Below are 144,179 nucleotides of genomic sequence, written 5' to 3'. Positions count from 1 at the left end.
CATGCCCTGAGATTTTTGGTCTCTGGCCTCACACAGACTCAACCCCAAACCGTAAGAATATAAATCTTCTTTCCTCTAAGTTATGTGGCCAGTCCTTTAGGTTATAGCTGTAATAAAACTGAGGGATACAGAGTTTGGTACCAGAGAAGGGGCGGTTGCTGCTATATCTAAGTCTGACCATGTGGATTGTGACTTTGTGGACCTGGCTTGTGAGAGGAAATTGGAGGGGCCAGACTGTGGCCTGAAAGGCGGACAGTAGAGGCTGTGGTGAGGAGATTTTGGAGGGCAAAGAGGACTCCACAGGGAAATGGAGTGCTTACACTTTGGCAGAGAATGTACCCGCATTTTGCCCATGTCCTGAAACTTTGCCTGAGGCCAAATATGATGACAGAATGACTGGTTAATAAAGTGGTGAAGGAAACCTTAAAACGGCAAAATATCCAAACTGCATTGTGGATATTCATGTCAGTGTCCAGCAAACCGTACACCGAATTTCGGGAACAGAAAGTAAAGCTGAGAGACTTTATAGATTTGTGGTCTGGCTGGAAAGGCATATGTAAAGTTGGTGTGCAGAGAGATGATGCGATGGAAGGAAGGAAGGAAGGAAGGAAGGAAGGAAGGAAGGAAGGAAGGAAGGAAGGAAGGAAGGAAGGGGACGATGGAGGCTTTCCCCCACCCCACCAGATATCAACGGAAGGCAGCATGTAGCAGGATTGGAATCCCTGTTAGCAGGCCCAAATAGGGCAGTTTGTGAAGCTGTGAGGGTGAAGCCAAGGTTGCAAAACATACAAAACAAAACCCTAGATTTAGAAATGCCAGAAATGTGGAATGACTGGGAGTCAAGGCTGTTAGCTATGAGCCATGGAGCCAGGCCGGAAGAGGCAGTAAACCGCCCTTTGCTATCAGCCAGGCCACAGGGGCATGGTTGCCAAGGCTCTTTGGAGATCTCTTCTCACCACCATGTGACCTGGATGCCAGGAGTGGAGTTGCAAGATTAAATCCTTGCCCTGCGGGTCCCGTCCCTTCTTTCTATGTCCCTATTACTCCCTTAGGGAATGTAAATGTTTACTCTCTGCCATTATATATTGGTTGCACATCACTTGATTTTGATTTTGATTTTGATCTTCATTGTCTTTTACAGGGGCACACAAGAGTTCACCTTGGGTCTCAGAGGAGACTTTGGGACTTGCCAGCGATGCTGAAATTACTAAGACTTTGGGAGAGGACTAAATGCATTTTGCATTCTGAGTTGGGCATAAGTCTGTCAGGGGCAAGGGTGGAATGTTATAGTTGGGTTTAGAATGGCCGCTTGAAGAGCTCATAAATTGGTGTTTGGAGTTGATGCACTTGAGTCACGAGAGTTGTAACCCCAGAAGAGGATAAATCCACTGTTATGGATTTATCTGGGTGGTGACCTAGGCTAGTAGGGTGTGGCTGAAGAAGGTGGGTCTCTGGGAGTGTAGCCTTGGGGATTATAGGTGGCTCCACCTCCCCCTGATATCTCTCTCTCTCTCTCTCTCTCTCTCTCTCTCTCTCTCTCTCTCTCTCTCTCTCTCTTCCTCTCTCTCCTCCCCCCTCTCCCTCCCTCTCCCTCTCTCTCCCTCTCTCTCCCTCTCCTCTCTCCCTTCTGGCCTCCATGATGTGAGGAGCACAGCCCGTGTGCTCTCCTCTCTCTGCTTCCCATCGCTGTGCCCCGTGATCTGTGGTCCCTGACCTCTCATGGACTCAAACAGAAGCCACAAGAAAATAAATCTCCCCCCCCCTAAGTCACATGGCCAGTCTTTTAGAGTATAGCTCTAACAAGAATGCTGACCGGAACAGATATGGAATACCCCCAAGAGAAGCTCATAAGCAGAAAGGTTCACAGGTGAAATAATTCAATCAGGGCTCTAACATCATCAGTGGACAAATCCATTGGTGGGTTGATAATTTGAATGGACTTCCTGGGTGGTAACTGTAGGCAGGAGAGCATGGCTGGAGAAGGTGGGTCACGGAGGGTGTGGCCTCGGGAACTGCATCTATTCTTGCTCCCTTCCTCCCTCTCTCTGCTTCCAAGCTGCCAAGAACTGAACAGCTGCCCTCTGCCATACCCTGCAGCCATGATATATCTGCCTTAGGGTTGGCGGACCATGGACTGAACCTCTGGAACCTTAAGACAAATAAACATTTCCTCCTCTGAGTTGTTCTCAGGCATTTTGGTCACAGCAACCCAAAGAAGACTAACACACCATCCATGTAAAATAAATAAATAGGTGAATAGATTAAAAATCAATAGGGATTGCATCCTACCGAATACCATCCATTTGGGGGGGAAAAAGTTCTCAAAAACCTGTCTCCCTCACTACTTAACAAAGGAAGCCAATTGTATTTCGATTAGAAGTCACATTCCTCTTGGAACAGCCCAACATTCCATGATAGGGAGCCTGGGCCCTACACTCGAACATAGGAGGCAAGATATGAAACAGGTTATTTCATCACAGGGTGGAGCATGGCTCTCCACCCCATTTTCAGCCACCTGTCCAGAAAGAGAAGAAAACTCTGTTTCACTTCACATATTTTCAGTAACTGCTCCTGACACGACTGCTGTTAATTTTGAATGTCTATCATCAAATCTAAAATATTTTCAGGACAGAATATCCTGATTTTGTGTCCTCTTGGACTGTTTTTAGAAGCTTGTTTGTTTATTTATTTATTTGTTTGTTTGTTTGTTTATTGAGCAGCATTAAGAAACAGAGTAAAGGCCGAGGCTTCAAATATTTGCAGACTGAACTCTCCACTGAGCTCACAACCCTGGAACTGGGCTCTGAGGCCAGAATTCGGGCATCTACTGCCTCCTAGTGGCAGGAGCGCCTCACTGCTCATCTTGTTCTTGAGCAGTGAAAGGAACTTCTTGAGCCCCATCCAAACCACAACCCCTGCATAAGCCCGAGGTGAGAAGGCCATCCCTTCCCTCAGCCTCCATCTGCTTGTCAGCGGGCACAATGAGTGCATCTCCCCCACAGGGCTGAGCTGACATTAGGGGAGTGCACATAAAAATTAATGGTGTTAGGGCATATGCTTGTAACCCCAGTACTTGGGAGGCTGAGACAGGAGGATTGCACGTTTGGGGCCAGCTTCAGCAATTTAGTGAGGCCCTCCACAACTCAGTGAGACCCTGTTTCAAAATAAAGAATAAAAAATAAGGCTAGGGTATAGCTCAAAGGGAGAACTCTGCCCCTAGGTTCAATCCCCAGTACTACAAAAACAAACAAACAAGAAATGCAGGTTAGCTGGGCATGGTGGCACAGGTCTTTATTCCCAGTATTTGGGAGACTGGGACAGAAGGATTGCAGGTTCAAGAACAACTTCAGCAAATTAAGACTCTCAGCAACCTAGCAAAACTCTTTAAAAATATTTTTTTAAGGGCTAGGGGTGCTGGGCATGGTGGTGCACGCTTGTAATCCCAGTACTTGGAAGGCTGAGACAGGAGGATTATGCAAGTTCGAAGCCAGCCTCAGCTACTTAGCGAGGCTCTCAGCAACTTAGTGAGACCCTGTTTCCAAATAAAATAGAAAATAGGTCTGGGAGTATAGCCCGGAGGTAGAAAGCCTCTAGGTTCCATCCCCGTTACCGTGAATGAATGAATGAATGAATGAATGAATGATAAATAAATAAAATAAAGGGCTGGGAGTGTAACATGGCGATAGAATACCTCTGGGTCCAATCCTTACACACACACACACACACACACACACACACACACACACACCACAGCTCGACAGCAGTTAATGCTGCTGAACAGCAGGACCCAATTGATTTTCACCTTCTCCCACTTCCTCAATTTGTCTTCTAACCTGAGAACAAAAGTAAGAAAACAGGGAGATGTGACAGCTGAGAAGAAACTCAGACATGAAATCATTGCCTTATTTTTATTATATTTATATTTTGGAGTAACATGGACTCTTGTCTCTGCTCTAACAACATGGAAGCAAACTAAGTGGGACTCTAGCACCCAATGACCAGTATAGGCAAAAGAACTAGGCTCCAAGAATAAAATGGCAATTAGTCTTGGAATCAATGCTCTGGGAAAGATGCATTGTCTGGCATGGGGCAATGAGACTGGGCTTCAGCCCCCCTTTCCTAGCAGAGAATCAGGGGGAAACAGGGGCCCAAAGTGCTGCATGGTCCGCAACAGCAGAGACAGGTGGTCGAGGAAGGAGGTGATGGCAATCTGGAGGCAGCGAGAGTCTTCAGCAATCCATGTCCTAAAAGTGAGAGAAAATGAAAATCAAGTGAACAGTGAGCACTCTCACCTAAACTCAGTCCCCCACACCCAGACTTTAGGCCTGATGCTTGGGTGCTTCCGCTGTCCACCGAAACAAACATCTCTCCCTCCGAGCACAAGGACTGACACTGCCAGGATGCTGCCATCCACTCTGAGCTCCCTGTAGACAGCTGGGTAGTTCTCAAAAGGAGCCAGGGATCTCCGGGCAACCTCCGCCTCCATGGGACACAGGAAGGGGACTCTGAGGCTGCTGGTGGAGAAGTGGCTAAGGAGTGATACACTACTGTCCCGTTGCCGGTGTTTCAGGCCCCCTTGGCCCTCTAAGCCTGCCTTCCCCCCGCGTCACCCTCAGGCTTCGGCCTCCTCTTTTCCCATTTTCTCCGCCTTTCTATCCAATGCCCAGGGCCAGCAGGCCTCCTCCATGCTGTCTCCTCACCCCGTCCTTCTTCCTACCACCCACTCCACCTCGCAGGCCTCTTTCTGGCCTTCCTGCCTCCTCAGGACATCCACATCCACCCTCTTGTCCTCTCGGGCATTGCTCCGGTCCCCCTGTGGCCTCTTCTTGAGGAATTATTGAGCATTGCCCCACTCCCCTTTCCCCACCCTGGCTTTGCCCCACTTCTCCTGTCCCCATCGCCTTCCCCGCCCCCCCCCCGCCCCCGCCTCCCCAGATCTCCCGGGCTATCGCGTGTCCCTGTGAAAGGATACAATTCATGGGCCTGGGTTCTGACCCTCCTGACCAGGGGCACAAGCTCTCCTCCTTGCCCTTGGGGATGAGGGATCCACACAAAACGGGGAATTCCCGGAATGCCCGCAGCATCCGCACCCTCAGCGCCAATGTCACCAGCCCCTCCTACGGCACCCTGGTTTTCGGGATCGCCCTGGCCATCTCTGTCACCGGCTGGACCACCTTCACCACCATCGGGGGCCTGCATGGCCGCCCAGCTTGTCTCATGCAGCGCCCCCTCGAACGCCAACGGCCAAAGCCTCGAGCCTTTGACAGCGAAAGAAGCGCATGCGCGAAGCTCTGCCACTTTACCCCACAATGCACCTTGATGCCCAAGGCCTCTGTGCCAACAGACTCTCCAGGGCAGGTCCCCGCCATGCTGGCCCTCCCGCACCCCCCCAAATCCCCCCCATCTCTTCTGTTGCCAAGCCAACGGTTGCTCCCTCGCAGGGCTCCTTCCATCAACCCAACGGGCTACCCCAGTGCGCTTGTGCAGATGGGCACCAGCGATGTGCTTGGCCACTTCCAAGCTGACCCATCCAGGAGTCCCAGAGCTCCTTGAGGTCATAGAGAAACTGAGGCTTCAGGAAGCACAGCCTTGTCGTGTGTACAAACACACAATTGGAATAGAAGGAACATATCTCAACATCATAAAGGCAATCAACAATCAGCTCACCGCCAACATCATATTAAATAGGGAAAACTTTCAAGAATTCCCCCTAGAAACAGGAACGAGACAAGGATGTCCATTATCACCACTTCTCTTCAATATAGTTCTAGAGACTCTAGCCAGAGAAATGAGGCGAGGAAAGGAAATCAAAGGAGTACAAATAGGAAAAGAAGAACTCAAACTTTCACTATTTGCAGATGACATGATACTATATTTAGAAAACCCAGCAAACTCAACCAAAAGACTTATATAACTGATCAACAAATTCAGCAAAGTATCTGGATACAAAATCAATCTTAAAAAATCAGAAGCTTTCCTGTACACCAACCATAAATCCACTGAAAAAGAAATTCAGAAAACACTTCCACTCAGGATCTCCCGCAAAAAAAAAAAAAAAAAAAAAAAAAAAAAAATACCCAGTAATAAACTTGACCAAGGAGGTAAACAAAACCTATACAATGAAAATTAGAAAACATTGAAAAAAGAAATCAGAGAAGATCTTAGAAGATGGAAGGATCTTCCATGTACATGGATTGGCAGAATAAATATCATTAAAATGGCCATCCTCTCAAAAGTGATCTACAGATTTTACGGAATGTCCATCAAACTACCAAGATCATTCCTCACAGACATAGAAAAATCAGTCCTTAAATTTATCTGGAATAACATTCTAGCAGTGGGCAGAATGAAAGGGAACCACCCGCAGGGCCAGTGGCCTCCCCTGGGCCTGTTTGTACACACGACAAGGCTGTGCTTCCTGAAGCCTCAGTTTCTCTATGACCTCAAGGAGCTCTGGGACTCCTGGATGGGTCAGCTTGGAAGTGGCCAAGCACATCGCTGGTGCCCATCTGCACAAGCGCACTGGGGTAGCCCGTTGGGTTGATGGAAGGAGCCCTGCGAGGGAGCAACCGTTGGCTTGGCAACAGAAGAGATGGGGGGGATTTGGGGGGGTGCGGGAGGGCCAGCATGGCGGGGACCTGCCCTGGAGAGTCTGTTGGCACAGAGGCCTTGGGCATCAAGGTGCATTGTGGGGTAAAGTGGCAGAGCTTCGCGCATGCGCTTCTTTCGCTGTCAAAGGCTCGAGGCTTTGGCCGTTGGCGTTCGAGGGGGCGCTGCATGAGACAAGCTGGGCGGCCATGCAGGCCCCCGATGGTGGTGAAGGTGGTCCAGCCGGTGACAGAGATGGCCAGGGCGATCCCGAAAACCAGGGTGCCGTAGGAGGGGCTGGTGACATTGGCGCTGAGGGTGCGGATGCTGCGGGCATTCCGGGAATTCCCCGTTTTGTGTGGATCCCTCATCCCCAAGGGCAAGGAGGAGAGCTTGTGCCCCTGGTCAGGAGGGTCAGAACCCAGGCCCATGAATTGTATCCTTTCACAGGGACACGCGATAGCCCGGGAGATCTGGGGAGGCGGGGGCGGGGGGGGGCGGGGAAGGCGATGGGGACAGGAGAAGTGGGGCAAAGCCAGGGTGGGGAAAGGGGAGTGGGGCAATGCTCAATAATTCCTCAAGAAGAGGCCACAGGGGGACCGGAGCAATGCCCGAGAGGACAAGAGGGTGGATGTGGATGTCCTGAGGAGGCAGGAAGGCCAGAAAGAGGCCTGCGAGGTGGAGTGGGTGGTAGGAAGAAGGACGGGGTGAGGAGACAGCATGGAGGAGGCCTGCTGGCCCTGGGCATTGGATAGAAAGGCGGAGAAAATGGGAAAAGAGGAGGCCGAAGCCTGAGGGTGACGCGGGGGGAAGGCAGGCTTAGAGGGCCAAGGGGGCCTGAAACACCGGCAACGGGACAGTAGTGTATCACTCCTTAGCCACTTCTCCACCAGCAGCCTCAGAGTCCCCTTCCTGTGTCCCATGGAGGCGGAGGTTGCCCGGAGATCCCTGGCTCCTTTTGAGAACTACCCAGCTGTCTACAGGGAGCTCAGAGTGGATGGCAGCATCCTGGCAGTGTCAGTCCTTGTGCTCGGAGGGAGAGATGTTTGTTTCGGTGGACAGCGGAAGCACCCAAGCATCAGGCCTAAAGTCTGGGTGTGGGGGACTGAGTTTAGGTGAGAGTGCTCACTGTTCACTTGATTTTCATTTTCTCTCACTTTTAGGACATGGATTGCTGAAGACTCTCGCTGCCTCCAGATTGCCATCACCTCCTTCCTCGACCACCTGTCTCTGCTGTTGCGGACCATGCAGCACTTTGGGCCCCTGTTTCCCCCTGATTCTCTGCTAGGAAAGGGGGGCTGAAGCCCAGTCTCATTGCCCCATGCCAGACAATGCATCTTTCCCAGAGCATTGATTCCAAGACTAATTGCCATTTTATTCTTGGAGCCTAGTTCTTTTGCCTATACTGGTCATTGGGTGCTAGAGTCCCACTTAGTTTGCTTCCATGTTGTTAGAGCAGAGACAAGAGTCCATGTTACTCCAAAATATAAATATAATAAAAATAAGGCAATGATTTCATGTCTGAGTTTCTTCTCAGCTGTCACATCTCCCTGTTTTCTTACTTTTGTTCTCAGGTTAGAAGACAAATTGAGGAAGTGGGAGAAGGTGAAAATCAATTGGGTCCTGCTGTTCAGCAGCATTAACTGCTGTCGAGCTGTGGTGTGTGTGTGTGTGTGTGTGTGTGTGTGTGTGTGTGTGTGTGTAAGGATTGGACCCAGAGGTATTCTATCGCCATGTTACACTCCCAGCCCTTTATTTTATTTATTTATCATTCATTCATTCATTCATTCATTCATTCACGGTAACGGGGATGGAACCTAGAGGCTTTCTACCTCCGGGCTATACTCCCAGACCTATTTTCTATTTTATTTGGAAACAGGGTCTCACTAAGTTGCTGAGAGCCTCGCTAAGTAGCTGAGGCTGGCTTCGAACTTGCATAATCCTCCTGTCTCAGCCTTCCAAGTACTGGGATTACAAGCGTGCACCACCATGCCCAGCACCCCTAGCCCTTAAAAAAATATTTTTAAAGAGTTTTGCTAGGTTGCTGAGAGTCTTAATTTGCTGAAGTTGTTCTTGAACCTGCAATCCTTCTGTCCCAGTCTCCCAAATACTGGGAATAAAGACCTGTGCCACCATGCCCAGCTAACCTGCATTTCTTGTTTGTTTGTTTTTGTAGTACTGGGGATTGAACCTAGGGGCAGAGTTCTCCCTTTGAGCTATACCCTAGCCTTATTTTTTATTCTTTATTTTGAAACAGGGTCTCACTGAGTTGTGGAGGGCCTCACTAAATTGCTGAAGCTGGCCCCAAACGTGCAATCCTCCTGTCTCAGCCTCCCAAGTACTGGGGTTACAAGCATATGCCCTAACACCATTAATTTTTATGTGCACTCCCCTAATGTCAGCTCAGCCCTGTGGGGGAGATGCACTCATTGTGCCCGCTGACAAGCAGATGGAGGCTGAGGGAAGGGATGGCCTTCTCACCTCGGGCTTATGCAGGGGTTGTGGTTTGGATGGGGCTCAAGAAGTTCCTTTCACTGCTCAAGAACAAGATGAGCAGTGAGGCGCTCCTGCCACTAGGAGGCAGTAGATGCCCGAATTCTGGCCTCAGAGCCCAGTTCCAGGGTTGTGAGCTCAGTGGAGAGTTCAGTCTGCAAATATTTGAAGCCTCGGCCTTTACTCTGTTTCTTAATGCTGCTCAATAAACAAACAAACAAACAAATAAATAAATAAACAAACAAGCTTCTAAAAACAGTCCAAGAGGACACAAAATCAGGATATTCTGTCCTGAAAATATTTTAGATTTGATGATAGACATTCAAAATTAACAGCAGTCGTGTCAGGAGCAGTTACTGAAAATATGTGAAGTGAAACAGAGTTTTCTTCTCTTTCTGGACAGGTGGCTGAAAATGGGGTGGAGAGCCATGCTCCACCCTGTGATGAAATAACCTGTTTCATATCTTGCCTCCTATGTTCGAGTGTAGGGCCCAGGCTCCCTATCATGGAATGTTGGGCTGTTCCAAGAGGAATGTGACTTCTAATCGAAATACAATTGGCTTCCTTTGTTAAGTAGTGAGGGAGACAGGTTTTTGAGAACTTTTTCCCCCCCAAATGGATGGTATTCGGTAGGATGCAATCCCTATTGATTTTTAATCTATTCACCTATTTATTTATTTTACATGGATGGTGTGTTAGTCTTCTTTGGGTTGCTGTGACCAAAATGCCTGAGAACAACTCAGAGGAGGAAATGTTTATTTGTCTTAAGGTTCCAGAGGTTCAGTCCATGGTCCGCCAACCCTAAGGCAGATATATCATGGCTGCAGGGTATGGCAGAGGGCAGCTGTTCAGTTCTTGGCAGCTTGGAAGCAGAGAGAGGGAGGAAGGGAGCAAGAATAGATGCAGTTCCCGAGGCCACACCCTCCGTGACCCACCTTCTCCAGCCATGCTCTCCTGCCTACAGTTACCACCCAGGAAGTCCATTCAAATTATCAACCCACCAATGGATTTGTCCACTGATGATGTTAGAGCCCTGATTGAATTATTTCACCTGTGAACCTTTCTGCTTATGAGCTTCTCTTGGGGGTATTCCATATCTGTTCCGGTCAGCATTCTTGTTAGAGCTATACTCTAAAAGACTGGCCATGTGACTTAGGGGGGGGGAGATTTATTTTCTTGTGGCTTCTGTTTGAGTCCATGAGAGGTCAGGGACCACAGATCACGGGGCACAGCGATGGGAAGCAGAGAGAGGAGAGCACACGGGCTGTGCTCCTCACATCATGGAGGCCAGAAGGGAGAGAGGAGAGGGAGAGAGAGGGAGAGAGAGGGAGAGGGAGGGAGAGGGGGGAGGAGAGAGAGGAAGAGAGAGAGAGAGAGAGAGAGAGAGAGAGAGAGAGAGAGAGAGAGAGATATCAGGGGGAGGTGGAGCCACCTATAATCCCCAAGGCTACACTCCCAGAGACCCACCTTCTTCAGCCACACCCTACTAGCCTAGGTCACCACCCAGATAAATCCATAACAGTGGATTTATCCTCTTCTGGGGTTACAACTCTCGTGACTCAAGTGCATCAACTCCAAACACCAATTTATGAGCTCTTCAAGCGGCCATTCTAAACCCAACTATAACATTCCACCCTTGCCCCTGACAGACTTATGCCCAACTCAGAATGCAAAATGCATTTAGTCCTCTCCCAAAGTCTTAGTAATTTCAGCATCGCTGGCAAGTCCCAAAGTCTCCTCTGAGACCCAAGGTGAACTCTTGTGTGCCCCTGTAAAAGACAATGAAGATCAAAATCAAAATCAAAATCAAGTGATGTGCAACCAATATATAATGGCAGAGAGTAAACATTTACATTCCCTAAGGGAGTAATAGGGACATAGAAAGAAGGGACGGGACCCGCAGGGCAAGGATTTAATCTTGCAACTCCACTCCTGGCATCCAGGTCACATGGTGGTGAGAAGAGATCTCCAAAGAGCCTTGGCAACCATGCCCCTGTGGCCTGGCTGATAGCAAAGGGCGGTTTACTGCCTCTTCCGGCCTGGCTCCATGGCTCATAGCTAACAGCCTTGACTCCCAGTCATTCCACATTTCTGGCATTTCTAAATCTAGGGTTTTGTTTTGTATGTTTTGCAACCTTGGCTTCACCCTCACAGCTTCACAAACTGCCCTATTTGGGCCTGCTAACAGGGATTCCAATCCTGCTACATGCTGCCTTCCGTTGATATCTGGTGGGGTGGGGGAAAGCCTCCATCGTCCCCTTCCTTCCTTCCTTCCTTCCTTCCTTCCTTCCTTCCTTCCTTCCTTCCTTCCTTCCTTCCATCGCATCATCTCTCTGCACACCAACTTTACATATGCCTTTCCAGCCAGACCACAAATCTATAAAGTCTCTCAGCTTTACTTTCTGTTCCCGAAATTCGGTGTACGGTTTGCTGGACACTGACATGAATATCCACAATGCAGTTTGGATATTTTGCCGTTTTAAGGTTTCCTTCACCACTTTATTAACCAGTCATTCTGTCATCATATTTGGCCTCAGGCAAAGTTTCAGGACATGGGCAAAATGCGGGTACATTCTCTGCCAAAGTGTAAGCACTCCATTTCCCTGTGGAGTCCTCTTTGCCCTCCAAAATCTCCTCACCACAGCCTCTACTGTCCGCCTTTCAGGCCACAGTCTGGCCCCTCCAATTTCCTCTCACAAGCCAGGTCCACAAAGTCACAATCCACATGGTCAGACTTAGATATAGCAGCAACCGCCCCTTCTCTGGTACCAAACTCTGTATCCCTCAGTTTTATTACAGCTATAACCTAAAGGACTGGCCACATAACTTAGAGGAAAGAAGATTTATATTCTTACGGTTTGGGGTTGAGTCTGTGTGAGGCCAGAGACCAAAAATCTCAGGGCATGGCGGCGGGAAGCAGAGAGAGGGAGGGCACATGGGCTGTGCTCCTCACATCATGGAGGCTGGAAGCAAGAGAGAGATCAGGGGGAGGAGGAGCCATCCATAATCCCCAAGGGTGCACCCCCAGGGATCCACCCTCTCCAGCCACAACCTAGTGGCCTAGGACACCACCCAGATAAATCCATTACAATGGACTTATCTTCTGCTGGGATTGCAAATTTCATGGCTCAATTGCATTGACTCCAAACACCCATTTATGAGCTCTTCAAGGGACCATTCTATATCTAACTATAACAATATCCAAACCACCACAAATGGCAAATAGTCCACATTCTACTGTCTGAATTGTGCCTTTCCCCCTCCCCAGTTGATTTCAAATATAACCTTTCACATACATTGAATCCCCAAATGCATGTAGCATCATTTCTGATCTCTCTACTGTGTTCTATTGATATATTTACACCAAAATCAAACTTTAGCTTTCAGGTATCTTTGTATAACTGATAAAACTGGATCTTTCTTTCTTTTTAAATTTTTTTTATTTTATTTTATTTTTTTTAATTTTATTTTATTGGTGCACTGTATTCATACATCATAGTGGGATACAAACTTTTGTAGACATACATGCACACATCGCCCAGTCAGCCCCCACCCGATCCCCACCCCATTCTCTCCCCATCCCTCCCTCCCATGCTTGGCTTAGTGGTTGACATCTAGTATTATAGCAATTTATCCAAAATTAAAAATGATAATCTCACATAACAGTTTCATTTGTCTGATACCAAGCTTTTGATGACTTAAAGATAACATTTCAATATTTCTTTTTGCTTTCTTTCTTACCAGAGAATATTTTTTTCTTTTTTTTAGGTGAAACTATCATATATTTATTTTTCAGAAAAAAATCTATCCTGATATGGAATATGGACTCTAGATACCCAAAACAATCTCAAAGCAAAAACAAAGCTAGAAGATGTATATTTTCTGATTTCAAAGCATATAAAGCTACAATAATTGAAACAGTGTAGTACTGTTCTAAAGGCAGATATATAGACCATTGGAGTTAAATACAAGCCTAGAGCTAACTTCTTCCCTATATTGTCAAGTTATTTTTGACAAGGTTTCCACGAAGATTTGGTGGTGGAAATAATAATCTTTTAACTAAATATTGTTGAAAAATAATAATTACATGGAAAAGAATAAAATTGGACCCTTACCTAATCCCACATACAAGTATTAACTCAAACTAGATAAAAGACCTAAATATAAATCTTAAGACTATAAACTTTTAGGAGAAAATCTGGGTCATAAAACCTCACAACATTGAAGTTAGCAGTGATTTCTTGGATATGATTTCAATGGCACAGGCAACAGAAGAATATACAAACTCCCTAAAAAATAAAAGAAAATATTGTATATCCAAAGACAATGTAAACAGAGTTAAAAGTTACTAATAGAATTGGATAAAATATTTCCAAATGCTATATCTGAAGGTATATTAATATTCCAACTAGAAATCCTAAAAATTAACAACAATAAAGGCAAACAATACAATTTAGAGATAGGTAAAAGACTAACATAAATAATGAACCTCCACAGATAACCAATCTTAGTTGTCTGTTGGATGGAAACTCTTGTTTCTCTGGTTCTGGTGAGTGTTACCTATTTCTTCTTTGTAGTTAATCTCTTTGAGTATTTTCTCTAGCGCTGGTTTTGAAGACATAAATTCCTTCAGTTTCTGTTTGTCATGGAAGCTTCTTATTTCTCCATCTAATTTGATAGAAAGTTTTGCTGGATAGGAAATTTTTGGCTGGAAGTTGTTTTCTTTCAGAGTTTGGAATATGTTACTCCAAGCCCTTCTGGCTCTCATGACTTGGTTTGGGAAGTCTGGAGTGATTCTAATTGGTTTGCCTCTGAATGTCACTTGGCCCTTTGTTTTTGTTGCCTTTAAGATTCTCTGCTTGGCTTCCACATTGGTCATTTTGACAATTATATGGCGTGGGGATCCTCTTCTCGGATCCTGTCTAAAGGGAGTTCTATAAGTTTCCTGGATCTGTGTATCAACCTCTTGCTCTATATTTGGAAAATTTTCTGCTATTACTTCCTTGAAGAGATTGTTGATCCCTTTGGTATCACTTTCTTTTCCCTCCTCTATTCCAATTATTCTTAGGTTAGCTCTCTTAAGATGGGCCCATATTTCTTCAATGTCAGATTCCTGCTGTTGGATATCTTTTTCTAGATTAGAAACTATGCATTCATTTTTGGATTGCTCATCTTCTAAGAGCGAGATTCTGTTCTCCATGTGGTCTAATCGGTTGTTTGTGCTTTGAATTGAGGCCTTTACTTCATTAATTGCATCCTTTATCTCTTTTTGGCTCTCTCTGAGTTCTTTTCGAAGCACCTCTATTATTTCTACAGTTATTTTCCTGATTTGATCTTCTAGAAATCTCTGATTTTCTGTTTTATCAGGTTCTGATGTTGTGGGGTTGTGCACATTCATTACTTCAGTGTTATTCCTCTTTCCCATGATTTAGGAAGTTTGTGCCTTCTCTGGGTTCTTCCCTTGGGTCACTATGGCTTCACTTTGGTGCTCTGGATCTCGACTCTGTATTATCTCAGACCCTACTACTCCTTTACTGGGTTGTATCATAGAGTCTCCGACCCAGGGAGTCGATAGAGGCTGCTTTAAACTATGGGGGGTGCCAGGTTGCACGCTCTCCTATGGTGTGATATCTCTGCCACCACCACTCCCTCACTGGGTCAAGTCCCAGGAGGCACAATACTGGGATTTTTCCTCTGTGGCCCGCAATTTGACTCACTGTTCTTGAGTACGTAGATGTAGCTGTACTGGACTCGGTGAATTCACTGCTGCTGCCGCCGCCGGTGGCAATATGGCGCCTCTGCCACGCCCTCGGCCATGAGGCTGGCGTATTTTTTCTTCTCTGGTTTTGATTTTCACTCTGAATCCCTGCAGTGTGTGCTGAGCTCAGCCACTGGGAGCTTTAAATGCTGTCTGCGCCGAAAGATCCCGCCTGGCTGTTCCGCAGCGGCTCACCTGGCTTGCTGTAGCCGTCCGCTGAGTTCGCCGCTGCTGCCGGCAGTATGGCGCTGCTGCCGCGTCCTCGGGCGCGTGTGTCTCCTCTGTGGCCCTGCGCTCTGTTCTCAGTCCGCTTTCTCTCTGGAGCCTGGTGGTTTTTTTGTTTTTCTGGTGATGGTGTTTTCTGGCTATGAAAGGCGCTCTTTTTGTGGTAATGGAGATTGGTTGTTAGCGGGACTCTTAAGCCCCGCTTTTCTCGGTCGCCATCTTCCCGGAAGTCTCTTTTTAAATTTTTTATTGGTGCATTATATTCATACATCCTATTGGGGGGAAAAACTTGTGTGTACATACATGTACACATCACTGATTTAACCCCTGCCCGATTCCCACCCCATTCCCTCCCCATCCCTCCTTCCCTTGCTTGGCTTAGTGGTTGACTTCGAGATGTTTAAGTACATTGTGTTTTTAGAGATTTTCCTCTTTCCCCCCTCCTTTCTCCTCCTTTAGGTTGTCTTGTTTGCTCCTCTACAGGATTTCCTTTTTCATCTAGAGTTCCTCCTATGACCGACCCATTTCTCCCTTGCTCTCACATATTAGGGAAAGCATCTGATTTCTTATTTTTTTTGTGTGTGTGTGACTGACTAATCTCACTTAGCATAATGTCCTCCAGTTCCATCCATTTCCCTGAAAATGATGTAATTGAGTTTTTTAATGGCTGAGTAGAATTCCATTGTGTACATATCCCACAGTTTTGTAATCCATTCATCTGTTGATGGACATCTTGGCTGGTTGGGCTGGAACCCAGGTGCAGTCTACCTCTGAGCTACACCCCCAGCCCTATTTTTTATTCTTCATTTTGAAACAGGGTCTCACTGAGTAACAAAGGGCCTCACTTACTAAGTGCAGGGGTTAATAATCTACCTGGCTTTTACCTCTGTTGTATTTGGGCTGTATTGGTTGCTCATCAACTGTGGGTGCTTGGCGGCAGCACTCGGAGTTTACCTTTCCTATACCCAGGTCGAGTCACAAAGAAGAGGAGATCAACAGAAGCGCTGATTGCCTGCATGTATTTTTAGGGCTAAAGGCTTCAACTGTCTTTAGGGCTTTTAAGGCTAAAGGCTTTATTTTCCTTTATATTCTTACTATAGGTTAGTCATTAGAACAAAGGGGGAGAGAGAGAGAGAGAGAGAGAGAGAGAGAGAGAGAGAGAGAGAGAGAGAGAGAAAGAGAGAAGCTCTGCAGTATAGCAGCTGCCACCACTTCCTGCCTGAGTGCCTGTGCAGCATCCAGGCTCTGGTTGCTTTTTTTCATTTTGGAAATTAATATTGGAGCAATTTTCCAATACCAGAACATCCCCCCCACACACACACACATACTCTTTCTTTGAACGTTCTGACACACATGTGAGGCCAACGGGACTGGGGACAAAGAAAGTCAATCGAGCTTCTTCCATGCTGAGAGGGAGCAGAGTGGGGCCCTGGCCTTGAGGGTATGAGGAAGTCACTTGTGGGGGGTTAGGTCCACTGATGTTTGAGGTGTTCATGGAGTCCAAGGGGCTCCCGTAGATGTTCATCTGGGGTATTATCTGGAGCACCATCTGCAGCTTGATGCCTGTAAGTTTGCTGGAGACAAATTTTCCATATAATTTAGTGTACAGGGGCCAAATATAAGTATGACTAGAATGACCTCTAGAGGTCTCAAAAGAAGTAGGCTTAATAAAACCTCATTACCAATATTTTAACTACTTTTTAAATGAAGCCATCTTTATCACATATGCAATATTCCTTTTATAAGCTTTATCCTTTTACAGACAGTCCATAAACCTTCTGTGACTTGTCTCAACCCTTTGATTTTTATCCTAGTCCTTTTTTCCCATTTGGGGCAATCTTAGGATAAACCTTACTTTATAGAAAATGCTTTTTATTGTTATAAAATTCTTTTTCCTTTTCCTTCCTTACCAAAATGTTTCTTACCCATGTACTTTTTACAGCTCTCTCTTGTTTTCACATATAAGTTGGCCTAAAAACAATGCCCTTTTATAATGTTGTTCTTACAACTTAGAAGCCCACTTAATAGACTCAAATATTACTTTAGACCTTATGAAGCCAAGAATATTTTAAAACATTACTCACATTTTACATTTACCCACTTTAATAATTGAATTATAGATTATCCCTGAAAATTAATACATTAGGTAAGCATCATTAGTGTCTTAAAACATTTTTTTTCTGCCAAAGGGGGGAAAAATCTTTAAAGTCAACGCACATTGTATTTGATCACATCTCACAGAAGTCTAAGTTCTACGGTGGCCTGGACCATAAAGAGTGACAGCTTTTCCTTTAGAGGTTTATATTTTAGCTAGGACTGGCTGAGATAACAAACAAACAGACAAACAAACAAACACCTTTGAGCAGTACCTTATCTCTGTACAGACATCAAAAAGAGAGAAAAAGAGCAGCTTAGAGTTATTGTTCCTTAGGAGATGAGACGAAAATAGGTGTAATTTCAAACAGGACTAAGAGTAAGGCTTGCACCCAACTTAGTTTGGTTTCCTGACGTTATGTCCCCTTTTTAACAGAGGAGCTGGAGAGTCTCTGGTATAATTATGAGTGAAAAGCTGGGCGTGCTGATGCATGCTTGTAATCCCAGCATTTGGGAGGCTGAGACAGAAGGATCGCGTTCGTGGCCAGCCTCAGCTACTTAGTGAGGCCCTTTGCAACTCAGTGAGACCATGTTTCAAAATAAAGAATAAAAAATAGGACTCGGGGTGTAGCTTGGAGGTAGAATGCCCCTGGGTTCCATTCCCAGGAAAAGAGAGAGTGAGTGTGTGTGTGTGTGTGGGGGGGGGGGAATGGGAGAAATGGAGGTCACTCCAGGAGTAGGCCAATTTGTACTTTATGAGAGGATCTTGGACCAGGATAAAGCCTTTGCCATGTAGGGAAGTTAGTGCCTGGGTCCATGATGAGCCGGACAGGCTGTGGTCCCACTTTAAGGGTTGTCCAAGGCTCTTTGATCGCAACCCAGGTGGTGGGAGCCGGGAGGAATGGGCCTGGGACTCATCATTGGAAATCAGCCTCTAAGGACCAGACCTCCAGTAGTCCCCCGTACACTGTGGGCAGGGCTTTGGAAGGCGTTCACAGGCTCCTAGTTGAGGGCATTCACATTAGTAATGCCCTGGCTTTCCATACCTAAAACAGACTCGAGCCTGGGCTTCTGTGGATTAGCATTCGTACACATGGCAGGCAGGCAGAATTTCTCCATGACATCTGTCATTTTCTCTCTCCCTTCCCAAGTCCCTGTTATCGTCATAAAATGAGTTAGCAGCCCGCAGCAGTGATTCCAGATTAAATTTGTCTGAATCTGACACACCCGTTTTTGGAGTTTTCTCTTTATATCAGGCTCGGACTGAGTTAAGAATTTGACTCTGAGGATGGCCTCCTTTTCTACGGAGTCTGGAGTCAGGTGGGTGAATTTTGTCATGGCTTCCTTTAGTCTCTCGAGGAAGGACATCTGGGACTCCTCTGCACTCTGATGACTGACTGCCAATAAGTCACAGTGGAGGGGTTTGATCTTAGCTCTTCTCAGTCCCTCTATTATGCAATACAGAAAGTGAGCCTCTTTCCAATCACACCTTATATTATTATTAGGGCTCCACTGGGCATCGTCTGATGTGACAACCTGTTCTCCCATTGGGGCCATCAGTTCCACTCTCATAGAAGGCTTCTGGGAATTATAATAATCATCACCCACTTCCCTAGTCCTCTTGTATACTCGGTCTCTCTCTAGTGAGGTCAGGATCTGACCTGAGAGCAACTTGATGTCCCTCAAGTTAGGTCATATAAAGAACTGAGTGACCTGAATGCCTGCACATATTGGTCGGGGTCAGTGGTATAACTACCAAGGTCCTGTTTGATTTCTTTAAGCTAAGCCAGTGAAAATGGCTTTTGGGCAGATTGGAATCCAAACTCTCCCCCTCCCACTACTGTTAGGGAAAACATTCCTTTTAGTCCCCTTGGAAATAGTCCTGGCTGCTGTTTTTCAGTTTGGGGCATCTCTTGGGTCCCGTGGTCAGAGGGGGCCGTATCATGGTACAGAGGGAGTCTCTTTAGGCACTGTTCCCCAGATGCTAAGGGGAACTCTATTGGTGTTTTAGCTCCTGCAAGGTGGTCATCCTGCTTTTTGTCGGGGGGGGGGGTCACTTGATCTCTGGGTTTTGCTTCTACTCTTCCTGCTAAGACTGCGTCAGGCTTGTAATCTTTGAATAAGTCTGGATGGCCTCGGAGATAAGAAAAAAAGCTGAATATATGGCCTCCCCTTGTATGTGCCTTTCTCCCCTCCCTGCATAACAAGTCCAACTGAAAGATAGTATTAAAGTTTAGGCTTCCCTGCAGTGGCCAGGCTTCCCCGTTGCCCAGCACAGTACCGTGGCCAGGCTTGAGTGCAGAAGAAAATGAGAGCTCTTTTCTTTAAGATCTGGGAGTCAAACTTATCCCAGTGTTTGAAGATACACGTGGGGGGAGATCTCGCTTCCACTTTGGATTTCTGGGATCCCATCTTTAGGGTGTGTGCAGGAACCCACCGTCGAGATGCCATGGAAATCACATTCGGAGGTGCAGTGGTGCACAAGCAGCTCTACAGTTGTTTCAAAGTTCCACAGCTCTACAACCGGAGCTGAGGCTGCTGCCGCCTGCCGAATCACCGGACCAAAGTTCCCATGAAAATTACTTAAAATTTATTATTGAGCCATGTGTCCCATCTGAGGTGCCAAATGTTATGGCTGTGAAGGCACTGTGGGATTTTTTTCTTTAGGAGAATTAAAACTAGCAGACAGCTTGGTGCAATTTTAACAATTCTTTTTACAAAATCGATAGGAAACAGAAAGGGAAGAGAAGAAAAAGCATCATGCCTGGCAGGCACACTAAAGAGCCCGAAAATAGAAGTCTCTTGTCCAGATTCTTACATCGCAATTTGGGCTACAAGATGGCAGAGGCACACATGCATATATCATCATTTAGCCCTTCTTCATTTCCCACCCTATTCCCTCCCCCCTCCCTCCTTTTCATGTTTGGCTTAGTGATTGACTGTGATAGGTTTGTTCACGTATATCTTGTACACTAGAGAATTTCCCTCTTCCACCTTCCCATTCCCCTCAGTTAGGTTGTCTTATTTGTTCACCTATGGTTTCTCCTTCTTCATCTAGAGTTCCTCCTCTGACCCACTTTCTCCCCAGCTTGCACATATTGGGCAGAGCATCCAATTTTTTTTTACCTTTTGTGACTGGCTAGTCTCACTTAGCATACATAATATTCTCCAGTTCCATCCATTTCCTCGCAAATGACATACTTTTCTTCTTTTTTATGGCTGACTAAAATTTCATTGGGTACATATCACAAAGTTTTGTAATCCATTCATCTGTTGATGGACATCTTGGCTGCCTTCATAGTTTGGCAATTGCGAATTGTGTGGCTATGAACATAGACACACATGCATTAGTCTGGTAGTTAGATTTCCATTATTCTGGGTAGGTACCCAAAAGTGCTATTGCTGGATCATATGGTAGGTTCATTCCCATTCTTCTGGGGATCCTCCACACTGTTTTCCAGAGTGGTTGCACAATTTGGAATCCCACAGACAATGTACTAGAGTTCCCACTTCTCCACCCCCTCGGCAGCATTTGTTGTTGTTTGTGTTCTGAATGAGTGCCATTCTAATTGGAGTTAGGTGAAATCTCAGGATAGTTTTGATTCGCACCTCTCTGATTGCTAATGATGTTGAACTTTTTTTCATACATTTATTGTCCATTTGAATTTCTTCTTTTGTGAAGTGTCTATTTAGTTCACTTGCCCATTTTTTATTGCGTTATTTGTTTCCTTAGTGGTGAGTTTCTTGAGTACTCTGTATATTCTAGATATTAGTCCTCTATCGGAGTAGTTGGAAAACATTTTCTCCCATTCTGTTGGCTCTAGGTTGAAGTTCTTGATAGTTCCCTTTGCTGTACAGAAGCTCTTCAGTTTCATGCAATCCCACGTACTGATCCTCCTTTTAACTTCTTGTACCTGTGGAGTTTTGCTGTGAAAATTTTTACCTGTGCCTGCGTGTTGAAGTGTTGAACCTATGCCCTCTTCAAGGAGCTGCAAGGTCTCTGGTCTGATTTCCAAGTCTTTGATCCATCTTGAATTGACGCTTGTGCAGGATGAGAAAGTGGGGTTTACTTCCATCTGTCTGCATATGTTGGACCAGTTTTGCCAACATCATTTGCTGAAGAGGCTATCTTTTTTTCCACTGTATTTTTTTTTTTTGGCCCCTTTGTCAAAAATCAATTGGCTGTATGTGGGTAGATTTGTTTCTGAGTCTTCTATTCTGCTCCACTGGTCTATGCGTCTGTGTTTGTGCCAATACCGTGCTGCTTTTATTACTACGGCTTTGTGGTATAAAGTCAGGTATTGTGATGTCTCCTGCATGGTTCTTGTTGCTGAGAACTACTTTGGCTATTCTGGGTTGTTGTTGTTGTTGTTGTTGTTGTAAATGAATTGAAGGTCTGGTTTTCCTATGTCTGTGAGAAATGCCCTTGGTAACTTAATGGGTATCGCATTAAAACTGTAGATCACTTTCGGAAGAATGGCCATTTTTGATGATATTGATTCTGCCTATCCAAGAGCATGGAAGATCTTTCCATCTTCTAAGTTCTTCTCCTATTTCTCCTTTCAGTGCTTTATATTTTTCCTTGTAGAGGTCTTTTACCTCCTTGGTTAGGTTTATTCCTAAGTATTTCATTTTCTTGTGGAATATCCTGAGTGGAAGTGTTTCCTGCATTTCTTTTTCAGTGGATTAATGGTTGGCATACAGGAAAACTTCCAATTTATAAAGATTGACTTTACATCCAGACACTTTTCACTTTACTGAATTTGGTAATAAGTTCTATATACCTTTTGTTTGAGTTTGTTGGGTCATCTTAGTATCATGACATCTGCAAAGAGGGATAGTTTTAGTTCCTCTTTTCCTAACCGAACTCCTTTGATTTCCTTCTCTTGCCTTATTGCTCTGGCTAGAGTCTCAGGTACTATATTGAATAGAAGCGGTGATAATGGACATCCTTGTCTTGTTCCTCTTTTTAGGGGGGAACTCTCGCAGTTTCTTCCCGTTTAATATGATGTTGGCTGTGGGCCTATTGTATCTCGCCTTTACGATGTTGAGGTATGTTTCTTCTATTCAGAGTCTCAGCAGTGCTTTTAGCATAAACGGGTGTTGGGTTTTGTCGAATGCTTTTTCAGTGTCTACTGAAATGGTCCTGTGATTTATGTCTTTGGTTCTGGTTAGGTGATGAATAACATGGAGCGTTTTTCGTATGTTGAACCAGCCTTGCATCCCTGGGATGAGCCCTACTTGATCGTGGTGTATGATTTTCTTTATGTGGCTTTGAACGCGCATTGCGAGCATTTTGTTTAGCAGCTTTGCATCTAAATGCATCAACAATATAGGCCTATAGTTTTCTTTTCTTGGGCTGTCTTTATTTGGTTTTACTATTAATGTGATGTTGTCTTCATGGAATGTATTTGGGAGAGTCCTGTATCTCTCTATGTCCTGGAATAGACTGAAGAGTGTTGGGATTAGCCCTTCAACAAAGATTTTACAAAATTTACTTAGAAAACATCTGGTCCTGGGCTTTTGTTTGATAGGAGGCTCTTTATAGCTGCCTCAATCTCTTTGATTGCTATTGGTCATTTTAAATTTTCTATATCTTCTTGACTCAATTTAGAAAGGTTGTATGTATCTAGAAATTTCTTCTAGATTTTCCATTTTGTTGGAGTGTAGTTTTTCAAAGTAGTTTCTGATAATCCTCTGGATATTATCTCCTTTTTCATCTCTTATTTTCGTAATTTGGATTGGTTCTCTTTCTTTTGTTTAAGTTGGCTAGTGGTTTATCTATCTTGCTGTTTGTTTTGGGGTTTTTTTTTTGTTTTGTTTTGTTTTGATAAACCACCTTTTGGTTTCGATGGTTTTCTGTATTTTTTAAAATTCTCTACTTCATTGATTTCTGCTCTGTTTTTGAAAATATTCTGTCTTCCACTGGCTGTGGGGTTAGACTGTTTTGTTTTTCAGGGGCTTTGAGGTGTGTCACTAGGTTAGTTATTTGATGATTTTCTGTTCTTCTGACATGGGCACTCAGTACTATGAATTTTCCTTTTAAGATTGCCTTTAAGGTGTCCCAGAGGTTTTGATATGCTGTGTCCCTATTATTGTTTGTTTCTAGGAATTTCTTAGTTTCACCCCTTAGTACTTCTACATCCCATTCCTCGTTCAGCAGTGTGATGTTCAGTAGTCTCCATGTGTTTTTGTGTTTACTCTGAGTCTTCTTATTGTTTACTTCTAGTTTCATCCCATTGTGATCTGAAAAGACGCAGGGGAATAAGTCACATTTTTTGAATTGTCTCATGCTCACTCTGTGGCTCAGGACATGGTCTATTTTGGACAAAGTTCTGTGAGCAGCTGAGAAAAATGTGAACTCTACTGTAATTGGGTGGAATTTTAATTTGGTGTATGTTTCTAATAGGTCCATTTGGTTTATGGTGGTTTTTTTTTTTTTTTTTTTTTTTTTAGGTCTGAGGCATCTTTATTGACTTTTTGTTCAGAAGATCGGTGTAGCGTTGTGAGAGGAGTGTTGAAGTCTACCAGTATTATTGCATTGGGAACTATGTGTGACTTAATGTCCCAAAGAGTTTGTTTTACGAAAGTGGCTGCACCTGCGTTTGGGGCACAAATGTTGACTATCCTTATTTCCTCCTGCTGGATTGTTCCTTTTACCACTTAAAAATGACCTGGTTTGTCTCTTCCGATAAGCTTAGGCTTGAAGCCTAATTTGCCTCATATCACAGTTGCTACTCCTGGTTGTCTTAGAGTTCCGTTGGCATGGATTACCTTGCTCCAGCCCTTCACCTTTAGTTTGGGAGATTCTTTACTTGTAAGGTGGGTTTCTGATAGGCAGCATATAGACGGATTCTGGTTTTTCATGCGTTTTCCCACCTTATGTCTTTTTATTGGGAGTTGAGGCCACTGATATTTAGCGTGATTATTGAGAGATGATTTTAATTCTTAACATTTTGAGTTTAAGCTTTTGTTTGAGGTAGTGTTTGTTTTTCTTTGCCTACTTATTTGTATTTGTTTGCTTGAAATTGTTGTTTCTCTGGTTCTTCTGGCATTTACTGTTTCTTCTTTGTAATTAATCTCTCTGATATTTTCTCTAGGGCTGGTTTGGAAGACACAAATTCTTTCAGCTTCTGTTTGTCATGGAAGATCTTTATTTCCCCGTAGAATTTTAGAGATGTCTTTGCTGGGTAGGAAATTTGGGGCTGCAGGTTGTTTTTTCTCAGAGTTTGGAATATGCTACTCCAGGCCCTCCTGGCTTCCAGGACTTGGTCTGGGAGGACTGGAGTGATTCAAATTGGTTTGCCTCTGAATGTCACTTGTTCTTCTGCTTTTGTTACCTTTTAGATTCTTTCTTTGGCCCCTACATTAGTCAGTTTGACTATTATGTGGCGTGGTGAACCTTTTCTCTGATCTTGTCTAAGGGGATTGTATAGGTTTCCTATACTTGTACATCAACCACTTATTCTATGCTTGTAATAAATTTTCTGAAATTACTTCTTTGAAAAGACAGTTGATCCCTTTGGTTTCACCTTATATTCCCTCTTCTATGCCTATTATTCTTAGGTTAGCTCTTTTAAAATTGGCCTAGATATCTTTAATGTCCAATTCATGCTGTCAAATTGGTCTTTATAAATTATATACTACACGTTCATTTTTTAAATAAATTTAATTTTATATTTTTTATTGGTGCACTGTATTCATACATCATAATGGTATATAAAAAAAAAACTTTGGTAGAAATACATGCACACATCGCCCAGTTAGCCCCTACCCGATCCCCACCCCGTTCCCTCCCCATCCCTCCTTCCCATGCTTGGCTTAGTGGTTGACATCTAGTTTTATAGCAATTTATCCAATATTAACGATGATAATCTCACATAACAGTTTCATTTGTCTGATACCAAGTTTTGATGACTTAAAGATAACATTTCAATATTTCTTTTTGCTTTCTTTCTTACCAGAGAATATTTTTTTCTATTTTTTAGGTGAAACTATCATATATTTATATATTTATTTTTCAGAAAAAAATCTATCCTAATATGGAATATGAATTCTAGATACCCAAAACGATCTTGAAAAAGAACAAAGCTAGCAGATATATATTTTCTGATTTCAAACCATATAAAGCTACAATAATTGAAACAGTGTAGTACTATTCTAAAGGCAGATATATAAACCATTGGAGTTAAATAAAAGCCTAGAGCTAAATTCTTACCTATATTGTCAAGTTATTTTTGACAAGGTTTCCACGAACATTTGGTGGTGGAAATAATAATCTTTTAACTAAATATTGTTGAAACATAATAATTACATGGAAAAGAATAAAGTTGGACCCTTACCTAATCCCATATACAAATATTAACTCAAAATAGATAATAGACCCAAATATAAATCTTAAGACTATAAACTTTTAGGAGAAAATCTGGGTCATTAAACCTCACAACATTGAAATTGGCAGTGATTTCTTGGATATGATTTCAATGGCACAGGCAACAGAGGAGTATACAAACTCCCTAAAAAAAAAATATTGTATATCCAAAGACAATGTAAACAGAGTTAACAGTTACTAATAGAATGGGATAAAATATTTCCAATTGATATATCTGAAGGTATATTAATATTCCAACTAGAAATCCTAAAAATTAACAACAATAAAGGCAAACAATACCCTTTAGAGATAGGTAAAAGACTAACATAAATAATGAATCTCCACAGATAACCAATCTTAGTTGTCTGTTGGATGGAAACTCTTGTTTCTCTAGTTCTGGAGTGTGCTACCTATTTCTTCTTTGTAGTTAATCTCTTTGAGTATTTTCTCTAGTGCTGGTTTTGAAGACATAAATTCCTTCAGTTTCTGTTTGTCATGGAAGCTTCTTATTTCTCCATCTAATTTGATAGAAAGTTTTGCTGGATAGGAAATTTTTGGCTGGAAGTTGTTTTCTTTCAGAATTGGGAATATGTTACTCCAAGCCCTTCTGGCTCTCATAACTTGGTTTGGGAAGTCTGGAGTGATTCTAATTGGTTTGCCTCTGAATGTCACTTGGCCCTTTGCTTTTGTTGCCTTTAAGATTCTCTGCTTGGCTTCCACATTGGTCATTTTGACAATCATGTGGCGTGGGGATCCTCTTCTCCGATCATGTCTAAAGGGAGTTCTATAAGTTTCCTGGATCTGTGTATCAACCTCTTGCTCTATGTTTGGAAAATTTTCTGCTATTACTTCCTTGAAGAGATTGTTGATCTCTTTGGTATCACTTTCTTTTCCCTCCTCTATTCCAATTATTCTTAGGTTAGCTCTCTTAAAATGGGCCCATATTTCTTCAATGTCAGATTCCTGATGTTGGATTTTTTTTTTCTAAATTAGAAACTATGCGTTCATTTTTGGAATGATCATCTTCTAAGAGCGAGATTCTGTTCTCCATGTGGTCTAATCGGTTGTTTGTGCTTTGAATTGAGGCCTTTACTTCATTAATTGCATCCTTTATCTCTTTTTGGCTCTCTCTGAGTTCTTTTCGAAGCACCTCTATTATTTCTACAGTTATTTTCCTGATTTGATCTTCTAGAAATCTCTGAATTTCTTTTTTATCGGGTTCTGATGTTGTGGGGTTGTGGGCATTCATTGCTCCAGTATTATTCCTCGTTCCCATGATTTCGGAAGTTTGTGCCTTCTCTGGGTTCTTCCCTTGGGTCACTATGACTTCCTTTAAGGTGTTCTGGATCTCGAGTCTGTAGTATCTCAGACCCCACTACTCCTTTACTGAGTTTTATCACAGAGTCTCTGACCCAGAGAGTCGACAGAGGCTGCTTTAGACTGTGGGGGGTGCCAGGTTGCACGTTTTCCTATGGTGTGATATCTCTGCCACCACCCCTCCCCTACTGGGTCAAGTCCCAGGGAGTACAGTACTGGGATTTCTCCTCTGTGGCCCACAATTTGACTCACTGTTCTTGAGTACGCAGATATAGCTGTACTGGCCTCGCCGAATTCGCCGCTGCTGCCGCCGGTGGCAATATGGCGCCACTGCTACGCCCTCGGCTATGGGGCTGGCGTTTTTCTTCTTGATTTTGATTTCTACTCTGAATCCCTTGAGCGTGTGCTGAGCTCGGCCACTGGTAGCTTTAGATGCTCTCTGCGCAGAGAAATCCCGCCTAGCTGTTCCGCAGTGACTCACCTCGGCTTGCTGTGGCCGTCCCGTGAATTCTCCGGTGCCGCCGGCAGTGTGACGTTGCTGCCGCTTCTGCCGCGTCCTCGGGCGCGAGGCCGGTTATCTCCTCTGTGGCTCTGTTCTCAGTCCGCTTTCTCTCTGGAGCCTTGTGATTTTTTTTTCCACTGGTGATGGTGTTTTCTGGCTATGAAAGGCGCAGATTTTGTGGTAATGGAGATTTGTTGTTAGCGGGGCTCTTAAGCCCCGCTTTTCTCGGTCACCATCTTCCCGGAAGTCTCACGTTCATTTTTTAAATAAATTTAATTTTATATTTTTAATTGGTGCACTGTATTCATACATCATAATGGTATAAAAAAAAAAAAACTTTTGTAGACATACATGCACGCATCGCCCAGTTAGCCCCTACCCGATCCCCACCCCGTTCCCTCCCCATCCCTCCTTCCCATGCTTGGCTTAGTGGTTGACATCTAGTTTTATAGCAATTTATCCAATATTAACGATATTAATCTCACATAACAGTTTCATTTGTCTGATACCAAGCTTTTGATGACTTAAAGATAACATTTCAATATTTATTTTTGCTTTCTTTCTTACCAGAGAATATTTTTTTTCTTTTTTTTTTTTTAGGTGAAACTATCATACATTTATTCATTTATTTTTCAGAGAAAATCTATCCTAATATGGAATATGGACTCTAGATACACAAAACGATCTCGAAAAAGAACAAAGCTAGAAGATGTATATTTTCTGACTTCAGATGTTATAAAGCTACAATAATTGAAACAGTGTAGTACTGTTCTAAAGGCAGATATATAAACCATTGGAGTTAAATAAAAGCCTAGAGATAAACTCTTCCGTATATTGTCAAGTTATTTTTGACAAGGTTTCCACAGACATTTGGTGGAGGAAATAATAATCTTTTAACTAAATATTATTGAAAACTAATAATTACATGAAGAAGAATAAAATTGGACCCTTACCTAACACCATATACAAATATTAACTCAAAATAGATAAAAGACCTAAATATAAATCTTAAGACTATAAACTTTTAGAAGAAAATCTGGATCATAAAACCTCATGACACTGAAATTGGCAGTGTTTTCTTGGATATGATTTCAATGGCACAGGCAACAAAAGGGTAAACAAACTCCCTAAAAAATAAAAGCATATTGTATATCCAAAGACAATGTAGACAGAGTTAAAAGTTACTGATAGAATGGGATAAAATATTTCCAAATGCTATATCTGAAAGTATTTTAATATTCCAAATAGAAATCCTAAAAATTAGCAACAATAAAAGCAAACAATACAATTTAGAAATAGGTAAAAGACTAACATAAATAATGAATCTCCTGAAAAATGCTTTTATAGGACTTCCAGGAAGATGGCGACGGAGGAAAGCGGGGCTTATGAGCCCCGCTAACAACCAATCTCTATTACCACAAAATCAGCGCCTTTCATAGCCAGAAAACACCATCAGCAGAGAAACCAAAAATGTAATTACAAGGGACAGAGAAAAAGAGGGCTGGAAAAACGAGACACCAGAAACCAGACCGCAGTGCTGCAGCCGGAGCCACAGCGTGGAGTGGCGGGCGCCATCTTCTTTTGCAGCACCAGGCTCCAGAGAGGAAGGGAACTCATAATGGAGCTCAGAGCCACAGAGGAGATACGCTGGCCTCACGCCCGAGGACGCGGCAGCAACGCGATACTGCCGGTGGCAGCGGTGAGCTCACCAGACAGCTCTAGACCAACGCACTCAACAGCCCACCAGGCTCCAGAGAGGAGCAGTGGACAGCGAGCTGAGGTGAGCTGCTGCGGAACAGCCGGGAGGAATTCGGCAGATTTCTCGGCACAGGGAGCATCTAAAGCTCCCAGTGGCTGGGCACAGCACACCTTGCAGGGACTCAGAGCGGAGCTCAAAACCAGATAAGAAATACACCAGCCTCACGGCCGAGGGCGTGACAGCAGCGCCATATTGCCACCTGCGGCAGCAGCAGCGAATTCACCGAGTCCACTACAGTTACATCTGCGCATTCAACAACAGTGAGTCAAATTGCGGGCCCTGGAGGAGAAATCCCAGTACTGACTCCCAGGGACTTGACCCAGTGGGGGAGTGGCGGTGGCAGAGATATCACACCACAGGAGAACGCCCAACCTGGCACACCCCCCATGGTCTAAAGCAGCCTCGATTGACTCCCTGGGTCTGAGACTCTGCCATACAACCCAGTAAAGGAGTAGTGGGGACCGAAATACCTCAGACTAGAGATCCAGAGCATCTTAAGTGAAGTCGTAGTGACCCAAGGGAAGAACCCAGAGAAGGCACAAACTTCCAAAATCATGGGAAAGAGGAATAAAACTGGAGCAATGAATGCCCACAACCCCACAACATCAGAACCCGATAAAACAGAAAATCAGAGATTTCTAGAAGATCAAATCAGGAAAATAACTGTAGAAATAATAGAGGTGCTTCGAAAAGAACTCAGAGAGAGCCAAAAAGAGATAAAGGATGCAATTAATGAAGTAAAGGCCTCAATTCAAAGCACAAACAACCGATTAGACCACATGGAGAACAGAATCTCGCTCTTAGAAGATGATCATTCCAAAAATGAACGCATAGTTTCTAATCTAGGAAAAAATATCCGACAGCAGGAATCTGACATTGAAGAAATATGGGCCGATTTTAAGAGAGCTAACCTAAGAATAATTGGAATAGAGGAGGGAAAAGAAAGTGAAACCAAAGGGATCAACAATCTCTTTAAGGAAGTAATAGCAGAAAATTTCCCAAACATAGAGCAAAAGGTCGATACACAGGTCCAGGAAACTTATAGAACTCCCTTTAGACAGGATCGGAGAAGAGGATCTCCACGCCATATAATTGTCAAAATGACCAATGTGGAAGCCAAGCAGAGAATCTTCAAGGCAACAAAAACAAAGGGCCAAGTGACATTCAGGGGCAAACCAATTAGAATCACTCCAGACTTCCCAAACCAAGTCATGAGAGCCAGAAGGGCTTGGAGTAACATATTCCAAACTCTGAAAGAAAACAACTTCCAGCCAAAAATTTCCTACCCAGCAAAACTTTCTATCAAATTAGATGGGGAAATAAGAAGCTTCCGTGACAAACAGAAACTGAAGGAATTTATGTCTTCAAAACCAGCGCTAGAGAAAATACTCAAAGATTAACTACAAAGAAGAAATAGGTAACACACACCAGAACCAGAGAAACAAGATTTTCCATCCAACAGACAACTAAGATTACCTTATTACAACTAAGAATCTGTGGAGATTCATTATTTATGTTAGTCTTTTACCTATCTCTAAATTGTATCGTTTGCTTTTATTGTTGCTAATTTTGGGGATTTCTAGTTGGAATACTAATATACCTTCAGATATAGCATTTGGAAATATTTTATACCATTCTATCATTAACTTTTAACTCTGTCTACATTGTCTTTGGATATACAATATGCTTTTATTTTTTAGGGAGTTTGTTTACCCTTTTGTTGCCTGTGCCATTGAAATCATATCCAAGAAATCACTGCCAATTTCAATGTTGTGAGGTTTTATGACCCAGATTTTCTTCTAAAAGTTTATAGTCTTAAGATTTATATTTAGGTCTTTTATCTATTTTGAGTTAATATTTGTATATGGTGCTAGGTAAGGGTCCAATTTTATTCTTTTCCCTGTAATTATTATTTTCAACAATATTCAGTTAAAAGATAATTATTTCCTCCACCAAATGTCTGTGGAAACCTTGTCAAAAATAACTTGACAATATACGGAAGAATTTATCTCTAGGCTTTTATTTAACTCCAATGGTTTATATATCTGCCTTTAGAACAGTACTACACTGTTTCAATTATTGTAGCTTTATAACATCTGAAATCAGAAAATATACATCTTCTAGCTTTGTTCTTTTTCGAGATCGTTTTGTGTATCTAGAGTCCATATTCCATATTAGAATAGAATTTTTTGTGAAAAATAAATAAATAAATAAATATATGATAGTTTCACCTTAAAAAAGAAAAAGAAAGAAATATTCTCTGGCAAGAAAGAAAGCAAAAAGAAATATTGAAATGTTATCCTTAAGTCATCAAAAGCTTGGTATCAGACAAATGAAACTGTTATGAGAGATTATCAATGTTAATATTGGATAAATTGCTATAAAACTAGATGTCAACCACTAAGCCAAGCATGGGAAGGAGGGATGGGGAGGGAACGGGGTAGGGAATGGGTAGGGGCTAACTGGGCGATGTGTGCATGTATGTCTACAAAAGTATTATTTTTATCCCATTATGATGTATGAATACAGTGCACCAATAAAATAAATTAAAAAAATAATGAATCTCCAATGATAGCCAATCTTAGTTGTCTGTTGGATGGAAAATCTTGTTTCTCTGGTTCTGGTGTGTTCTTCTTTGTAGTTAATCTCTTTGAGTATTTTCTCTAGCGCTGGTTTTTTTTTTAATTTATTTTTTATTGGTGCAATGTATTCATACATCATAGTGGTATAAAGAAAATACTTTTGTAGACATACATGCACATCTCGCCCAGTTAGCCCCTACCACGATCCCCACCCCATTCCCTCCCCATCCCTCCTTCCCACGCTTGGCTTACTGGTTGACATCTAGTATTATAGCAATTTATACAATATTAACATTGATAATCTCACATAACAGTTTCATTTGTCTGGTACCAAACTTTTGATGACTTAAAGATAACATTTCAATATTTCTTTTTGCTTTCTTTCTTACCAGAGAATATTTTTTTCTTTTTTTTTTTAGGTGAAACTATCATACATGTATTTATTTATTTTTCAGAAAAAATCTATCCTGATATGGAATATGGACTCTAGATACCCATAACAGTCTCAAAGAAGAACAAAGCTAGAAGATGTATATTTTCTGATTTCAAACCATATAAAGCTACAATAATTGAAACAGTGTAGTACTGTTCTAAAGGCAGATATATAAACCATTGGAGCTAAATAAAAGCCTAGAGATAAATTCTTCCATACATTGTCAAGTGATTTTTGACAAGGTTTCCATGAACTTTTGGTGGAGGAAATACTAGTCTTTTAACTAAATATTGTTGAAAAATAATAATAAATGAAAAAGAATAAAATTGGGCCCTTACCTAACACATATACAAATATTAACTCAAAGGAGATAAAAGACCTAAATATAACTCTTAATACTATAAGCTTTTAGAAGAAAATCTAGGTCATAAAACCTCACAACATTGAAATTGGAAGTGATTTCTTGGATATGATTTCAATGGCACAGGCAACAAAAGAGTAAATAAACTCCCTAAAAAATAAAAAAAAAATATTGTATATCCAAAGACAATGTAAACAGAGTTAAAAGTTACTGATCCTCTTCCAAGAGTTCCTCCTATGACCCATTTCTCCCTAACTCTCACATATGATTTCTTATTTTTTGTGCCTGACTAATCTCACTTAGCATAATGTCCTCCAGTTCCATCCATTTCCCTGAAAATGATGTAATTGAGTTTTTTTTGATGGCTGAGTAAAATTCCATTGTGTACATATCTCACAGTTTTGTAATCCATTCATCTGTTGATGGACATCTTGGCTGGTTCCATAGTTTGGCTATGGTGAATTGTGCAGCTATGAACATAGATACACATGCATTAGTTTGGTAGTTTGGTTTCTTTTCTTTTGGGTAGATACCCAACAGTGGTATTGCTGGATCAAATGGAAGATTTGTTCCCATTCTTCTGAGGATTCTCCATACTGTTTTCCAAAGTGGTTGCACTAATTTGCAATCCCACCAACAATGTCTTAGAGTTCCCACTTCTCCACATCCTCGCCAGCATCTGTTGTTGTTTGTGTTTTGAATGATGGCCATTCTAGTTGGAGTTAGGTGAAATCTCAGGGTAGTTTTGATTTGCATCTCTCTGATTGCCAGTGATGTTGAGCATTTTTTCATGCATTTATTGGCCATTTGAATTTCTTCTTTTGTGAAGTGTCTATTTAGTTCTAGCGCTGGTTTTGAAGACATAAATTCCTTCAGTTTCTGTTTGTCATGGAAGCTTCTTATTTCCCCATCTAATTTGATAGAAAGTTTTGCCGGGTAGGAAATTTTTGGCTGGAAGTTGTTTTCTTTCAGAGTTTGGAATATGTTACTCCAAGCCCTTCTGGCTCTCATGACTTGGTTTGGGAAGTCTGGAGTGATTCTAATTGGCTTGCCTCTGAATGTCACTTGGCCCTTTGTTTTTGTTGCGTTGAAGATTCTCTGCTTGGCTTCCATATTGGTCATTTTGACAATTATGTGGCGTGGAGATCCTCTTCTCCGATCCTGTCTAAAGGGAGTTCTATAAGTTTCCTGGACCTGTGTATTGACCTCTTGCTCTATGTTTGGGAAATTTTCTGCTATTGCTTCCTTGAAGAGATTGTTGATCCCTTTGGTTTCACTTTCTTTTCCCTCCTCTATTCCAATTATTCTTAGGTTAGCTCTCTTAAAATCGGCCCATATTTCTTCAATGCCAGATTCCTGCTGTTGGATTTTTTTTCCCCCTAAATTAGAAACTATGCGTTCATTTTTGGAGTGATCATCTTCTAGGAGTGAGATTCTGTTCTCCATGTGGTCTAATTGGTTGTTTGTACTTTGAATTGAGGCCTTTACTTCATTGATTACATCCTTTATCTCTTTTTGGCTCTCTCTGAATTCTTTTCGAAACACCTCTATTGTTTCTGCAGTTATTTTCCTGATTTGATCTTCTAGAAATCTCTGAATTTCTGTTTTATCAGGTTCTGATGTTGTGGGGTTGTGGGCATTCACTGCTCCATTGTTATTTCCCTTTCCCATGATTTTGGAAGTTTGTGCCTTCTCTGGGTTCTTCCCTGGGTCACTACGACTTCACTTAAGGTGCTCTGGATCTCGAGTCTCTGGTATCTCAGTCACCACTACTCCTTTACTGGTTTGTGTCGCAAAGTCTCAGACCCAGGGAGTCAATCGAAGCTGTTTTAGACCATGGGGGGGGGGTGCAGGCTGGGCGTTCTCCTGCATGGAGTTGTGACTATTGTGTGATATCTCTGCCACCGCCACTCCCCCACTGGGTCAAGTCCCTGGGAGTGCAGTACTGGGATTTATCCTCTAGGGGGCGCAATTCGACTCACTGTAGTTGAGTGGCCGATGGAGCTGTAGTGGACTCGGTGAATTCGCTGCTGCTGCCGCCGGTGGCAATATGGCACCACTGCCACGCCCTCGGCCGTGAGGTTGGCGTATTTCTTCTCTCTTTTTGAGCTCCGCTCTGAGTCCCTGCAGGGTGTGCTGAGCCCAGCCCCTGGGAGCTTTAGACGCTCCCTGCGCCGAAAAATCTGCCGAATCCCGCCTGGCTGATCCGCAGCAGCTCACCTTCGCTCGCTGTCTGCCCGCTCCTCTCTGGGGCCTGGTGGGCTGTTGAGTTCGTTGGTCTGGTGCCGTCCGGTGAAGTCGCTGCTGCCGCCAGCAGTATGGCGCAGCTGCTGCGTCCTCGGCCGTGAGGCCGGCGTATCTCCTCTCTGGCTCTGAGCTCCGTTCTGAGTTCCCTTCCTCTCCGGAGCCTGGTGCTGGAAGGAAAGATGGCGTCCGCGCGGCTCCAGCTGCAGTACTGCGGTCTGGTTTCTTTCTGGTGTCTCGTTTTTTCAGCCCTCTTTTTCTCTGTCCCTGGTATTTACCTTTTTTGTTTCTCTGCTGATGGTGTTTTCTGGCTATGAAAGGCGCTGACTTTGTGGTAATAGAGATTGGTTGTTAGCGGGACTCGTAAGCCCCGCTTTTCTCCGTCGCCATCTTCCCAGAAGTCTCTATACATTCATTTTTGGATTGGTCATCTTCTAAGAGGGAGATTCTCTTTTCCATGTGGTCTGGTCTACTGTTTATAGCTTGTGTTGATGCCTTCACTTCAATGATTGCATCCTTCACTTCCTTCAGAGCTTCTTTCCGATTCCTGTTCAGGGTGTCCCATTCCTTGTTTATTTGTTCCCTTGTTTCTTTCATGCTCTCTCTAAATTCTTTTTGGCAATCCTATACCATTTCTACTATTAAATTTCCGATTTGTCCTTCTGGCGATCTCTGCAATTCTGTGTTGTCGGGTCCTATTATTGTGGGTTTGTGGGAGCTCATTGCTTTCTTGATATTCTTCCTTCTCATGATTTCAGGTTCCTTACGTTTGTATCTTTGTTGCTTTTGATAGCTTTCTCTCACTCTGTACGTGTCAGCTGGTATATACAAGGGCAAGTTGTGTTGTATTCAGTGGTGAAGTTTGAGTCGAGTTGCTGCAGTAGTAAATGCAAGAATAGGGTAAAGTAGCAGATAGGATGGAGTAGAACGAGAGTTTGAGTGTAGTAAGGTAATATATAGTACAGATTAGACATCCCGTATATATAGAATGATTCTAGTAACCAGTGTACAGTATTTAGGTATAGTGCTATGATGTGGATTTGGTACGAGACAAAGAAGATAAAAGGGAAAAAATGGATGGAGAGAAGAGAGTAGACCCTTTCTCAAACTGAAAAAATTAAAAGGGTTGGGGGTAGCTGAGCATGATGGCACATGCCTGTAATCCTAGAACTTGGGAGGCTGAGACAGGAAGATCACAGGTTTGCCCCCAGTCTTAGCAATTTAGTGAGGCCCTACCCTCCTTAGTGAGGCTGTTTTTCCAAATTTAAAAATAAAATAAAACAGGGCTAGAGCATGTAGCTCAGAGGCAGAATGCCTCTGGATCAGTCCCCGGTTCCAAAAAGGAAACAAGGGGAAGAAGGAAGGAAGGAAGGAAGGAAGGAAGGAAGGAAGGAAGGAAGGAGAGGTGGGTCCCAGTTACAGGTAGATTTCTGTGCTACCTTATGTTTCTGCTTCAGGCTGTCCTGCAAACATACTCTTAACATAGCAACTAAGAGAAGTTACAAGCTGGCTGTGCTGCTTAGCACTGCTGTATCAGACAGACTGTGTCATCAAGCGCGGCTGGGTCAAGCAAACTGTCGCCATGGCAATGAGATAAAATAAGTGAACACTGAGATCTAGAAAGTTACAGACCTCGGGACCTAAAGGGTGACTGAAAGATACCATGTCTCCTCTCACATAGTGGCTGACTAAGGTCAGTAACATCAAAGCAGACCAGCCTGTTCTTGTAGATAAGGAAGCAGAAGACCCCATATAAATCCCTGTACCTTGCAGGCCCAATGGTGTCTCATTGCGGGGCACCCCATCATGATATTCCAGGGGTGGACTCCTCCACTGAGACATCTTTGGCACACAATGTGGAGCTTGACTCTTCTTGAGGGTGGTCTGATACACCTGCAGCCTGCAAGGTCAGTAACCCTCCATTGAGCAGGATAGAATCCTGGTAGATGACCATGTGTTCCAGCACCACCAGGCTCTCATGACAGTGGAGCACCCCCTTCCACCCCTCGGCCATGGTGTAGCTAAGGCCGACGCTTCAAGGGAGGAGGATCATCCCTATAAATAGTGTTTGGCAGATGGGAAGGGACTGTAGATCTCTCCTCTGTTTGCTAAGGCTCAGTGGTGGCCAGTATGTGACCAGGAAAACTTCTTGCCCTTCCGGGAAGCGATTCTCACAGTCTATTGCCATGCAAGCGGGAGTAAGCTGGTAGCACAGTTTACATCGAGGTTCCAGGGAATCCCATTCTTGTCTTGTCAGCCCCCCCCCCCCGCCCCCGCCCAAGAGTGCCCATTCATTTTGCTCCTGTCTAAGATGGAACATTCTTTTAAAGGTCCTGTGGGAAGTTGAGCTTGGGGAAAGCACTCACTTTCTTATACATGGGCTGTGCCCTCAGCAGGATCCTTGCCCTTTCTGTAAGCAGACTCAGCAATGGGAGCCACAGGGACTTCTGGGCCCTGGGCTCCTCTCCTGTGTCACCTGACAGAACATAGTTTTTGCATGCATCTAAAATCCTTCTATGTAGGATTTAAGAAGGAATAATGCCTATGGGTAGCTATTACTGCTCTTCTGCCATCCGTAGGCCTTTATCCCCATCTAAGTCATGCCACATTCTCCTTTAAGTGTAGAAACACAGGTGGAAGTCAGGGCCCTCACACACTCAAGATCTTAGCCCTGGTGGCCGCTATCCATCCCGTGGGTGTCACGAGTATTTGGGGAGTTGCAATGTTTTATTAATTGGAAACGCCAGCGGTATCTGGGATATAAGAGAGGCTATATGAGAACCCCACCTGGACAAAGTGAGGGGGGACAGCAGGCACGGGTGGATGAATCGAGACCGAGGCAATATTGGCAATACCTCATACTCATAAAGGCCATCCTCACCGGGTCATGAGGCCCCATGGTCCATTCTCACAAAGCCCCTGGAAGATGCCTAGCTGGACTCGCCCCTGGCTGGGCTTCTATGATAGGTGTAAGGAAGGACTGCGACCTTCCAGGCACAGTCCAATAAGCACACCCTCCTCTCTCATAGATGGGATGCCAGCATTCCAAGGTAGAAACTCAAACTCCCCTGGCATGCATCCTCCAACATCGGGATAAATTCAACTCCAGAACCTAACAAAAAAAAGTTCTCATTTTCTTCTGCACTCAAGCATGGCCACAATACTCGCTGGGAGATGGAGAGAACTGGCCACCGCAGGGAAGCCTAAGCTGTAACGCTATCCTACAGCTAGTCCTATTCTGTAGGAAGGAGGGCAAGCGGAGAGAATTGGCATATATTCAGCTTTGTTTTGATCTCCGGGACCATCTGAAATTATTCAAAGATTGCAAGGTTGAAACAACTTTGGTAGCAACGAATAAGGCAAAATCCAAAGACCAGTTGGCCCCAGGGAAACAGGCTATAGGCATCTACAGAGCCCTGTTTTCCACCCATGGGACCATGCCTGAACAGGCCCCTCCATATCATGAAACTTCCCCTCACGACAAGGGGACTCAAGAGCCACCCAAAACTAAGGAGAGACAGGCAGGGCCCGTACCATCAAACAAGGGGGGAAAGTTTCCCCTTGTGGCAGTGGAAGGAGGGGCATTTGAACCCCATATTACCCACAAGCCATTTTTGCTAGCTGATCTTAAAGAGACTAAAGAAAGGACCTTGGAAGCTACACTACCACCCCTGAACAATATGTGCAGGGCTTTGAACTACTCACATGTGGAAAGATGTGAACTTATTATTAGATCAAACTCTGACCTCTCTAGAAAGCAATCGAGTCCATGAAAATGCTAGGGAAGTGGTAATAATTATTATGCTGCCCAGAGGACCTCCTGGAAGTTGACCCGTCAAGTTCCAACAGGAGCAAAGGCAGTGCCATTGCAGGATCCTAAGTGGGACCCTGAAGATTAGAGGCGTGACAGGGAAAGAAGCCACTATCTACATTGTGTAGTAGAGGGACAAAGAGAAGTTAAGCATCTCAAGTATGGCCAACTGGCAGCTGTACTAGCTAGGATCCAAATGAGTCCCCAATGACCTTCCTAGAAAGACTGGAGGAAGCTATGGTAAAATTCACTAATTTGACTCCAGATTTGATAGAGGTGGAAGCCCACTCTCAGAGACAAATTTTTGTAACCCAATCCGTGCCCGATGTAAGGAGGAAGCACCAAAGGTCAGTGTCAGATCCAGAAAAGTCCACTGTGGGCCAGTTAACGCAGGCCACTAATTATCCTATAATAGAGACTTGGAACAGAGAGACAAAAGGAAAAAATGGCATGGAGAAAAAATTCTGGCTGCCATGCCTATGGGCGCTATTCCCACGGGGGCCCTGGCTCAGGTGTTCTTTAAGTGTGGGAATACGGGGAATTTCAAACATGAATGCCTCTTATAGGAAGGCCGTAAACTTCCTTCAAAACCCTGCTCACATTTTAAGGGGGACCACTGGAAGTCCAAGTGCCCCCAGCTCCGGAGGGACCTAGGGAGGGTCCTCGAATCCAGGTCCTCAATGTTGAAACCTAAGGATTCCTCTCCAGGCTCCCACCACCTCGGTTAAGACTGAAGAGCCTGGGGGAACTCTAAAGGTGGGATCACAGACTTTCCGGTTCCTCGTGGATACAGGTGCCAGATTCTCCACTTTGCCTTTTCCCCCTGGCCCAAGAGTCTCTCGTAAAGTGATTGTCTGTTGAATATTCGGCCAGCCTCTTCAACACTTCTTTACTCAAGACTTAGCCTGATCCTCCGGTGACCTCCACTTCTCTCATTCCTTCTAAGTCACACCAGAGACTGCAGCCCCACTGTTGGGAACAGATTTTATGCCCCCCCCCCCCAAAAAAAAACCAGACAACCAAGGTGGGACTAGTTTTCCCTTCAGAACCACCAGAGTGCTTCCCGTTCATGGAAATAGGCATCAATCCAATAGTATGAACAGACAGCAAAACTGTGGGAGGGGCCTTTCCTGCCAGAACTGTCCTCATTAAACTAAAGGACCTGTCTATCTTTCCCCCTATAAAAACAATACCCACTCGGGCCTGAGGTAAAAGAAGATCCGTTGCCCTTCATAAATTGCCTGTTAAGCTTAGGCTTACAAGTAGAAATGTGTCTTTCCCTGTAATGCCCCCATTCTGCATGTGTGAAAAGGAAAGGCCCAAAAGCCATCTGGCACAGGATCTCAGGCTTATCAATGACGCAGTGATCCCACTCCACCTGCTGGTTCTGACAAAGATTTCCAGTGGAATCCAGTGCTACTCTGTGCTCGATTTTTTTTTTCTGGTACTGGGGATGGAACGCAGGGGCATTCTACCTCTGAGCTACACACCTGGCCCTATTTTTTATTCTTTATTTTGAAACAGGGTTTCACTGAGTTGCAAAGGGCTTCACTAAGTAGCTGAAGCTATCCACGAATCGCGATCCTCCTGTCTCAGCCTACCGAATGCTGGGATTACAAGCATGTGCCACCATGCCCGGCTCTGTGCTGGATGTAAAGGATGAAATTTTCTGCATCTTTCTCTATCCAGATAGTCAGCTTTCTTTTGCCTTTGAGGACCCCAGGGGGCAATAGACATCAGTTCGCTTGGACGGTGATGCCTCCGGGTTTCAGGGACAGCCCACACATATTTGGTCAGGCCTTGCCTAAGAACCTGGAGGATTGGAATTCCCACCAGGCCATGCTCCTCCAATATGTGGATGACCTTCTGCTGGCTAGTCCCTCCCTGAGAGACTGTCAGGAGGCAATGGAATCTCTCCTTAACTTCCTGGCTCAGAGAGGTTATAAAGTTTCCAAAAAAAAATCATCTCTGTGAGACCCAAGTTACATATTTGGGGATCTTACTGAGAAGTAACTCTCGCTCTTTAGGGCCAGAGACAGTACAGCCTGTACTCGATTTCCCTTATCCTAGCATCCCACGGCAACTTCAGGGATTTGGGGGAGCTGCAATTATTGCTGGATATGGATTCTGGGCTATGCCAAGATAGGAAGACCCTTGTATAGATTCCTTAAAGAATGCCAGTAATATCCTAAACTCCCAGAGTGCCCCCGCCAAAGCAATGCAGGCATGTAAACAGTTAAAACAAGCCTTGAGTGAGACACCAGCCCTTGGACTGCCTACACAAGATAAGGAAGGAACTCCACAGCCAGTAGCTTATCTCAGCCAAAAAAACTTGACCCTGTAGCTCAGAGATGGCTGGCTTGCTTAAGGACAATACCTGAGTGGGTATCGTAGTTACTGAGGCCCAGAAATTAACATTAGGCAGATCTCTTAGTGTACACCCCCCCCCCATCATCTCAGGAGCCTGTTAGAGTCAGAGCAACACCTGTGGCTCTCAGACAGCTGCCTCCTTCAATTTCGGCCCATCTTTATGGATCGAGATGATATATCTTTAAAGAAATGTGTGGCTCTCACTCCTCTGACAGAGGACTAATATCTAGAATATACAGTATACTCAAGAAACTCAACGTTAAGGAAACAAATAACCCAATAAAAAATGGTCAAGTGAACTACATGGACAAAAGAAGAAATTCAAATATCCAATAATGTTCAACATTATTAGCAGTCAGAGAGATGTGAATCAAAACTACCCAGAGATTTCACCTAACTACAATTAGAATGGCAATCATTAAAAACGAACAACAACAAATGCTGGCGAGGGTGTGGAGAAGTAGAAACTCTAATACATTGTTGGTGAGAGTGCAAATTAGTGCAACCATTTTGGAAAACAATATGGAGGATCCTCAGAAGAGTGGAAATGAACCTACCATATGATCCAGCAATACCACTTCTGGGTATCTACCCAAAAGAATGGAAACCAAACTACCAGACTAACGCATGTGTATCTGTGTTCATAGCTGCACAATTCACAATTGCCAAACTATGGAACCATGCAAGATGTCCATCAAAAGATGAGTGGATTACAAAACTATGGGATAGGTACACAATGGAATTTCAGTCAGCCACAAAGAAGAAGATTATGTCATTTGCGGGTAGATGGATGGAACTGGAGAGCATTACGCTAAGTGAGATTAGTCAGTGACAAAAAGTAAAAAATCGGATGGTCTCCCTAATATGCGTAAGCTAGGGAGAAAATGGGTCATAAGAGGAACTCTAGACGAAGAAGGAAAATCTATACATGAGCGAATAAGGCAAACTAACTGAGGAGGATAAGAGGGAGGAAGAGGGAAATTCTCTAACGTGCATGATGTACTATTATGGAAGTCAGTATGAAGCTGCTTCAAAAAACTAGGAATGGAGCCGGGCGTGGTGGTGCACGCTTGGAATCCCAGCATTCGGGAGGCTGAGACCAGAGGATCGTGGTTCACGGACAGCCTCAGCTACTTAGTGAGGCCCTCCATAACTTAATGAGACCCTGTTTCAAAATAAAGAATAAAAAGGGGGCAGGGGTGTAGCTTGGAGGTCAAATGCCTCTGGGTTCCATTCCCAGACCTGCAAATAAAAAAAAAAAAAACTAGGAATGGGACCACCATATGACCCAGCTAGACCACTGCTCAATATCCTTCCAAAAGAATTAAAGACAGAATAATATGGTGTTACATACGTATTCGCATTTATGGCAGCACAATCTACAGTAGGTGAACTGTGGAACCACCTTGTCTGTCATCCGATGGTCGGATAAAGAAAATGTGGTACATATGCACAGCGTAGTTTTATTCAGAAGAACAAGATTATGTCATTTGACAAAAGTTGGGTGAAACTGGAGAATATCATGCTAAGTGAGATAAGTCAGACTCAGAAGATCAGGGGCCATGTGTGTCCCCTCATACCTAGAGGCTAGAGAGAAGAAAAAGAAAGAAAGGAAAGGGTTGTCCTGAAAATTAGGAGAGGGACCAGTAGAGTTTTGAAAGGGTATCTGGGGAGGGAAAGGGGAGGTATGGGAAGGAAAGAGACCATAGCATATCGTATGCATATGAAAACCCATCACTCTGAATCTCTCACTACCATGCAAAGGAGGGAGGAGAGGAGGGAAAGGGGAAATATGGGGGAGGAAGCAGACCAAATAATACTAGGCACTTATATAAACATATCATTATCGATCTATCGTGTACAATTACAGTGTGTCCATAACAATCATTTTAAGATATTTGTCACCTGCAAATCAAATATGTTCATATCTGTATTTAGCTGTGGTGGCACGCGCAGCTGTAATCCCAGCTACTCCAAAGACTGAGACAGAGAAGCGCAATTTCAAGGCCAGCCTAGGCAATTTAGGAAGACACCACTGCTAAATAAAAACTATCAGTGTGCCCTGGGTTCAAAACCCTGTACTGACAAAAAGAAGTTGCAATAGCCCCTATATATACTTAGAGAATATTTCATTATCATTATTGTTAGATGAGGTAGGTGTAAAACACAACAGGATCGGACCAACTCAATGTCACTGCTTATTATTTTTAACAAAAGTGAGGTATGTTTTGCCGGGCGTGGTGGCGCACGCTTGTAATCCCCGCGCTTGGGAGGCGGAGACAGGAGGATCGCGCAGGTCCGAAGCCAGTCGCACTGGCTTAAGAGACCCTGTTTCCAAATTAAAAAAAAAAAAAAAAAAAATATATATATATATATATATATATATATATATATATATATATATATAATAGGTCTGGGAGTATAGCCCGGAGGAAGAAGGGTTTCCAGGAACCCCAGTACCACACACAAAAATAGTGAGGTATGTTTAATGCTTTGCATGGGCATAGCTCATTCAACCCTCACTCTGTGGCAGATATCATTATAAAGGCCAGTAGTATCTAGGGTAGAGATTAGAGATTTGCCAGAAGATGGTGTGTAGGAGGTGTGGCCAAGAGGAAAACTAAGAGTCCACTGAGATTTTTTGTGTGTGTGTGTGTTTGTGGTACTGGGAACTGAACACAGAGGCATTTTACCTCTGGACTACACCTTGAGACCCAATTTACTTTTTTTTTTTTTGAAACTTTATCTCACTAATTTACTCAGGGCTGGCCTGGAACCTGCAATACTCCTGTCTCAGCCTCCCACGTAGGAAGAGGATGGGGGGCTGGGAGAAGCTTAGGAGTTCAGTTTCAGACTCTTCCTCCCCTTTGTTAAAGCATTTACTCAAGAGACCTTATAGGTTCTTCTTAGGTCTCTGAAAAGATGTAAATATTTTTTCAAGTTAAAAAAAAATTCTACTGACAAGTTAAAAAAAATTCTATGATCCAGGAATGTAATTTTCAAAACCTAGAGACTATATCTGAAATGTAAGCGAAGCAACTGGGATTATAATATCCCCACCTCCCACTTAGAGAGAGGTGGGGGGGGAGAGAGAGAGAGAGAGGGAGAGAGAGCGAGAGAGAGAGGAGAGAGAGAGAGGGAGAGAGGAGGAAGCCAAACTTCAGCGGGGACCTCCCTTTAAGTGGCAAAACTAGTTCCTGTCAAAAGATGTGAGAAGTTTATTTTTTCCTTGATATAAAGCTAATTGTATCCTTCTGCCCGGGCAGCTATAACTAAACATCACAGGTCAGTTTAAGTAACAGAGGATTTAATTCCCCACAGCTCTAGATGCTAGAAGTCCGGGATGAAGGTGCCAGTAAATTCAGTTTGGGGTGAGGACTCCCCTCCTGTCTTGTAGTCGGCCACCTTCTGACCATGTCCTCACAGGCCTTTCCTCGGTGCCCGTGGACCATCATATTGGGTCTGAGTCCCAAAATTAGAGCCTCATTAAGCCCTAATTATACTCCCTTAGAGGTCCGCATGCAGCTACGCAGGTGGTTAGACTTTCAACATTTGAATTTGAGGAGAGCACAAACATGGAGTCCATGACACCATCTCACTGACGCATGTGGTCACTCCAACAGCCGTGTACATTTATAGCCATGAACAAAGTGGGAGAGATGGTGCTGTCGAGTCACCCTTGCTGAGGACCAGTTGCTGTTTTCTTGACAACTTGTAGTGAAATGGGTTGTACCTACTTGGCCCTAGGAAAGGGTGAGACTTTTTTCTGCCCCTTGCCGGTCTCTCAGCAGACTACCTGCTCTGAGCACCACCTTCTAGTGCGCTGCTTATTCAATAAGGAAACACTTTTCTACTTTGGTGCAAGCTGCTCTCTGGCTCGGTGGGCATGGGGTTTTCTTTCTAAATGTGTTTTCCCAATGCTGCAGCCCTTTCTCCCCCCACCCCCAAACACTTAACTCATCGCCCCAACACTTTCTCCACTGGCCTGAACTGGGGCAGCAAGCTGCTAAATTTTTGTCCTAGTGTTTCTAGATGGGTTTCCCTTGGCATGCAAGTTTTGCTTGTTGTCCCTGTTTAATTTTAGCAAGAAGGAGATCCAGCAGTGAGGGAGATGTGAGGAAACCAGCATTCTGGTGACAGGGAACAATTGCTTGAGAGGAATTTTGTGCTAGAGATGCAGAGCCTTAAATCAACGAATGAGTAGAAAATGGATGAATGTAATCTATGTGGTGGAACCCACGTTAGAAAGGGGAATGAAAATAATTTTATGTGTGGGACCCATGTTATGCCACAACCCTTTGCTGCAAAGGCAGCATACTTAGAGGAATCCTCATCCAGGGCAGGGGTTGAGTGCAACTATATGTCCCACAATTACATTGCAATGTATCATTTTTGCATCAGCGGGGTCTTTGGAGATTTTTTTCTTGCATGTGAGCCAGATGTAATTTACCTGGATAAAACAGATGTTTAACTTGCAAACTGAGCCTGTACACCTATGCCATTGTTATATGCGTTTTATATTGCATGCACATATTGCTGTATGTGTTTTTATATTGCACAGCATACACAGAGGAATCCATATCCAGAGCAGGGGTTAAGTGTAATTTATATGCCCCAAAATTACATTGCAATGTATCCGTTTTGCATTAACGGGTCTTTTGAATATTTTTTTTAGTATGAGAGCCAGATGTGTTACCTGGATAAAACAGATGTAGACCTTGCAAAGAGAATCTTTACACCTAGGCCACTGCTATATGTATGTTACATTTAGATATAAAATGTCCCTTAAAGAGCTCATTTATTAATGTTGGGAGCTGATGTGATTGAGCCATGAGGGTTGTAATCCCAAATGCTGGTAAGTTCACTTGAATGCATTTACCTGTGTAGTACTTGGTAGGGTGGTAGGGTGTGGTTGGAGCTGGGTCCCTGAGGATGCTGCCTAGGGGGTTATATAAAGGGCGCCTCCTCCCCATGCTTTCTCTCTTGCCTCCAGCCTCCAAGATATGAAGAGTACAGTCCTTGTGCTCTCCCTCCAGTCCACAGCCTCACCTGAACCAAGCCCCAAAGAGTAAGAAACTAAATTTTCCTTCCTCTAAGTTATGTGGTCAGATCCTGGCTGCAAGAATGCTGACAGATACAACACGTCACATACAAGTACACCTTTAAAGGTATATCACCCATGACTCTTAACTTTAAAGGTATAGAATGTTTCCAAATACTGATGGTACATTTCCTGCTGAATGGTTTGACCCAACTGATTTTCATCTTTTTTCCATTCCCTAAATTCTCTTCGATCTGAATCCCAGAACCTCTCTTGTAATACCAGGGCAAGGGTGAGGGTGAAACTATAGGAGAACTAGCTAAGAAGCAACTCAGACACAGAACAGTAGTTGTTTTATTGTCAGCGTTAACATTTATGTACTGGGGAGAAGCGTTTGGCCACTGCCCCCTGGGCAGGGATTAATGCCCTGGGCTTAGATAGATTTACCACCTAGGGCCGGGGCACACGATGATTCCCCGACTGGGGCTGGAGCTGGCGAAAAATCGGATGCACTAAGTGCGGTAGGACCAGCAACAGGAATGAAAGATGGTGGAGTACGGGAGCAACGGATCTATGGAGGATGCTGGAGTTTTCAGCAGTTATTCGGCTAAAAGTGAGGGGAAAGGACAATTACATTACAGTTGCTAATTCTCCGAACTCTGCACCCTTCTGCCCCCCCCCCGGCTCCTCCCATTGTAGCCATTATCCTAGAGCGGCCGCATCAGGCACCCACAAGCCCCGTGCACCCTGCCCCCTCCCGGGACTAGATCTTGGAAGTCTCCACGTGTCCATCAGGGCGCCCCCTCAGGTGAAATGGGGAAGCTTAGGCCTACTAAAACTTACACCATCAGGACCCGGCCAATCACAATGAACTCCCGGTGAACACCCGCTTCCTGGGGCTCCTCACCCTGGGCCAGGAACCTCCCGGCAAACTCAGCCTCCAGGTAGGTCACAAAAGGCACGTTGAGGTCACTGGTCGAGATCTGGTTAAGGCATCTGTGGGAACCGGTCCTTCTTCCTCCCAGGCCGCCCCTCACGAAGGCTCCGCCAGGCGCCTTCCACTGTCCCCTCAGGCTCCGCTGCCCACAGCGCCCCTGCCGCCCGCCCTGGCCTGCCGGGCCGGCGGCCTCCCTCAGGACCTTCGACTTCTTTCCCGGAATCTGCACCTGCCGAATGTCTCCCAAACCAACCCACCTCTCTCTGCTGTCTCAGGCGAAGGCCCGCCACTCCGCCCCTGTCTCGACCCTTGGGAGGAAGGATACAACTCCACCAGCTGGCTCCCCGCGCTTTCTGCCAAGGCTAAATTGTCCCCTGCCTGTCGACTCTGCTGTGCGCCCTCGATCTCGCCGCCTTCCCCAGCAATGCCACCCTCTGCTCCTGTCACGTCGGGCGCTCTAGGGCTGACCGGGGGCCCAGCAGCACCCTCGGCTTCGTCCGAATGCCCAGAATCACCACCTGAGGCCTGCATGGCCACGCGGCCTCGTCCCCTCAGAGCCAGACTCCCACACACCTGCCCTCTCGAGCTTCTCCAACAGAATGCAGCCGCCCGCCCGGAGCTCCGCCCCTTAGGCGGGGCGCAGGGCCACCAAGCCCCGCCCCATCCCCCACAATGCACCTCATGACTCCCTGGGCGCCTGCGCCAACAGGCTCTACCTGCTGGAAGGTCGGCCACGGGGCAGGTTCCCGGCCAGCCAGCCCTGCCACCACCGGCAGGGCCCTGGACACTCCGTGGGCCCTGCGAGGCATAGGGTCCCAGGAGAAGCCCTGCCCTTTGGTGCTGGGCCAGCTCGGGCTCCCCAGACTGCCAACCCAGACAGGCCTCCAGCCCGGCCTCCCGGGTCGTCGTGCATTCCCGCCATAATTTAGCGAGCCTTGAGGGTGTGCTGCGGCCAACGCCGTCCGGCCTTCCCTGAACTCCCCTTTCCTGGACGCCAGGCTTGTGGTACCGAGCACCCCTCCCCAGTCCTGACACGAAACCACAAGGACATGCAGATCACACATTGAACTTGGGGAGGCAGGGACCGGGGTGGGTCTCTCCACCGTAAAGGCTGGGGTCAGGGCCTGCCAGACACACTTGGCTCGCTAGGGCCAAGTGGAGGGGACCTGGAACAAGACAGATGGTGGCCGCCTCTAGCTGGGTGGATACTGGAACCACGCGGGGAGCCACACTGAATGTCTTTCACCCAAAGGGAAGTACTCGAGGGAACAGCCACTCCGCAGCCCTTTTAGGGTCGAGGCAGTGCCCCTCCGTTGTGCTACAGAAAAACCAGACCTCATTCCTCCTCTCCAACTGCGTTTTGGTGCCCCTCATTGAACTTCTCTGTCCCTCTTCCCCCGATCCTTCCCAGTCTCTAGTGATCCCTATTCGCGTCCATTCTTTAAGGACACTGACTGACTGACTGAGTGGTTTCGAGAAATGAGCGAGAACACGTGGTATTTGCCTTCTCCGTGTGTCTTCTTGTGCTTTATTGGCCATGTCCTCATTGCCTTTCCTCGGTGCACGTGTACCATCATATTGGGTCTGAGTCCTAAAATGAGAACCTCATTTAGCCTAAATCACTCCCTTAGAGGCCCACATGCAGCTCCACGGGTGGTTAGAGTATCAACATTTGAAGCCGGGAGTGGTGGCCCACGCTTGTAATCCCAGCATGCATACGGGAGGATCAGTCCCGGGAGGATCAGTCCCGGAGGATCGCGGTTTGCGGACAGCCTCAGCTACTTAGTGAGGCCCTCCATAACTCAGTGATGAAAGTGAAAGTCCGGCGCAGAAAAAACCCAAGGCCAGCCATCGGAGATAAGCAAGCAAGCATGCAAAAGCTTTATTAAGTCAGCCCAGTTCCCCTTTTATATCAGGCAGCTGAGGATTTTTTGAAAATAGGAGGGGAGCTTCCGCTCACAGCGGAAGATCACACGAAGTACGGGGCGTTTACTGATTGGGTGGCTCATACCCCAGTGAGTGTGTTATCAGGGGACTGGTTGTTGGGAATCCCGTGGCCCCCTTTGACGGGCTATGAGGTAGCCAGCACAATCCGGAAGAGAAGCCGGAGAGGCGCCATCTTTGGTGTGACTGGGCTGCTTATCTTAACAAGTGAGACCCGGTTTCAAAATAAAGAAAAAAAAATAGGGCAGGGGGTGTAGCTCGGAGGTCGAATGCCCCTGGGTTCCATCCCCATATGCGAAAAAAATAATTTCAACATTTGAATTTGGGGAGGGCGCAAACATCCAGTCCATGACACCAACTCACTGACGCATGTGGTCACCCCAACCAATAGCCGTGTACATTTAGCCATGAACTACCTAGGAGAGATGGTGCTGTCGAGTCACCCTTGCTGAGGACCAATTACTGTTTTCTTGACAACATATAGTGGAATGGGTTGTACCTACTTGGCTCTAGGAAAGGGTGAGACTTCTTTGTGCCCCTTGCCAGTCTCTCAGCAGTCTACCTGCTCCGAGCACCACCTTCTAGTGCGCTGCTTATTCAATTAAAAAAAAAAACACTTTTCTACTTTGGTGCAAACTTTTCTACTTTGGTGCAAACTGCTCTCTGGCTGGGTGGGTATGGGATTTTCTTTCTAAATGTGTTTTCCCAATGCTGCAGTCCTTCCTCATCCCCAACCCCTCCACCAAACACTTAACTCATTGCTCCAGTACTCTCTCCACTGGTCTGAACTGGGGACAGCAATGTTTATCCTAGTGTTTCCAGATGAGTTGCCTTCGCATGCAAATTTTGCTTGTTGTCCCTGTTTAATTTTAGCAAGAAGGAGATCCAGCAGTGAGGGAGATGTGAGGAAACCAGCATTCTGGTGACAGGGAACAATTGCTTGAGAGGAATTTTGTGCTGGAGATGCAGAACCTTAAATCAATGAATGAGTAGAAAATGAATGAATGTAATCTATGTGGTGGAACCCATGTTAAGCCACAATCCTTTGCTGCCAAGGCAGCATACATAAAGAATCCTCATCCAGTGCAGGGTTTGAGTGCAATTTGTATGCCCCAGATTACAATGTATCATTTCTGCATCAATGGTCTTTGAAGACTTCTTAAGCACATGAGCCAGATGTATGTTACCTGGAAAAACGGATGTTTAACTTGCAAACAGAGCCTGAACTCCTATGCCATTGCTACCTACATGTGTCCCCGTAGGACTACACCTTTAATGTAACAAGTACAATATGTTTCCAAACACTGGTGATATATTTGGTGCTGATTAACAGGACCCTACTGACTTTCATCTTTTTTCCATTCCCTAAATTCTCTCCAATTTCCTGGTAGTACTTGACTATCATATTCCAGAACCTCTCTTCCAAAACCAGGGCGAGGGCGAGGGCAAGGGTGAGGGCATTGAAATGGGGAAGAGCCCTAGCTAAGAAGCAACTCAGACGCAGATAAAACACCTTAGTTTTATTGTCAACGTTAACAAACATTCATGCACTGAGGAGAAATGCTTAGCCCTTGTCCCGGGGCAGGGATCAATGCCCTGGCTTTGAAAGATCCACTGCCTAGGGCCAGGACACACGATGAAAACTCAATCCCCTGTCCCCTGCTGAGGCTGAGGGTGGGGGGCAACCGGAGGCATAAAGCGCTGCAGGGCCTTCACCACCAATGAAAGCTGGTTGAGCAGGGAGGCAACTGATAACTGGAGGAGCATGGAGTTTTCTGAAGTTAATCGGCTAAAAGTGAGGGAAAGGACAATCACATTAGAGGTGCTAACTCCCCACCCTCTGCGCCCTTCTGCCTCCCCATCACACCTTTAATGTAGCCATTGGCCATAATCCTTCAAAAGTGGGCCTAAGGAGCCCCGGTCCAGCATGCTCAGGTCCCAGGCAACATGCCCCCTCCTAAGACTAGCCCTAAGGTGCACTCAGGCCCAGCCCAGGTCCTTCTAGAACTTACATTACCAAGTCACTGCCCATCACAGTGAACTCCCGGTGAACGGCCCCTCCGTAGGTCTCCTCTCCCTGGGCCAGGTACCTGCGGGCAATGTCCGCATCCAGGTAGGTCAGAAAAGGCACGGTGAAGTCACTGGTCGAGATCTGGTTAAGGCATCTGTGGGAACCAGTCCTTCTTCCTCCCAGGCCGCCCGTCACGAAGGCTCCGCCAGGCGCCTTCCACTGTCCCCTCAGGCTCCGCTGCCCACAGCACCCCTGCCGCCCGCCCTGGCCTGCCCGGCCGGCGGCCTCCCTCAGGACCTTCGACTTCTTTCCCGGAACCTGCACCTGCCGAATGCCTCCCAAACCAACCCACCTCTCTCTGCTGTCTCAGGCGAAGGCCCGCCACTCCGCCCCTGTCCCGACCCTTGGGAGGAAGGATACAACTCCACCAGCTGGCTCCCCGCGCCTTCGGCCGAGGCCAAACCAGCCCCTGCCGGCCCTGGACCCTGCTGTGCGCCCTCGATCTCGCCGCCTTCCCCAGCAATGCCACCCTCTGCTCCTGTCACGTCGGGCGCTCTAGGGCTGACCGGGGGCCCAGCAGCACCCTCGGCTTCGTCCGAATGCCCAGAATCACCACCTGAGGCCTGCATGGCCACGCGGCCTCGTCCCCTCAGAGCCAGACTCCCACACACCTGCCCTCTCGAGCTTCTCCAACAGAATGCAGCCGCCCGCCCGGAGCTCCGCCCCTTAGGCGGGGCGCAGGGCCACCAAGCCCCGCCCCATCCCCCACAATGCACCTCATGACTCCCTGGGCGCCTGCGCCAACAGGCTCTACCTGCTGGAAGGTCGGCCACGGGGCAGGTTCCCGGCCAGCCAGCCCTGCCACCACCGGCAGGGCCCTGGACACTCCGTGGGCCCTGCGAGGCATAGGGTCCCAGGAGAAGCCCTGCCCTTTGGTGCTGGGCCAGCTCGGGCTCCCCAGACTGCCAACCCAGACAGGCCTCCAGCCCGGCCTCCCGGGTCGTCGTGCATTCCCGCCATAATTTAGCGAGCCTTGAGGGTGTGCTGTGGCCAACGCCGTCCAGCCTTCCCTGAACTCCCCTTTCCTGGACGCCAGGCTTGTGGTACCGAGCACCCCTCCCCAGTCCTGACACGAAACCACAAGGACATGCAGATCACACATTGAACTTGGGGAGGCAGGGACCGGGGTGGGTCTCTCCACCGTAAAGGCTGGGGTCAGGGCCTGCCAGACACACTTGGCTCGCTAGGGCCAAGTGGAGGGGACCTGGAACAAGACAGATGGTGGCCGCCTCTAGCTGGGTGGATACTGGAACCATGCGGGGAGCCACACTGAATGTCTTTCACCCAAAGGGAAGTACTCGAGGGAACAGCCACTCCGCAGCCCTTTTAGGGTCGAGGCAGTGCCCCTCTGTTGTGCTACAGAAAAACCAGACCTCATTCCTCCTCTCCAACTGCGTTTTGGTGCCCCTCATTGAACTTCTCTGTCCCTCTTCCCCCGATCCTTCCCAGTCTCTAGTGATCCCTATTCGCGTCCATTCTTCAACGACACTGACTGACTGACTGAGTGGTTTCGAGAAATGAGCGAGAACACGTGGTATTTGCCTTCTCCGTGTGTCTTCTTGTGCTTCACAGCATGACCTCCGCCTTTGTCCGTGCTGCTTCGAATGACAGCATGTCATTCTGAGACTCAATATTGTTCAGTCCTCTGCTACACAGGAAGAGCTACAGAGTGGTTGCAATCATAGCAAAGTACTAGAGTCTGCCTTCTTGTAGAAGTGGTAAAGCTGATCCTAAAATCCATATAGAATTAAATGGGAGCCCGAATCACCAAAGCAACCCTGGAAAAGAATGATAAAGTACGCGGATTCAGCTCTCTAGAGTTCAACACTTAATCAGTAATAATTTTAAAACCAGTAATGATTAAAACGTATGCTATTGGCATCACGAACGACATATGATCTTGTACAGTAGAATTGAAAACCCAGGAGTAAATCTGTAATTTCATGGCCAAATGAATTTTTTTCAGTATGGAGGCCAAGACCATTCGAGGGAAAGAATAATCTCTTCCACAAATTGCATTGGAACAACTTACAAAAAATAAAAATAAAAAAGTTCAAACGATTCTGCATCAATGGAAATCACCAAGAAAGTGAAAAGACAACTTTCACAATGGGAGAATATATCGGAAAACCATAGATCTTCCAGGACTCTAGAATCCAGGATATATAAAAACCTCTTACCACTCAACAATGGGTCGACTAAAGACTCTGTTTGAAAATTGGCAGACGAGGACTAGGGATATGGCCTAGTTTGAAAGTGCTCGCCTAGCCTGGGTGAGGTCCTTGGTTTTATCCCCGGTAACGCCCTCCCAGCCCCCAAAGGGCAAAAGTTTTGAGTACACATCTCTAGAAAAAAGATGGAGGCATAAGGGAGAAACACATTTTTTAAAAAGATTCTCAACACCATTAATGAATAGGGAAATGTTGAAGTAAACCACAATGAGGTACAACTTCACATCAAACAGGATGCCTGTAATTACCATTAACCACATTAACAACAAAATTGAAGAAAAAAAAAAAAACAAGTATTTTAAGGATCTAGAAACCCGCAACCCTTTTTACATTTCTGGCGGGAGTATGAAATGATACAGCCACTATGGAAAACAACGTGGTGGTTCCTCAAGCATTTATTTCATTTATTTATTTAATTACTTATTCATTTATCTTTTTACTTTTATGGCACTAGGGATTGAACCCAGGGGCATTATGCCTCCAAGCTACATCCCCAGCCCTATTTTTTTTTTTTTTATGTTGAAATAGGGTCTCATTGCCGGGAGTGGTGTCACATGCTTGGAATCAATCCCAGTACTTGGAAGGCTGAGATAGGAGGATCGCAGTTTCGAGGCCAGCCTTAGCTACTTCTAGTGAGGCCCTATTTTGAAATAAGGAATAAAAAATAGGGCTGGGACTGTAGCTTGGAGGTAGAATGACGCTGGATTCGATCCCCAGTACTGCAAAAAAGAAAGTAGGAAAGAAAGAAAGAAAAGAAGGAAGGAAGAAGGGAAGGAAGGAGGAAGGAAGGAAGGAAAGAAGGAAGGAAGGGAGGAAGGGCATCTCACTAGTTTGACAAAAGTCTCACTATTTGCTGAGGCTATCCTCAAACCTGTGGCCCTCCTGTCTCAGCCTCCCAAGTGATGGGATTACAAGCATGCATCTTAAATGTTTGAGGTTTCCTCAGACATTAAAACATAGAATTGCTATATGGCCCAGAAACTTCACTCCTAAGTGACATACCCAAGAGAACATTTGAAACCAAGTTCTCAAATAAGTGCGTGTGCCCAGATGCTCAGAGCAGCACTTTTCACAATGCCAAAAGGCAGAAATGAACTAAATGTCCGTGGGCACAAAAGGAAGAATGTGACAGGTATCCAAGCAATGGGATATAATTTAACCTTAAGGGGATGGAGGAGTAATACATGTAACAACATGGGAAACCCTCAAAAATCACTCTGCCAAGTCAAAGAAGCCGCATAACAAAGGTTATATATTGTGATCATATGATTCCATTATGTGAAACATCTGGAATAGATAGGTAAATCCATAGTGCCTGAAAGCAGACTGGTGCCTCCCACTGGCTCCAGAGAGGGTGGGAGGGACAAAGAGTGGCTGCTTAATGGTGGGCACTGCTGCAGGGGATTCAGAGCTCAACAACAAAACTACTGTGAAGCTAGTTAGAAGTAATGGCCACACAACCTTTAGAAGTAATGGCCGCGCAACCTTTTCTATGTATTAAATGCCAATCAATTGGACACTCCAAGAAGAAGGAGGAGGGGAAGGAGGAGGAGGAGGAGGAGCCGGGAGGAGGAAGAAGAAAAGGAGAAGGAGGAGGAGCCGGGAGGAGGAGGAGGAGGAGGAGGAGGAGGAGGAGGAGGAGGAGAATTCTCTTAGGCCAGAGAATGTCTCCCCATAACTTGGAATAGTCAATGATTACATGCATGGGAACCAAGGTACCTGTAACTGCAATGAATCCACACATATCTGGTTGGGTTTTTTTTTCCCCCTCTTGGTATTGGGGATTGAACCCAGGGGCATTCTACTTTTGAGCTATGCCCCTAGACCCGTTTTATTTTTTATTTGGAAACAGAGTCTCACTAAGGCTATCCTCAAACCTATGATCCTCCTGTGCCAGGCTCCCAAGTACTGGGATTACAGGCATGCGCCACCATGCCTTGTATATCTGGTTTTTTCACAAACTCAAATGGTTGACTCTTTTAGAAAGCATCCATGTTAGTCAGCCTTTTGCCACTATGACCAACACACCTGACATGGAGATCTTAGAGGAGAATGGATGTAATTTGGCTCAAGGCTTCAAGGTTCAATCCATGATCGCCCGACTCCAAGACAGAAACCCAATGGTGGCAGGTATGGCAAAGGACAACTGCTCGGCTCATGGTAGCTGGGAAACAGAGAGAATCAGGAAGGATCCAGGAACAGATACAGTCCCCAAGGAGATGCTCCAAGTGACCTACTTCCTCCAACTGGGCTCCACCTCCTACTGTCTGCACCGTTTCCCAACAGTCCCTTTAAATTGTCCATCCAAGGCAGGCAGGGTGCTGCACACATGTAATCCCAGGACTTGGGAGGCTGAGACAGGAGGATCCCAGGTGGCACAGTAACTTATCGAGACTCTCTTTCAACATCAAAGAACAAAGAGGGTGAGGAGTGCAGCTCAGAGGTAGAACACACCTGGGTTCCCTCTCCAGTACCACACACACAAAATTATTACTCTATCAAATGAATATAAAGCCACAGATGAGGTTAAGCCCCCATGACCCAGTCCTTTTGTAAAAGCCCCACCTCTACACATTGCCGTGCCACGGAGCAAGCCTTCACCATGTGAACCTTTGCAGGATATCCCTGATCCAAACCGCAGCAACTAATTTTTTTAAGCGAGGACTACTTCTTGGAGAGAGAAATGGCAACAAAGCTCCCCATGGGATTCTGACGTATTTTAGAAATAAGCCCTAGAAGCATTCTGTCAACTCGGAAACTCTAATGATACTGTTATTGTAGCTACGTTTGTTTTTCAACATTCGCTTGAGAATGTTTTTGCGTGTCCCAGCTGGCAAGTGTGTATTCAGTTGACTGTAGACTCGGCTGGAGAGACTCGACATCTTAAAAAAAAAAAAAAATCTTCTTGCCCGAGGATTTCTTTGTTTCTCCCATCACTGTCCTTTGGAGTCCTTGAGTGGGAGCTCTAGTTGTATTCACACAGGACCTCCACATTCCTTATTTTATGTTTTTTTTTTTTTGGATATTTTAACAGTAGAAATTTATTTTTTAATTAATTTATTTTTTAAATTGGTGCATTGTAGTGATATATCAATCACATTGGAGTACAAGACTTGAGAGTATATACAAGCACACATCATCCAATTAGCCCTCCTCCAGCCCCCATCCCATTCCCTCCCCCTCCCTCCATCCCACACTTCTTTGGTGATTTACTTTGATACATTTGTTTATGTACCTCCTGCGTTTTAAAGAGGCTCCGTCCTCCAGTATTACATACCCTCTGATTGGTCACATTAGTTGCTTCGCTATAGGGCCCTTTCTATAGCTCAACCTCTTCCTGTTGCCCTTTTCCTCCTAGTTATTGCTGATTAAGATAAGCATCTGATTTATATTTTCTGCTATATTTCTCTGTGCATGCTGCGTTGCAAGTACCAATCCCACTCTTGATGGTCCCAGTAGTGGCCTGGCTACTCAGTGGACTGATCCAGACCTCGCTGGCTCAAGCAGCGGCCTTGCCTCATGGGAGGACCCAGTTCTGGTCTCGCTGGCCCCTGAACCGGTCAAACCCCTAAGCTGGCTTTGGTCCCGACCTTGGAGGCCGCAGGAGTGAACTTGCCTCACGCCAGGCTCCGATGCCGGCCTCACTGGCCCCAGCACCGGCCTAACCCCTTGGCAGGCTCCGATCCCGGATTTGGAGGCCCCAGTACCGGCCTTGCCTCAAGGCAGGCTCCGATGCCGGCCTCACTGGCCCCAGCACCGGCCTAACCCCTTGGCAGGCTCCGATCCCGGATTTGGAGGCCCCAGTACCGGCCTTGCCTCAAGGCAGGCTCCGATGCCGGCCTCGCTGGCCCCAGCACCGGCCTAACCCCTCGGCAGGCTCTTATCCTGGCCTCGAGGCCCCAGTACCGGCCTTGCCTCAAGGCAGGCTCCGATGCCGGCCTCGCTGGCCCCAGCACCGGCCTAACCCCTCGGCAGGCTCTTATCCTGGCCTCGGAGGCCCCAGTACCGGCCTTGCCTCACGGCAGGCTCCGATGCCGGCCTCACTGGCCCCCGCAGCGGCCTAACCCCTCGGCAGGCTCCGATCCCGGCCTCAGAGGCCCCAGAACCGGCCTTGCCTCAAGGCAGGCTCTGATGCCGGCCTCGCTGGCCCCAGCAATGGCCTAACCCCTTGGCAGGCTCCGATCCCGGATTTGGAGGCCCCAGCACTGGTCATGCATCAAGGCAGGCTCCGATGCCGGCCTCGCTGGCCCCAGCACCGGCCTAACCCCTCAGCAGGCTTTTATCCTGGCCTCGGAGGCCCCAGTAGCGGCCTTGTCTCACGGCAGGCTCCGATGCCGGCCTCGCTAGCCCCAGCACCGGCCTAACCCCTTGGCAGGCTCCGATCCCGGATTTGGAGGCCCCAGTACCGGCCTTGCCTCAAGGCAGGCTCCGATCCCGGATTTGGAGGCCCCAGTACCGGCCTTGCCTCAAGGCAGGCTCCGATGCCGGCCTCGCTGGCCCCAGCACCGGCCTAACCCCTCGGCAGGCTCTTATCCTGGCCTCGAGGCCCCAGTACCGGCCTTGCCTCAAGGCAGGCTCCGATGCCGGCCTCGCTGGCCCCAGCACCAGCCTAACCCCTCGGCAGGCTCTTATCCTGGCCTCGGAGGCCCCAGTACCGGCCTTGCCTCACGGCAGGCTCCGATGCCGGCCTCACTGGCCCCCGCAGCGGCCTAACCCCTCGGCAGGCTCCGATCCCGGCCTCAGAGGCCCCAGAACCGGCCTTGCCTCAAGGCAGGCTCTGATGCCGGCCTCGCTGGCCCCAGCAATGACCTAACCCCTTGGCAGGCTCCGATCCCGGATTTGGAGGCCCCAGCACTGGTCATGCATCAAGGCAGGCTCCGATGCCGGCCTCGCTGGCCCCAGCACCGGCCTAACCCCTCAGCAGGCTTTTATCCTGGCCTCGGAGGCCCCAGTAGCGGCCTTGTCTCACGGCAGGCTCCGATGCCGGCCTCGCTGGCCCCAGCACTGGCCTAACCCCTCAGCAGGCTTTGTCCTGGCCTCGGAGGCCCAAGTACCAGCCTTGCCTCAAGGCAGGCTCCGATGCCGGCCTCACTGGCCCCAGCACCGGCCTAACCCCTCGGCAGGCTCCGATCCCGGCCTCGAAGGCCCCAGCACTGGTCATGCCTCAAGGCAGGCTCCGATGCCGGCCTCGCTGGCCCCAGCACCGGCCTAACCCCTCAGCAGGCTCTTATCCTGGCCTCGGAGGCCCCAGTACCGGCCTTGCCTCAAGGCAGGCTCCGATGCCGGCCTTGCTGGCCCCAGCACCGGCCTAACCCCTCGGCAGGCTCTTATCCTGGCCTCGGAGGCCCAAGTCCCGGCCTTGCCTCATGGCAGGCTCTGATGCCAGCCTCGCTGGCCCCAGCACCGGCCTAACCCCTCAGCAGGCTCCGGTCCCGTCCTCGGGGGCCCCAACACTGGCCTTGCCTCACGGCAGACTCCGATGCCGGCCTCGCTGACACCAGCACCGGCCTAACCCCTCAGCAAGTTCCGGACCCGACCTCGGAGGCCCTAGCACAAGCCTTGCATCATGGCAGGCTCCAAAGCCGGCCTCGCTGGCCCCTGCATTGGTCTAACCCCTCTGCAGGTTCCAATCCCGGCCACGGAGGCCTCAGTAGTGGCCTTGCCTTACAGCAAGCTCTGATGTCGGCCACTGGCCCCGGTGCCCGCCTAACCCCTCAGCAGGTTCCGATCACTGTCTCTGTGGTTATTATTTCAAAGGTTCCAGTTGTAATGTATCAGATCTCTGCCTCCCCCGAATATTGGCCACTGGCATTGCCACTGCCTCCACCGTTTCAAATCCTTCCCAGGCTCTTTTTCCACTCTGAATGTTGTCCAGTGTTCCTAAGCATGCGTGATGGTAGCATTCGACATTTGGTGTAATTTCTCCAAAAAAATAAAGTTGGTAAGATCCGGTTTCTGCTTCTCCTGAATACAAGTCTCCACCACCATCGCGAAGAACTCTTTCAACACCGCATTTCTCCTTGGTCTCCGCTAAACTCTCTCCTTATATGTGATGTCTGAGATTCTTAACAATATAGAGAAATAGCAGTCCTCTTTCACGGCGAATTTTTCCATAAGTTCCAGTGCATTTAGATAAGTTTTGTCTGCATTCCAGTGTCCTGGCATCCATATCGGCTTTCTTACCACCTCTCCGATATTTTTCTTTATCTTTTTCTGTTCTGGGCCCGGTTTCTCCAGGGGTCTGGTGTGCTACTCGCTGTTCGGCCGGGACCCAGAGTCCCGCGATCCGGGCCCCAGCTGGCGTGCCCTGTGCTCGACCCCCGCCCAGAACCCAGCTTCTTACTGGGCCTGGTTTCTCCAGGGGTCTGGCGTGCTACTCGCAGTTCGGCCTGGGGCCCAGAGTCCCGCGACCCGGGCCCCATCTGGCATGCCCAGCCCACGACCCCCGCCCAGAACCCAGCGTCTTACTGGGTCTGGTTTCTCCAGGGGTCTGGCGTGCTACGCGCAGTTCGTCCGGGGCCCAGAGTCCCGCGACCCGGGCCCCATCTGGCGTGCCCAGCCCGCGACCCCCGCCCAGAACCCAGCGTCTTACTGGGTCCGGTTTCTCCAGGGGTCTGGCGTGCTACGCGCAGTTCGGCCAGGGCCCAGAGTCCCGCGACCCGGGCCCCATCTGGCGTGCCCAGCCTGCGACCCCCGCCCAGAACCCAGCGTCTTACTGGGTCCGGTTTCTCCAGGGGTCTCTTATTTTATGTTTATACTGAGTATCACATGGGTTTTTCTTCTACGATGGTGTTCTTCCATTTCTCCACACATCTTCTAGCTGGTCACCACCGAGAAAGCGGGAGCATATGACCAACGAAGTCAGGACCCTCCCGCAGAATGCCCAACATTGTACCTACTGTTGGGCATAGCTTAAAAACTCTAGGTACTGAAGTGGGAGAGGAAAACAAGCGCTAAACATTAGAAAGAAGAGAGAGAGAGAGAGAGAGAGAGAGAGAGAGAGAGAGAGAAGAGGGAGAGAGAGAGAGAGAGAGAGAGAGAGAGAGAGAGAGAGAGAAGGAAAGAAACAAAGAGAAAGAGAGGAAGAATGAATGAAACTTAGAAAGCTATGGATGGATCATGCATTTTATAGCCTGGCTGACTCCCAGCAGTTCTCAGGTTTTGCAATACATAGCAAGCACATAGCTACTAGAGACAGTTTTGTCATCTTCCTTTCTAATATTGGGTTCTAGATCCTTTCTTTCTGCACACATACACAGACATATATGATATATATGTATATGTATGTATGTATATATATATATGTATGTATGTATATGTATGTATATATACTCATATACTGAACTCAGGGGCATTCTACCTCTGAGATACTCCCCCAGCCCTATTTTATATTGTTTTTGAAACAATGTCTCACCAGGTTGCTGAGGCTGTCCTCAAGTCTGCAATCCACCTGGCTCAGCCTCCCACATACTGGAATTATAGGTATTTGCCACCATGCTGTCTCTTTCTTTCTAACTTTTAGAGCTTGTTTTCCTCTCTCATTTTGGAACCTAGAGTTTAAAGCTATGTACAACAATAGGTGTGATGACAGGGATTCTGGAGGGGATTCTGACTTCATTGGGCATATGCTTTCACTTCCTCAGGCAGTATCATGTTGGATTCTGGATTGAGATAAGTATTTTTATTAAATTAAGTGTCTCCTACTTTACCACTGAAGCAGAATTTACCAATCCTAGTTGACTTGCATGTTTCCTTTCTTTTCCTTTTTTCTTCTTTTTTTTGTGGTGCTGGGGATTGAACCCAGGGACATTCTACCTCCAAGCTACACCCCCAGCCCAATTTTTTATTCTTTGTTTTGAAACAGAGTCTTACTAAGTTGCAGAGGGCCTCACTAAATAGCTGAGGCTTTCCTTGAACCCAGATCCTCCTGTCTGAGCCTCCCAAGCACTGTGATTACAAGCATGTGCCACCACTCCTGGCTTGACTTGCACATTTCTGTTGTCATTTTATTTTGTTGTTAATGTTGAATGAAGAAGGGCTTTAATTAAATGCTTTCAAAATCTACTGCCATAATCCTGTTTTCCTCCTTCCTAATCAATGCTACTTTACAGTACATTTTCTCACATTGAAATGATTTCTCATCCCTGAAATAAGTCCCACAAGTGCTTTCTATAAGTCTTTCATCTCCACAGCACTTGTGCCTGCAACAGGGAAAGGTAGCTAGTTTGGCCTATGTTCAGTGCCTTCCTTGTTTCCCTGGGTGCCCCCTTCTCCAATAGGCACAACTGTCCTTGTTGGCAGCCCAATTAGGCAATAACCATCTGACTCATTGTCCCATCTGGGTAGGGGTGGCAGCAGAAGTGCTTTGTGACCCAAGCCTCTGCTCCAAGTTCTCTCCAGATCCCCTGGATGTGTCCTAGCCACCAGCCCCTGTCAGACAGACTCAACTGTGGCCTGAGGTGACACCACTTACAATGTCTGCCCTCCTCCCTCCATTCCTTTATCTCTTTCTCTTTTTCTGTCCCCACTTTTCAAGCCTTCTGCTTCTGTTATAGTTAGATATAAAATATCCCCTAAAGAACTCACTTATTAATGTTTAGAGTTGATATAATTGAATCTTGAGGGTTGTAATCTCAGAATTTAATGGAGTTCCCTGGGTGGTACCCAAAAGTGTGGCTGGAGGAGGTGGTTCCTGGGGATCTGGCCTTCGAGATTATATATATGGTCCCTCCTCTCCAGGATCACTTTCTCTTGCTTCCGGCCTCCATGTGCTCTCCATTTCTCTGCTTCCTTTTGTGATGTCCTGAATTCTGAAGTCCCTGGCCTCAGATCTCAGGGTACAGACTGAACCCAAAACCATAAGAAAATAAATCTTCTCTCCTCTAAGTTACATGGTCAGTGTTTTAGATGATAGCTACAAGAATGCTAACAGACACATCCACCTAGCCAGCTGCCTTGAGACCATTCTCTTGCAGATTCTTCTCAAGCTCTTAGCCTCTTATTTGCATCCTTCTGCTTCATATCTTGCTTGGCAAACTACCATGCACAGGAGTCAGCTTCCTTTAATGGCAGCAAGAAGTGGCAAAAAAATTAGGATTCCTGTGACAAGAATTTTTGTGTTTTAGCTTCTCTGTCAGAAAAAAAAGAAAGAGGACTTTTGGGAAGATGGCGACCAAGAAAAGCGGGGCTTAAGAGCCCCGCAAACAGCCAATCTCCAATACCACAAAATCAGCGCCTTTCATAGCCAGAAAACACCATCACCAGAGAAACAAAAAAATCACCAGGCTCCAGAGAGAAAGCAGACTGAGAACAGAGCTCAGAGCCACAGAGGAGACACACCGGCCTCACGGCCGAGGACGCGGCAGCAGCGCCATACTGCCGGCGGCAGCGGCGAGTTCACCGGACGGCTACAGCAAGCCGAGGTGAGCCGCTGCGGAACAACCAGGCGGGATTTCTTGGCGCAGGGAGCATCTAAAGCTCCCAGTGGCTGAGCTCAGCACACGCTGCAGAGATTCAGAGTGGAACTCAAAACCAAGAAGAAATACGCCAGCCTCACGGCCGAGGGCATAGCAGCGGCGCCATATTGCCACCGGCGGCAGCAGCAGCGAATTCACCAAGTCCAGTACAGCTACATCTGCGTACTCAAGAACAGTGAGTCAAATTGCGTGCCACAGAGGAGAAATCCCAGTACTGTACTCCCTGGGACTTGACCAAGTGGGGGAGGGGTGGTGGCAGAGATATCACACCATAGGAGAACGCCCAATCTGGCACCCCCCACAGTCTAAAGCAGCCTCTATCGACTCTCTGGGTCGGAGACTCTGTGATACAACCCAGTAAAGGAGTAGTGAGGTCTGAGATACTACTGATCCAGAACACCTTAAGTGAAGTCATAGTGACCCAAGGGAAGAACCCAGAGAAGAAACTGAAGGAATTTATGTCTTCAAAACCAGTACTAGAGAAAATACTCAAAGAGATTAACTACAAAGAAGAAATAGGTAACACACACCAGAACCAGAGAAACAAGATTTTCCATCCAACAGACAACTAAGATTGGTTATCTGTGGAGATTCACTATTTATGTTAGTCTTTTATCTATCTCTAAATGGTATTGTTTGCCTTTATTGTTGTTAATTTTTAGGATTTCTAGTTGGAATATTAATATACCTTCAGATATAGCATTTGGAAATATTTTATCCCATTCTATTAGTAACTTTTAACTCTGTTTACATTGTCTTTGGATATACAATTTTTTTTTATTTTTCAGGGAGTTTGTATACTCTTCTGTTGCCTGTGCCATTGAAATCATATCCAAGAAATCACTGCCAATTTCAATGTTGTGAGGTTTTATGACCCAGATTTTCTCCTAAAAGTTTATAGTCTTAAGATTTATATTTAGGTCTTTTATCTATTTCGAGTTAATATTTGTATATGGGATTAGGTAAGGGTCCAATTTTATTCTTTTCCATGTAATTATTATTTTTCAACAATATTTAGTTAAAAGATTATTATTTCCACCACCAAATGTTCGTGGAAACCTTGTCAAAAATAACTTGACAATATAGGGAAGAATTTAGCTCTAGGCTTTTATTTAACTCCAATGGTTTATATATCTGCCTTTAGAATAAATAGTACTACACTGTTTCAATTATTGTAGCTTTATATGGTTTGAAATCAGAAAATATATATCTTCTAGCTTTGTTCTTTTTCAAGATCGTTTTGGGTATCTAGAGTCCATATTCCATATTAGGATAGATTTTTTTCTGAAAAATAAATATATAAATATATGATAGTTTCACCTAAAAAAATAGAAAAAAAATATTCTCTGGTAAGAAAGAAAGCAAAAAGAAATATTGAATGTTATCTTTAAGTCATCAAAAGCTTGGTATCAGACAAATGAAACTGTTATGTGAGATTATCATTTTTAATTTTGGATAAATTGCTATAATACTAGATGTCAACCACTAAGCCAAGCATGGGAGGGAGGGATGGGGAGAGAATGGGGTGGGGATCGGGTGGGGGCTGACTGGGCAATGTGTGCATGTATGTCTACAAAAGTTTGTATCCCACTATGATGTATGAATACAGTGCACCAATTAAAAATAAATAAATAAATAAATAAATACTATGAAACCATGATTTAAAAAAAGAAAAAAAAGAAAGAGAAAAAAAAGACTTAAAATCAAACTCAGAGTTAGGTACATTTCAGGGTATACCAGCCTCAGAACATGTGCTTGGTTTACTGCAGGGACACTTCCATTTCTATATCACTAATGATCTGAACAAAGGCTCTGCATTTTAATTCCTCAAACTGTGTCCACAGCCTTGCTCTTGGGCGGGCATGGTCACATCTTTGAGTTGCGGCTTCAAAGAGGAGGAAAGAGGATGGGAATCAAGACCTTGGGGCCCATTGAGTTCAGCGTAAACCTATGCCACAATCCTTCTGGGCCTTCACCTCAAATACTCCTGAATCTGCTTCCTAGTTCTGCTACTTTCCAGGCGGTGGTCTGAGAGCCATTGAGGCAACTGCCTAGGGCTCCCTTTTCTCATCTGCTAAATGAGGATGATACTCATTTTGAAGTATTGCGAGGATGACGTGGTCAGTCATACATGAAATGCTTAGAACAATGTAAAACAATTATGACTTTCAATAGTTGTTACTGTTTTAATTTTTCAGGATATTAAAAATTTTTTTGCAGTACTGGGGATGGAACCCAGGGGCATTCTACCTCCAAGCTACATCCCCAGCCCTATTTTTTATTCTTTACTTTTAAGCAGGGTCTCACTGAGTTGCAAAGGGCCTTTCAACATAGCTGAGGCTGTCTGTGAACCACGCTCCTCCTGTCTCAGCCTCTTAAATGCTGGGATTACAAGTGTGCACCACCACTCTCAGCTCAGAATAATAAATTTTAAAATAATTCTCTTGATAGCATGTATGATTAGTTTTCCATGAATAGCTGTGTGGCAGCTTCCTTTTCACCTGTGAAATGAGTCATTTCAGAGAAAAGCATGAAGCCCTAGCAGCTTTTAGAGATGCAAGTTTGGGGACAGTTGTACAAGTACCTGAGGCCCAAGAAATAGGCAGCAGAATCTCCTAAGGCTGCAGACAAGGGACCTAAAATCTGAAGAGAGAAAGTGACTTGCAAAGGTTCCTCAGTCAGGCATCGAATCAGAACTACCTGGGCCTGCCAATTCCTAGTTCAGGCTCCTCCACGGACCACTCCTCAGTGGAAAATATTTCCAAGAGTTAAGTTCCTTTTAAGAGTTTGTGAGCTGAGTAAGAAAAGTATAGGGTAGGGGAGGCAGGGATGACATTATTCCTCTGTGTGACGGGAGTGAATAATCCTGAGAGAGGTGAGGGAAAGATAGTCTTTGGGAGGGGTGGGAAAGAGAAGGAATGAGGAGAAGAGTTGGGAGGAGAGGGCATCAGGGTACTGTGAGGAAGGGCAAAGAATGAAAAATGATGAAAGGGAAGGTGCTAGAAAGAAGGCCATAGTAGAAAGGCATTGGTAAAAGAAGGTAACAGGGAGGGAGGAACTTTTTTGAGAGGTGATGAAAGTTGTTAGGACTTGGTAAAAACAGTTGAAAGAGGGGAATCCTTGTGTCCTCCCTTGAGGGAGAACAGTCATCTGTGAAAAGACATCTGAGTGATGAGTAGCTTGTACAAGGAGGTGAGGGAAGGAGGTTCCTCATTGGCCAAGGCAAGGGAGAGAAAGCCCATGTATGTGGAGTGGGGAGTTTAGTGCTTCGTGAGTAGATGAGAGAAGGAAGCCCTTCATGAGGGAAGGGGAAGGCCTAGGTCACGGGAGGTGAAAGAGGCAGTACTTTGCTAGGGAACAGAAGATACTTCACAAAAGAAGAGATACAGCTGGGCGTGGTGGCACACACTTGTAATCCCAGCATTCGGGAGGTGGAGACCGGAGGATCGGTTTGTGGACAACCTCAGCTACTTAGCAAGGCCCTTCGCAACTCAGTGAAACCCTGTTTCAAAACATAAAAAAGACTAGACGGGCATCGTGGCGCACGCTTGTAATCCCGGTGCTTGGGAGGCGGAGACAGGAGGATCGCGCAGGTTTGAAGCCAGCCCCGCTGGCTTAAGCGACCTTGTTTCCAAATAAAAATATTAAAAATAGGTGTCTAGGAGTGTAACCCAGAGGTAGAAGGGTTTCCAGGAACCCCAGTACCACCAAAAAATAATAAATTAATTAAAATTAAAATTAAAAAATTAAAAAGACTAAAAAATAAGATTGGGAATGTAGCTCAAAGATAGAATGCCCCTGGGTTCCATCCTCAGTACTGAGAGAGAGAAAGGGAGGGAGAGGGAGAGGGAGAGAGAGAGAAAATACATATGGCCAATAAATACATGAGAAAAATGTTCAACATCATTAGCCCTCAGGGAGATGCAAATCAAAAACTACATTGAGATTCCATCTAACTCCAATCAGAATGACAAACATCAAGGAGCCAAACAATAAATGCTAGGGGGGATGTGAAGAAATAGGCTCTCTTCTATACTGTTGGTGAGACTGCAAATTAGTTCAGTAGCTATGAAGATCAGAGGTGTGGAGATTCTTCAGAAAACTGAAAATTGATCCACCATATGATCTGGCTATACCATTCCTGGATATCTTTTTTAAAGGGGCTGAAATCAAAGAACTACAGTAATGCATGCATATCTATGTTCATAACCAAATTATAGAGCTAACCTAGGTGTCCATCAACAGATGAATGGATTATAAAATTATTGGATATTCACACAATGGAATTCTACACAGCAATAAAGAAGAACATTTTTATGTCATTTGCAGGAAAATAAAGGGACATGGAGAATATTATGTTAAGTGAAATTAGCCAGTCACAGAAAGTGAAGGGTCATATGTTTTCTCTAATAAGTGGAATCTTGAAGTAATTGGGATGCCAGAGGGACTCCAGTTAATGGAGGAGAAACCTCAGTGGAGCCAGGGAGGTGGTCTAGGGGAAGTGGATGTTGAACAGTGAGGATCAATGAAGGAATTACTACCATGGGCTTTGTGTATATATGTATAAATATATGTCAATCTCAGTATGCTGTATAGGGAACAGGTATGGGGAGGATGCCAGGGGGCCTGCCAAGTACTATGTGCATGTATGTAACTGTCAACATGATTTATATTATGATGTCAGACTATAATGCACTAATAAAATATTTTTAAAAATAAAGAATATATACAACAACATATCAGCAGCAGCAAATGGCCAGGAGCCTTGAAATTTAGGCTGTAGGTCATGGAGTTCAGTTCCCAGAGGGGTACGCTTCCAACGGTTCACAGTAAGAGTCTCATCACCACTATGCAGTGGTGGCCATCTGGTTGCTGTGAAATCCCTATGGCTAGAAACCAGCAATCAAGGGAAGGAGTCATGATGCCAATGTGAGATGTAGGGTATAATGGTGAATATTGGTTATGAGGAGCTGTCTCGTCCTAGGTTATGCAAAGAATGGCTGATACAAAGGCATGAAATCCCTTCCCTGTTACCTCAATTGGGGGCCACACTAACTGGTTAGCACCAGAGATCGCACTCCTCAGGAGCTCTGCCCCATATAGTCACCTGCTATTGGCACAGTGTCTTTGCAGAGATACACATGCCAGGCAGTGCTGGCTCCACCCTGCACACCTCCAGCTGTACTTTCCTGTGGACTTAAACACTTCCAGACATAAAAGTAGACCAGTAGTCAGGCTTTCTCCTTCCCGTAGCCTCGGGCCCAGCAGAAAAAATAGGGTCTTCCTTAGCATTAGGGACTGGACTGTGCACACCCCCACGACAGAAAGAGAAACACAGGACCAGTGGGGTGGGTTGGGGCAGGCTTGACCCAGAGGCACATGCCTCACTCCCAGAACTGGAGGATGGACTTGGGGGAGGTCAAAAGGGTAGGCACAGGGGAAGTTGTCCTGGCGAGCACTGGCAGCATTTCCAGGCCCACTAGGCATTCTTGCAGTTGGCAGAGTAAAGGGGAACCACCTGAAGATCCAGTGGTCTCCCCGGAGCCTGTTTGCACATATGATGAGGCTGGGCTTCTTGAAGCCTCAGTTTCTCTATGGTTGCAAGGAGTGCTGGGACTGCTGGATGGGTCAGCTTGGATGTGATCAAGCACAGAAGAAGGGCCCATCTGCACAAGTGCACTGAGGTGGCCCATTGGGCTTATGGGAGGAGATCTGGGAGGGAGCAAATGTTGAAAGGTAGGTTCTGGGATTCACATCTTTTAGAAGTATGAAGTAACTGAAGACAAATTTAGGAAGTATGAGAAGCTAAAAATAATTGGGTCCTGCCATTCAGCATTAACTGCTGTCAGAATGTGTGTGTGTGTGTGTGTGTGTGTGTGTGTGTGTGTGTGTTACTGGAGTTTGAACCCAGAGGGATTGTGTCTCTAAGCATACCACAGCTCTTTTTTATTTTTGTTGTTGAAACAGGGTCATACTAGGTTGCCAAGTCTCGCTAAGTTGCTGAAGCTGGTCTTGAACTTTCAACCCTTTGTCTCAGCCTCCCAAGTACTGGGATTACAGATGTGTGCTACCATGCCTGGAAGATAATCTTGCTTTTAAGATTACTAGGTAAGACCAGAGCAGCTTCTAGAGTAGGTTTCCCCCCCCACCCATAGTATTGAGGCAAGATGCTTCAGAATACATATCCGGATGTCTCCTGAATTAGGGGATTGCAGCATTATAGTGGCTGGGAAAAGATTGGATCATGAGCATTCATACCCCATCAGTGGATTCATCTATTGGAGATGGAACCTAGTTAAAGGAAATAGTTCACTGGAAACATGCCCTGCATAAGCTTATCTTCTGCCTGCTCCTCTCTTTTTTTCTCTCTCTCCTTCCTAGCATGACATGAGCAGCTTCCCTCTGTCTTGCTCTTCCACCATAATGCTCTGCCTCACCTCAGACCCAGCCAACTGATACTGAAACCAGAAGTCAAAATCTTTCATTCATTAAGATGTTTAAGTCAGATGTTTTAGTCAAAGTGATGAAAAGCTGACTAACACAACCTGATTGAATCAGACTCAGAAGTCAGTGTACCCCCTGTTGTATGCCACTGGCCAAGGCAGCCACTGCCCATTCCTACTCACGTTCTGGAGCAGGGGACATAAACTCCACTTCTTAATAGGGAATGGCTGGATCCTGGAAACGCAAGCAATACTCCCAGCCTTATTTTATTTTCATTTTTAAACAGGGTCTTGCTAGTTTAGTGAGAGTCTCACTTCTTGCTGAGGCTGGCCTTGAACCTGCAATCCTCCTGTCTCAGTTTCCCAAGTACTGGGATTACAGGCTTTTACCATCATGCTTGGCCTGTTGCTACTGTTTTTCAAGGAGGCAGTGTAGTAAAATTGAGTTCAGAAAAGGCTGAAACACCCTAATCAGAGGAGCAGGAAAGGGAAGGGGAAGAATCCAAGTGAGGGTGAAATCTTAGAAGGAAGAAAGATGAACACAGGACCCACAGGAGAACTTTGGAGTGGATTTCCGACTTAATGTTTGTCTCAACATTTGGTCATGTTGTGCCTCTAAGGAGGAAGGGCAGGGAGAGTTGATTCTGATGCACATCTGGCTCTCTTCTCTTGCAGGTAAAGCAGTTCCAGGAGCTGAGGTGCTATCCTTTGCAAGAGAGTCCAAAGAGTATGAGCTGTCAGAAACAGGAGCATACTGACGGTGGGATGAAGCACATCAGTGTGGTGGAATGAGCTGATTATCATTAGTGCCTACCACATCCTAACAGAATGTAATCTTCTTAATGAAAACTATGTTTTACTCACTCATGTATAAATTTGTTGAATTGAATGGAACAATCAATGCAAATAATAAATGTTTCTTTTCTTGCTTCTGTCTTTTGTGCCTCGCTACTGAAAGTCTTCTATTTCCAAGATAGTAAGTTTCCTTTTAGCTTCTAGTACTTTTTTTGTGGTACTGAGGATGGAACCCAGGAACATTCTACCTTCAAGCTACACCCCAAGCCCTATTATTTTATTCTTTATTTTGAAACAGGGTCTCACTAAGTTGCAGAGGGCCTCATTAAATAGAAGTAGCTGAGGCTGTCCTGAGAACTGTGATCCTCCCATCTCAGCCTCCCAAGTGTAGGATTACAAGTACTGGGATTATAAGCGTGCACCACCACACTCGGCTTTTGAGTACTTTTTATAGTCATAATCCTTACATTAACTTTATAACACCCCTGACAATTTTCCTTCATGCTAACTGGTTTGTTGAGGTATAATTTATATGCACTAAATGCACAAATATTATCAATTATTAATTGTGAGTACACAACTAATGGATTGATAATTTTTGCATATATATATATATAAGCCTATATAACCACCACCCAGAATGAAATATGAACATTTCCATCATTCCACAAAGTTCTCTCATGCCCCTTTCCAAACAGTAGTCATTTTTTCTGTAGAGGTAACCATTATTCTGACATCTGTCACCATAGAGTACAAAAATAAATCAAATATCTCAAATTTAATAATAAAATAACTAATATAATTTGAAATTTCAAGACAAAAATACAACAGCTAGGTTGGGTTCTTTTATGTGAAAGAAACAAAGGTCAAAATTGATTAAAATAGAGGTTTGTTTTTGGTAATAGGGATTTAATCCAGGGGCATTCTCTCTCTGAGCTATACCCCAGCCCTTTTTATTTACTTATTTTGAGATAGGGTCTTGCTAAGTTGCTGAGGCTGGCCTCAAATCTGTGGTCCTCCTGTGTCAGCCTACCAAGTACTGTGATTACTGGTGTGTACCACCGTGCTCAGCTGAAATCAAGATTTTAACCATGAAACAAGGACCAGAACAACAGGGGTGAAGAGAAGCAAAATGGCCTTAACCCATTGAGAGCCACCTGGAATCAGTGTTTTGCATGTGGCAGCAGATTGGGGTGAAGTGTTCATTTTTGTACATCTGGATGACCCAGCACCCTGCAATGGAAAAATCTCTCTTGTTCCTGTGGCATTCCAGTGTCCCCTCTGTCATAAAAGAAGTGCTTATGTATGTGAGGTACTGAGTCTGAGCTCTCCTTTCTATCCATATCAGGTACTGCTTACACTGTGTATTGGTTTGGATTTAGACTGCCCCCTTAGCCCTCACGGAAATAGGGTAGCTATGTTGGAAGAGGAGCTTGGTTGCTAAAGAGGGGTCCCTGGAGGTGTGGCCTTGGGATTATATATGGTTCCTTCTCCCTTTGTTCTTTCTCTTGATTCTGGCGTCCATGATGTGAGGAGAAAAGCCTTGTGTTCTCCCTCTCTCTGCTTCCCCCACCATGCCCTGAGATCTGAAGTCTCTGACCTCACATTAACTGAACCCTTGACCAAACAATCTTCCTTCCTCTAGCTGTATTTGTCAGTCTTTTGGAATTATTGCAGTAAGGATATTGACTAAGACACACTGATACAACAATCTCAGTTACAGACACTAAAACCAAACATAAATAGAAATGGCACAACAAAAATAAGGAAGTGGTAAAAATTCAATTTAGGATCAAGGAAAATAAAGGATAAGTAGAGATCTGGAAAATTTGGAGGTAGGTAAGGGGGGCCAGAGCAGAAGGGGCTAGGGACTCAAATATTCTTTTGTTTAGTTGTTGAGGTCTCTGTTTCACAGGTCATCACCTTTGGACAACCTGCTCTTCTTTGGGTCTAAGGATTGGTCTGGAATTTATCAGGAAAATACATTTATGTGTGGCCTTATCCTGTACCCAAGGTGAGTAATATTTTTGGTGATACTGGGGATTGAATCCAGGGGCATTCTGCCTCTGAGCCATACCCCCAGCCCTATTTTATTCTTTATTTGCAACAGGGTCTCACTAAGTTGTGGAGGGCCTCACTAAGTTGCTGAGGCTGGCCTTGAACCTGTGGTCCTCCTGTCTCAACCCCCTAAGTACTGGGATTACAGAGGTGTGCCTCCAGCCCCAGCCAAAGGTAGGGAATTTAATATGGCTTCTCCTTTCAGCACCAGGATGCCAGGGCTATCTTCTCTATGCCTTTGGCCTATTTCGTCCAAAACTTGAGCCTGGCCCTGCAGCCCTGCTGTGATTATTCTGGCTTTGTTTGTCCCCACCTTGCTTCATGGTCTAAAGATGTCACTGATCTAACACTCAGAGCTACTGAGAACCTCACCCATGGAGACATATGAGGCGGCAAAAGAGACCCCTGTTGGGGGAAGGCAGACCTAGGGCTGTTTCTTAGGGGGTGGTATTTTACCTCCCCCAGGAGTATTTTACCTCTAAGCTATACTCCCAAGCCCCAATTTATTTTTATTTTGAAACTGGGTCTAAGTTGCTGAAACCTCACTAAGTTGTTGAGGCTGGTTTCGAACCTGCAATCCTCCTGTGGCCTCCCAAGTACTGGAATTACAGGCATGTGCCACCACATCCAGCTGGGCTGTTGCTTTTTCATGTAATGACAAAAATCATGTTATAGGTGGTGTCAGCAGTTGACATTATCAGCAATTTCCGTGGCTAGTTTCTGATGAAGAAAAAGCTGTCAAGATGTGGTTTGACTACGCAGAAGCAGTATCAATCAGTACTAATTGCAGCCACCTGCTCAACTGTTTGCAAGAAAATAACCATTAGACCATTGCATGTGAATCTAGTTAAGTTTGTTATATTTGAAAACAGCAATGAAGCCTATTTTCAAATACGTAGCTTTCTAAATGTGCTCCTTATTTATATCAGTCGTCATCACTTAAACCAAATAAAGGACTTAAGTCATGATTCCTCCTTTAAGACTTTATTAATGCCAGAAATAAACAGTACAAGCAAAATTAATTTGAAATATCGGTGTGGTTGTGGGTACAGAGATGGTACAAACAGGAACCAAGGAGATCATTACGAAGAGAAAAGAGCTGGACATGATGGCACACACCTATAATCCCAGTACTTTGGAAGCTGAGACAGGTGGATTTCAAGTTGGAGGCCAGCCTTAGCAACGTAGGCAAGGCCCTCTGGAACTTAGTGAGATCCTGTTTCAAAAAAAAATAGTGAGATCCGGGTGTAGCTCCAAAGTAGAATGCTCCTGGGATCAATCTCCAGTACCACACACACAAAAAAAAAAAAAAAATAGAAAAAGTAAAGAAAGGAAGAAGAAAAGAAAGAGAAGAAAAGAGCTATAGAAAAATACAGAAAACAATGTAGATTAATTGCTGAATTGCCCTTTTATATCAATTCTGTAATAAGCATCATGTCCTTGGTCATAAACATGCATACATATCAATTATCTCCACCAGAAAACAAGTGTTGGTTGGCGTCATTTTGACTCAGTGATGCCTTTCTTGGGAGCATATGCTACTGTCAGCTCAAAAACTACCTGTCCTTTGTGTTTCTGCACAGCCATCCTATAGTAGTTTTATCAAAGCAGGACATAATTGCATATACCCTTGAAATGAGGGGTGATGTTGCCTTTTTTAAAAATTAATGTATTCTGATCTTTATAACCTACTACACCTTTAATGTAGAGAGCACCTATTCAGATAATTCGTGGTTTTAATTAATTACATCCAAGCAGGTCATACTACTCATGTGTGTATTGCTTCATGCCATAAATATGTTCTTATAAATATTTTTTAGGAAAGAGATTATCTTCTTTCCTATTCTTCCTTTGGGTCAATTGAACGGCATCTCATTATTGACATACTTTCAGTTGTAGTTTCTCTTCTATCTTCAGTCTGATTTATGGGGTTTTTTTACCTTTAGGGCTACAAGCTACAATTTTGGCACCAGTCTTTGCCAGGCAATCAAAGATCTAAAGACATATGCCCCACATATGGGGAAGCTACCATCTATGGAGATTGGCAATCTGTGGCCTGGTTTCTTGCCTGAGTTCCTGCGACTCTTTGTAGATCATATGGGGAAGAAGGTAACTGCTTACAGGCTCTAACATAGGTATTGTGACACTGACCTGGCTATGAGGTGCAACAAGTGGGAAGTGTTCTCCTTGCTCTATCCAGGCTCACTATGGACCGTGAACTTAGTTGAAAGTTCTTGTCAGTTTTCCCAATGATGTCACCAGAATTTGCTGCTTTGAAAATCAAAGTGACTTATTTTACAGTCTAAAAAATCAAGACTTCAGCATTTCTTTATCTTTGGGGGATTTGAAACCCTGAAAATCTGTGTCAAAGCCTACAACTGCCCCAGCTAAATGGACTTTCAGAGAACTGGCTGCCTATTTGATTCATTGTCATATATAAGACATAGTGCTCATTAGAATGGTGTACCAGTATATATTCAGTTCCCATTTGTTCAGATGTTTGCTCTGGCTGTAGGTTCTCAGAAGGATAAGGAAGGAGAATTAAATAAAACTCCATGGCCAACTGAGATCTTAATTCTGGGTCTCTTAGGCCCCAGAACCCATAAATGTTGGGGTGACACAATGCTTGCATTATGAAGTGAGAGTGTTTGCACTCTCAGGTCCTAGTCACTGGGCCAGAAATCCTGAGAGTGGAACTATAAGTTTTAGGTGATTTTTGTGTGCATGATTTCTTTTTATCAGTTGGGTCTATCATAGGATAGCTAGCGATGACTGGTGTCATTAGATACCATGGAGTCTGAGATCTGCTGCCCATCACTTGACTTGCATTTTTTAGGGACAGCAGTAATTGGTTTGATGGAGTCTTTGGAATAAAGAGTATAGATTCTGCCACTTTCACTGGGCTTGACCTCCTTGGCTATATATTCAAGGGCTGTTGCAAGATGGTCTCCAAGGAACCCTTTGCTAAGATGATTTATGATTCTGCTCAAAGCACAGTAGACCAGACAGAATTTCAGGTATCAGAGGTAAACATATCAGCCTGTTTGTAGCAGAACTGAATCTTATCTGTGCTCAAAATACTTCATTTGAGATATTTTTAACAGAATAAGAAAATGTTCCCTCAAGTCTTATTACACTTCCTGAATGAATGGCACTTTTTACATATAAGTTTGTGACTGTGGGATCCTCCATCTCTTCCTCCTGTGATTGCAGAGCCAACTGCAAGCATCCCTGAGGCTGGATAAATGAATTGCTGCCACAAGCTCTGGAGGTGTGTGTGCAGGAGGTGTGGACTGGACCACTTGAGACTCTGCTCCAGAAGGAAACCACTTCATTTTATCCACTCAGTGTATAAACAGATCCTTTTTCCTAAAGTTTCTTGCCAAGATCACATAAACTACACATTCCTGGATTTTGCTGTGTTGATCATCAGTGGGTTTTTAGTGGGAAAAAACGCAAATAGAACACCAAGCTTCTCTGTTTTACAATTGGCCCAAGCCTCCATCTCTCATACTTTGGATTGCCTCTCATCCGTCCACTCCTGTTTGGTACTCTGGAGAGCCTGGGTCTTCTGCTCATCTACTTGGACATAGTCTACTCTTTGCTCTTCTGAAAGGAGAAGTTTCTGTAGGGGGAGAAGAAAAAAGTTTTCATTACATCAGGAAAATGCCTGTCCTTCTGAGGTAGACTGCATTGTTGTTAAACATTTTCTGCCCCTTCCTTCCTTGTAGAAACATTCTCTCTCTCTATCTCTCTCTCTCTCTCTCTCTCTCTCTCTCTCTCTCTCTCTCTCTCTCTGTGTGTGTGTGTGTGTGTGTGTGTGTGTAAACATCTTAACTTTAGCCATTTCACTTGCTTTGACCAATAGAATGTGAGCAGAAGTGACATGTGCCAATGCTAAAGAGAAAAGAGGCATCCTGAGATTCTGCAATCTCTTCTTTCTTTGCTAGGAGCCCTGGACTGAAGATGACCTGAAACACAAAAGTCCTGGCCAGCAGCAGACTTTCTCATGAGCAGCAACTCAAAGAACCTTTGTTGTTATAAATAGCTGAGATTTGAGGGTTGTTTGGTTTGAGTATATAGTCTACTCAAACTGACTAATGTGCCTTTTCTTTGATACTTGTTGTTCCTACCTTTCTGATAAGCTTTTCTTGCATTTTATTTCAGTTTTTGGAATTACATTAATGGTAGAAAAGCAGGTTTTAACTCATCAAAAGGGGAGGGAAATCTCCCAGAGTTTTTTCAACACACACACACACACACACACACACACACACACTGTACTTTCTATCCAGTGTGTTGTTTATTTTTTCACCAAACAACACATTGTTAGACAGAGTTTGGACTGTGAATATCCCTCATTCAAAAATATTTGTCATCTACCACTTACTTTTCATTCATTCCATGATTTACACTGTAAAGTACATGATATGAGTTAATAGCTCAGATCAATTCTAGGTGTTAATCAATATGCTCTAGTAGCCCTCATTGTAGGTATTATTTCTGATTCCTACTTTTTAGATGAGAACAATACCTAAAGGATTTGAAACCATCCAATCTGTCATTCAAGGCCCTTTACTAAGAGGTTCCTCTTTAACTCTGAGCTCATTTCACCACTCCAGAAAGTCAAACCATTCTATAATGGTACTTCTTACCTAAATGGTCCCTTTTTATGTGTCTAAAGCCCTGTGCCCCTCCCTATCCCTACCTGAGGAATTTTTCTAGAATCTTTAGGGTCCAAATTTTGAAAATTATAAATAAAACATCTATCTACATACATGCATCCAAAAAATATATTCTAGAGAACTATATCAGGATTTCATACTCTCCAGGAGGCAAGATTAGAGTTCATTTGAATATTCTCCACTACACATATATATCTTTCTGAGACCTCCTAAAGAAAGCACACATAGTTTGGTATTCAGAAATAGGATCACCTGGGAGTTCTCAGATACAAAGTCCTTCTTACCTGTTGTACAGGGGCTGGTGATGCTGAGTTGAAGTCCAGGGCCAAATAATCCAGGCTGAATTTCTTTGTCCAGGTGAGAGCACCACTGCTTAGGGAGTTGGTCATGTGGTGTTCTTCCTAGGAACCAACATCACAGGATTCTGGTTAATGATGTCTAGCCAGGCTGCTCCCAAGGAGGAGGGCAAGCTGTGGCTTCATTCAAGCAGCTGCCATCAGATCATAAGCGAATGGTCTGATGAGGCCTGAGCAGAACTGTCTGCACAGCCAAGTGGCAGCTGACATTTCAAATATGACACAACAAATCAGCCTTAATATGCAGCCATTACTGGAGAGAGTTTTCCAAAATTACCTCACCAAAGAATTTATTTTATGGATCTGACAGGTACATGATATTCTAGGGCCTAACTCTTGAGAAAATCAACTACACTTATGAAAGTTCTAGTAAAGGCATCCCAAATCCATTTAAAGACATTTTCGGAGAAGTGTGGTGGCACACGCCTATAATCCTAGTACTTGGGAGGCTGAGATAAGAGATCACAGGTTTGAGGACAATCTCAGCCATATAGCAAGAATCTCAGAAACGTAGCAAGACCCTGTTCCTAAACCAAAAAAAAAAAAGTTAAAAGGGCTGGTGGGGTAGCTCAGAGGTAGAATGCTTGAGTGTAATCCCCAGTACCACAAACAAAACAACACAAAACAAAACAAAAAATTTCCACAACGCAAACAGTTATAGTGAAACTCGCCACCTAGCTCCAGAAGCAGCATGATACCTTTGGCATGACTACTCTCCCTTTTTCCCTACCCCACAAAGCGACGCACTATCTTGAATTTGGTGTGTACTATTCCTTTTCCTTTTAAATATAATTTTATGAGTATGCAAATATCCTTAAACAACATGCTATTTAGTTTTGCTTGTGTTTGAATGTCATATCAACAGAACCTTATCATATGTATCTTTGGTGACTGTGATTTTTGTTCAATATCATGTTGTTCACACTCACCCATGTCAATGTATTAGCTCTATTTCAAGCATTTTCATTGAGACAGATTATTTCATTGCATGATTTATTTAACCATTCTGCCACCAAAGGATATTTTAGTTGTTCCCAGTTTGGGGGCTATTACAAGCAATGTTGTCATGAGCATCCATGCACCTGTGGGGAGCATATCTTTAGGACTGGAATTGCTTGTTTCAAGGATGTGCTCATCTTCAACTCTATTAAATATCAATAGCTACTTTTCAGAGTGGTATTGGTTGCACTACCCTACATGAGTGCCAGGAGTGTATAAGAGATGCTATTGTCATTTATTATTTTATTTACCTATATTTTTCCTAAAATTATAAAGTTTTAGTCTTCATGTTTATGTAACAGTCTTGCTCGAACCGATTTTAGTATATGGTGGTGAGACAGGAATACACTTTATTTGTGTGTGTGTGTGTGTGTGTGTGTGTGTGTGTGTTACTAGAAATTGAACACAGGAACACAGGAGCATCTATCTCCAAGCTATACCCCCAGCTCTATTTTATTCTTTATTTTTAAGCAGGGTCTCACTAAGTTCAGTGGATGTCACTAAGTAGCTGAGCCTAGTCTTGAACCTGTGATCCTCCTATCTCAGCCTCCCAAGTACTGGGATTACAAGCATGTACCACCATAACTGGCTTTCAACTGTCTTTTGTCAGTCAAATCTATTGATTTTATGTCCATCCAACTTGATATTGTTATTAATTCCAATTATTTTATTAATTCTGACTGTAAGTAGATTATTTTGGATTTTCTGGGTAAATAATCATGTTATCTATGAATAGTCACTGTTTATTCTTCCTTTCATTTTCCTGCAAATGACATAACTGTGTATATACAACATTTTATTTATCCGTTCATTTGCTGAGAGGTACCTAGGTTGCTTCCATAATTTGGCTATTGTGAATTGTGCTTTTATAAAATGAGTATGCATGTCTTGTTATATGTGCAGGCTTTAATTCTTTTGGATATATACTGAGGAGTGGTGTAGCTGAGTCATATGGTGGCTTCATTCCTCAACTTTGAAAGAACATCCATACCGACCCCCATAATCATTGTACTAATTTACAGTCCCACCAACAGTGTATAAGTGCTCCTTTCTCCCCACATCCTCATGAGTATTATTATTTGTATTCTTTTTTTGAATCTCCAAAGATTTTTATATGACCAATAAACACATGAATATCACTCATCATTATCATAATACAACTAATCATTAAGGAAATACAAATAAAACCTATAGTGAAATACTACTTCACATTTGTTAGGATGGCAACTTAACACGTATTACCTTGCTCCAGCCCTTTACCTTGAGTTACTATCTTTACTTGTAAAGTATGTTTCTTGTAAGCAGCATATGGATGCATTCTGGTTTTTAATCCATTTTACCATCTTATATATTGGGGGGGGGATTGAGGCCATTTACATTCAGTGTGATTATTGAGAGATAACTTTTAATTCCTAACATGTTAAGATTTTATTGCTGTTTGAGATACTGTGTATTCTTCTTTGCTTAGTTGTCTGCTGTATGGAAAATCTTTGGTTCTGGTGTGTATTACTGATTTCTTCTTTGTAGTTAATCTCTTTGAGTATTTTCTCTAGTGCTGGTTTTGAAGACATAAATTCCTTAAGTTTCTGTTTGTCATGGAAGCTTCTTATTTCCCCATCTAATTTGATAGATAGTTTTGCTGGGTAGGAAATTTTGGCTGGAAGTTGTTTTCTTTCAGAGTTTGGAATATGTTACTCCATGCCCTTCTGGCTTTCATGACTTGGTTTGGGAAGTCTGGAGTGATTCTAATTGGTTTGCCTCTGAATGTCACTTGGCCCTTTGTTTTTGTTGCCTTTAAGATTCTCTGCTTGGCTTCCACATTGGTCATTTTGACAATTATGTGGCGTGGGGATCCTCTTCTCTGATCCTGTCTAAAGGGAGTTCTATAAGTTTCCTGGACCTGTGTATTGACCTCTTGCTCTATGTTTGGAAAATTTTCTGCTATTACTTCCTTGAAGAGATTGTTGATCCCTTTGGTTTCACCTTCTTTTCCCTCCTCGATTCCAATTATTCTTAGGTTAGCTCTCTTAAAATGGACCCATATTTCTTCAATGTCAGATTCCTGCTGTCGGATATTTTTTTCTAGATTAGAAACTATGCGTTCATTTTTGGATTGATCATCTTCTAAGAGCAAGATTCTATTCTCCATGTGGTCTAATATATTGTTTATAGTTTGAATTGATGCCTTTACTTCAATGATTACATCCTTTATTTCTTTTAGACTCAATTCTTTTTGAAAGTCCTGTATTATTTCTACAGTTATATTCCTGATTTGATCTTCTGGAGAGCTCTGAATTTCTGTGTTATCAGGTTCTGATAATATGGGGTTGTGGGCATTCATTGCTCTATTGTTGTTCCTCTATCCCATGATTTCAGAAGTTTGTGCCTTCTTTGGGTTCTTCCCCAGGTCACCACAACTTCACTTAGGGTGCTCTGGATCTCGAGTTTGTTGTAATCTCAGCTGCCACTACTCCTTTACTGGGTTGTATCGTAAAGTCTCAGACACAGGGAGTTAATCAAGGCTGTGCAAGACCATGGGGGTGCCGTGCTGGGTGTTTTCCCATGGGGAGCTGCAACTAGGGTGTTGTATCTTTGCCACCACTACTTCTTCACTGAGTTGGACTGCAAAAATCTCAGACCCAGGGAGATTAACAAAGATGCGCAAGTCTCTGGGTTGTAGTACTAGGATTTCTCCTATTGGGGCCGCAATTTCACTTACAGTTATTGTGCGTGCTGATCTGGAGCCGTTGTGGGTGTGGTGAACTCGCTGCCACTGCTGAAAATATGGCGCCACTGCCATGCCCTTGGCCATGAGGCATGCATATTTCTTTTCTGGTTTTGAGCTCTGTTTTGAGTACCTGGAAGGCGTAATGAACTTGGCCACTGGGAGTTTTAGACTTTCTTTGTGCTGAAAGAACTACTGAATTACACCCAAATGATCCGCAGCTGCTCACTTAAGATCCTTGTTTAACTTTCCTCTCTGGAGCCTGATTCTGTGAGGCATGATAGAGTCAGTGCGGCTCTGCAATGTAGGCTGGTTTCTTTTCTGCTCTCTGGTTGTTCTTCTAGTCTTCTTTTTCTCTGTTCCTTGTGTTTACATTTTTATTTCTCTGCTGATAGTGTTTTCTGGCTATGAAAAGCACTGATTTTGTGGCAATAGAGATAGATTTTTAGCAGGACTTGTAAATGATGCTTTTCTCAGTCGCCATCTTTCCGGAAGTCGATAATGGATATTCTGATTGGAGTGATAAGAAGTCTCCGTGCAGTTTTGATTTGCATTTCCCTGATTGCTATTGGGTCTTTCGCTATTATCTTTTGGTGTTAAATTTTTTTTAGTTCTTATATATTCTGGCTTTTAATTCTTTGATGTAAGTATAGGTGGCAATTTTTTTTAGGTCTTTGATCCACTTTGAGCTGACTTTTGTTCAGAGTGAGAAATAGGGATCTAATTTCATTCATCTACAAATGGATATCCAATTTTCCTAACACAATTTGATAAAGAGACTGTCATTTCTCTCCAGTATGTTTTTGGCACCTTGTCAAAGATCATATGACTGTATTTGCGTGGGTTTGGAGATATACCAGATGAGCCAGGTGTGGTGGCGCATGCTTGTAATCCCAGCATTCGGGATGCTGAGACCGGAGGATCGTGGTTCGTGGACAGCCTCAGCTACTTAGTGAGGCCTTCAGCAACTCAGTGAGACCCAGTTTCAAAATAAAGAATAAAAAACAGGGAAGGGGGTGTAGCTCAGAGGTCAAATGCCCCTGGGTTCCATCTCCAGACCCGCAAAAAAAAAAAAAAAAAAAAAAAAAGAAAAAGAAAAAGAAAAAGAAAAAGATATACCAGGTGACTGACCCAGTTAGATATACAGTTGAAGACCAGCAATCCCATTTCTGGGTATTTATCCTGAATCTCCATTTCTCAACAGTACCACTGTTGACATTTGGAGCTGCACAGTTCTTTGTGTGTGATGGTTGTCATGTGCACTGTAGAATATGTAGACACATCCATGAACTCTTCCCAGTAGATACCAGTAGTACCATCCCTGTTGCCCTTGGCTGAGGCAACCAAAAATGTTTTTAGATAGTCTAGTGGCCATGCCTATAATCTCAGTACTTGGGAGGCTGAGAGAGGAGGATCAAAAGTTCACTGCCAGCCTCAGTAACACCATGCCCTCTGCAATCTAGTGAGACCCTGTTTCAAAACAAAAGATAAAACAGGGCTGGGAGTGTAGCTCAGAGGTAGAATGCTCCTGGGTTGAAACTCTACTACTTCCCCACACACAAAAAATATGTCTCTAACCATTGTCAAATGCCCCTTAAGGGTCAAAATCATCCCTGATTCAAAACCACTGCTGAAGAAAAAGGAAGATTCATATCTACACAAAAATTTATAAAAGAGCACAAACAAGACAAAAATGTACACTTTTGCTACTTCTATTCAAAAAAGCATTGGGAGTTCTAGCCAAAGCAATTAGGCAAAAAAATAAAGAAATAAAAGGCATCCTAATTGGAAAAAGAATTTAAATGACCTCTATTTGCTAGAAACAAGATCTTACATATAAAAATGCATAAAGATCTCCCACAAAAGTAATAATCAATGAAAAATAAACAAATTCAGCAAAGTTGTAAGATACAGTGTCAACACATAAAAGTCAGTTGTATATCTATACATTAATAATGAACAATCCCCAAAGGAAATTAAAAAAACAATTTTATTAACAAGAGTATCAAAGGAAAAAATACTTCAGAATCAATGTAACCAAGAAGATAAAGTCGTGAATACTAAAAATTATAAGACATTGCTGAAAGAAAGCAAGGAAGATATAAGTAAACAAAAAAACATTCTTTTAATGGATTGACTTATTATTAAAATAACAATATTATTCCCAAATAATTTGCATATTCAAAGTATTTTCTATCAGAATCCTAACAGAATATTTTGCAATAAAACCTTATTCTAAAATTCACATGAAATTTTAAAGGCAAAAAGTCAAATTAATCTAGGAAAAAAGAAACAAAGTTTGGGATCTCACACTTTCTTATTTTAAAACTTACTACAAAGCAATAATATTGAAAACATTGTAGAACTGGCATAAGGAGCCATATCAGACAGTAGAATATAATAGATTACAGAAACAAAGCTTTGCATATGTGGTCAATTGATTTTCAATAGGAGTGTCAAGATGATTAAGTGGGAGAAGAGATACTGTTCTGAACAAATGGAACTGGGAAAACTGTATATCCACATGCAAAGAATGAAGTTGGACTCATATATACACATCTTATACATATACAAAAATTATATATGTATACAAAAATTAACTTATAAAGGAAAAAGTGGTACACACCTGTAGTCCCAGTACTCAAGAGATTGAGACAGGATGATCATAGGTTCAAGACCAGCTTCAGCAACTTGGTGAGGCTCTCATCAACCTAGTGAGACCCTGTTTCAAAATAACCTCAAAAAGGATAAAATATTTAGAAATAAATTTAACCAAGGAAGTAAAAGACCTCTGCAATGAAAATTATAAATCACTAAAAAAAGAAATGGAAGAATATCTTAGAAGATGGGAAAACCTCCCAAGTTCTTGGACAGGCAGAATAAATATCCTCAAAATGGCCATCCTACCCAAAACCATCTACACATTCAATGCAATTCCCATTTAAATACCATAATAATTCCTCACAAATCTAGAGGAATCAGTCATAAAAGTCATATGGAAAAACAAAAGACCCAGAATATCTAAAGCATTATGCAGAAATAAGAACCATGCTGGAGGCATCATAATATCTGACTTCAAATTAAACTACAAGTAATAGTAATAAAAACAGCATGGTATTGGCACAAACTCAGACACAGCAACCAATGGAACAAAAAAGAAGACTCAGAAACAAAGCATTATATTTATAACCAGTTGATATTTTTATTAAGGTGCCAAAAGCATACACTGTAGAAAAGATAGTCTTTTCAACAAATGCTGTTGGAAAAACTGGTTTTCCATATGTAGAAGAATGGAAGTAAACTCTAACCTCTCACTCTGCACAAGAGTCAACTCAAGATGGATCAAAAACCTAGAAGTTAGACCAGAAACTTTGAAACTTCTATAAAAGGGCATAGGGCCAACATATAGGTTCTGATAGAAACTTAATAAGATACAGAAATCTCGCCAGGCGTGGTGGCACAAGCTTGTAATCCCCGTGCTTGGGAGGCGGAGACAGGAGGATCGCGCTGGTTCGGAGCCAGCCTCGCTGGCTTAAGAGACCCTGTTTCCAAATAAAAATATATAAAAAATAGGTCTGGGAGTGTAGCCCGGAAGTAGAAGGGCTTCCAGGAACCCCAGTACCACCAAAAAAAAAAAAAGATACAGAAATCTCAGGAAATTAAAACAAGAATTAATAAGTGGGATTAAAGAGCTTATGTAGGAAACCATCAAGAACCTTAATAGAGCCAGGCATGGTGGTGCATGCTTGGGTGGCTGAGATAGGAGGATTATAGGTTCATGCCCAGCCTCAGCAACTTGTGAGGCACTGTTTCAAAATAAAGAATAAAATAGGGCTGAGGATATAGCTGAGAGGCAGAATGCTCCTGAGTTCAATCTACAGTACCACACATACAAAAAAAAAAAAACACCCAACTTTAATACAGAGTTAACAGAATGGGAGAAGATCTTTTCCAGTTAATCTTCTGGTAGAGAAGATCTCGAATATGCAAAGAACTTATGAAATTTACTGCCTTTTGTGTGGCACTGGGTATTGAACCCAGAGGCATCTTATCTCTGAGCTAACCCCCTCCCAGTCCAATTTTATTTCTTATTTGGAAACAGGGTCTCACTAAGTTGTCAAGGCTGGCTTCAAACCTATGATCCTCCTGTCTCAGCCTCCCAAGTACTGGGATTACAAGCATGCGCCACCACGTCTGGCTGAAACTTACTACTAAGAAAAACAAACAATCCAATAAAAAAATGGGTAATTGATCTAAATAGACATTTCACAAATAGAAGAAATACAAATGGCCAGTGAAATATGAAAAAATGTTCAACATCATTAGCAATCTGGGAAAAGCAGATCAAAAATACACTGAGATTCTATCTCCAGTTAGAATGGCAATCGTCAAGAGCACAAACAATAATAAATGCTTGCAAGGATGTGAGTAAATAGAATACATCATTGGGCTGGGCATGGTAGCACATACCTATAATCCTAGCACTTAGGAGTCTGAGACAGGAGGATCATGGGTTCAAAGCCAGCCTCCACAATACACTCTTGGTGGGACTGTAAACTAGTACAGCCACTATGGAGATCAGTGTGGAGGTTTCTCAGATTAGGAATGGAACCACCATATGGCCCAGTGATAGCACTCCTGGCAATCTTTCCAAAGGAAATGACATCATAATATTATAGCAATACTTACATATCCATGTTTCTAGTAGCACAATTTACAATAGCCAAATTATGGAATGGAACTAGCCTAGGTGTCCATCAATAGATACTTGGATCACAAAATTATATTTTATACACACAATAGAATTTTACTTGGCCATAAAGAAGAACAAAATCACATCATTTGCAGGAAAATGGATGGAACTCGAGAATATTATGCTAAGCGAGATTAGCCAGTCCCCTAAAACCAGATAGATGTATGCTTGTCTTATATGTGGAAGCTAGAGAGAAATTCAGAAATATAAATAATATCAGGTAAAAGAGCAGAGACTCAATGAAGTAATAGAGGAGGCTTAGGGAAGCAAGAAGGGGAGAATGGAGATGTATAGAGTATAACAGCTGAAATAATGCTATGTATGTATGCAAAAATACCAATTCCAATCTCAAGGACATGTATGAGGGGGAGGAAGGGGAGAGGGGCCTGGAGGTAAGTGCTCCATGACTTGTGTGCATGTGTGTTTTTATAACTCTATATCTCAATAAGCTATATAATTACAATGTACCAAATAAAAGTATAATTAAAATAAAATTTAAAAAATTTGCGGGTCTGGGGATGGAACCCAGGGGCATGTGACCTCCGAGCTGCAGCCCCTGCCCTATTTTTTATTCTTTATTTTGATACTAGGTCTCACTGAATTGCAAAGGGCCTCACTAAGTAGTTGAGGCTGTTCGCAAACCGTAATCCTCCGGTCTCAGCCTCCCAAATGCTGGGATTACAAGCGTGAGCCACCAGGCCCGACTAAAATAAAACAAAATTTTATTTCAGCCCTTGGCCTTAATTTTTCCAACCAGATCAGAACTTTTCCTGCAAGAGAAAAATTAATGCATATTATTGTGTACAAAATAAAAATCTAATCATGCTACTACTGACTGCCATATAGGGCTTTTGTGTGTCAGAAGAGAATTAATATAAATAAGTCACTTTAGACCATCTTATTACTGAAGTTAAAAAACACAAGTGAATGAGATAAGATAGCCTTTAAAGCACAGTGTTGATGCACGCTTGTAATCCCAGTAGTTGAGAGTCTGAGAAAGAAAGACCTCAGATTCATGGCAGGCCTTAGCAACTTAGTGAGACTCTCAGCAAATCTGTGTTTCAAAATAAACCTGTTCGAAATAAAAATAAAGTAGGGTCAGGAGTGTAGCTCTGAGTACTGCATGCACACAAAAAGATAGCTTTTAAACATTTTTCCACTGCAGTTCTCTCACAATTACCTTCAGCCAGTGTTCCTGGTTCTTCAAATACTGTGTCGTATTGCCTAGTGATACACACAGTCAGTGACCAGTGATTACAAACTCAAATAAGCAATCAATCCTTAACTATGTTGCTAACAAAACTCTGGTCTTTCTCACAACCTCAAAGATCAGAAGTAAAGTGCTGGTGTCTGGAATGACTACACTTGCTTTGATTAGGTTTTAGGTTCACTTCCCTTTTCTGTTCTCTAGAGACAGAGCACAGCTGTTCATTATCCTTTACAGGAGTGTTTTCTTCTAGAAGTTTCCCAAGGGCCATTACTAAGTGTGAGAAATATTGGGAAGACCACAGTAGATTTGTATATGAGTCACTTTCCATCTGCATATAGCTAAGTATACTTACAGCATAATTTTTATCAACTAAAATAGCAAAATAAAGCATTTAATTATTGCCTTATTGGATATTATTGTTTTTAGTTTTCCAATATCCTTTATTATTATGAATATAAAAGTAGGATTGTTTTCTCAAGAGTATATAATCACAGTGCCTTGAATGTCATCTTTTTCTTTTTTTTTTTTTTTTTTTTTTTTTTTTTTTGGTGATACTAGGGATTGAATCCAGGAGCATTCTACTCCGAACTACACTCCCAGCCCTATTTTTTATTTTTTTATTTTAAAACAGAGTCTCATTAAGTTGTGGAGGGTCTAAGTTGTTGAAGCTGGCTGTGAACCTGCAATCCTATCTCAGCCTCCCCAAGTACTAGGATTACAAGTGTGAGCCACCACGCCTGGCTTGAGCGTCATCTTTCTAAAAATCTGTTTTCAGATAAGGTGTTCACTGTCAGAGGTGAGAAAAGCAGGTCTAGAAAAATACCCTAACACAGGTGTCTCCAAAAGCTACAACACACCAGAAAGGTACAAAGGCAGGTGTTCTGGTAAAAGCGAACATCCAGGGAAATCCAGGGAATTCCAACATATCGGGCTCAAATAGTACACCACAGCCTTAGTTAAAAAAAAAAAAGTATTGCTGGTGTTTCCATTTTCCTATAACACAGGCCTTAGCCCCTGAAATACTGTGGATTCACAATGGTAGGATCAGCTGAATATTGCAGGAAAGAAAACCAGCTTCAATTTGATTTTTCCAATCTAGGAAGGCTGTGGACTGGTTTAACAATAAAGTGATTATTTCAAGATTGCACAGAGATCTCTTTCTCTCTCTCTCTCTCTCTCTCTCTCTCTCTCTCTCTCTCTCTCTCTCGTTTTTCCTCTTCTCCTCCTCTTCTTTTTTCAGTACTGGGGATTGAACCCAGGGGCATTTTACCTCTGATCTACATGCCTAGCCCTTTTTATTATTTTGAAATAAGGTCTCACTAAGTCGCTCAGGGTGGCATTGAACCTGTAATACTCCTGCAGGAGCCTCTGGGATTACAGGTGTGCTTCATTGCACCTGGCTTTTAAAATATTTTTAGGGAGACCCTGTGTGGAGATTTTTGAGGGATGTGTTTTCTTTACAATGAACTCTCATGAGTATATATATTTTTTTTTATTTTTTTCTTTTTTTTTAGGTGAAACTATCATACATTTCATGAGTATATATTGAGGTAAGAAAAATAATGTGAAAAAAATATAGGATTACCATTTGGATGTAGCTTTCTTCCTCTTCTCTAGAAACAGGACTGGCAAAGAATCTTGCAGAATTAATACCATTTCTTTCTGGAGAGAGAAAGCTGGTTCGATTGCTAAGAACAAAAATATAGATGAGGTCAAAGCAATGTCTTGCAGCTGCTGTGAAAGGCAGCCAGAAACTGACATGGCCCCATGGGGTTTCAGCCCTCTCCTTCTAGACAACTTCCTTCCGGCCTAAGCAATTCCTGAAGAAGCAAAGACTGACTGTCCAGGGCCCTGCCTTGCTCTGGAGCAAATAGCTCCCAACTGCTTTTCCCCAGGCCCTCCATAGGATATAGCTTATGAACTTTCTAGAAACAAACCAAGGCTCATATCACAGAAAAAAAAATCAGTTCTTTGAGGCCCTTTTTGTTTCCAAAGTAACCAGGAAAAGTAAGAAACTGTATCCATTTGTTGTGGTTAGACAAAGTGTCCCCTGAAGGGCTCATGTATTAATGTTCAGGGTTGATATGGTTTGGTCATGGGGTTGTAATCTCATCAGTAGTAATAGATTTGTCTGGGTAGTAACCTGAACCACAGGGGTGCAACTGGAGAAGGTGAGCCCCTGGGGATGTAGTCTTGGGGACTGTGTTTGTGTCTTCAAATCCCTTTGCTTGCTTGCGGTCTGTTGTGGCCTCCATGATGTGAGAAGCAGAGCCTTGAGCTCTCCCTCTCTCTGCTGAGCTCCAGCTCTGCACTCTTGCCTCACAGGGACTGAACTCTGGAATCTCCAAAGAAACTAGAATTTATCTTCCTTCCTCTCAGTTGTGTGGTCAGACTGACTGGGATCCAGCAGTGAGAATGCTAAGACACCATTCCTTTGAAAAAGGACAAGAATTAGAACTCTGAATCCATTTTCATCCTATTCCTGTGTCACAGGCATGGACTGAGTGTGTTTGCAGTTTTGCCTGGAAATGAGGCTTATTGCAGAATTCTGTTTTACAAAGTGATTGTGTCCTGTGGCATATAGAGCTAACCAGGAAACTCCTGGGACAGCTTCAGGACTGTGAAAATATAACTTCTAAAGGTGACATGGCAGAGTATGGATACATTTTTTTAGCTTGTCTACCCAATTTATGCAATTTATGAAACATCCTGCCTTCTCATATCTCATTGAAAAATCTGGCCTTCTAAAAGTCCTGCTGGTAGTACTGGCCCTGCCTCCCTGGGCCATAGCTGATTCCACCCGGGTTGGGGTAATATAATTTTGAGTTGGGATTGAAAAGGAGCCCACCTATGTTGGCAATAGAATTAAAGCATATAAGCAAGCTCAGGAGTGGTGGCACAGCTATCTTTAGCCAGGAAGATTATACAAAGCAAGAGAATACCACAAAGACAGAGGAATGAGTGGGTGCTAATAGAGGAGTAGACATGTGATGGCGGAGGGGAGAAAGGGGAGAGGATTCTTGAGTTCCCAATACCTCTCCAATTCCTGGTTCCACTATCCTGGAAATCTATTACATTCCTTTCTCTGTTACCTAGAAACTACCTCTGGCTCTTGATAAAAAAAAAAACACCCCAGGCCTTGTTTTCACTTAAGCAATAATATCAAGTGGGTTTCAACTCCAAGAAAGCTAGCTAAGGCCAGAGATATCTGGGCCCCTTTGACAATCAGAGGCTTACCAAGGCACAGTGCGGGTCCTGGTTAGAGATGTGTGTTCCCGAATGGTGGAGAGGTTTCTCAGGTCCAGAGGAGGTGGCCGTGCTACAAGAAAAACAGTGTCCAGTATCCAACATAGGTAGTGTTTAGGAGTTCAAGGCCAGAATCTGAAGACTGCACAACTGTGACATTCCACTTTCCTAACACACCAAATCCAAATTTGCTAACAGGAAGTACTGATGACAAGTGTGAATTTCACATTCTACTCTTCCTTGACTCCCTAAGAGTAAGGACAACTAGCTAGTAAATTTGTCACTTTACTTTCTGGAGATGACAAAAATGAGACCACATATTTCTTCAACACACACATCTAGACAACTCACTGTCAGGCACTGTTTCTAGGTGTTGGAGACACAGTTCAAACCAAACAGGTAAGTCTCTGACCTTGAGGAATTCCAGTGCCTACCTTACTTACACTCGACATATCCTAGGGGGCAAGAGGATCTCCAGGTTCTATTATCCACCAATTATTTTCCTAGGTGCCTGGAGTCTGAGAAAGTGGCTGGGCTGGAAAATGCATGTGACTTCTGCAGTCTTAGGGAGAACTCTCTTTCTGTCTCCTGGCAGCACAACACTCTGGTGTTGGGTTCATCTGCCAGCCACCTCCAAGCTTCAACTCCTGCTCTCTCCTGCCTGGGACCCAGGGTTCATCTCAGAAACATGCCCTCCTGGCCCAGGTGTCCACCATTAAACCCATCTTCTAAATCTATAAACATGAGTCCATCATATTTCTTCTCTCTGCCAGTACCTCTTCAGCTGCAATATACAGGTCAATATAGTGACTGTTAGTCACACGAGTCATATTTCCATGTTCAGAAATGATGTTTCCATCCTCACAGAAAGTCCTCTTGGACAGCACTGCTATAGAGAATTAATTGAGCAAAGCAATAATACTAACCTGAAAGTTATAGGCCCCTGGAAAATTGTTTCTGACCAGAATGGACAGCTATTTCCTCTGTACCTCATAAGACAATCTGTACTCCTATTTAGTATTGACTTCTTAATTTTTCTTTTTCCTCCAGATGGCTTTTACATATCTTCCTCCCCCTCATCTCTGCATCCCTAGCAGAGATGGTGCCTAGCACAGCATTACATGTGTGGCCAATGCTCTGCAAATGTGCAAACATGGTCGGACTAAATTTCAAGAGCTGTGACTGGAATGGACCAGGCAAGAACAGGGGGCTTAGTTATCAGCCGTGAGCATGGCCACGGAAATTGGCAGTTTTTTTGAAGAGTAAATCAGATGGAGTGTCAGAGCTCACTGTCATTGCACCAAGTAAGGCTGGGCAAGAAGGAAGTTGCTTTGACCTGCCTTTCTCTTTTCCTATTTTTCTGTCTCCCTGTCTGTCTATGCTGCTTAGCAGACCAGAGAGGCTGCCTAGGAGTAGTATGAAAGGAGCTTCGAGATGCCCTCCTTGGACACACAGGAGTCAGGCTACTCATGGATGATGATGGACCCACACAGAGCAGTGCCTTATAAACTCTGACTACAGAGGACATTAAGGAATTGTTGTCAAAGACCATTCTCGGCTGCCGTCCAGAAGGCTGGCACTGCATTTACATTCAAATGTTGTTTAAACAAGGAAATGTGAGGTGGGCTCCATTCTGACCCATCATCACTCATCCTTCGAACTTTGCTAGAGAAGCAGCCAAGGATAAGCTCTCTGAAATGAACTTGGCTTTGTAGGCCTTATATGTGTGCCATAAGTACCTATAAATGCCCTGACTCCTTTTATCATGACAATCTGGCACAGCAGGTGCCTCAGACCTTCCCATTCTATCCTAGTCACTTCTTTATGGTCCTTATATTCTGTAGCCCTCTGGGATGGTTATGGTTTCTCTAGTGCTTCCTTCCCAAGAAGGGTTAGGAAAGATCTCACTCCTTTGCTCCCCACAGCAGGCCTGGTCAGGGGTCTTACATTTCCTCTGAGGCTTGAGGTCTCTATTTACTGGGGGAGGCTCCAAGTCTGCAGGTAGTTCAGGCAGTGGGCTTGAGATGCTTCCTGAGTTCATAGGAATGTAGTCATCCTGGCTGCAGTGGGGTCCAACACCAGAGGCAATGGTCTGGGGGCTCATGGGCACATAGCTGTCTTCAGCATTGGATGAAGCTGTGGGGTACACCGGAGAGAACCTGCATGGCTGCAAGAGAACAGGTACAGGTTGGGAAATACAGAGCAATCATGGAAAGTGCTACAGTGGACGCTAAGACTGTGCATACTGTTTCAGTTCCAAGTCACTCAAGAATTACTCTGACCTTCCTCAGGAAAGTCAGATGAGTCTCTACCCAAAGTTCTGCCTATAGACCTAATGTATGAACAAAGGATAACTCTCCTGGTTCAAATACTGGAAGACTGAATGTTATAACTTTATGTCAATGCTTTACATATAATATGGTCTTTTTGTGGTACTGTGGATTGAACCCAGAGACATTCTTCCTCCAAGTTATACTCCCAGCCCGATTTTATTTCTTATGTGGAAACAAGGTCTAGATAAGTTGCCAAGGCTGACTTTGAATCTACACTCTTCCTATCTCAGCCTCTAGAGTACTGGGATCACAAGCATGAGCCACCGTGGCTGGCTTAATATAGTCATTTAATTAGCAACCCAATCATCTAATGGTCTAGGCAATTGCTAAGCAGCCAAATGTCTGGAGCATTAGAACTTGCAGGGCCCTAATGGAACACTATGTCCAGGAGTTCCCATACGAATTCAGTCTTAAGTGGAGATTGAAAGCATCCTCAGAAATTCAGAGCATTGAATCTCAAAGCACTTGAAGAGAATATATATAGGTCAAGCTATTATTAGTCAAGTTGAGGCTTTAAAGGAACCCAAGTGTCAAACTTACCAGATTTAAACTAAGCCGCTTGTCTCGGTGTCTTAAGGACTGGCATTCTATATCAGCTGAAAAAAACAAGCCAGTTAAAATGGCAATCATCAAGAAAATTAAGAATAATAAATTGTGGTGATGATGTGGTGGAAATGGAAAAATTAGATACTGTTGGTGGAACTGTAAATTAATATAACCACTATAGAGATCTGTATGGAAGTTCCTTAAAAGGGTAGGAATGGAACGACCATATGAAACAGCTACACCAGACCTATCTTTCCAAAGTAATTAACATTAGAATACTATAATGATACATGCATACCCATGTTTATAGAAGCACAATACACAATAGCCAAATTATGGAAGCAGGCTAGGTGCCCCTCAACAGATGAATGGGTAAAGAAAATGCGGTATGTACACACAATGGAGTTTTATTTAACCATGAAGAACAAAATAATGTCATTTGCAGGAAAATGGATGGAACTGGTGAGTATCATGCCAAATTAGGTCAATTTTAGAAAGTCAAAGGTATGTAGGTTTTCTTTAATGGTGTTAAAGAGAGAAAACAGGAAAAACTGGACACCTCATGAAAATAGAAGAGAGACCAGCAAACTAGAGGAAGGCGATCAGGGGGCAGAGGAGGAGAAGGGTAGTACAAGGAAATGAAATAGACAAAATGATGCTTTGCACATGTCTGAATATACCACATTGAATCCCACTATGAGTATAATTATAATGCACCTCCAAAAAAGAAACACTCTGTTGTAAGAATAGCAATTTTAGTAAATAGCAACTCTGTTGTAAAAATAGCAATTTCAATAAATGTTCAATAGACATCAGTATGTTAGATAAAATACAGTTCAGAACAAATTATAGTCAAAACAAATCAAGTAATGCATAAAAAAGACATACATCATGATAAATTTGGATTTATTCCAGGAATGTAAGATTGGTTAGATTGTGTGTGTGTGTGTGTGTGTGTGTGTGTGTGTGTGTGTGCATGGTATTAGGGATAGAACCCAGAGGTGTTCTACCTCTGAGCTGTACCCCCAGCTATATTTTATTTTTTATTTGGAAACAGGGTCTCACTAAGTTGTGGAGAGTCTTGCTAAGTTGCTGAGGCTGGCTTTGAATCTGAAATCCTCCCAAGTACTAGAACAAGCATATACCACCATGCTTGGCTTGAAAATTTAAAAATTAACCAATGAATTTCTCCATATCAACGGGATGAAAATAATATGCTAATAAAATGTTTCATTCACAAAATATAAATATATTAGGTGAGGGATTCAATAGTTTTATTATTCTACAATGTAGTCAAATATCAAAACATCACACTGTGCCTCATAACTATATGCAATTATTTTTCTGCTGAATAAAACAAAATATGGTCAACTAATCTTTGACAAGGGTGTCAAGAATTCACAACAGGGAAAGAAATGTCTCTTCTATAAATGGTTCTGAGAAAACTGGATAAGCACATGGAAAAGAATGAAACTGGGAAGTTGTCTAACACCATACACAAACATCATGTCAAAATGGGTAAAAAAAAAAAAAGAAATTTACAGCCCAATACCAAAAAATAACCTCTTAGAAGAAAATATAGGGGAAAGCTCCTTGACGTTGATTGGCCTTGGTAATGATTTTTTTATATCATATCCAAACCTCGGACAACAAAAGAAAAAAAGTAAATACATGAGATCAAACTAAACAGTTTCTGCACATCAAAGGAAACAATCAACAGAGTAAAAAGGCAACCTGCAGAATGTGAGAAAATATTTGCAACCAATATATATGATAAGAAATAAGTATACACAATATATATGGAACCAAAGAAACTCAACAATAAAAATCTAATGGCCTTTAATGAAGGAAACACTTCCATTGACATTATGTACCTATGTGAGAATACCAATGTCAATCTCAATACCATGTATGGAGAAGGGAAAAGTGGGGAGGGAGCTGGAGGAAAAGCGCACCCAGTGCTGTGTGCATGGATGTCCCTACCACTATGAACTACATTATGATGTGAGAAATGATCAAGACATCTAGCCAGGCGTGGTGCTGCACGCTTGTAATCCCAGCATTCAGGAGGCTGAGACAGGAGGATCGCGGTTCATGGCCAGCCTCAGCTACTTAGTGAGGCCCTCTGCAGCTCAGTAAGACCCTGTTTCAAAATAAAGAAAAAAAATAGGGCAGGGGGTATAGCTTGGAGGTCTAATGCCCCTGGGTTCCATTCCCAGAACCACACAAAAAAAATTATCAAGACATCTAGATAGACATTTCTGAGAAGACAAATGGCCAATAAATACATGAAAAAATGTTCAGCATCACTAACCATCAGGGAAATTCAAATAAAACCATAGCGAGATTATCACCTCATTTAAGTTAGATTGACTATCATCAAAAAGACAAAAAACAAAAACAAACAAAAAACCCCCCAAAACAAAGGCCAGGTGTGGTGGCACATGCTTGTAATCCCAGAATTCGGGAGGCAAAGACCAGAGGATCGGGGTTCATGGACAGCCTCAGCTACTTAGTGAGACACTTTGCAACTCAGTGAGACCCCATTTCAAAAATAAAAAGACTAAAAAATAGGGCTTGGGGTATAGTTCGGAAGTACAATACCCAGTACCACGATAAGTAAATAATAAATAAATAAATAAATAAATAAATAAATAAATAAATAAATAAAAGACAAAAATGGGCAGGGTAGCACATGTCTGTAATCCTAATACTTAGGAGAATGAGACAGTAGGGTTGCAGGTTAGCAGTCAGCTTTAGCAACTTAGGCCTTCCACAACATAGTGAGAACCTATTTCCAAAAAAAATAAATAAAACAGGGCTAGGATATAGTCCAGAGGCAGAATGCCCCTTGTTTTCCCAGCACCACACACAAACAAAAGTAGCAAATGTTGGCAAGGATCTGGATGTGGTGGCACAGGCTTGTAAATCTCAGTATTTGGGAGGTTGAGAAAAGAGAATCATAGGTTCACCATCAGCCTCAGCAACTCAGTGAGACTCTATTCCAAAATAAAAAAAAATAAGCCTGGAGGTATAGCTTGAAGGTAGAGTGCCCCTGGGTTTAATTCTCAGTATCTCTACCAAAAAATATTGGCAAGGACATGGAGAAAGGGGACTGCTTACACACTATTAGTGAGAATATAAATGAGAACAGCTATTAGGGAAAACAGCATTAAGTTTCCTCAAAACATTAAAAATAGAACTACCATATAATCCAGTGATCCCAGTTACCAGTACTGGACATATAGACAAAGGAAAGGAAATCAGTGCATACTTCCATTTTTATTGAAGTACTATTGACAACAGCCAAGATATGAAATGGACATTGGCAGATGAACAGATAAATTGTGGCACATGCACACACACATACATATACACACAATGTATATACACATATACACACATACATACACACATGTACTTTACATGTATACAATCAAATATTATAAGGCCATAAAGATAAGGAAATGCTATAATTTGCAATAACATGGATGAGCCTGGGGGACATTACATAGTTAAAGAAACCAGACAAAGAAAAATAAAATGCTGCGTGATCTCGCTCATAGGTAGTATCTAGTCAAACCCATAAAAGTAGCATGGCAATTGCCTGGAACTTGTGTGCAAGAAAGAGGGGAGATGGTGGCCAAAGGGTATAAACCTTCAATTATAAGATGAGCAAGTTTGGGGGACTGATTTTATTGAGATGATCATTACACAATGTATATGCATGTCAAATCATCATACTGTATACCTTGAATATAGATACTTTTTATTTGTCAATTAAATGTTTTAGAATAAAAAGATATGTAAACAGAAGGATATTTCCTGTTCATGGATTAGAAAACTCAACAGTGTAAAAATGTCAAATATTTACAACTGATCTATAGATATGATACAATACTCCTTAAGTCATCAATATAGCCAGGCGTGGTGGCACACGCTTGTAATCCCAGCATTCGGGAGGCTGAGACTGGAGGATCGCGATTCGTGGACAGCCTCAGCTACTACTTAGTGAGGCCCTCTGCAACTTATGAGACCCTGTTTCAAAATAAAGAATAAAAAATAGGGCAGGGGGTATAGCTCAGAGGTCGAATGCCCCTGGGTTTCATCCCCAGACCCACAAAAAAAAGTCATCAATATATTGAATATATGTATCTGGAATGTGACCAAATGACTCTAAAATTGGCTCCAGAATATGCAAGTCATTCTTGAAGAAAAGCTGAGATAACTTTTGTACTAGATATCAAGATAGAAAGTTAGCAAAACTAAATTAAGAGAGTGTGATGTCCACGCAAGCTTGCCCAATGGGATAGAAACCAGAGCTCAGACTCAGACCCTCACATACATGGGCCCTTCAGTTGTGACAGAGGGGGCACAAGGAGCTATGGGTACATGATTCTGGGTCACTGGATGGAGATCCCTGGATGGTATGCCAATGGACCAAACTGATGGGGCTGGGTTAGAATTAAAATGGATGGGAACAGCTTGGTAAAAAGCCACATCACTAGTGTACAGTCAGAATTTTGTTGTGTAATGTTGGAGATTGAACTCAGGGCCTCATGTATGCTAAGCAATTGCTCTATACTGAAGTATATCTGCAGCTCTTTATTTGATTATTGGGGGGTAAGGGGGATTGAATCTAGGGCTTACTACCTTGTAGCTACACCCCCACCCCTTTTCATTTTGAAACAAGCTCTTACTAAGTTGCTGAGGGTCTTGCTAGGTTGCTAAGGCTGTCCTTGAACCTGTAATCCTCCTGTCTCCACCTCCCAAGTACTGAGATAGAGGCATGCACCACCACTCCCAGTATATTTTTAAATTATATTTTGAGACAAGGTCTTACTAAGTTGCCCAGCTGCCCTGGAACTTGTCATCCTCCTCCCTCAACCTCTGGAGTAGCTGAGATTATAGGCATGGGTCACCACACCTTGAACCAGTTAGAATTTTGAAAGCACATGTCAGGTGAGGCTGATGGAAGTGTTGAGGACTAAAAAGCTCATTATGCATGTGAGAGGCTCAGAAGGGAATGGAGCTAAGCTGAAGTGAAAAAAACCTCACCTTACATATGTAAGTGTGTGTCTGAATGATTCCATTAGCAACTCAGTCTCTGGTGAGACACCTACCACATGAGCAAGGACTCACATAGACAAGCCCATTGCAAGGAGCCAAGGCTCCAGCTTCTTGCAGCATCTATAGCAAACTAAGTATCTCTCCTGGTGGCCAGGCTCAAAGAAGTAGAGGCCACTGCCTTCCACCAAGGTCCCCATTAGGAGACTGGACTGGCTCGAGCAGGGAACACAAAGTCCTCACATGGACATGAGGCCTGAAGAGGAGCCAGGCAGGGAAGTACTTGCCCAAGCTTCTCTCTGTTCCTGAATCTTTGCATCTGACACTTACCTTTCCAGGTTCTCATGTGGTCTAAACCAGAGAGGGAGATTCTTCTTGGCACCAGAGTGCCTTCTGGCTTCTTGTTGCCACCCTGTGCACTCCACAGGAGCTGCTCCTCCTGGCGCCGTTCAGAGAGATGGCTTGGCTTAGGGGGCCGGGGAGGTGGAGTGTTGGACAAAATGTCTAGTTCTTTTGGCCCACAGGGCAAGGAAACTTGGTTTTTATCTGCCTGAATGGTAGAATTTAAGGATGTCTCCAGCAGTGGTAAAGAAGACAAGTGCTCTCTGGATGGCCCATTGGTTTCTCTATTCCAGAGCAGAGCAACCTGGGGCCTTGTGGAAGGAACCTCCTGAGGGCCATTCCCATGACGTGAGGGATGGATAAAGGTACTGGAGGGTAGTGGTTGCAAGCCATCCACAAAAACATCATCAAACGAAGCCTGTTCCAATGAGCGGTCAGAGTTTGACCAGCTATCGCATCTGGTGGGAAGACTGAGGAAAGAGAAGCATGAAAGTTTTAACTGAAATGCAGCTGTCCACTCACCACAAACCCCATACTGGCCCCATTCTTATTTCTTCAGCAACACCATTTGTTCCACTTGTAGATCCACATTCCCTCTACAAACCCGTCACACCAACACCTCAGTACAAAAAAAATGTTGTTGATTTTCTTTCATCTTCTAAGCATCAGATACATATGAAAATGCAAGGTTAGAAATGAAAACCACAACATGAAATGCATGACTCATTTCGTTTAGTGTGCTATATGCTTCATCTCTCATAATGGTTGATAGCAATCTGTCTCTACCTTGGCTGTGGCAAGAAGAGGGATGCAAGAAGACACACCCACTAGAAAACACTTCTACTAACAGACTGATTTGGTCAGGGACACCAAGCACATCTCAGAGACAGCCTCTGCAGGAGGAGGCAAAGTGGGCTCAGTGAGCAGAGAAGAGCATGCTCAGACCCTCAGGCATATGCGTACCTGGCATGGTGCAGTCTTCCACTCTCACAGTTGGACAAAACCAGATAATCAGGAAGAAAGAGCAACTCTGACTCACTTCTGGTTTCCTCAGTGGCTACAATATTAGTGTTTGGGACATCTCTTGGTAAGGAGAAGCTGGCAGGGGATGGCTGGAGGGAGGAGGGCATGTGAGAGAGGCTCTCCATGGAATCTGCTGGAGAAATCATTTCCCAGGTTAGTGTTTTAAGAATGGCTATAACACTCACTCACAATTTCTCTAACAGCATCTAAGAAGCCAAATAGAAGATGCAAATCACAGCTGGTGTTTGTACTGATGGAAGAGACCATTTCCCCAAGCTATAAACAATGTCTGGGAAAGAAGGCCAATGTTCCAGGAGTGAAGTGTTGAATCAATTATAAGAGTAAAAAAACCAAGCATTCTTGGCCTCAAAATCTACAGTTAGACAGTCTATGCACAGCTTCTTTATGGCCCTCAGCAGCAGCCCTGCATCATTGTTTATCAGCTTGAAAAATATACATAAGTGTGCACATATGTATTTATGCATAATCAGTCTATCTGTACATACTTACATATGAACTTATGCATGTATGTATACATGCACAGATATAAAGCTATGTCTATTTGTGTATATATGAAATACCTACTATTGCATCTACTATGTGACCAGAACTATGTGAACCATGATGATGCAGTAGAGAAAAAGACTCTGCCCTTTCTGAGGTTTACATTTTAACGGAGGAAACATATAAATAATCTTGTTAATGGTCTTTATATGTACTTGGTGCTATGTGCATACATGTTTGTATCACTTTGAACCTCACTATGATCTATAATTATGTTGTGACAATAAAAGTATATTTTTTAAGAAAAGTAAATGGAAGGAAAGAAACAGGCTGTCCTGCTGACTGGAGGAGCCCATGTTCCTGAAACAGCCTAACATTCTATCACCTGAGAATATGACCCTCAAGATGAATTTGGATTAGGAACCAATGAGAACTCCATATCAGAAAAGGCCAACAAAAACTTGCTTTTATTTCTCCTTTGAATCAAGTTGGCAGGATAGGATTCCTGATTCAGGCTGTCCTCAAACTCTCAAACTGCCTGGGTTCAAATCCACGCTCCACTACTTAGCCACTGTGGGCAAGTTAACTACTTGTTTTCTCCAAGTTTCTTTATCTACGAAGTAGACATAATACTAGTACATGTGCAACAGAGCAGTATGGGGGATACGACAAGTAAATATGAAAAAGGATTTTAGTGCAACTCCTAGCTAGGTTACCCACAATGTATTGAGTACTCTGTGGTTGCTGGAGACAACGCCAAAAAGCTATAAACTTGTTCCTCCTTATTGCAGTTTCATTTTCTGCAGTTTCAGTTACCTGCAGTCGACTTTGATCTTAAAATCTTAAATGGAAAATTCCAAAAGTAATTCATAAGTTTCCAATCATGGGCCATTCTCAGCCATATGATGAAATCTTATACCATACACTTTGTGCTGCCTGAGAAATGAGATCCCTTTATCTAACATAAACACACTATATATACTACCTGTTCATTAATCACTTGAACATCCTTTCATTTATCAAAGTGGCATCACAGTCTTTGTGTTCAATTAATACTTATTTTGTTTAATAGTGGCCCCAAGGCTCAAGGGTCATGATGCTAGCAACTTGGATATTCCAAAGAGAAGACATAAAATGGTTCCTTTAAATAAAAAGGTGAAAGATTTTTACTTAAAGAAAGAAAAAAAAACATATGTTGAGGTTGCTAGACTGGAAGTACGAACAAATCTATCCATTAAATTGTGAAGAAGGAAAAGAAATCTGTGCCAGTTTTGCTGCCATACCTCAAACTACACCTTCAACTGCAAAAGTTTTATGGTTATATTTGTAATATAGGATACCTGCTTAGTTAATATAGAAACAATGTGTATGTGCATATGCACAAGAATGGTACACATGTGTACATACACACAAACATATATATATGGGGTTTGGTACTATCTGAGGTGTTAGGAACCCAGCAGGGGTCTTTGGAACATATTTCCTGCAGGTATATTTTGGAATCATAACAGTATACATGTGTATGTATCTAGCTTGGGTTGAAGGTAGGAAATTTGGTGGACAAGTTGGTCTTGGAGGCTCTGCTCGGTTTGCATGATGTCAGACTCTCGCCAGGATGGACTTCATTGTGACACACTCTTCTGTGTCTTTTCCGGAGAAAGATGCAACTCTGACTGTCCATCGCCACCTAGTGTTATATGTGTATAGTTCAATGGAAAATGGAGAAAAATAACAGCAGATATTGAAATGGTGAAGCAATTGTAAACCACGAAATTTAGGAATAAGGTTTTGTCTACTAGATTAAGAGGTTAAAAGAAATCAGATTCAAACTTCCATATTTTGAGGATTGGAGCATGATGCAATAATGCCAGGGCTCAACAACACATCTGTGAAGGTAAGTGAATTGTAACCCTAGGTTATACCTAGTATTTTACATGGGAAGGGTAATGTGTGCTCTGTGTGTGTGTGTGTGTGTGTGTGTGTGTGTGTGTGTGTGTGTGTACCTACTCCTGGGTCAATTGTTCTTACAGACCAGAAGTAGCTCAGAGCAAATTTATAACTTTTTCCCAACAGAGACCTCCAGTACTCAGTGCCTTCCATATTTGGACCTGAATCTTAGAACCAGGTGAAATTCATTTTTGGTATGCATTATATTTGGTAGGAACATATCTGAATATAAATTAGCCACTAAAATACTCTCAAGGAGGGAGGCTTGGCACCTTGTACCATTTTTCTCCAATATGCGCACAGCACTCTGGATCATCCCTTAAAACTCAGGAGCCCCAATTCTCTTACCTGCACTGTCCTCCAGATGGCCAAGGTTACAGACCTGACTGATGCTGTGCACCCACACCTGCATTTCTTCCTCAGTCTTGGCCACCAGGTAGAATGTACGGGAGGTGGTCTTGACAATGAAGACAAAATTATTCTGGAATTCCTTGCGAACGAAGCCAGGGCCCACATGCTTCCACACAGCACACTCGCTGAGATCTATCACACGAATAGGCTTGCTGGAGTTCTTGTTCCTATAGTACTCCAAGACGTCAGGGTTGCCGCTCATGCGTCCCCGTCGGAGGACAAACCAGCGCTTGCGCCAAGCCTGCAGAGGAGATTCACCAAGGAATTGCTAGACTAACTGCTCCAGCAGGGGAGAAGCAAGTCAGCTAATCCTAATGACGAGACTAGTAGGGCACCATCAAGTCTGCTTTATGATTTTTTTTTTTTTGCGGGTCTGGGGATGGAACCCAGCGGCATTCGACCTCCGAGCTACACCCCCTCCCCTATTTTTTTATTCTTTATTTTGAAACTGGGTCTCACTGAGTTAGAGAGGGCCTCACTAAGTAGCTGAGGCTGTCCGTGAACCGTGATCCTCCAGTCTCAGCCTCCTGAGTGCTGGGATTGCAAGTGGGCGCCACCACGCCTGGCTTATTGTATGATTTTAAGGAAAGGTCTCTATTGGGAAGTCTAGAAATTTAATTCACAACCAAGCTTGGAGAAGGAAGTAGGAAGCCTCTTTGAGTTCCCTCTAGTCTTCTATTTAGGTGCTCCTTTCTCATCACATGCCACTGGGCCAGCCTGCATGTAGATAGTGTCTCCCTGTTGGAACTTGAACTTAGGGAAGGGCAGTGGCTGGCAGGAGCACTTTGCTCCATTGGAGACTCTCCATGTTGCAGTTAGCAAATGCCAGTGGAGAGATTTATAGCTTTGTGGTTTTCTCTCCTGTGAAGTGGCATGTGTGACAGCAGGAAGTGTGGGGTTCGCCAGAAGGCATGGTGACCAGTGGGACAGGAAGTCTTTTGTATCTCTAACTTCATTTATGCCTGACACTTTTATAAGGCTACCAGCCCTGACCAAGAGACCAGGGGAAAAGGAAAACCATCATTTGGAGTGCTGTCAGGTCTCTCCCTGCTTCTACAACATGAGACCTGAGGTGGCAGAGAACCCAAAGAAGCAAGGAAAAATGAAAGTGAAGGCTAATTGTCATGAAAGACCTGCAAGTATGCCTCATAATCAAAAGCCCTTCCAATGCGTGGCAAGGGACCTTGAGCTTAAGGAGGTCAGTCACACCGTGTTGGGGTGGAGCAGGTGACCCCTGGCTTGGTTCTGCCTTTACAGGCAATAAAGCTCTGAGAAGAGGCTTGCCCCTCAGGAGATGAACAAGGCCACATGAGTAAGTCCATGCTTTCAAGACAGAAGAAATAACAGCATGTTTATATGCTCATGGGGACGATGTTGGAGAAAAAGATAAATGAATGACTTAATAAGATCCTGTTGCAAAAACGAGTAAAAAAACCACTAAACACCAGAGAAGGGGCTGGAGTATTGTAGGGGGTCAGGAGCACAGAAGGTGGGGAACAGGCTCTGGCATCAATTAGGGAAGAGAACAGATGGGATAATGTCATGTGTGCCTGCTGAGGAAAGCAGCCATGGGTAGGCTGAGGTACCCCAAACTTTCCAAAGGCCACTCTGGTGGGGAAATGTGAAGAGGAACTTTGCTGCACTTCCCAAAAAAAAGGTTCCAAAAGAGGATGTCGAACTAAGCACAGAAGCAAGTTTCACACTAACTATTCTTAGCGCCAGAGGGAGAGCAGTAGAGATAAGCTTGTGTTTTCAATCTTTTGAAAAACCTGTCAATAGTCTACTATTATGCTGGACACTCTGTAGATAGCTGGGACACCACACTGAGCAAGCCACAGGCCTTGCCACTCACAATTCTGTGGGCAGTGGGGGAAGCTGAAGTCAGTGAGATAAGTGCTATGATAAGGAAAAACCAAGATGCTATAGGAACACACAAGAAAGACATCTCTGTCTGATCAGCGCTTTGGGGAGGTTTCTAGGAAGAAGTGCTAGCTAAACCGAAGCTTTGTGAAAGTACTTCAGCAGGGCTGGGTGGCAGGTGTGTAGGCAGAAAAGAAAACAAATAGCCAGCCTCAGAATAACTTGAATAGGATGTAATACAGCCATGGAGCCAAAAATGCAAGATCACCACCATAGCCTCCCTTAGGTTTTTAAAATATACCTAAGATCTATCATTATGCAAAAGCAGAAATAATGTGTCCTGGAGCTCTTGGCCCATTTGACCTACTTGAAGCTAAGTAGGTCAAAGGCCGTTTCTTCAGTGGGTAAGTATGAAAAAGCTTTTCCACAGCAAAGGAGATGAACAACAAAATCAAATTGCAACCTATGGCCTGCAAAAAAATTTTGCAAATCAATATCTGAAAAGATGATAATATCTAAAATTTAAGTAACTCTTACAACTCTTACAACTCAGTAGCAGTTGCTTGGGAGGCGGAGACAGGAGGATCGCGCAGGTTTGAAGCCAGCCACACTGGCTTAAGACATCCTGTTTCCAAATTTTAAAAATATATATAAAATAGGTCTGGGAGTGTAGCCGGGAGGTAGAAGGGCTTCCAGGAACCCCAGTACCACCAAAAAAGAAGAAGAAAAACAAACAACCCAATAAAAATGGGTAAAAGACATGAACAGAAATTTCCACAAAGAAGACATACAAATGGACAATGGGCATATGAAAAATGTTCAACATTAGCCGGGTGTGGTGGCACACACCTGTAATTCCAGTACTTTGGAGGCTGAGCTAGGAGGCTTGCAGGTTCGCAGCCAGCCTCAGCAACTTTGCACGATACTCATCAACCTAGCAAGACCTTGTTTCAAAATTAAAAAATAAAAAACAGGATTGGAGATGTAGCAAGAATGCCCCTAGGTTCAATCCCCAGTACTACAAAAATAAAAAAAGACAACAAAAAAGCTCAACATCACTAATCATCAAGGAAATGTAAATTAAAACCACAATGAGAAACCACCTCACAACTGTTAGGGTGGCTATTGTCCAAAAGACGAGAGGGCTGGGCAGGATGGTACATGCCTGCAATTCCAGTACTTGGGAGGCTGAAACAGGAGGATCACAGGTTCAAGACCAGCTCCAGACACTTAGCAAGGCTCTCAGAAGCTTAGTAAAATTCTGTCTCAAAATAAAACAGCAAAATTGGCCTGGAGGTGTAGTTTGGAAGCAGAATGTTCCTGGGCCCAATCCACCAGCGCCAAAAACAAAAACCAGAGAAACAAAACAACAACAAAATCTCAAAAAAATATAAGAGCAAACAGAAGGCTATCAATTGTAAAGAGAAGAAGGAACCTCTAAACACTGTTGGTGGGGAGGTAAATTGGTACAACCATTATAGAAGCTGTATGGAGGTTCCTAAAGAAATTAAAAGGAAGTCAGGTGTGGTGTAATTTGTGTAAATGTCAAATACACATAGATGATGAAACAAGAGTAAGGCTTAAGAGGAAATGGAGTGATGTAGGTCAGAGAATAAAAATATAACAAGATGAGAATAAAAGTTTAAAAGTTTTATTGTATTGAGGGTTTTGCTAAATAAGTAGATTTTAGTTGCTCTTGTCACAAAGTAACTGTGAAGTGGCAGAAATGATAATGATAATGTATACAGTAAAGTAAAAATTTTAAAAAGAGGCAGGTGTGGAGTTGTGCACCTGTAATTTGAGTACTTGAATGGCTAAAATAGGAGGATCACGGGTTCATGTCCAGCCTCAGCAATTTAGTGGGGTTCTTCAGTAACTTTAGTGAGACCCTGTTTCAAAATAAAAAATAAAATAATGAGCCAGGTGTGATGGTGCACACTTGTAATCCCAGCATTCAGGAGGCTGAGACCTGAGGATTGCGGTTCGCGGACAACCTCAGCTTAGTGAGGCCCTCTGCAACTCAGTGAGACCCGGTTTCAAAATAAAGAATAAAATATAGGTCAGGGGGTATAGCTCAGAGGTAGAAAATGCCCCTGGGTTCAATCCCCACTGCCTAAAAAGGAGGAATAAGAAGAGGTAGAAGAAAGAAAGAAAGAAAGAAAGAAAGAAAGAAAGAAAGAAAGAAAGAAAGAAAGAAAGAAAGAACAGGGGTACAACTTATGGATTACATGATATTTCAAATATATATATATATATATATATATTATATATCAAAATTTTTAAATGTGTCTGCTGATTTAACTGATAAAAACAAAATGCAAAGAAGACAAGTCAGGACAGTAGTCAATTATGAGGAAAGGAAGAGGTTGTTAATTAAGAAGGAGGGACTTCTACCATTCTCTTTTCCAAATGGTTCCTGGCTAAAAGGCTGTTCACCCAATAATAATAATTCATTAGGACATACATTGTTTTATGTGATTTTCAATGTTTGTGTTTTCTTTTGTGATAAAGAAGATCTATAAACAATTCCTGTGGACAGGGCATGTTCATAGATTCATTTAGCAAATATTTACTGAGTGCCTACTATGTGCCTGAACATGTAAGGAAAAAGGATGCAGTGTTTTTCAGGGAGTTGGTAAGCTGCTGGGTTGAAGAAGGAAAGCAGAGGCCCATGCTCGAGGTCTAGCATGAAGCAAAGGGGGGCTGTCTACAGTTAACGGCAGAAGTGAAGACAAGCCTGCATCAAGTGGATCTAGAGAACAGAACCACTATGTAAACAAGTAGCCACAACTACAGCTTGGAGAAAACCGAGTACAAGCTGAGAGTGGTGGTGGCACATGCTTGTAATCCCAGTACTCGGGAGGCTGAGACAGGAGGATCACGGGTTTAAAGCCAGCTTCAGCAACTTAATGAGTCCCTTCACGACTTAGTGAGACCCTGTTTCAAAATAAAGAATAAAAAACAGGCTGGAGGTGTAGTTCTGAAGCAGAATGCCCCTGGTTTCAGTCCCTAGGACTACCACCAAAAAAAAAAAAAAAGAAAGAAAGAAAGAAAGAAAGAAAGAAAGAAAGAAGAAAGAAAGAAGAAAGAAAGAAAGAAGAAAGAAAGTTCAAAAGGGGATGGTGGTGCTGGATTGGAAGCCAGGAGACCTGTATTTGAATTTTGAATCACCTTTTTGTGTGAACCTGAACAGGCAACTTGATTTCTGCAAACCTCAGTCCTGATGTCTGTAATAAATGGAGAGAGTAACTTACCAACTTAAGTGGTAGTGTTGTGGTGAACCAATGAGAAACAGATGGCAAAATATTATCAATTTGAAAGTAATTTCAGCAGGGCACACACTTGTAATCTCAGTACTTGGGAGGCTGCGATGGGAAGATCTAGGTTCGCGGCCAGCCTCAGCTACTTAGTGAGGCCCTCTGCAACTTAGTGAGACCCTGTTTCAAAATAAAGAATAAAAATAATAGGGCAGGGGGTGTAATTCGGAGGTAAAAATGCCCTGGGTTCAATTCCCAGTACCGCAAAAAAAAAAAAGTAATTTATAAAACAACAAATGTTATTGTTGTTGGCCCCCAGGGCACGTAAAGTCACTCACCCTGGAGAAACTGTTTCTTCCCTTCCGAAGCCCACATCCCCTCTATCGATGGTGAACATTGAGGGCTTTTCCAGCTCTGACCAGTCAAAAATCTATTTCCCATCAGCCTTTCCTGTTACAGCCACAAGGCTGACTCATTACCATACCGCCAGTACCATCTCCAACAACAAAAACCTGTCACATTCTATAACCTTGTGAACAAGTGTTTGTTTTTAGAAACTGAATGAGGCTAAAGTGGACTCCCTTGGGAAGGTATGACTAGGTCGCGGCTTGTTAGCTTTGATGGAATTGTTAGAGGAATAACTGAAATCTATCCTTCTGAATGTGAAAGCTATGCACTGTTCCCCTCTTAACAACCAAACTTGCTACTTTCACAGTTTACAAATACCTCCTAGTTTATCTCTTAACACACCAGAGTAACAAAGGTGAAGTGCCTGTAAGTCTGAGATAGGTCCTTGTAATGGCAGACAGAGGATAGTTGGACAAAGACTTGAATCCGAATTTCCCTGTTATAGGCTAAATTCTAGTTCCCCTCTCAAATTTATATGTTGAAGTCCTACCCCTCAGCATCTCATGATTTGACCTTGTTGGGAAATAGAGTCTGCATGGTCCCTAATAGAATGACTGATGCTCTTATAAAAAGGAGAAATTGGGACTCAGAGCTGCATAGAAGGAAGACAGTGTGAAGAGATATAAAGACAAGGTAGCCATCTGCAAGCACATGAGAGAGGCCTGGAGCACATCCTTCTCTCTACATCCATTCTCAAAAGTAGAAATAGGGTCATACTAGTCATGGAATCTAGGCTACTCTAGACCTGCCCTAAGAAAGCTTAAGAAGATGAATTTGAATGATCATATTGATCTAAAAGTTATTGAACTATCTTTGCAAACAAAGTTCAGCACATTTTAAGGGAAGACAACAAAATCTAGAAACTCAATAATATAATATTTACATACAGCTTCCAAAAATATTACTTAAGTGCCAAGAAGCAGGAAGATGTGAGCTATAACTAAAAGATAAAACATCCATTAGGATATCCAAATATAACACAGATGATGGTATAAGCATAAAATAACTCTGTGTGTGTGTGTGTGTGTGTGTGTGTGTGTGTGTGTTATTAAGGATTAAACCCAGGGGCATTCTACCCCAACCCTTTTTGCTTTTTGTTTTAAAACAGGTACTCACTAGATTGCTGAGGATCTTTTTAAGTCGCTGAAGCTGGTCTTAAACCTGCAATCCTCCTGTCTAAGCCTTCCAAGTACTCAGATTACAGGCATACACTATCCCCAGCTCAGAAATATGTATGTTAAACAAACACCTCTGCATGTTGTGATGCATAAAGGTTACTGACCAAGGATGAGAAGGGAAGAAGTGAAAAGAAGATGTAGAGAGGATAGAATTAACTGGACTGTGATCAGTAACAGATGAGGGATAAAAGAGGAAGCATACTCCAGAAGAGCATTCTGGACAGCAGTTTGGCTGGAGCCTTAGCATAGATAAGGATCAAAAGCAATTTCATGAAACATTTTTAAACCAGCAACTTATACCTCAGGATATAAGTGTTATTAAAAGAAGTAGAATGCACCTTTCTGTGAACCACAGTCCCAAGGTAGACTATTTCATAAGTAAATTCTTCATCTTTTATGGTCTATGAACCCCTTAGAGAACACGATGAAATGCATGGACCTTCTTCCATCAGAAACATGCATGTGTATACATGAGTACATGTCCTCTTTTTTTGTGTGTGTTACTGGGTATAGAAACCAGGAGCTTTTCTACCTCCATGCTATACTCCCAGACCTACCTTATATTTTTTATTTGGAAACAGGGTCTCACTAAGTTGCTGAGCACCTCACTAAGTAGCTGAGGCTGGCTTCGAACCTGTGCGATCCTCCTGTCTCAGCCTCCCAAGCGCGGGGATTACAAGCGTGTGCCATCATGCCTGGCTTACATGTCCTCTTTTTGATACTTGTTGTTGTTCTTTCTTGTTTGAAGTTTGTCTGTCCTCCCTCCCCAGATGCCCCTACACACACACCATGTGAGCTTATCTGCTTTGATTGTTGCTTTATTCTCTGGGCCTAGGTAGTGACTGGCACAGAATAGTTGCTCAGTAAATATTTATTAATGAATTCCACACGTGATTTCATGGCATCACAGACCTAAGTTTAAAACACTACTCCTGAGAAACACGGCTAGTTTTGTGGGTTTATAATAAACCTAATCTCCAGGATTTACTTATCACATATTTATGCACTAGGATCTGGGAATATAATGGTGAACCAGATAGGCATGATAATTAAGCTGGAACTTGGACTGTCAGGCAAGGCTTAGTAGTAGATTTTCAACTTGAAACTAGTAAATGCTCTATGCAGGCAATGTAGCATGTTGTCCGCGCTTAAGCTGGACTCTGAGAACGAATGGCCACTGCATACCTAAGGTGAGCACTTACCAGTTAGTAAGAATAAAGGCTGAGATTTAAGTGCTTTATTCCTGCACTCAATTGTACTTGCATAGCAAAATAAACCTGGCTGGGTTATAGCAAGTTTCACTTCTTTGGCTCCAGAATTCACTCCAATAAAATTGAAGAGGCCCATCTGGATTGTATCCATTGTTGAAAGACACTGAAATGAACTGAGAAACATCCTGAAAGTCTCTGAGGTTGTAAAGAGACACTTCTGATTTAAACTGTTTTTCTGGCAAGAGTGATTACTGTCCCTTTGTTTCAACAGAATTGGCCCCCTGCCCCCTCTGCAGTGGTGAAATCCCTAAGCTATGAAATCATTTCCTTTGCATGTGCACAGGATGGGTCAGCAACCTGCCTCCATGGCCAACTCAGGCGGAGGGAGCAAAACAGACAGCTCTCTGCATTTGCAGCACTTGGTCTTGATCCTTCAATACTGCTGTCATCTCAGCAACAGCAGATTTTTACTTAACCTGCCAGAGGGAACTATGTGGGCCTCTTCCCCTTCCAACCCATGGATGTGCTACATACTGTCCCAGCCAAAGGCATCTAGAAATCCAGGATTTTCGTGCTCAGATTCTTATTGTTCTGATTGCTTACAGGTGCTGGTCTCCTTCTGCACTGCTTTTACAGTGACTGCATTGGCCAGCCTGCAGGAGATGCCTCATATTAGATGAGAAAGAATGTTGCTAAGAACCTACCTGGACCAACTCTGAAAGGCTTTCAAGTTGTGTGTGAATTGGCCTGTTGGAGAGTTCCTCACAATGGCATAAGGAGAGAGGTGCAAAGTTGAAAGTGGAACTAGTTTGGGAACATCTGGAGTTAGAGGCAGAACACAGGAATCCTAGAAACCAAGACACACACAACAAACATAAACTGATCTCCAACTCTTCCTGGAACCTTAGGCTGCCTTAGTCCCTAAAGTAACTTTAGCAGTCTTGCACAGAGCTACACACATGTACACATGTATACATAAAGACACATACAACAGGTGACACCTACAGTAGCTCTTGGATGGTATCAATGCCATTGGTTGGTCCATGAGACTATGCATTGTGGTACTGGGGATTGAACCAGGGGTGTTCTACCTCTGAGCTACATGCCCCTATTTTTTTTGAAACAGGGTCATGGTAAATCCTAAGGCTGACCTCAAACCTTAGATACTCCTTTCTTAGCCTCCCAAGTACTGTGATTACAGGCATAAGCCACCATTCCCAGCTCTTAGATATTCTTTACAACTTCCTACAAATCTAATGATTTCAAAATAATAAATTTATTGAAAGATAATCCAAGAGGAATATTGTGTGTGTGTGTGTGTGTGTGTGTGTGTGTGTGTGTGTTGACAGTAATTGAATCCAGGGGTGTTCTACCTCTGAGTTATAGTGTCAGCCCTATTTTATTTTTTATTATTGTGTACTACTGGCCCTGAACTTGCAATCCTCCTGTCTCAGACTTCAGAATACTGGTATTACATGTGTGCATCACTGCGCTCAGCTAATCCAAGAGAATAATTTAAAGTGAATGAAAAGAAATCTAGAAAATCTGGGAAAAAATAAAAAGCATAAAATAAGATGCTTGATTTCAACCCAATGCATCTATAATTGCTTTAAATGTAAATGGACTCATTCTAGTGAAAAGATGTTTATCAAATGTCTGGAGTGGGACAAGCCCTGGGATGTGTACAGGGGGTACAGCAATGCTCACAGTGGTTCAGTAAGCCAAGTTCTAGGCAAAGTACTATCATAGAGTGTAATACATGGATGAATTTGAATCTGTAAGGAGGGCTGGAGTGACAGAGAATGAAACCAGAGATATGGCATTGGCCAGATGATGGAAGACAAGTTGAGGGTAGAATTGAAGGGACTGAGTCACACCAACTGCACATGGGCCATCAGAGAGAGGAAAGGGTCCGTGTTGAATCACAGGCTTCTGGTTTGCAATTGGCAGGTAATATTATATAATATATTATCAAGGACTCAGAGTCCCTTGCATGGAACAAGTGCAAATGAACTTTCACTGATGCCCTTTTTTCTCTTCTAAGTTGATCAACTTACATTTATAATCTTGTGAAGTACTCAAGACAGCTACTACCCTAATTTTCCAGAAAACAAACTGGCATCCAGACAAATGAAGGGGCCCTCACTGAGTGGCAGCAATCTGATCCTGAGTCTCAAGGACCTCCATTCAGTGTTAAGAATATTTTTTTCCAAATGAATTGTAATTAAAGTAGAGAGAAAAGAAAGGTGCAGTGGGAAGAGGGTGCATGCCCATTCAAGTTGCTTGGTGACTCTTCAAGATAGCTTACATCTTTACTAGGAAGGTTTGCAGGCTGGTCACTGCTGCCCTGTTCTGAAGTTTACTGGGAAGGATTTGAAGGAAAACAGAACAAGTTACCCTTAAAGTCGTGTGATAAATCATTTTCAACAAAGATTGTTTTATCAAGCTGTTTCCCCAGATTTAGCTATTTATTAATTCCAAAGTGGAATATTTCTTTCCCTTCAATGCAAACCTTCTTCTTTGGAGTCCAGAAGACACAGAGGAAAGAAAGGAAAGAGGAATAATAAGACTTTGCTTTGGTCTGATTTACTGACTTTTCATTTCCTTTTACATCCTTCCTTAGCCCTGTTCCTCTGACTATGAACAAGTTTCCCCCACTGTGTTTCTCTTGTTCTTGTGTTGCTAATGACACACACTTAGTAAATACTAGTTAGTGTTTAGGAAACGTAACAACTCAATTACTAACTGCCATTTGTAAGGCCTCCAAGAGTCTTGGATGTGGTCCCAGAACATGAAATGAAAGAAAGCATTTGGTAACAACTTGGAGATTTTTGGTAACTTCCCAAGACCTGCTCCTCGAAGCTGAGATCCCATTCTCTTTCCAGGGGCTACACCGTCAATGCACTCAGGAAGTTCATACTGTGTTTATGGAGTTGCTGAATTGGAAATCATTGAAGAAATTGAATTCTGGTTAACATTCTCTTTTCTGCTGAGCTTCACTCCAGAGGGCCCTTTCTCTCCACCTTCTGCTTCCTTGCCACAAAGGCCATGGAACCCAAGGGCAGGGGGTGGGAATTTCCAGGAGCAGGTTACATTGCTCCTCTCTATCCTGGCTCAGCGCCACTAGCCCTGGGATTGCTGGTGACCCTTCAGCCTGATGGCCTGTAACCTTCTGCTCCCTGCCAGATAGAGTTGGGACTTGTCCCAGACATGGAATAACTTCCTGTGATTGTCCTGGAGATGGCCTGGCCCACAGGATCTACTTCCATGGCTTGTCAACATAGGCAGAAAAGTCCTGTATCTCTACAGTGTGGTGGGCCTTGGGAAGAGGAATCCTGATGAGAAATGTTCAGCAGAGATAAGTGCACCAAGAGAGCTGTGTTTAAGCACAGCCACGCTCCATGACATGAACTTGACCTTCCTTGTGTATTGTCAAACTAAGTGCCACTGAACATCCTGGCTAGTTTCTCATTATTCCTTGTGCGGCAGAATATCAGAGGTGATTAAGAGCAGCTAATCAAATTTGCAGGTGTCACAGACCTGGGCAGGTCACCAATACATTAGGTACCAGGATCAGAATGCAAAATAGTGAGTTGAAACAATGAGCTAAAGCCAACTTGGGAATAAAGTTACTTTAAACTCTGGTCAATTCTGTGATAGCTTAGGTGTGTGGAGTACAATGGAAACACAAAATTGATGATCAGGTCTAGGTGAAGATTCAAAGAAGGAAGTGATGATAGAGCTGAGCTCACCACATAAAAATGGTAGAGAGGAGGCACCTCCAGAAACAGGTGCTTGCAAAAAGGCATGAAATTAAGCTTTGTCTAAGCACCCTCATGCCAGAGTGTTAAATATAAGTAGTAACGTTGACGCAACATTATAAAGATGATTAATGTCATAGGACCACATACTGGCAAATGGTTAAAATTATGTTTACTTTACCACAAAGAAAAAGGACTATCCTCACATCCATGAAAAGATACCACAAAGTAACCAAAAGAATGGAGCAACACAGATCCCTCCAGATATGCAGAGTGATAATAGTAGTTAACATGCATGTTCTAGAATTGTTCCAAGTGCAGCAGGGGGAATAATTCATATCATTCATATCCTAACACTTTTTATACTATTCTACACATATGCAAAGAGGTCAAACAACTGTCTGAAGTGTACAAGCTTGGCAGAGGTGGCTTCCAACTGAGATCATCTATCTCAGCCTTGTTCCTAACTACACACTGAGAGCCATGGGGAGAAGCTGTCATTCACTGACTGGGTCAGAGGGCTCAGAGGCACCAGAGAGGAACTGAGGTTCCCCAGAAAATAATTTGAATCAACCAGGGCTAAGGGAGAGCAGGTTTAAAAGTCTGTGTTTAAAACAGCTCAGTGGTACATGTAATCCCGAGTGGGGGAGGGAGTAAAGAGAGAATAAATGAAGGTGCAGGACATCCTAAAAAGGGTATCAGCACCCACTAGCAGTCAGCCAAGAGCCAAATGGATTTTTATGGGGTAGTACATCAGTTCTAAGTACTACTCTGGCTGGAGAAGTTGCCCAAACCATCCCCGAGCCTCTGATCAACATATAACCATGAATCAACAGAAACCACTCTGCCCAGGAGACCATGGGGACCAGTGTTTACTTAAGCTCTGGTCTCAGCACGGGAGAATCTAGGGCTCCAGCTGACTTAACCCCTGGTACCTGAAGAGAAAAAGAATGTTCTCATTTTCAAACTGGGTTTGTTACTTTCTTGATTCAAAGCACATCTACTAGAAAGAAGAATCCAGCATTGTTTACAATTCCAGACAAACTCCCGTGGCTTCTTCACTGCTGACCCAAATACCCTTCCTTTCCTCCCAAGAACACAAGCCAAAGTTCAGAACATATTTGTTGAATGAATCCATGAGCACTGGTCCAAAACATATCAACAAATATGCCCAGACACGACATCACCAACCAGTCTCACTTTTGATTCTGTGTACTAGCACTAACCTCAGGTTTGCCTCGGTGCAAAACATTTTGGTTCTTTTCATTCCTTTTGGTGTTTTCTGTGGAGGGGGGCTATACAAGCACATACTCAGCAATCTTCATTATTTCTGCCATCAATTTTAGAAACTTCTTTTTCAACACTGGCAGTCACATAGGGCAAACAAGAGTATCTTGCTTATCTTTGTGTTTGCTATCTAATAAGATCGGATGTTATTTCCTATGTGTTATGTCCTCTTGTTAATTGTTGTTACTGTACTTTCCCATTTTTCAATTGTGATATTGATCTTAATTATCCTAATTATTAGGAGATTCATAAAGGTAAAAGATAGAAAATTTTCACAGTTTTTCACATACTTTATAAGTTTATATTATAAACAAAGACAGCACTCAACATATAGGAAATGCTCACTAAATACATGTGAATGACTGACTGAATAAATAGATGAATGAACATGTGTTTTATTTTTATTTATTATTTATTATTTATTTATTTATTTATTTATTTATTTTGGTGGTACTAGGAGTGGAACTCAGGGGTTTTCTACCTCCAGGCTATCCTCCCAGACCTATTTTATATTTTATTTTGAAACAGTGTCTCACTAAGTTGCTGAGAGCCTCATTAAGTAGCTGAGGCTGGCTTTGAACCTGTGCGATCCTCCAGTCTCAGCCTCCCAAGTGCAGGGATTACAAGCGTGCGCCACCACACCCGGCTGTTTTTGTTTTTGTTTTTTTTTTGTTTTTTTTTTTTTGGTGGTACTGGGGTTCCTGGAAGCCCTTCTACCTCCGGGCTACACTCTTAGACCTATTTTTTATACTTTTTATTTGGAAACAGGGTCTCCTAAACCAGCGCGTGCGGCTGGCTTCCAACCTGCGTGATCCTCCTGTCTCTGCCTCCCAAGCGCGGGGATTACAAGCGTGCGCCACCACGCCCGGCTGTGTGTTTTATTTTAATATAGCAAAAAATACTGACCTTTCTGTTTATAGTTTTTCTTCTACTGTCATGTTTAGAAAGGTTTTCCCTCATCCCAAGAAATTCAACAACATTCTCTTCTAAAGATCATATTTCATTTTCTTTTCTTTTTCTTTCTTTTTTATTTTATTTTGTGGTACTGGGAATTAACTCAGGGGAATTCTACCTCTTAGCTACCATTCACAGCCCTTTTTATTTGGAAACAGGGTCTTGCTAAGTTGCTGAGGCTGGCCTAAAACCTGTGATCCTCTTGTCTCAGTCTCCCAAGTACTGGCAAGACAGAAGTATACCACCATGCCCAGCTTCATTTCCTTTCCTTTACATTTAAAAACAACACATCTGGAATTCATTTCTTATATCTATATTACGGCAGACTAGTCTATAGTTTTCTATAATATTGTAGTCTTACCTAACTTGGTATCAGGATCATACTAACATTTTACAATGAATTGAAAAAGTTTGCATTTTTCTCTGTCTAGTTTCAAGAGCATGGGAGTTGCCTATTCTTTAAAGTTCAAAAGAGCTCAAATATAAAAACTTTCTGAGTCAGGTATCTATCTTGAGGTTTATCTGACAACAATATTCCTCTTGTATATTTACTTTGTAATATTGACAAGACACCATATGAGGCTATAAAACTAAAGACTGTACTTTCCTTTGGCAAGGTGCTATTAAAATTCTCATTCAGTGTGCAAATTCAGGCAGGGTTAAATTATTACTTAAACCCCATTTTTAATTTGTAATTATACCATTCACATAGCCAAAGACCCCAAACCGCTGGTTTCTTGTCAGCACTGAAAGCCACAACATAACAGACTCACTTGTTGTGAAATAGGAAGTCATGACCCAGCGGCGATGAACTGAAATAACTACAAAAAAAGATGTGTGCCAGGGGACCAGAAAGCAGCCTTGCTGTCATTTTGCTGTTGCCACCATTTAGTAATAGTCAGGACTTTATCTTACATGAATTGAGGTAACATTCCTATCCCCGGAGAAAACAGAATAAGCTGAATTACTTGGAAAAAAGTGTCCAGTGAAAGGCTTTGTGAAGTACTGGGGCTACAGATCACAATAGAGCATGATAGATGTTGTAACCCAGGGAAGTCCAGGGCCCGCAAGGGAGGATGGGAAGGTCTTCACCCACACACTTTGCGGGTCACTGGGACGTTCTTATGAGGCCCTACTTGGCAGGAAGAAAGTGTGTTTTCAGGCACTGGACATGATCCACAAGGGAAGGAACCCCGACTTTGATGTTGCCCACTTTGAGCAGTGGGGAGATGACGGTGTTGAGCCAGTGCGCTGTAACCCCTATGCTCAGGGCTGACAGCTTTGAGAGGGAGACAGACAAGTAAACAAGAGGGGCTGCTCCACAAGGGAAGGAAACCAACTTTGATCCCTATTTCCACTCCAACACCCGCCCTGAGCTACAGAGCCAGTCGGCAGATCTGGAGCCATCCCAGGCAAAGTTTCCCAGCATGCTTCTGGCCCATCCAGCCTGACTGAAGTGGGGGGAGGCCCCACCCCTACATTTGGAGGCCTTTCCTACTCCAAGATTATGAAAATATTTTCTTACAATCTTTTGTTTATTATATTAGTTTAATTGGGAGATACCAAACAAAACACAAAAAGTCTAAAGGAACAGGTTAATTTCTAAAATCTCAAAAATATCTATATGGAGAACTGTACCTTTAAAAAATCACATAAAAAGCTTCTACGAAACCCTAAGACAAATGTAAATGATCTAAGAAAAAAAACAGAGACAAAGGACATAAATAAGCATTTCATAGAAAAAATAGAAATTGCCCTGAAATATATTCCGAAATTGCTAATTAAACATGAGGGCTGGGCAAGGTGCACAGCCTGTAATTCCACAATTTGGGAGGTTAAGAAAGGAAGATTGCAGTTTCAAGGACAGCCTCAGCAATTTAGTGAGACTTTCAAAAACCTAGCCCTGCTTCGAACAATAACAAAAAAGGGGTGGGAGTGTAGCTCATAGGAAGAATGTCTCTGGGTCCAATCTCCAGTACCACATACACAAAAAAATAAAGTATCCTTGCCCATGAGATTATCAAAAATTAAATATGTGCACAATGGATGTTATTTTATAGTGGCTTAAAATCAGAAAGAAACAAAATGTTCATCAAAAGGTTAAACAAAGCCGGGCGTGGTGGTGCACGCTTGTAATTCCAGCATTTGGGAGGTGGAGACCAGAGGATCAGAGTTCTCAGACAGCCTCAGCTACTTAGCGAGGCCCTTCACAACTCAGTGAGACCTTATTTCAAAAAACAAAAAGACTAAAAATAGGGCTGGGGGTGTAGTTTGAAGGTAGAGTGCCCCTGAATTCAATCCCCAGTGCCACCAAAAAAAAAGGTTAAACAAAGTCAGGCATGGTGGCATACCCCTATAATCCCAGTATTTGGGAGGCTGAGACAGGAGGATAACAGGTTCCAGGCCAGCCTCAGCGACTTAGCAAGGCCTTCAACAATTTAGTGAGACTGTTTCAAAATTTTAAAAATAGGGCTAGGAGTACAGCTCAGAGGTAGAACACCCCTGGGTTCTATCCTCAGAACCACACACCCCAAAAGAAGATTGAACATATTATGAGCTAAAGAAGCAAACCACCTATGTATCGTCCTCTACCCTGGTCTACTTTTACTCCTCTCAAATGTTGGTGCTCATTTTTCATGATTCCTTCAGTCCCCTTTTTCTTATCACATTTACAAGCCTGAGTGAAATGAAGTGTAAATCCAGTAATTCCAAAGTAAAAGCAACTTTTAAAAAATGAGTCCATACTATTTGCAAGATATTTTTCCAGAATGTAGCCCTTGAGGTGGTTTGGATCCCCCTTCAAAACATATCATCCCTCACACTCCCTGCCTATCATCTGGATCGCTGCAGTAGCCCCTGACCTGTTCTCTCTATGGTCAGTGTAACTGCCAGAGTGATCCTGTTGTAATTCACTACAAATTATGGCATTTCTATGATCAGAATCCTCCACTGCATTCCTCTCTCACTCAGAAAATGTCAAAATAATTTAGCCTCCAAACTGTGTATGAATCTCCCACTCCCTGACATCAACCCTCTCACCTCATCTACTCCATCCCTCATTCCCTGGGCACCAATTAAGCTCAGTACTCTGGGAACCTTGTCTATTCTGTCCCCTAATTAAGGGTGGAGTATGCAAATTCTTAGATACTTCAACTTCCTCGCATACAAGCAAAGAGGTCTCCAGCAGGCCGAAAGCAATCCCTCAAATAGGAGTTGAAAATGAAAGCCCCTCCAGTATTGGGGAACAGGGACACATCTCCATTGTCTTTCTGCAGTACTGGTAGTCAAATATGAATGGGTCATCTTTAGTGACTACTTATGGATGCCTTTTAGAGAGTTTGTCACCAAAGCATTTGGCCTGCTGAGGAAACAGGTCCCTGCCTTGCTTCTCTGGTCATGCTCAGGTTCTGAAGAAGTGGTGTTTTTGTTCTAACAAAGAAGTGTAGAGAGGCTTTTCAGGCTTTTTCCCATGAAGACAAGGTTTTTTTTTTCCATCCTTACAAACATCTGTGAGTAGAGCTCATCTAAAACACAATGTTCAGGTCCTGAAGAGTAAGGTATTTCTTTGGAAATAGTTTGCTCTGATTTGGCTTGTCACTTGTCTGTGTTCCTTGATCATGCCTGGGTCTGGTTGCCTAGTCACTGGCTTTCTGGCTACTATACTTTGCAGATGAATAACTATCATCTCAACTCTTTTTTTTTTCTTTCTTTTTTTTTGTGGTGCCAGGGATCAAACTCAGGACCTCACTGCACATTAAGCAAGCACTCTACCACTGAGCTATATCTTCAGCCCTCACCATTTTCTTGATCATTGATCTCCTCACATATCAATTCCTAAACTGGAATAGGTTTCATCAGAAAGAATAGGAAGCCTTGCTTTGGCTTCCAGCCCAAGTGGCTTTCTCAAAATCAGCTTTATTCAGTGGCAGAACAGCTACTCCCCCCCCCCTTCTGCCTTGTCTTGTGCTTCTTGTCAGTTCCCTACTGGTCAGAGCTCTGGAAAGAAGGAGGGGTGACGGGCAGTTTCCCCAACAAAAGCAGGCCCTGGCTTGAAGGGAGGAGTCTCATTGACATGCTCCCCAAACTAAGACTTATATCCCATGCTCCTTCTCACAGCACCTAGACAACATAATCAGTGTTCAAAGTCTTCTTGACAGACTGGAAAAATTACCCAATTGCAAAAAAACAGAGATGAAATTTAAAGGCAATAATACAAGATACTGTTCCTGGATTTAAACAAAACAGCCATAGCACAAAAACAGCCTGGAGAATAGATAGCTTAGCAAAAGCACAGAGGAAAACTCAGTTCACTTGACAGGAAGCTCCGTGTGAGTCAACAGCGTGGCGTGGCCAGAACAAAGCTAATGCAATCTCCAGCTGCACATGAAGAATGATCGTCCTGCTCCGCACGGCCCTGGACAGTCTAAGTGGGGGCGAGTTTACTGAGTTCTGAAGAAACAGACCAGGCAGTGAAGGAACCCTAGCATGCTCTTCTATCCTAAGGAATGGCTGAACAATTCTTAACTTTTAGAGTAGATAATTGTGAAGCTCTTGAACTGAAAAAGAATTAGGTGAGTTTCATGTATTCCAGAGAGGTAACACCAAGACCAATTTCTCACGATCAGAACTCTTGCACAATTATTTGGGAAGCATGTTACATAACCACTTTCCTGTCTCTGGAAGTGTCCAGATTACAAATGGTCAGCATTAGGGCTGCTACAATTCATCCTGGGCTAATCCCACTTCTCGATGTCCAAATCTGTAGTAATCCTTCTCTCATATACCTTATAATTGAGTAATAAACAAGTCTTATTGATTATTTCTCTAAAACCATTCTGTTTCCCTTTTGCTGCATTCACATTAATATCCTGGACTAAGATATCTTGCCCAGGAAATAGAATTTCAAAAGAAGATACCTTCTGACCTTGTCTCAATTAGCATGACTTCCAGACTCTAAGTGGCCATCTGTAGCAACACTGTCATTTTTTGGCCACTGAGAACCTGCACCTTATAAGTTCCTGGGAAAGAAGAGACTAACTTCAATTATAGAAGCAAGAAATGATGAATGATTTATTTTCCAGTTTTCCTAAAAGGTACACGCGCTAATAGATTTTCCTGACAATGTAACTCCAAGTTTGCTTTTTGCTTCTGCAAATCCCACAACAGCTTTTTAGCAACCTAATTAAGTAATCAAATACATATCTAAAATGGTGTGCCCCTTGAAGTTAAAGGATTTTTTTTCTACCGGGGATTGAACCCAGGGGAATTCTACCTCTGACCTACACTCCCATTGCTGCATTATTTTTTTTTTTAATTTTGAGACAGGTTCTCACTAAATTGCAGAGGGCCTCACTAAGTTGCTGAGGCTGCCCTTGAACCTGCTATCTTCCTGTCTCAGCCTCCCAAGTACCAGGATGACAGGCATGCACCATCACACCCAGCTATGAAGATAAAGGTATTTTTAGGAATGAGAGTTGGAGCCCAGTGCTACTAACATAGGATAATAATGATGCCACCAGGATTCAAGGATTTTAAGACTCTTAAGAAAAAGGATGTCAACCCCAAAGACCTAAGTGCATGGCTCAAAGAATGGGCAAAAACTGGGCCTTCATTCAGATGTGGTGACTCCTGCAATCCCAGTTCTGTAGAGGTTGAGACAGGAGGATCACAGGTGACTCTCATCAGTCTAGTGAGATTCTGTTTCAAAATAAGAATAAAATAGGGCTGGGCGTGGTGGCCCATGCTTGTAATCCCAGTATTTGGAAGGCTGAGACAGAAGGATTTCACAGGTTTGAACCCAGCCTCAGCTGCTTAGTGAGGCTCTTGACAACTTAGTGAGACCCTGTTTCCAAATAAAAAATATAAAAAATAGGTCTGGGAGTGTAGCCCGTAGGTAGAAAGCCCCTGGGTTCCATCCCTAGTTCCACACACACACACACAAAAAGAATGAAACAGTGCTGGGAAAGTAGCTCAGGGGTCGAACGCCCCTGAGTTCAATCCCCACTACAAAAAAAAATTATCTGGATCTCAACTGGATCTTTTCCGAAAACAAAATATCTGTCCCTACTTTAAAGCCAGCTACTTGAGAGGCTTAGGCAGGAAGACTGTAAAATGGAGGCCAGCCTGGGTAACTTCATGAGATCATGTATAAAAAATAAAAATGGGTGAGGATGTAACTCGGTTGTATGGCACTTTCCTAGCATATGCAAGACTCTGGGTTCAATCACCAATACCTCAAAAAAACAGTATAGGGGGAATTGCCTTTATCAACCTAAATAAATATCAGAGAGAGATTCATTTAAAAAAACTAGTGGTATTTATATGGGAAAAGAAGAGCACTGTATTGAGAATATGCAAATACAACTGGACTTTCTATGACAATGCTAAAAGAATCTCTTACCTCTGACAGCCATAGGCTGACAGAGCCCCAAACCAGGCCTCAGAGTTTAATATTGCAAGTGACCAAATTATTCCAGTATGTCTGATACATAAAAGTGAGAGTATGTATTTTTAAAAAGAAGGCTCTGAGTATTGGAATGCAGACATCTGGGAGTATCTGGAAAATTCTCAGTATTCAAATCTCCCAACCCCTAAAAGCCATGGGTGGGACCACCAAGCAGTCAAATTCCCCAGGAATGAAGACTTAGGTCACCTCATCAGGTGAAGAACCTGACCAGCTAAGCAAAAGGAGAAAGTTAAGTCAAGGATTGAGTGACCATCTGTTTGTCCTGCACTGCTGTGACACGTTAGTAATCATCTTTTTCTTTCCACTTTCCTTTCCCTACTGTTTTATCTAGGATGTGTTGGAGGTAGTGAAATTTACAATTTGAGCCTGGCGTGGTGGTGCATACTTGTAATCCTAGCATTTGGGAGACTGAGACAGGAGGATCAGGTTTGCAGACAGCCTCAGCTACTACTTAGTGAGGCCCTTTGCAACTGAGTGAGACTCTGTTTCAAAAAATAAAGAATAAAAAATAGGGCTGGGGGTGTACCTCAGAGGAAGAATGTCCCTGGGATCCATCACCAGTATTGCAAAAAAAAATTTTTTTTTACAATTTGACTCAAGAGACAAACTCTTAGGTAAGCTCATGACAATGCTAGAAATAAGTGTCATCACTCAGAGAGTCTCACTCCCTTTGACACAAGAGGGAAGGAACAGTAGGCTAGTGGCAGCAGCTTTCTCACCAGTGCTAGTTTTCTGACTTGTGGTTTGGGGTGTTTTTTCCTGGCTGTTTAACCTCAAAGTGGGTTCACCAGCCCTCTCAACATTTTTGATGTAAGCTACCCAATATCATTTTGATAAGGACCAGCTCTGCTTAAAACCTGGACTGGCGCAACATCTATATGGAATGTGTGTTCAGCACAAGTTCCTTATCTCTAAGTACACCAAAGTAGAGAGAAGTTATTAATAAATATTAGAGGAGATGTTAAAGAGTTCAAAAATTGTAAAACTAAAAGTTAATAAACAGCTGTCACTGCAAAAATAAAAATCAATAAAATAGAAAACAATCACAGACAAACCTAATCAACAGGGAAAACATCCTCTAGGAATACTGAAAAATAGTATGGATCATTTTATAAAGCTATATATAGAAGTGAGAACCAGAATGATATGGATACTTTTCTAGTAAAGTGTAATTTATCAAGAAAGAGAGAGATGCAGATCAATTCCCACAGAAGAAATAGAGAAAATTGATGCAAAAAATCAATATAAAGTATTAGTATGAGTAATCCCAAAACACGATTAAAAATACCCTAACCTTGTGCCGGGCGTGGTGGCAAACGCTTGTAATCCCTGCGCTTGGGCGGCTGAGACAGGAGGATCGTGCAGGTTCGAGGCCAGCCTTGCTGGCTTAGGAGACCCTGTTTCCAAATAAAAATATAAAAATAGGTCTGGGAGTGTAGTCCGGAGGTAGAAGGGTTTCCAGGAACCCCCGTACCACAAATAAATAAATAAATAAATAAATAAGCCCTAACCTAAGAGCTGGGCATAGTGGCACATGCTTGTAATCCCAGTACTTGGGAGGCTGAGACAGGAGGATTGCACAGGTTTGAAGCCAGCCTCAGCTACTTAGTGAGGCTCTCAGCAACTTAGTGAGACCCTGTTTCCAAATAAAGTATAAAATAGGTCTGGGAGTAGAGCCCGGAGGTAGAAAAGCCCCTGTTTTCCACCCCCAGTGTCATACACACACCAAAAAATACCTTATACCCCAAACTAGCCGGGCGTGGTGGCCACACTTGTAATCCCAGTATTCAGGAGGCTGAGACGGGAGGATTGCGGTTCATGGACAACCTCAGTTGCTACTTAGGGAGGCCCTTTGCAACTCACTGAGACCCTGTTTCAAAAGAATAAAAAATAGGGCTGGGTGTGTAGCTCGGAGGTAGAATGACCCTGGGTTCCATCCCCAGTATTGAAAAAAAATACCCTAACCAACTGGAATTTACTCCATAAATGTAAAGGTAGTTCAATACTAAATAATCCATTAATAGGATGCATTGCTTTACTAGAATACATGATAAAAATCAGATGACCATCTTTAGAGCTTCTAGAAAATCTTTTGATACAATTCAATATTTTTTATTATTAAAAATACTTGATAGCCAGACACAATAGTGCATGCCTTTAATCCCAGCACTTGGGAGACTGAGAAAGGAGGATTGCAAGTTCAAGGATGGGCTCATCAGCCTGAGGCTGAGACAGGAGGATCGTAGTTCACAGACAGCCTCAGCCACTACTTAGTGAAGCCCATTGCAACTCAGTGAGACCCTGTTTCGAAATAACGAATAAAAAAATTAGGGCTTGGGGTGTAGCTCAGAGGTAGAATCCCCCTGGGTTCCATTCCCAATGCCACAAAAAAAAAAAAAAAAGAATAAGAAGGATGGCCTCATCAACTTAGCAAGACCCTGTTTCAAACTAAAAAATAAAAATAGGTCTGAGGATGTAGCTCAGAGGTTGGATGCCTCTGGGTTCAATCCCAAGACATCCCTCCCTACACACACACACACAAACACAAACACACACACAACTTGGTAATACAGGAATTGATGAAATAATTCTTTAGTATAAAATATAGGGCTGGGAGTGTGGCTCAGAGGTAGTATGCCCCTGAGTTCAAATCCCAGTTCCTAAAAAAAAAAAAAAAAAAAAAAAAAAAAAAAAAAAGCAAAACCACTGATTGGAAAAGGCTTTCCTATTGATTTAAAATCCTATAAAAGAGCCGGGCGTAGTGGCGCAGGCACGCTTGTAATTTCCGCGCTAGGGAGGCAGAGACAGAAGGATCGCGCAGGTTCAAAGCCAGCCTTGCTGGCTTAAGAGATCCTGTTTCCAAATAAAAATATAAAAATAGGTCTGGGAGTATAGCCTGGAGGTAGAAGGGCTCCCAGGAACCCCAGTACCACAAAAAAAATTTTTAATCCTATAAAAGAAAATATTGACAAATGTTACTAAGTTCAGTATTTTTCCTGGCATATGGGTGCACATGCTTGTGCACATACGAACACACACACACACACACACATACATACACAAACAGTTAAGCAAATTCAAAATGAAAATGACAAACCAGGAAAAACTATGCACAACTCCTCTTCCTCTGAGAAATTGAGACTAAACAAGCCAACAATAGAGGAAATAGAACATAGGTTACAGTAAATAAATAAACATAATGAAATTCCTAACTTCTTTCCAAATAAAAATAAAATAAAACTATCCAAGAATATCAGTTTTCACCTATTTTGGCAAAATCTCAAAGTTTGGCAATACAAAATTTCAAATGTACATTATTCATTGTAGCACTGTTTGTAATAGCAAAAGAGTGGAAGCTATTCAGGTGTCCAAAATAGGGAACTGGTTGAATAAACCCATAGTATAGTCACACAACACAATATTATAAAGCTGTCAAAAATGATATTCTTAGCTGGGTGTGGTGGTACATGCCTGTAATCTTAGTACTTGGGAGGCTGAAACAGGAGTATCGCAGGTTTGAGGACAGCCTCAGCATGTAGTGAGACTCTAATCTCATCTAAACCTAGCAAGATCCTGTTTCAAAACAAAAATGAAATAGGACTGGGGGTATAGCTCAGAATTAGAATGCCCCTGGGTCCAATGCCCAGTACCAAAAAAAGAGATAGCCTTTTGTTACTGACATAGAAAACATTCTAGAACAGATTGTTAAAGGGACAGACAAAGGTACTGAACAGTGTATAGAGGAGGCTACCTTTTGTGTTAAAAAGGGGTGAATAAGAAGCTATATATGTCTTTGCATTTATATAAAGAGATACTGAGCTTGCATTTAAGATCATTTTCTAGAAAAAACACAAATGGCTGTTATATATAAAAAGATGACCTAATTTCACATAGATATTTGATTAAAACAAGATACCATTTATCACCTATCAAGTTACAATGATCAAGATCTTTGATAATACCATATATTTGAGTGGACACAGGAGGACATGCACTTTCATGCACTGCCGCTGAGAGTGAAACTGGGTGTAACCACTTAAGATAGCGATTTGATACTGGTACTTTACAGTTAAATGCACTTTGACTCAGCAATTCCACTTCTATGATTTTTTTGAAAGCATCATTACCCATGACCTCAAAGCCCAATGTACAGATATTCACCACAGTATGATTTATAGTAGCCTAAGCTATAAACACCTAGGATATAAAAGGTTGAGAAGAACTTCCATACCACCTAAGAAGCAAAGCTAAACAAAACACGGAATCTTGAGTTTCCTTAGCCCATCAGAGAGCTGAGGTCACGAGGCAACTAAGCAATCTATCTGACTTCCAAGAGGATGGAGCCCTTCCCAGAGTACATAAGACCCATGGAGGAGAGCACCGCTAGGGGCTATTCCAAAGTGTAGAGGTTTCTAGTTGTGGAATCTATAGCCCAAGAAAGAAGCTAACCAGTACACCCTGTCCAAGTCCCCACTCTTCCTCTTCACCACAACCAGAAACAGGCCCCTGTAATTAAAATGAATAGCAGTCACCAGGATTCTCACTTAAGTGAAGAAATTTCCTGTTCAATATAGACCAAAATTTCTTACAGTTGACACTGTTGACATTTGGGGCTGAATTATGTGTGCTGTAAGATAGTTAACAGCATCCTTGTTCCCTACCCACTACACACCAGTAGTATCCTTGCCACTAGTTTTTTTTATATAATATATTTTTATTGGTGCATTGTAGTCAAACATCTCAATGGAATAGAAGACTTGTGAGGATATACAAGCACACATCATCCAATTAGCCTTTATCCAATCCCCATCACATTCCCTCCCCCTCCCTAGATTCCATGCTTGATTTAGTGATTAACTTTGATATATTTGCTTACCTACATCATGTGCTTTAAAGAGATTCCATCTTCCCCCATCCCATCCCCTCTGGTTGGTCACCTTAATTGCTCCTCCCTAGGGCCCTTTCTTCAACTAGATTTCCTCCTATTACCCATTTCTTCCTAGCTTTTGCATAGTAGGGAAAGCATCTGATTATTTTCTGTGATGTTTCTCTGTGTATGCCACATTGTAAGTTCCAATCCCATTCTTGAAGGCCCCCTGCACCAGCCTGGCCACCTGGCAGACTCTGATCCTGGCCTCGCTGGTTCCAGCACTGGCCTTGCCTCACGGCAGGCTCCGATCCCAGCCTTGCTGGCCCCGGCACCAGCCTTACCCCTCAGCAGGCTCCTATCCCAGCCTCGGAGGCCCCAGCACTGGCCTTGCCTCTTGGCAGGCTCCAATCCCGGCCTCACTGCTTGCCATTAGTTTTAACAATGATAATGTCTTCAGACATTTCCAAATGTTCTTCCATTCCAAAGACCTGACATACCAAACTTACTTACACTAAATGTGTTTGTTATCTGAAAATGAAAATTTAATGTCTTGCCGTTTTATGTATCTATTTTCTCTAAATATGTCCATCATATCTGGGGGCAAAATTCTTCCCCTATTGAAAACCACTTATTTATTTATTTATTTATTTATTTATTTATTTATTTATTGGTGGTACTGGGGTTCCTGGAAACCCTTCTACCTCCGGGCTACACTCCCAAACCTATTTTTATATATATATTTTTTTATGTGGAAACAGGGTCTCTTAAGCCAGAGAGGCTGGCTTCGAACCTGCGCAATCCTCCTGTCTTCGCCTCCCAAGTGCGGGGATTACAAGCGTGTGCCACCATGCCTGGCGAAAACCACTTATTTAAACCTTTAAATATAAACATGAATCATTGAGTGACTGAAGAATACAAAATCAAATTAAGAAAGCTACTCCTGCCTCAGGACCTTTGACATTGCTGTTCCCTTTCTAGAAATCCATTCTCTTAAATATCTATATGGCTAGAAGGGGGAAATCTATGATATACTAAATACCCTGGGGAAACATCTCACAGGATGGTGAGATACCCAGAAAAGAGGGGCAGGCTAGTATTAAAAGGAAGCAGTCCTCATAGGACTACCAATCAGTGTGCTAAACAGCAGAATGTTTGCAAATGAGTAATAAATTAATGAACTGAAAGTTTCATCTAGGAAATCTCAGAGCAGTGAGTAAAAGGGCACAACGATGTGAAATATGAGAGAAAAGTGGAGACATACCTGGAGAGTGGGTCTACACTATGCCAGTAGTTTACCTATCTGTTCTCACCAAGACTACCTCTTTATGTTCTCCTCTGATGCTGGGGCTGGAACTCTACCAATCACAGTTCCCTGCTGTCACTGCCATATACCAGGTGACAGAATAGATCTCAACAAGTTTAAAAGGAACCAAATCATACAGTCTGTTGTCTGAATCCAACAAAAATAAATTAAAATTTGAAAAGAGTAAGGTTTTGAAAAGAAAAATCCCAATACTGGGAAATTTTAAAATACCCTTCTAAGAAACCCATGGAGCCAGGTGTGGTGACACACATCTGTAATCCCAGTTCTTAAGAGGCAGATAGGAGGATCACAGGTTCAAGACCAGTCCCAACAACTCAGCAAGACCCTGTTTCAAAAACTAAAATATAAGCCAGGTGTGGTGGCACACGCTTGTAATCTCAGTACTTGCAGTACTTGGGAGGCTGAAACAAGAGGATACAGGTTCGCAGCCAACCTAGGCTAGTTAGTAAGGCCCTCTGCAACTTAATGAGACCCTGTTTCAAAATAACGGATAAAAGAATCAGGCTGGGGATGTAGCTGCAAAAATAAATAAATAAATAAATAAATATTAAAAAGTTCTGGGGGTGTAGCTCGTAAGTAGAATGCCCCTGGTTCAATTCCAAGCTCCACAAAAAAGGGGAGGGGGACAAAAGACAACACAAGGGAAATAATAAAATACCTTGAAGTGAATAAAAGTGAAAGCACAACATATCAGAATTTATGGAATCCCACTAAATCAGTGCAAGGGGGAAATTCATAACACTAAATGTCTATATTAGAAAATAAGAAAGATCTCCAATCAATGTTCTCAGTTTCCACCCTAAATGAATTTCAGAAAGCATACTACCTGCTGTGCGTTAATGCTAAAGGATAGGAGACAGACACGAAGAAGCAAATATTCTCTGATTCCATTTATATGACATTTTCAGAAAGAATAAATATAGAGAGACAGTATATACTGTATATAATTACAATATATAATTGTAATTATAGTGAGGTTCAAAGTGATACATGCATACATGCACATAGTACTTGGTGTGTTTCCTTCCCCATCCCACCCTGCTGCCCCCTCCTCCCTGTACATGTGAGATTGGTAGTGATGCCTTTATATATATGGGCAAAGCATTATTTGAACTGTTACCCTCTTCACTTCTCCTTTATCCCTTCAATACCTCTTTCCCCAAACCCCATCTATTCTTCTAGTCTCTCTCCATTGAAGCGTCTGAAGTCCCTTTTGTTTCCTATATTATCTCTAGCTTCCAACTCTGAGAGAAAATGCTTGACCCTTGACTTACTACTGAGACTGGCTGATCTCACTCAGTAGAATATTCTCTAGTTCCATCCATTTCCCTACAGATGACATAATTTTGTTTTTCTTTATGGCTGAGTAAAACTCCATTGTGTGTACATACCACATTTCTTTACCCATTGATTTGTTGACAGACTTCTGAATGTGTAATTGGCAGACTCCTGAATGTATAAGATCCCTAGCAATCAATCAAATCCCCACAGGAGTCTTTTCACCTGTGAGGTGATGACTATGATAGTAGGAAGGCAAAAATCACCAGCACTCCCCACACCCACTACTAGAGTAACAATTCAAAAGCAACACTGCATCCCTGGGGGAACTACAGAGATTTCCACCATTAAATACTTGAAAGATGTAGGGGTGGTGATTCTCGTCACACCCCAATTTGACATGCATGTTTGTCCTGCACAGAAAGTGGATGGATCTTGGAGGATACATTATCAAACACATAATCTAGTGGTGATGCCAATTGCAGCTGCTCTTCTAGATCCAGTATCCTCACTGGACCAACTAAACCCACACCTGCTAAGTGGTATTCATCTGGTAGATGCTTTTATCCCTTTGTCAAACTGCAGGGTCAGCAGAAGCAGTCCACTTTTCAACTGGCAGGGAAGTAGTATATATTCATGATTTGCCTTGGGGCAGTAAAGTCTGCTGCTCCCATCCTTAATCTAGTTTGCAGAGATAGTGATCACTTAGACATCTCACAGAACATCAGACCAGTAACCAATACACTTGACATCATGCTATTTAGACCTGCTGAGCACAAAGTAAAGAGTATCTTATTTTAGCAAGCTAGTGTATGTCACAAAGTGTGTAATTAACTCTACAATATCAGAACCTAGCCCCTAAATGAAAGTTTTAGAGGCCCAGTGACATGGAGCATGCTCATATCTAAAGTGGAGGAGAAGTTGCTGCACCTTTCATTGGTAGACAGGAATATTTAGACAGTTATTTTAAGCATATGCTCAGGAAAGTAGAGGAAAGCATGAGAAGATTAAGGAGAAATGTGAAAGATTAAAAAAAGCAAATGAAAAATAAGGTCTTATATTAAAATGTACCAGATAAAATTCACATCAGATTAGATATTGTAGAAAGATCAGTGAACAATCTCAAGCACCCTATTATTAAGGTGTAATTGAAGTCTCCACTTTAAAAGAAAGAAATGGGGCTAGCCATGGTGGCACACACATGTAATCCCAGTACTTGGGAGGCTGAAACAGAAGGATCACAGGTTCATGGCCAGCCTCATCAGTTTAGTGAGGCCTGGGCAATTTAATGAGATCTTGTTTCAAAATAAAGAGTAAGCCGGGCGTGATGGCGCATGCTTGTAATCCCAGCATTCGGGAGGCTGAGACCGGAGGATCACAGTTCGTGGACAGCCTCAGCTACTTAGTGAGGCCCTCTGCAACTTAGTAAGACCCTGTTTCAAAATAAAGAATAAAAAATAGGGCAGGGGGTGTAGCCCGGAGGTCAAATGCCCCTGAGTTCCATCCCCAAACCCCAAAAAAAAGAAGAAAGAAAGAAAGAAAGAAAGAAAGAAAGAAAGAAAGAAAGAAAGAAAGAAAGAATAAAATAGGGCTGGGGGTATAGCTCAGAGATAGAATGCCCCTGGGTTCAATCTCTAGTACCACAAAAACCACATATTCTAGAAGCTAAAGAACCATAAAAGATCAAACAAATGCACATCATTAAATTATTTAAAATTTGTGCTAACAACAGCTGGAGAAAAAAACACATATGCAAAGGGATAAAGGAACACTGCACCTGAGAAAATAGTGAGTAGCATCCTTAAAATATTAAAAGGAAAAAAATCAAGCAAGAATTTTTTTACCCAGCAAAAATATCATTTAAAAAAAAACGAGGTAAAACAAGCTGGGTGTGGTGGCACACACCTATATTTCCAGTACTTGGGAGGCTGAGACAGGAGGATCATAGATTTGAGACCAGCAGTACATGGTAATTTAGACCCTGTTTCAAAGTAAAAAATAAGCCACGCATGGTGGCTCATGCTTGTAATCCCAGTACTTAGGAGACTAAGGCAGGAGGATCACAGGTTCACTGACAGTCTTGACAACTTAATGAAGCCCTCCATAGCCTAGAGAGATTCTATTTCAAAATAAAAAAATGAAACAGGGCTGAGGGTGTAGCTCAGAGGTAGAATGCTCCTGGATTCCATTCTGCTCAGAGGTAGAAAGCACAAAAAAAAAAAAAAAGAAAAGAAAAAAATAGGTCTTGCCATGAATCTTTGAGGTAGAATGCCCCTGGAGTCAATCCCGAGTACCACAAAAATAGGTATACAAAAAAATAAGCCATACAAAAAATTAAAGAATTACTCACCAGCAGACCTATAGAGTAGAAGGAAAATGATTCCAGATGGAAACATGGATGTACAAAAAAAATAAAAAGTATCAGATCTTAGAAATGTGTGGGTAAATATAAAATGTATTTTTCTTTTTAAAATCTCTTTAAGCCGGGTGTGGTGGCACACACTTGTAATCCCAGCATTCGGGAGGCTGAGACCAGAGGATCACGGTTCGCGGACAGCCTCAGCTACTACTTAGGCCCTCCACAACTTAGTGAGAACCTGTCTCAAAATAAAGAATAAAAAATAGGGCGGGGGTGTAGCTCGGAGGTCGAATGCTCCTGGGTTCCATCTCCAGACCCACAAAAATAAAAAGTCTCTTTAAGTGATAAATGGCCATTTAAAACAAAACAAAAAATAATAATCTGGGCATGATGGTGCATGCTTGTAATCCTAGTACTTGGGAGGCTGAGACAGGAGGATCTCAGGTTCAAAGCCAGCTTCAGAAACTTAGGCTCTCAGAAAGATAGTGCAACCCTGTTTCCAAATAAAAAATAAAATAGCATTGGAGGTTTAGCCCAGGGGTAGAATGCCCTGGGTTCAGTTCCCAGTACCACAAAAAATAGTAACTCACCATGTGGCATCACATTATTTAAAGGCCCCCAAATTAGCAAAGTAGAGAAAAGAGATAACAGAAGGGAGGAGAAGAGGGAAAGGGGACATTGTGGGGAATGAAATTGATCAAATTAGGTCAGGTGCATGTGTGAATATCACAGTGGATCTCACTATTATGTATAATTATGATGTACCAATAAAAACGCGAAAAAATACATGGAGGAGGCCTCCAAGTAATTGAAGATACACTTTCACACTCTATGACAACTACTAAAAAATTTTAAAAGTTATGAATTATATGAGCAATAGAGATTATTGGAGTGATTTAAAAAGGCTCAATTAACCTGAGAGAAAAAAAAAAACAAAGGCAAAAAAGGACAGAGCAAATTGAATACTGCTAACCAGATGGTACATTTTAATTCAGTGTGTAATCATACTTTATATGAATGAGATAAATATGGCAATTAAAGGAGTTAAGAATGTACCTGAGAGCTATGATGGAAGCCTGTAATCCCAGTACTTGGAAGGCTGAGATAGGAGGAACCAGGTTAGAGGCTAGCCTCAGCAATTTATAGAGACCCTTAGCAATTTAGTGAGACCCTGTTTCCAAAAAAAAAAAAAAACACAGCTGGGGATGTAGCTCAGAGATATAACTGGATTTGATTACCCAGTATCAAAAACATGGATCAAAGGTAGAATACCCCTGGGTTCAATCCCCAGTAATATACACAAACACACGCGCATGCGTACATGCGCGCGCGCGCACACACACACACACACACACACACACACACACACAGAAACCCATCAAGTTATGAAGTTATGAGAGTGTTTCCTACTGGATAATGAAATTGACAAAATTATGTATGCGAATGTACAAATGAGATAAAATGCATTTTTCTATTGCATATATAATATTCACCAAGTGAAACTAGACTGTGGGGTATAATATAAATCTAATATTCTCTAAAGGATAGAAATCATATAGTTTGTTTGTAATCATAGTGAAATTTAACTAGATAACAATAACAGAATGATATCTAGAAAATACCCCACTGTTTGGAAATTAAAAAAGAAACAACTAAGCTGGGTGTGGTGGCACACGCTTGTAATCACCGCGCTTGGGAGGCTGAGACAGGAGGATCGCATGGGCTCGAAGCCAGCCTCAGCTACTTAGTGAGGCTTTCAGCAACTTAGTGAGACCCTGTTTCCAAATAAAATATATAAAAAAACTAGACTACCCTTGAGTCAAAAAATAAAACTCAGAGAGAAAGTAAATAATTTGCAATAAACAAAATGAAAACACAACACATACGATTTTGTGGGATGCATCTATAGCAATGCTAAGAGGGAACCCTATAGGAACCAGATAGGTGGCACATGCCATTTAGGCTGAGACAGGAGGATTGCAGGTTTGCAGCCAGCCTCAGCAACTTCGAGAGGCCCTCTACAACCTAGGAAGACCCTGTTTCCAAACAAAACTAATATACATAAAAAGGGCTGAGAGCAGAGCTCAGAAGTATAATGCTCCTGGGTTCAATCCCCAGTAACAACAACCACCACAAAAAAGCTAGATAAAGAAATGATCAAATTAAACCCAAAGCAATGAGAAGGAAGGAAATAATAAAGATAAGAGTATAAACCAATGATGTTAATAGCAGGGAAAAAAGTAGAGATCAATGAAACCAAAGGCTGGTTCTTAGAAAATACTAAACAAATTGACAAAACTAGTCAGACTGATCTGAAAAAAAAAAAGAAGACAAATAAAAGAGGAGGCATCATAAAAACTAATAGGGGAATATAATGACCAGCTAAATGCCATTAAATTTGAGAACTCAGCTAAAATAGTGAAAATTTGAAAAACACAAACTACTAAAGTTCAGGAAGATATAAATAAAGAAATGGGATTCATAGTTAATGAATTTCTCACAAGAAAAAGTGCAGTCCCAGATGGTTTCAATGGCAAATTCTAATCATCATTTAAGGAAGAAGTAATATAAATTCTGTACAATAGTTTTCCGAAAACACAAGGGGAGGGAACACTTTCCATTTCATTTTACAAGGCAGGCATTATGCTAATATCAAAACCAGACAAAGATAGTACAAAAAAGGAAAGCTGAAGCCCAAAGCCCCTATAAATACAGAGACACAAATATACTCAGAAAGATATGAGCAAAGCAAATCTAGCAGTACATGAAAAGAAAAAGACATTACAATCAAGCGAGTTCAAGGCTGGCTCAACATTCAAATATAATCAGTATAATTCACCCGAGTAACAAACTAAAAAGGAAAAATCATACTGTCATTTTTATAAATATAGGAAAAGTAACAAAAATCCCATTCATGATTTTAAAAATCTCAGAAAACTATCAGTACAGGGAAACTTTCTCAATTTGGTAAAAGGTACCTACAAAAAAAAAAAAATCCAGCTAATATACTGAAAAGGCAAAACCTAAATGCTATGCCTCTAAGATCAAGAAAACAGTGAACGCAACATTTTTTTGCAATGTGTATCACAGTGCAGGTTCTAAGTACAAACAAGGCTACTATAACTTGTGAGTTTAGCAAGGCTGCAGGATACAAGATAAATAAAAGCAAATGACGTTCTGGGAGTGGTAGTATACTCCTGTAATCCCAGTACTTGGGAGGCTTAGTGAGACAGGAGGATCACAGGTTTCAAGACCAGCCTCAGCACTTAACAAGACCCTTTGCAACTTAGTGAGACCCTGTTTTAAAACAAAAAAATAAAAATAAAAAGGGATTGGGGTATAGCTCCTAGGTAGAATGCTCCTGGATTCAATCCTCAGTAACCTCCCAAACTGATAAATTAATTCTAAAAAGTGATACAGAAAAACAAGATTTAGAATAGCCAAAACAACTCTGAAAAAGAAAAGCAAGCCAGGTGCAGTAGTGCATATCTGTAATTTCAGGACTTGGGAGGTTAAGGCAGGAGGATTGCAGTTTTGAGGCCAGCCTTAGCAACTTAGCAAGGTCTTGTTTCAAAAATAAAAATAAAAAGGGATGGGAGTATAGTTCAGAGGTAGGATGTCCCTGGGTTCAATCCCTAGCATGGCACGTGCACACATACACACACACACACACACACACACACACACATAGGGTTGGAGGGCTAAAACTCTGACTTCTAATTTATTATAGAGTCATCTAACAGCATGGTGTCAGCACGAAGATAAACAAATAAATCAATAGAAACGACTAGATAAATCAGAAATAGACCTACATAAACATGGCAAATGGCTTAGGAAAAACTTGCAAAAATTAATCAATGGAGTAAAGACAGTCTACTCAATAAATGGTATAGGAACAAATGAAATCTGTTTGCAACAAATGAGCTTTGAGATACCTCACAACTCTTACAAAACTAACTTCAAGTGGATCATAAAATATATAACATGTTGATCAAATGTATGTAAATAAAATAAATGAATGATAAATGTAAATAAAATATGTATTTTTTTGCGGGTCTGGGGATGGAACCCAGGGGCATTCTACCTCTGAGCTACAGGCCCTGCCCTATTTTTTATTCTTTATTTTGAAACCGGGTCTCACTGAGTTGCAAAGGGCCTCACTAAGTAATAGCTGAGGCTGTCTGTGAACCATGATCCTTCAGGGCTCAGCCTCCCGAATGCTGGGATTACAAGCATGTGCCACCATGCCCGGCTAAAATATGTAATTTTTAAAGAAGACAGGAGAAAATCTTTGGGATCTTAGGCTAGGTGAAGATTTCTTAGATTTGACACTGAGAGCATGATCTGTAAAAAATGGTTATTTTGTATTTCACAAAAATTTTTAAATTTTAGTTCTACCATAGATATCATAAAGAGAATGAAAAGATAAATGGCAGACAGGTAAAAAATATTTGCCAATTTAATATCCAACCAACAATTTGTATCTAGCATCTAGTTCTTATTTTTCTTTCTTTTTTCCTTTTTTTTTTTTTTTCAGGTCTGGGGATGGAATCCAGAGGCATTCAACCTCCGAGCTACACCCCCTGCCCTATTTTTTTTTTTTTATTCTTTATTTTGAAACCGGGTCTTACTGAGTTGCAGTGGGCGTAAGTAGCTGAGGCTGTCCTCGAACCGCAATCCTCTGGTCTCAGCCTCCCGAATGCTGGGATTACAAGTGTGCGTGCGCCACCACGCCCGATTTAGTATCTAGTTCTTAGTGTTGTTTAGAGGATTAAGTTAATATGGGTCAAGTCCTCAACATAGTGCCTGGCACATAAAAACATTCAATATATGTAAACCAGTATAACTTTATCATCACTGTTATTATATTATTGTCAAATTATGATACATATATTACAAGGAATATTAAACAATGTGGGTTTTTTTTTTTTTTTGGTAGTACTGGGGTTCCTGGAAACCTTTCTATCTCCGAGCTACACTCCTAGACCCATTTTTTATATATTTTTTAAATTTGAAAACAGGGTCTCTTAAACCAGTGAGGTTGGCTTCGAACTGCGCGATCCTCCTGTCTCCACCTCCCAAGCGCGGGGATTACAAGCGTGCGCCACCACGCCTGGCAAGCAATGGTTTTAAAACAAAGTACGTGTACTAACCTGGAAACACATTCAGAATTGTTGTGAAGAAAGCAAACCGCAGGACAATTAGTATAATATGATACCATTTGAACAAAGCATTACATATTTTCTGGAAATTTTTCTAGAATATTAAACTGCTGGAGATACTAACCTTGGGGAGCGAATAGCCTAAGAAAGAGTGCAGAGGGAGTGTAGGAAGTGGAGAAAAAAGAAAGACCTTCTTTCTCTTTCCCTTCTATTCATTCTCATGTTGTTTGAATTTTTACAGTAAGGATAAATTCTATATTGTTTATGAAACAAACTATGCAAAAGAAAAAAACAACTCTCTTTTAAAAGAGCAGCGATAAAAAAAAATAGCTTTCTGGTTGCCTTGGCTCACGGAATCAAGTGGATGAAGTACAAGCATACACTGAAATGAAAGATTTGCCTAAAAACAGACTGAGCTTCCATTTGTGACAGCAAACATTGATGGAGTGCTGCTTGATGGCCTGCCAACACAAAGAACTGAGTTATTGTCCTAGCTGTGCCACTAGCTAGCTCTGGTACGTTATCGTGTTAAACATGCTAGACTATGCACTCCTTCGGGGCTTGGATCAAATGGTTTTTCTCTGTATTCCCAGCACACACACACACACACACACACACACACACACACACACACACACACACACACACACACACACACGGACCTAGTTTTGAATTGGCAACCAGTTAGTGGGAGGAAGGAGAAACTACTTGTGACAGGAGCTGAATTAGGCTATGAAAAACAGCCCTGCCCTGGCCCTGTGGAAGTGACACGTGATTGCCATCTAGTGGCACAAAGGATTCCTGCGGGCCTTAATGATGAGAGAAAACGGACTTTTCTTTTTGAGGTGTGTTTCTGGACAGATGCCTTTCAGCAGAAAAGCAGAGCATGAGAGCAGGCTTTCTTTTCTTTTTTCCTCTGAGTATCAGTTAGTCTTCACAGATGCGGCACAGGGAAGCAGCTGGACGATGCAAAGTCTGAGAGCTACAGAACCTTGCACTTAGGAACTTCTCGCTCAAAAAAGAATGATGCCAGGACACACTGGTAGTTGATCAGAGAAATGTTTGTATTTATACATCTCCCTTATCTACATGTGAAGTAGAAAAACACTCTTCTAAAACTCTCTTTAACTGTACAAGTAGCAAAAAGAAAACCTTTCGAAAGACCTCTTGAGAGTGAGGTGTGTATTCTGAGAGAAATGGGGAAAGAAGCTCCAAGCCTGTATGTTCAGGAAAAGGTCTGTTAGAGATTCTAGAAGCACTCATACATTATTAGAGTCTTCTTATAGTCCCACCTCCTCCATGTCCACACAATATATGCTCTTAAATGTGGGAACAGAAACCACTGGGGTAAACTGGCCAAAGAAAGGACAGTAGTTTGAGAGCTACAAGTAAGATCACCCTGCGGAACCAGAGTTTGCGGTGGGCTGCCTCAGATGAGCAGATATGAGTGGGTTTACTCACACCCCCGTGATCTGGAGTTGCAGAGAAATTAGGAATTATGAACAAGATGGATCCATCAAGCAACTCCTAGCTCCCCCCCCTCAAAAAGCCCTAATATCTATTTATATGCAACTCCCTAGGGATTGAAGTGGTTCTTCCTAATGGCTGAAGAACGACGCTCAGTAGCAATCATCTTTAAGCGGAATGTTCTTAAGACTTTATCCTAAGAACGCTGATGGAAATAATGAACATTTGAGCTGTCCGTAGCATATTTAAGGGCAGTAATAGGATGTGTAGGAAGATGTGCTCTTCCAAGTGTCCCTTATTTCATAATAGTAGAAGTCAACGGTTCCTGCTGGACTAGAAAAGCGCGGCGTCAGCAGAAAGAAAAGGCTGAGAAGCAACTTGAAAAGAGTTTACACTGTTGTAGAAGGCTCCAGATCGGAGTGTCTGATGATGGCTACCCGAGACAGCACTCCGTACAATCCAGGAGAAATTCAGGAGGCTCCCTGACTGACCCAGGCAGGTTTCCTTTTGCCGTCCGCTTGCCTACCCTCTGCCCTGTTCCCCTCGTTGGACAGGGACACCTTTTCGATGTGTCTCCAGCACCCAGACTGGCCAGCCCAACCCGTCTCCCTGTGCCAGAGTCAGCGGCTGCCTGGAGCCACTGAGACCTGCAGGCAAGAGTCAAGACCATCCAGCCCGTGGTGTGGCACCGAGGCTCGACGTGTGATTTCGCTTTCCGCCAATCGGCCTCGCCTGCAGCCAGAGCGTTTGGCGCGCCCAGAGCCCCGGGGCTCCCTGCGGCCCTGGCGAGCCACCCCGCAGGAGGGGTCCGCAGGACCCAAAGGCCAGGGGTGTGGCAGGGTCCCTACTCACATAGCGCTGCAGCTTCCTCTCAGGGGGCGACTTGACGAGCCAGCCGGTGCACACGGCGTCGCCCGTGCTCATCGTGGCCGCTGCCGCCGCCGCCGCTTCCTCCAGCTGGGCTGGCCGCCTGCAGCAGGAGGAAGTCGGGCCAGGGATGCCGCGGGGCGGGCCCAGAGCCCGCCCGCCCAGCGCCGCCCCGAGTGGCCGCAGCGACCCCCGCCTCCGGCCGCCGCGGCCCCGGGGGAAAGGACAAGCGCAGCTGCGCGCCGCCCTACGCCATGGGCAAAGCAGGCGGCCAAGTCAGGGAAGCCCCTTCGAGCAAGTGCGGTGGGTGCCACTAGAGATTGTGTCTCTGAGGACCCCCGGCAGGGTGCGCGGGCGCTGTTCTAACAGCGGAGCCCCGAGGAGCAAAGGCCACTAAAGAGCGCACACCGAAGCAGCTCAGCCACCTAATGAGAGCGTGACGTAGAACCCATTCCGTATCAGCTACATCAACAACAGCTGGTCCCTCCTGGGCCTCGGAAGGGACACTAGATGAGAAAACCCTTGACCCATGTGTGCATGCATTTATTTCAGAGAGAAAGAAAACAAAGACTGCTGAAATTCCAGTATTTGAGAGGCTGAGACAGGAGGAACGCAGGTTTGAGATCAGCCTCAGCAACATATCGACACCCTCAGAAACCAGATGAGACCCTGTTTCCAAACAAAAAATAAAAAAGGCTGAGGGTGTAGAATCTCCCTGGGGGTTCAATCCCCAGTACCAAAATAAAATTAAATAAATAAATAAAAGCAAAACAAAACCCTGAAATGAGTCTTCAAAACTGATTTTTGCTGGGCATGGTGGCACACACCTGTAATCCCAGTACTTGGGAAGCTGAGACAGTAAGATCACCGGTTCAAGGACAGCCTCAGCCACTTAATGAAACCCTGTTTCAACAAAAATCTAGAAAAGGTTAGTGGTGTATCTCAGAGAAAGAAGAATGCCCCTGGATTCAATCCCTAGTACCACATACATGAAAGAAAGAAAGAAAGAAAGAAAGAAAGAAAGAAAGAAAGAAAGACCTTTATTTCCCAGTTCCACTCATTTCCAAAGTACTGTTTTTCATGCCTCTCCTCCAAAGATTACTGTCTTCTGTGATAAGCTCTCTGTCAGAACTATTTAAATGTCCTAATGGCTTGTTTCTATTTTTTGGCCATTGCGAATAATGCTCCTATGAACATTCACGTACAAGTCTTCATGTGGACTTGTTTCCATTTCTCTTGGACAAATACCTCAGAGTGAAATTTCTGGGGAATATTGTTATGATATGGCTCTATATTTTTATTGGTGCATTATAGTCTCACATCATAATGTAGATCATGCTGACAATGGCATACATTCACGAAATATCCAACAATAGACAAATGGATCAACACAATGCAATATATCCAAACAATGGAATATAAATCAACAACAATACGGTCAGGTGTGGTGACACATGCCTGTAATCCCAGTACTTGGGAGGCTGAGATAGGAGGATCACAAGTTTGAAGCCAGCTTTGGCAATTTAGCGAGACTCTTGGCAACTTAGCAAGACCCTGTTTCCAAATAAAAAATAAAAAATAAAATGGGTTAGGGGTGTAGCTCAGAGATAGAAGGCCCCTGGGTTCAATCCCCAGGACCAAAAAACAAAAAAAACAACAACAAATCAATACAAAGACATGAACTTCTAATACATGCAACAACATGGATGAACCCTAAAAACATGCTAAGACCACTTAGTGTAGGATGCTATTGCATACATGTTCAGCAGAAGCAAATCTATAAAGAGGGAAAAGAGATTAGTGATTCTCAAAGGCTATAGCATTGGAGGAGGTGATAGATAGGAGTACAGGATATCTTTTTAAAGGTAATCAAATTTGTCTAAAATTTGATGGTAGTGATACCTGCATAACTCTGTAAATATACTAAAAGTCATTGAACTAAAAGTCATTGACTAAAAGTCATTGAAATATACTAAAAGTACTTTGAATGGGTGAATTGTGTGGTAAGTGAATTATATCTCAATAAAACTGTTTTTAAAAGAGAAAAATGAAATAAATGTCCTAATGAACCCAAATGATCCAAATTCAAAAGGTAGTGCTATTTGCAGCCTCTCTGTATCTCAGTTTTAAAAGCTAAATGTAAAGTTAATTGTACCAGGCAGCATGCCGAGCACTCTAAAATAATAATGAAGCAGGGTGTGGTGGTGCTTGGGAGGCTGAAACAGGAGGACTGCAGACTTGCCGCCAGCCTCAGCAACTTAATGAGGCCCTCTGCAACTTAGTGAGACCCTGTTTCAAACTAAAAAATAAAATAAGGCTTGAGTGTAGCTCAGAGGTAGAATGTTCCTGGATTCTATCCCCAGTACCACAAAATAAAATAATGAGCCAGGCATGATGGTGCGCACTTGTAATCTCAGCATTTGGGGGGCTGAGATAGGAGGATCGCAGTTTGTGGACAGCCTCAGCTACTTAGGGAGGCCCTTTGTAACTCAGTGAGATCTTGTTTCAAAATAAAGAATAAAAAATAGGTCAGGGGGTGTAGCTCAGAGGTAGAACAAATAAAATAAATAGTAGAACAAAATAAAATAATGAAAATAACAAACATCTAATGTTTATTGTGATTTTCCTTAGTGCCAAGCTAACACTATGACAGCTATTGTCTTAAACATTTTATAGGCATTACCTCCTTGGATCTGCACAAACATCCTATCCATGAGCCTTATCATTATCTCAATTTTTCAGGTGAGTAAACTGAGAAACAGGATGATAATGTCACTTGTCTGGAGCCACAACTAGGAAAACATCCAGAGCCTGAGCCAAGTACTACCTTCCAGTCTTTATGAACATACTTTATACACTGAAAAGCACCATATCAAAGCTAGGATCAGCATCCCTGATGTGGCCCCTATCTCTGTGACATTTGGTGGCATCTGACCAGCTCCCTGATCCACAGAGCCCTTTTTATGTATGTATGTATGTGTGTATGTATGTATGTATGTATGTATATGTGTGTATAAGTATGTATGTATGTATGTATGTATGTATGTATATATGTATTGAGGTTCTGGGGATGAAACCCAGGGGTATTGTACCTCTGAGCTACACCCCTAGCCCTATTTTTTTAGTCTCTTCTTTTTGAAACAGGGTCTCATTGAGTTTTGAAGGACCTCGACAAGTAGCTGAGGGTGTCCTTGAACTGCAATCCTCCTGTCTCTGCCTCCCAAATGCTGGGATTATAAGCCTATGCCACCATGCCTGGCCTCTTTTCACTTGGTGTAATTCCTCTCACTTGAAAGAAACAAATGATTTGGGAGGTGACTTCTCAGCCTGTTACCACACATCCAAAACATCCAAGGATAACCCAGGCATGTGGATAAACCACACTTGTGATCCTAGTACTTGGGAGGCTGAGACAGGAGGATCACAGGTTCAAGAAGAGCCTCAGTAGTGAGACTTTCATCAACCTAGCAAGACCTTGTTTCAAAATAAAAATTAAAAATAGGGCTGGGAGTATAGCTGAGAGGGAGAATGCCCCTGAGATCAATCCTTAGAACCACACACACACACAAAAAAAAAAAATCCAGGGATAAATGGGTGTCTTGTATGGTAGGGTTCAATGGAGTGAACAGAAGCCATTCTAGGTGTTTCCAGAAGAAAGGGATTTGCTCATTTACGGAGGTAGGTTTGGTTTGGTACTGGGCATTCTACCTCTGAGCTACACCCCCAGCCATATTTTTTTTATTTTTAAACAGGGTCTCCCTAAGTTGCTGAGGACCTCACTAAGTTGCTGAGGCTGGCCACGAACCTTTGATCTTCCTGTCTCAGCCTCCCAAGTATTGGGATTACAAGCATGCACCACCACACCTGGTTTTAGACAAAACCATTGACAGCACAGGCTTGGAAACTACCACTGGAGTTTGGGCTTCAAGGCACCACCAGAACTGCAAAGTAGAGGTAGGAAAACTGTTTTGGGCATGAAGCTGGATTCCAGCTGCTGCCAACACTCACTACTCCAAGTTCACATCTGTATCCTATATCAAAGAAAAAATATAAACCTAACTTCTATCATCTTTTATTCACCATGTATAAAATATAGAGAGGAGAAAGATGAGAAAAAATTCAGAAAGAGAGAAGAAAAAGAATAAGAGAGAAAAATCCTACAATCCTCATTTCTATGACTGGTCATCAGACCATACATACTCTTGGTACTTATAACTTCCTTCTTCCAGTCATTTCTCTTTGCTCTCTAGCCAAAAGCCAAACAGGTCAGAATTCTTTGCCTAGTGAGTGACCAAACTATTATTCCTGAGTCCAGATCCTCTGTGGTTCCACTTAGCATGGCAATGTTAGAAATGCCCTAGAGGATCCCTTGGATTCAAGATATGGTCTCCCTCTTCCCAATGTTTAACAGGAACCCTA

General features: G+C 43.1%; 1 protein-coding gene across 3 annotated transcripts; it reads right to left on the bottom strand.

The window, feature by feature from the left end:
* Positions 1–75,412: 75,412 nt before the first annotated feature.
* Positions 75,413–139,817, bottom strand: GAB3 (GRB2 associated binding protein 3; the record flags this gene model as incomplete). 3 transcript variants are annotated; one of them, XM_080719465.1, is made up of 10 exons in its annotated part: positions 75,413–75,529; positions 76,874–76,990; positions 88,218–88,320; positions 89,870–89,951; positions 91,826–92,045; positions 92,752–92,807; positions 98,155–98,636; positions 99,130–99,322; positions 101,989–102,292; positions 139,746–139,817. In XM_080719465.1, the coding sequence occupies 10 exons, from the start codon at positions 139,815–139,817 to the stop codon at positions 75,413–75,415; spliced, it is 1,746 nt and encodes a 581-aa protein (XP_080575591.1). The 3 variants fall into 3 exon arrangements, with proteins under 3 accessions (XP_080575591.1, XP_080575592.1, XP_080575593.1); XM_080719466.1 differs by having other exon boundaries at positions 99,130–99,319; XM_080719467.1 differs by lacking the exon at positions 76,874–76,990.
* Between the last annotated feature and the right edge of the window lie 4,362 nt (positions 139,818–144,179).

The sequence above is a fragment of the Muscardinus avellanarius genome, assembly GCF_963383645.1.
Source record: "Muscardinus avellanarius genome assembly, chromosome: X".
NCBI lineage: Eukaryota > Metazoa > Chordata > Mammalia > Rodentia > Gliridae > Muscardinus > Muscardinus avellanarius.
Note: the sequence above shows the minus strand (reverse complement) of the source record. Positions and strands in the feature narration are given on the sequence as shown.